The sequence below is a fragment of the Salmo trutta genome, chromosome 31 (genome assembly GCF_901001165.1).
Source record: "Salmo trutta chromosome 31, fSalTru1.1, whole genome shotgun sequence".
NCBI classification, from domain to species: domain Eukaryota; kingdom Metazoa; phylum Chordata; class Actinopteri; order Salmoniformes; family Salmonidae; genus Salmo; species Salmo trutta.
The window spans coordinates 7423162-7560899 of NC_042987.1; the positions used below are offsets into that span (position 1 = coordinate 7423162).

Sequence of the window (137738 nt, forward strand, 5' to 3'; positions counted from 1 at the left end):
CGCTAGCATTAGCCATCTCTGTTTCGTCAACGATTATATCTACTGCTGCCTTGTTAGGGGCTATTGTTGTAGCTCCATGACCTTTTCCTATTTTCCCCTTTTCCATTTTGTGTAAGTTATTATAATGCTCAGAGTAAATATTTGAATTTAGGGGGAAAATACCTTACCCGTGTGCAGTACGAAAAACTAGGCATCCATTTCCTAAGTTGCATCACCGGAAGTCCCTTTCTTGCTCTCCTTGATCTCTCTTTCGTTCTGTCTCTCTCATTCCTCTCTGCTTTTGTCTCACTCTCATTCTCTCTCCCTCTGTCCATTCTGCTTTTACCCTTTATTCTCGCTTCATGGTTTTCGAGTTTACCGATTTCGCTTTTACTGTTCTATGATTTTCTTTCTCTCTCTGAATTCCCTGCCTCCTCTATTTTTTTCTCTGGGGAATTTTCTCTATTCTATCCCCCCGCTCCATCTCAGTTTTAAGTTTCACATTTTATTTGTCACATGCACAAGTAGAGTGAAATGCTTACCTTGCAAGCCCTTCCCAACAGTGCAGTGTTCAACATTATAATAGAAAAGCTCTCTCTCTCGCTCTCTTTCTCTCTCTCTCGTTCTCTCTCTCTCTAGTTGTTTGTGTGTGCAGCGGGATGGTGAAGAGCCTTTTAGCGTGCCACTGGCAGACGGCTGATTGTAGATAATTACAGCTATTTGACGGCAGCTTTTCACATCCTGTTCTCTGTAAAAGCACTTACAGAGGTAGATCAGAACAGTGATGCCAATGGCCCTCATTTCTCTCTCCAGATTCAGAGAGCGACGGCCACAGAGGGAACATAATAGATAGAATGGCACAGGGGGAATTTGATAGAACGCCTGTTAGAATATGCTGCAGACACAGTAGTTCTGGAGCTATCAATGCACAGTTAAGCAAATCACTTTATCCTCCGTGTTGGCAACAAACATTTATGATAACATGCTCATTTGCATTGGTAAGGCAATGTCTTGGATATTTTGGAAGCAAAATATTGTGTTTGAAAAGTTTCAATCTCAAAACGAATCTGCAACCATGTGGTGATGAACGTGATTATCAATTGTTAGCTTAGGCAGAGGAACCCTCCATATACTCTTCTATGTGACCAACTGCATGGGTTAAAACCCGGGTCTCCTGGCTGTGCATCAACATCTGCGCGTCACCTGTCCTTCCTCAGAGTTGTTTTGTAGGCCTCCCCAGCTCCCTCTGACACGTGGTGTGTCTAATCCTCGTTCTGAGAGAAGGTCATTGTTTTAAAGCTTCAGCTACACGCCTCTCTCAACCCACTGCTGTATGAACACTAAGAGTGACTCAGGCTCTTTCTCCCACCTCTCTCTCTCTGTCTAGCTGAAATGTCAATTATATTTCATACTGAACAAAAATTATAAGCGCAACATGCAACAATTTCAACGATTTTACTGAGTGACAGTTCATGTAATAAATGCAGTCGATTGAAATGAATTCATTAGGCCCTAATCTATGGCTTTCACATGACTGGGCAGGGCGCAGCCATGGGTGGGCTTGGGTGGGTCCACTGTGGGTCCACCCACTGGGGAGTCAGGCCCAGCCAATCAAAATGAGTTTTCTCCACAAAAGGGCTTAATTACAGACATAAATACTCCCCAGTTTCATCAGCTGTCCTGGTGGCTGGTCTCAGACGATCCCACAGGCGAAGAAGAAGACGGATGTGGAGGTCTGTGGTTGTGGTCTGTGGTTGTGATTCCGGTGAGATGTACTGCCAAATTCTCTAACACGACATTGGAGGTGGCTTATGGTAGAGAAATTAACATTCAATGCTCTGACAACAGCTCTGTTGGACATTCCAGTAGTCAACATGCCAATTCCATGCTCCTTCAAAACTTGAGACATCTGTGGCATTGTGTTATGTGACAAAACTGCACATTTTAGAGTGGCCTTTTATTGTCAGTTGGATGGAATATATTGGCAAAGGAGAGATGCTCACTAACAGGGATGTAAACAAATCTATGCACAACAGCTCATGAAACATAGGACCAACACTTTACATGTTGCACTTGTGTATTTTTTCAGTATATTACATTCAAATTGAGCTGTATTCATGCTCTCTCTTTCCCTCTCCCTCCATCTTTCTCCTCTCTCTCTTGCCTATTTGCTTTGTGTCTTTCTCAATTTGTATGTCTCTACCTGTCTCTGCATCTCTCTTTTCCCCGCTCCCTCCTTATAGAAGCTGTGTGCTTGCAGTGGAAACTTGTGGAGGATTAAAGGAGCTCTTCACACAACAGGAACCCCATCTGTCTATCTCTGCATTTCAGATGGAAAGCCTTGACAGCTGTGCACTTGACCCGCAGGCAATAGAAGATAATAGAAGATGAGATCAAAGGAAGAGCAGTTAATAGACACACAAAAGGGAGTTAGGGAGCAAAGGAGGGAGGCAGGGAGGAAGGGATTAAGAAGGGAAGGAATTAAGCAAGGAAGGATACATTATTGGAGTGATTGGAATGGGTCCCCAGTCACATTTGAGCCTTACCGCTGTCAGGTTTCCCTTGGCCAGCACTGCAGACAGAGAATGGATTGCTCCCTCACCCCACCGTGATTAATGGCTGTTTGGCATTGGCAAAGCTCTATACACAAAACACACTCAATCTGACCAACTGCACAGCACACAGATACACACATCGACAAATAACACACACACACTGACCAACCACCTACACACACATGCGCACGCACACACACGCTAACACACCTCTGATCTCACACTCAGGTAAGCATCTGTGATTCTGATGCTGTATGTGCGTGTGTGTGTGTCTTCATGTGCGTATGTGGTGACATCTTTGTAGCTCTTCTTTAAATGGTCACACATGAGCACACAGAGCAAGGGAAGCAAAATGTATTTTGGGATATGGGGACACGGGCTTAATTTGAGTCTGATTTGCATTCACACACTGATCCAGATTTGAGCATGCTCCAATGCTGTCTGTATTCATTCATTCTCTAGTTCTATTCTTAGGTCTTTATGAATGCAACCCCATAATCATGTCAGGTATTTCCCCTCAGGTCTTTTTATCCCTGGGTATTCATGTTAGAAAGTCTTTTGTAAACAAGATTTATGTTTAGGTTTAGGTGCCGTGACGTATTTATATCATGTGAATCCCATACAGTTGTCGGGGAGAGTAGGGTAAGTTAAGCAGTTTTTTTTACATTCTGCATCACTGTCACGACTTCTGCCGGAGTCGGTCCCTCTCCTTGTTCGAGCGGCGGTCGACGTCACCGGCCTTCTAGCCATCACCGATCCACTTTTCATTTTCCATTTGTTTTGTCTTTGGTTTTTACACACCTGGTTTCAATTCCCCCATTACATGTTCATTATTTGACCCTCTGTTTTCCCCCATGTTTGTGTGCGTGTTTGTTTTATTGTAAGGCTGTATCTGACGGCTGGTATATTGTTACCGGGTTTTGTTTTTTACGCCTGTTTATTTTGTGGTACTGGTATGTTTCCAGCACCATAGTATTGTGTTTATACTGGTGTTTTCTTGAATGAAATACCTTGTCTTCGCATCTCAGCTCTCCTGCGCCTGACTCCTTTCACCAGTTACCCACAGCCTTGACAATCACTCCATCAGGCGAAATATAGTATTCTTCCTAACAAAGATATCTGCATGTATTTCAGGATGTTGTGTATCCCTGGAAATAATCAGAATTAATGTAAACATGACAGTTTGGAAGACATAACTTGTCTAAAAAAGTGGTCTCTGTGAACTGGTCTCTGAATAAAAGGGGAATTTTCTCTTGGTTTAATGGTCTAAGATCTTGGTTGGCCCTGTGGGAGACCTGGAAGCCATGGGACAGGCTAAGTTAAGCTGCCTACACATTTCTTTACTGAATTAAATATTACTGTGTCTATCTTTATTTGCCAAACACAATTCAACACAATCACAATAGATTGTTTTGTCTTTTAGTCATGTTAAGCATCTTTTAAGGCTTAACACCTAACAAACACTATGGTACTTTTTTTTACACTTTTAACATAGGCCAGGCCATGTTGTTACCTCATATCCCAGCGATAATGCATTGGCTCAAGAATTGGCTCAACTTACACCATGGCCATTGGCTCAACTTACCCCAAGGCAAACATTTTGACTATATTAGCCCACACAGCTACACGGATGCACTTTCATGCTAGGTTTAGGAGCTTATAGAGACCCCAACTGATGTGTATAACAATCCTAAAATTATCTACTTTGGTTTAGATACAAGCATCATGAAACCTCTAACACAATAAATTAATTTGACTTGGTGAAAATCTGTTTTTTGAACCTAACCTGATTACCACTTTGTCTATTTGGTTTCTTCCTTCACAGATGCCATGAAATGATGACCTCTTCCTAAATATTTGGTCAGATTAGTACTTTTGTGTATGGTTTCCTAGAAACAAGGGGGGCTCAATTTACCCCACTCTCCCCTATAGTTCTTACAAGATAAATATAAGCAGGCGATTAATGAACTGTAAACAAAAACAGGGAAAATCATTCAAATGAGTCCAATACATTTTGTGAGTGTGTATAGGCTAGATGTGGGTTTGTGTTTAATTGTGTGTGCGTTTGTTTGTGGATATGTACACGCTTGTGTTTCCATGTGCGATTTTGTTTGCAGGCCTGTGCGTCAGTCTGTGTGCACCTGCAGTGAGCAATAAGAGTGTGATCATTGTGTATTGTGCTTTGTGTATAGCTGTGAATGATTGATTGTGAATCAGACATTTCAGGCATTCCTCTTAAGAGGGAAACACTGTACCTTCAAGCTATTACCTCTAACAGAACAATTATGTTTCTGACTGTTTCCAAAAGCCAATTATATTACTATACAATATCTGCTATACCAAGTATCTTAAAAAGAATGTAAACAAAAGTATACTGTTATGCTAGTTATGCTGCTATGTAAGATCAGATCATATCCGATTAGCATTAACGCTACATATCTCCAATGATGACGTGGTGTCATCAACATATATTTTAGCTTTCCAATTAATAATTTGTGTCTCCAAAATTGGTCCCAGAGTGGTGTGGCGCAAAAAACATTCTGGGGTCCGTAATTTTTCCTGATCTGGTAACCTAATCAAGTAAAACTCTGGGCCTTAAATGGTATGACATTTACATTTACATTTTAGTCATTTAGCAGACGCTCTTATCCAGAGCGACTTACAGTAGTGAATGCATACATTTCATAGAATTTCATACATGACGTTATTCATCTGTTGTAAAAAGGTTTCATATGGGCTACGATGGGACCAGAGTTTTTCTAATCAGGTCACATGGTTTTAAAAATCTCCCAGAAAAACTCCTGGACTTGGGGAGGATGAAAACCCTGTCAAACTGCAGCAACCTTGTACTTGTCATATGAATTATATTTTAAAGAAGGACTATCCTATACACAAACACAGAGAAAGCAACCTGATTGGACAATAAACTCACAGGGCTGAGCTTGCTTTATGCATGTTTGCATCGTGCTGCCCTGCCCTATGCAACTGTAGGCCTAATAAACAATGCACTCATTGTCTATGTCTGGTATTGTGTTTATTTAAAAAATATATATATATTTAACCTTTTTTTAACTAGGCAGGTCAGTTAAGAACAAATTCTTATTTACAATGCCGGCTTACCGGAGAACAGTGGGTTAACTGCCTTGTTCAGGAGCAGAACAACAGATTTTTACCTTGTCAGCTCGGGGAACCTTCGGTTACTGGCCCAACGCTCTAACCACTAGGCTACCTGCCACCCCATTATTGATTAATTATGGTGAATAATTTTGAATTGAAAAATTTTATGTAGACTTGTCAAGTTTGAATATATCAATCAAATGTGATCCCATTCCCATTTTCTCAAAAAACGAATGGGCTGAATATCCACAACATTACCGCTTCATTTACCCTGGCCAGAGGTGCATACTAGGGCGCATACTAGGCTAGACTAAATTATGTATATAAACCCTGGATTGCTGATGCTATGTATTGGCAGTGAGAGGCTTTGAAGCCACTGGTCGGCCATAGCACTCCCCAGAAGAAGCCGTCCATAGGAATTAATGGAAGTCTAGAGTATTTAAATTACAATTTTCAACGACAAAATTACATGTATTAAAATATGTGTTATTGTAGTGGGGACAGTAATATTACATTCCAAAATATGTCACGATTGTCTAAAGGAGTAGACCAAGGCGCAGCGTACTTAGAGTTCCACATGTTTAATAAATATGAAGCTCACCAAAACAATACAGACGAAAACGAAGCGTGACGTTTTGGGCTGCTCACAGGCAGCTACACAAACACAAGATCCCACAAAGCACAGGTGGGAAAAGGCTGCCTAAGTATGATTCCTAATCAGAGACAACGATAGACAGCTGCCTCTGATTAGGAACCATACTCGGCACAAAACAAAGAAATACAAAAACATAGAAAAAGGAACATAGAACGCCCACCCCAGTCACCTAACCAAAATAGAGAACAAAACCCTCTCTATGGCCAGGCTGTGACAGTACCCCCCCCCAAAGGTGCGGAGTCCGGCCGCAAAACCTGACTCTAAAAGGGGAGGGTCCAGGTGGGCCTTCCTTACGGCGGCGGCTCTGGTGCGGGACGTGAACCCCGCTCCACCGTTGGCTTGGCCCACTTAGGTGGCGCCTCTGGAGTGGGGACCCTCGCCGCGGGCCCCGGACAGGCGGGCGACTCTGGCAGCTCCGGACAGGCGGGCGACTCTGGCAGCTCCGGACAGGCGGGCGACTCTGGCAGCTCCGGACAGGCGGGCGACTCTGGCAGCTCCGGACAGGCGGGCGACTCTGGCAGCTCCGGACAGGCGGGCGACTCTGGCAGCTCCGGACAGGCGGGCGACTCTGGCAGCTCCGGACAGGCGGGCCTTTCCGTAGGCCTGGCTCTGGGCGCAGGCACAGGACTCACCAGGCTGGGGAGACATGCAGGAGGCCTGGCTCTGGCCACAGGCACAGGACTCACCAGGCTGGGGAGACATGCAGGAGGCCTGGCTCTGGGAGCAGGCAGAGGATAGACCAGGTCCTGGAGACGCACTGGAGGTCTGGAGCGCACAGCCTGCACAACCCTTCCTGGCTCGATGCCCACCCTAGCATGGCACTTGCGGGGGGCTGGTATCGACCCCAACGGTCTGTGCGTGCGGATGGGTGAGACCATGCGCACTTCCACATAGCACGGTGCTCTCCAGGCCAAACGCTCCCCATAATAAGCACGGGGAGTTGGCTTAGGGCTAACCCTTGGCCCAGCCAAACTACCCATGTGCCCCCTCCCCAACAAAATTGGGGGCTGCCTCTCAGGTTCCCATAGCGCCCTTCGCTTGTCCTCCCAGAGTTGACGTTCCAACTCCCATGTCCATCCTTCCCCCCGATGCTTCAAACCACGCTGCTTGGTCTTCTGTTGGTGGGATCTTCTGTCACAGTCGTCTAAAGGAGTAGACCAAGGCGCAGCGTACTTAGAGTTCCACATGTTTAATAAATATGAAACTCACCAAAACAATACAGATGAAAACGAAGCGTGACGCAAACACAAGATCCCACAAAGCACAGGTGGGAAAAGGCTGCCTAAGTATGATTCCTAATCAGAGACAACGATAGACAGCTGCCTCTGATTAGGAACCATACTCGGCACAAAACAAAGAAATACAAAAACATAAAAAAAGGAACATAGAACGCCCACCCCAGTCACACCCTGGCCTAACCAAAATAGAGAACAAAACCCTCTCTATGGCCAGGGCGTGACAAAATATATATTTTAAGGAAAATATTTGTATTATTTGTTTTCACCCAAAATTGCATGTTTAGCTCACATAATATAATGTGAAAGTATGCATTAAGGTGTCTGTAATATAATAAGTGTGGCAAAAACAAATGTAAACATTAATAAATGCATTTTTATAGCTTCCAAAATATTGGTGGGTGAGTGCCAAGCTGGAGGCGCGGCGGCTTCAAAACTGCCCCCCTGTTAGTCTTCTAGGGTTTATATAAAGCATTGGCTAGCTAGACCATGCAGCTGCGGTTGTTAGTAGCCTAGAGTTGATCAGATGGAAACATTTTCTTATTTCCATGCCATACAGCATGTCAAATCGCTAATATTTAGGTGTAGGCTGCTAAATGTATATAAGAGTTTTTGCTTGTAGTGATGTGTTATCACACTTGCTAAATAAATACTGGAGGTAAGTGGAGAGCGCGCCTTAAGCTTTGTGCCCGGCCCGCGTGACCTGCAATTTCCGTAAATGTGATTGGTCAAGAAACACAAAGAGCCTGCAGCAGCACTGGATGTGAAGGACAGAGAAATTGCACGCGCGTTGACAAAGAAAAACTGCACTTGCCCCTCTTTTTTTAACACTTTGCTTCAATATATTTTATTAAACTAAATCAAAAGTGATGTGGCGCGGCTACACCTGATTTGCTGTGGCAAACGCCCCCTCCCCACACGTTTTCCGGCAGCCCTGATGTGATGTCAACAAAAGACGTATTTCCTTTCCCAGCCTATTGCTTTTAACGAGCCAGACCAAGGACCTGGTTGTCACTGTCATGAGCTCAGCTGTTGGATGGCTGGCCTGTGCTACGCTATCCCTGCTCACAGCAGAAGACATCATCATGTCAGCCGCTCTCCCATTGGGAGATAATACTCTCCATCAGGCCCTCTGATTGCCTTATTATGAGCTGTCCAGCTCAGAGATATGGGCTATACATCACTGCACACACACACGCACACACAGTCTTGTACAGCTAACCTTGTGGGGACACACAATTCAGTCCTATTCTAAATCCAATTTTCCCAAACCCCTAACCCTAAACCTAACGCTAACCCATACTCTTACCCTAATACTAACCTTAACCTTTATCCAAAAACCTCATCTTAACCCTTACCATAGCTCCTAACCCAAACCCTAAAACTAACCCTAGCTCCTAACCCTAAACCTAATTCTAACACTAATTCTAACCTTAGCACTAAACCGCCTAGAAATAGCATTTGACTTCATGGGGACCAACAAAATGTCCCCAGTTGGTCAAATTTTTGTTTGTTTACTATTCTTGTGGGCACTTCTGGTCCCCACAAGAATAGTTAAATGCGTCCACACACACACACACACACACACACACACACACACACACACACACACACACACACACACACACCTCTAGGGAGGCAGATTGTAGTACATGAGGACTCATGGCTAACAACTCTCTCACAGCCATTGCACCTGTCCTTTTCAGAGAGGAACAGACCAAACAGATAAAATATTAAACTGATATTTTGTATTAAAACAACTACTCAATGTGTTATCACTGTGCTTCATCTAATAGCACAACCAAATTACCTGGATTGCAGTTGAGATTGCATTAAAAGTACATCATGCAAGTGATAAATGCTGTTCAAGATTCTGCGCACATTATTACACCAATTGTGAAATTCTCCACAGACCTGAGACTTTTGCATTCTATCTTGAACATGGACACTTTCTATGATCACATAGGAAGACATAGTTACAGTAGGCTAACGTCAAAATGTGGCCATGGATGTGTTTATACAAAATATTATTGAATTGTGTTTGGTTGACAATGCAACCAAATATCAACATCTTAAAGCATATCTAATACTTGGGTAGTTTCATCTGAGCCACTGGACTAAATTGCCTATTTGTCCACACTGAGACTCATTGGCACACCAATCCGAGTGTGTGTGTGTGTCCGACAACGGGGTATTTAGACAGAGTGAAAAGAGGCCAACGTCAACAGGCCAAACACAGTCTCCCTCCTCTCTCTCTCTTCCTTCTTCTCATGTCCTTTATCTTTTCTTTCTATTTTCTTTGCCGTAGGTCTATTCTTAATTTCTCCCACTACCCTCTTCCTTTCTCTGTTCCCTAGTTCATTTCCTCTCCAGGCCCTCCCTCCTTTTCTTCTGTTCCCTCTTTCTGTTCATTGTGGAATTGACCTTGTGTGCCTGTCCCCTTTTCCCTCACTTAATTCTACTCCATCTCCTACTCTTCCCCTGTCCCTCTCCTCAGACTCTCTTATATAAGCAGACAAAATGAGAAGGAGTGGAGGGGCTACTGTCAGGGGTGTGTGTGTGAGAGAGGGAGAGGGAGAGGGAGAGGGAGAGGGAGAGGGAGAGAGATTGCCAGGGGACGGAGGTGTACCCGAGGTGATTAATTGTCCTTTTCTACTCCAGAGGAGATCCTGGGAGGTGAGACATGACAAGGACAGGAAGTAGAACAGGAACGAGGAAGTGGACTAATGGAGGATAAGGCTTGGGGGAGTGAGGGGAAATCGGTCCGCAATGAAACGTGGATGGTTGGAGGGGTGACAGTAAAATAGAGGCAAAACTGAAACAAGTTTCATTTGTGTGTGGTGGAGTAAGGGCATGGATTGCACAACTACGTCTCACGTCAGAATTAGACGTTTATCCATGTTTTTCAAACGTCAAATTTAGAAGTTGTGCGTCAAACGTTGAATTTCAAAGTGTTTAAGGTGAAGTTTAGGCATTAACTCCAAAATCTTAAGGTTAGGCATTAACTGTGTCACGCCCTGACCAGTATTAGGGATTATTTGTAATTGTAGTTTGGTCAGGACGTGGCAGAGGGTATTTTGTTTATGTGGTTCGGGGTGGTGGTTTATTTAGTAGGGTGTTTGGTTAGTTAGTTCCGGGTTATGTTCTGTGTTAGTATTTCTATGTTCTTTCTGGTTAGTTGTATATCTATGTCTAGTTAATTGGGGTTGGACTCTCAATTGGAGGCAGGTGTTTTCTAGTTGCCTCTGATTGAGAGTCTTATATATGGGTATGTGTTTGGTTTAGTGTTTGTGGGAGATTGTTTCTTGTTTTGCTGTGTGTGCCTGACAAGACTGTCTAGTTCGTTTGTGTTTTTGTATACGTGTTTATTATTTATTTATTTTTTTCTTTGTTCTTAATAAAGAAGATGAGTATACACTTCCCTGCTGCATTTTGGTCCTCTCCTTACGACAACCATGACAAACTGTGAATGGTTTGATTTTATTTTATTTGGATCTCTTTTAGTCCCCATTTGGACTATCTTCCAAGAGTCCTTAAACATTAAAATACAATTTATAATACGAACACATTTTCACATACATAATATACTAACATAATGACCCAATAAATACTCAATCTAAAAAATATTGATTCTTCATCTACTATAGTCCCACAACATTTCTATGTATTATATTTAAATCGTTTTCAAATAATATTTCAATATATATATTGAAAGGTTTCTGGTTTGCTCAGTTAATTTATTCCATTTCTTTATTGCTCTAAATTGTAATGTTCTTTTGCCTATTTCTCTTTTCTGTCTGGATAACGTATGGACAATCTATTCCTAGTATTTACGGAATGTCTGTCTCTTACCAACTGAATACCATTGTGAATAGAACTTCTGTGTTTTAAATGATGTATATTATGAAATAAAATAAGCATCTTTTTTTCAATTATCTTGTCGATTGATGACCAACCAAGAATAATGCGCATGACTGCAACAGAAGAACCATATCTCCACCTTAAAACAATCCTTGCTGCTTTGTTCTAAGCAATCTGCAGCCTCCTAACTTCACTTGATGATGCATTTCCCCAGACCAAAGAACAGTAGTTCACCTGACTCTCAATTAATGCTTGTGTTATTTGCTGAATATTTTTTTCTGGTAAATATTTAGCTATCCTTCTGATTATGCATGCTGTTTTAATAATGTTTTTACATAGATTAGTTATTCGAGACGACCATTATAAGCAGTTGTCTAGCTGCAATCCCAATAGTTTGGTTTCTGCCACTTCTTCAATTAGTACTCCTCCCATACTTAATTGTATCCCATGCTGTTTTGGCCTTTTCCTAGTGGAACAGACCAACAACTTTGGTTTTCTTCGTGTTAAAAACAAGTTTGTTTTGGCAAACCAACTCCCTGATATTCTCCTACTCTCCTTGTAAAGCTTGCTGTCCCTGTTGAACTGATTGTCTTGCTGCATAAATTGTAGTATCATCTGCAAATATAGTAGCTTGAGTTTCAGCTAAGGCATAGGGAAGGTCGTTGGTATATACACTGCTGAAAAAAATAAAGGGAACACTAAAATAACACATCCTAGATCTGAATGAATGAAATAATCTTATTAAAAACTTTTTTCTTTACATAGTTGAATGTGCTGACAACAAAATCACACAAAAATAATCAATGGAAATCCAATGTATCAACCCATGGAGGTCTGGATTTGGAGTCACACTCAAAATTAAAGTGGAAAACCACACTACAGGCTGATCCAACTTTGATGTAATGTCCTTAAAACAAGTCAAAATGAGGCTCAGTAGTGTGTGTGGCCTCCACGTGCCTGTATGACCTCCCTACAACACCTGGGCATGCTCCTGATGAGGTGGCGGATGGTCTCCTGAGGGATCTCCTCCCAGACCTGGACTAAAGCATCCGCCAACTCCTGGACAGTCTGTGGTGCAACGTGGCATTGGTGGATGGAGCGAGACATGATGTCCCAGATGTGCTCAATTGGATTCAGGTCTGGGGAACGGGTGGGCCAGTCCATAGCATCAATGCCTTCCTCTTGCAGGAACTGCTGACACACTCCAGCCACATGAGGTCTAGCATTGTCTTGCATTAGGAGGAACCCAGGGCCAATCGCACCAGCATATGGTCTCACAAGGGGTCTGAGGATCTCATCTCGGTACCTAATGGCAGTCAGGCTACCTCTGGCGAGCACATGGAAGGCTGTGCGGCCCCCCAAAGAAATGCCACCCCACACCATGACTGACTCACCACCAAACCGGTCATGCTGGAGGATGTTGCAGGCAGCAGAACGTTCTCCATGGCGTCTCCAGACTCTGTCACGTCTGTCACATGTGCTCAGTGTGAACCTGCTTTCTTCTGTGAAGAGCACAGGGCGCCAGTGGCGAATTTGCCAATCTTGGTGTTCTCTGGCAAATGCCAAACGTCCTGCACGGTGTTGGGCTGTAAGCACAACCCCCACCTGTGGACGTCGGGCCCTCATACCACCCTCATGGAGTCTGTTTCTGACCATTTGAGCAGACACATGCACATTTGTGGCCTGCTGGAGGTCATTTTGCAGGGCTCTGGCAGTGCTCCTCCTGCTCCTCCTTGCACAAAGGCGGAGGTAGCGGTCCTGCTGCTGGGTTGTTGCCCTCCTACGGCCTCCTCCACGTCTCCTGATGTACTGGCCTGTCTCCTGGTAGCGCCTCCATGCTCTGGACACTACGCTGACAGACACAGCAAACCTTCTTGCCACAGCTCGCATTGATGTGCCATCCTGGATGAGCTGCAATACCTGAGCCACTTGTGTGGGTTGTAGACTCCGTCTCATGCTACCACTAGAGTGAAAGCACTGCCAGCATTCAAAAGTGACCAAAACATCAGCCAGGAAGCATAGGAACTGAGAAGTGGTCTGTGGTCACCACCTGCAGAACCACTCCTTTATTGGGGGTGTCTTGCTAATTGCCTATAATTTCCACCTGTTGTCTATTCCATTTGCACAACAGCATGTGAAATTTATTGTCAATCAGTGTTGCTTCCTAAGTGGACAGTTTGATTTCACAGAAGTGTGATTGGCTTGGAGTTACATTGTGTTGTTTAAGTGTTCCCTTTATTTTTTTGAGCAGTGTATTAAATAAAGAGGTGGCCCAAGGCAGCTGCCCTGCGGTATTCCACAGTTTAACACGAGGGGAAGAAAAAGAACCATTGATATAGGTGGACTGTTTCCTATCAATTATATATGACTGTTCCCAATTCAATGCTACCTCCTTAAAACCATAATGCATTAATTTTGTCTAAATTATTTCATGATCCACTAAATCAAATGCTGCACTGAAATCTAAAAATAGTACACCCACAAACTTGCCATTATCCATAGCATTGAGCCACTGGTCAGTCATGTCAACCAATGCAGTGGTAGTGGAATGGTTTTGCGATGAGCATGCTGATTGGCTGTAATCAGATCATTCTTTTCCATGTACTCCCATATTTGTCTACTCACAATACCCTCCAATATCTTACTGAGTGTAGGGAGTAGACTAATTGGTCAACTATTAGCAGGAGTAATGGGTTCTTTGCAGTCTTTCGGAATAGGACACAGTTTCACATGCTTCCATACATTTGCAAACATCCCCTTTTCCAGTGACCAATTAAATATGTATCTCAGTGGAACTGCAATCTGGGGAGCAGCACAGCGAAGCAAAAAATTGTCCATAAGACCATAACCATCAGGTAATGACTTCAATAGGTTTAACACCTCCTCCACTGACACCATTTATAGACTGAAAGAGCAGAACTTGTTGCTCATAATATGATCATCAATCCATTGGGCAATAGCTTGTTTGGAAGAATGTATGTTTACATTGTTGCTCAGTAAATACATTTTCTTTGTAAAGAAATCTTCAAAGTGATTGGCAATATCAACTGGTTTTGTTATTGTTCTCCCATCAACCTCCACACTAGATGGGCACGATGAGATAGATGTACCAAGTAAGCCCTTAACTATGTTCCATACCTATTTTAGAATCATTTTTACAATCAATCAACATTGTTGTAAAATAACTTTTTTTTCTTTCGATTCAATTTAACTGCATAATTACTTAATGTTCTATAATTCTGTTAATCAATTTCTAATTTTGACTTGGCTGCTATGACTTTTGCCATATTTCTTTGAGAAAAAGCCTCACCAAATCAAATCAAATCAAATCAGATTTATTTATATAGCCCTTCGTACATCAGCTGAAATCTCAAAGTGCTGTACAGAAACCCAGCCTAAAACCCCAAACAGCAAGCAATGCATGTGAAAGAAGCACGGTGGCTGGGAAAAACTCCCTAGGAAAAACTCCTGAGAAAGGCCAAAAACCTAGGAAGAAACCTAGAGAGGAACCAGGCTATGAGGGGTGGCCAGTCCTCTTCTGGCTGTGCCGGGTGGAAATTATAACAGAACATGGTCAAGATGTTAAAATGTTCGTAAATGACCAGCATGGTCAAATAATAATAATCATAGTAATTGTCGAGGGTGCAACAAGCACGTCCGGTGAACAGGTCAGGGTTCCGTAGCCGCAGGCAGAACAGTTGAAACTGGAGCAGCAGCATGGCCAGGTGGACTGGGGACAGCAAGGAGTCATCATGCCAGGTAGTCCTAGGGCTCAGGTCCTCCGAGAGAAAGAAAGAAAGAAAGAGAGAATTAGAGAGAGCATATTTACATTCACACAGGACACTGGATAAGACAAGAGAATACTCCAGATGTAACAGACTGACCCTAGCCCCCCGACACATAAACTACTGCAGCATAAATACTGGAGGCTGAGACAGGAGGGATCAGAAGACACTGTGGCCCCATCCGATGATACCCCCGGACAGGGCCAAACAGGCAGGATATAACCCCACCCACTTTGCCAAAGCACAGCCCCCACACCACTAGAGGGATATCTACAACCACCAACTTACCGTCCGAAGACAAGGCCGAGTATAGCCCACAAAGATGTCCGCCACGGCACAACCCAAGGGGGGGGCGCCAGCCCAGACAGGAAGACCACGTCAGTGGCTCAACCTACTCAAGTGACGCACCCCTCCCATGGACGGCATGGAAGAACACCAGTAAGTCAGTGACTCAGCCCCTGTAAAAGGGTTAGAGGCAGTGAATCCCAGTGGGAAGAGGGGAACCGACAAGGCAGAGACAGCAAGGGCGGTTCGTTGCTCCAGCCTTTCCGTTCACCTTCACACTCCTGGGCCAGACTATACTTAATCATAGGACCTACTGAAGAGATAAGTCTTCAGTAAAGACTTAAAGGTTGAGACTGAGTCTGCGTCTCTCACATGGGTAGGCAGACCATTCCATAAAAATGGAGCTCTATAGGAGAAAGCCCTACCTCCAGCCGTTTGCTTAGAAATTCTAGGGACAATTAGGAGGCCTGCGTCTTGTGACCGTAGCGTACGTGTAGGTATGTACGGCAGGACCAAATCGGAAAGATAGGTAGGAGCAAGCCCATGTAATGCTTTGTAGGTTAGCAGTAAAACCTTGAAATCAGCCCTTGCCTTAACAGGAAGCCAGTGTAGGGAAGCTAGCACTGGAGTAATATGATCAAATTTTTTGGTTCTAGTCAGGATTCTAGCAGCCGTATTTAGCACTAACTGAAGTTTGTTTAGTGCTTTATCCGGGTAGCCGGAAAGTAGAGCATTGCAGTAGTCGAGCCTAGAAGTAACAAAAGCATGGATTAATTTTTCTGCGTCATTTTTGGACAGAAAGTTTCTGATTTTTGCAATGTTACGTAGATGGAAAAAAGCTGTCCTTGAAGCAGTCTTGATATGTTCTTCAAAAGAGAGATCAGGGTCCAGAGTAACGCCGAGGTCCTTCACAGTTTTATTTGAGACGACTGTACAACCATCCAGATTAATTGTCAGATTCAACAGAAGATCTCTTTGTTTCTTGGGACCTAGGACAAGCATCTCTGTTTTGTCCGAGTTTAAAAGTAGAAAATTTGCAGCCATCCACTTCCTTATGTCTGAAACACAGGCTTCTAGCGAGGGCAATTTTGGGGCTTCACCATGTTTCATTGAAATGTACAGCTGTGTGTCGTCCGCATAGCAGTGAAATTTAACATTATGTTTTCGAATGACATCCCCAAGAGGTAAAATATATAGTGAAAACAATAGTGGTCCTAGAACGGAACCTTGAGGAACACCGAAATGTACAATTGATTTGTCAGAGGACGAACCATTCACAGAGACAAACTGATATCTTTCCGACAGATAAGATCTAAACCAGGCCAGAACTTGTCCATGTAGACCAATTTGGGTTTCCAATCTCTCCAAAAGAATGTGGTGATCGATGGTATCAAAAGCGGCACTAAGATCTAGGAGCACGAGGACAGATGCAGAGCCTCGGTCACAAGTGCAGTCTCAGTGCTATGATGGGGTCTAAAACCAGACTGAAGCGTTTCGTATACATTGTTTGTCTTCAGGAAGGCAGTGAGTTGCTGCGCAACAACTTTTTCAAAAATTTTTGAGAGGAATGGAAGATTCGATATAGGCCGATAGTTTTTTATAATTTCTGGGTCAAGATTCGGCTTTTTCAAGAGAGGCTTTATTACTGCCACTTTTAGTGAGCTTGGTACACATCCGGTGGATAGAGAGCCGTTTATTATGTTCAACATAGGAGGGCCAAGCACAGGAAGCAGCTCTTTCAGTAGTTTAGTTGGAATAGGGTCCAGTATGCAGCTTGAGGGTTTGGAGGCCATGATTATTTTCATCATTGTGTCAAGAGATATAGTACTAAAACACTTTAGTATCTCCCTTGAGCCAAGGTCCTGGCAGAGTTGTGCAGACTCTGGACAATGAAGCCCTGGAGGAATACCCAGATTTAAAGATGAGTCCGTAATTTGCTTTCTAATGATCATGATCTTTTCCTCAAAAAAGTTCATAAATTTATTACTGCTGAAGTGAAAGCCATCCTCCATTTGCGAATGCTGCTTTTTAGTTAGCTTTGCGACAGTGTCAAAAAGAAATTTCGGATTGTTCTTATTTTCCTCAATTAAGTTGGAAAAATAGGATGATCGTGCAGCAGTGAGGGCTCTTCGATACTGCACGGTACTGTCTTTCCAAGCTAGTCGGAAGACTTCCAGTTTAGTGTGGCGCCATTTCCGTTCCAATTTTCTGGAAGCTTGCTTCAGAGCTCGTGTATTTTCTGTATACCAGGGAGCTAGTTTCTTATGACAGATGTTTTTAATTTTTAGGGGTGCAACTGCATCTAGGGTATTGCGCAAGGTTGAATTGAGTTCCTCGGTTAGGTGGTTAACTGATTCTTGTCACGACTTTTAATCTTCCTTGGTTGGGGTCTGAGCAGATTATTTGTTGCAATTGTAAACGCAATAAAATGGTGGGGTGATAATCCAGGATTGTGAGGAAAAACATTAAGATCCACAACATTTATTCCATGGGACAAAACTAGGTCCAGAGTATGACTGTGGCAGTGAGTAGGTCCAGAGACATGTTGGACAAAACCCACTGAGTCGATGATGGCTCCGAAAGCCTTTTGGAGTTCAGTTCATCATCAATCCATGGAGATGGACGAGCACCAACTGTACTCTTTCTTACTGGGGCATGATGGTCCATTACCTCAGTGAGCAAATCAATAAAACATTCTGTAGCGTGATTTAAATCATCCTCTAGATAAATCAGCTCCCAGGGTACAGCAGCCAAATCATTTAGAAATAGCTCATGATTAATTTTTTTAAAATTCCTCTTGACCACAATCCTAGGGGGTTTCTTTGGAACCTTGGTGTTCATGGTTATGGTCACAATATTATGGTCTGTCCAGCCCACTGGCATTGATCTGGCTTTTAAGCATTGCATTGGTATATTACAGAAAATCAGATCAATGCATGTGTCTGAACGATGACCCAACTTAATTGATGATCTAGTAGTATCATTTGTTTCAAACCACAGTTCTTGGCACATCTCATCAATTTTGTTCTATGCGAATTATTGTGATCCTTCCAATTTATATTAAAATCACCCAAGATAGCAACAGAGATGTATTTATCTGTGGCCTTGTCAAACCCAGTACATAAGTCATCCAGATAGGACACCTTAGAGCTAGGAGGTCTATACACACATCCTACCAATATGGGTGCCTGGTGAGGCAGATGTACTTGAGCCCATAGTGCCTCTACTTGACATACATTAAGGTCATCCCTTCTCTTAAAAAGTATCTGATTCTGAATGCACAGTGCTACACCCCCACCATTCCTATTCCTGTCTCTTCTCAGTAGACTATATCCATGAATATTAATTTGTCCATCATTTACAGATGCATCTAAATGTGTTTCAGTCAAAGCCAAAATATGAATATTATTTATATTGACCAAGTTGAAAACCTCATGTATTTTGTTAGGAAGGCTACATACATTAACCTGAGCTATATGCAACCCTTTCCTTGTCAAGTGAAGATCAATAGAGCATGTATTCGTTATAGTTGAAGTTGTCATGATACACTACAACACACAAACTCAAATTTGAACATTCAATTAAAATAGCCAGGGAGTTACTCTAGAGTCCCGATACAATTGCCCGCTGATATAAAGTTTATCCATCACCATGGAGACTCGTTGATTCAGGCAACGCTTTTCCTTCATGATGGGATATCGTTTTTTCCTCCTTTCATTGATCTCGGTGGGGAAATGATCATTCATTCCAAAATCAGTGTTTCTGAGTTCTCTGCCCATGTTCTTCATCATTTCCTTTAGCTTACATTTGTCAAAACATGCAATAATAGCCCGTGGTTTATTTCCAGAGGCCTTACCCATTCTATGGACTCTGGAGAAAGTGACATTACGCACAACATCAGTGGGCAGTTTTAGTTGAGTTGACATAAAGTCTCGGACTGTGTCCTCACAGCCTCTGCTGTTGTCATTCTCCGGTATCCCTGAAAATATTAGATTGTCCCGCATTGATCGACACTGTACATCAAGCAAGGTTTCTTTAAGTTGTTTGTTCTCCCTTTGCACCACCTCCACCTTGCTATGAATAGAGTCTACAGTACCTTTCAGTGCCGTGTTTCTTTCCTTAGATCATCAATCTGACATTGGCTGAATTCTAGACCAGCACATAATGCATTGATGTCCTCTCGTAATACATCCAAGATATCAAGTTTAGCAAGCCTTTCATTGATGGATTTTAACAAGTCAACATCCATATCAGTAAACCTCTCCCCACTTGCCACACGCGCCCTCTTACTAGGGGATGGTTTGGTTCCATCGTTGATACCAATTGGCCAACCTGGTTTTGGTTTGTTTTGTTGATTGGGTTGGTTGGTTGTCCTTAGCAATGCTTGAATCCCCCGAAACCAGCGACATGTTTCCTTGAGTTCGTAAGTATCTCTCGTCAATGAATCGTTCAAGCTCTTCAATGGATTCTGAATCATCCAGCATGTTTACAGGCAAAGCTAAACACACAAACAAACTGTTCAGCCGCAACTGATTGAATAACTTGACACAGGTGGTGGAAAGGAGATGAGAGAGAGAGGGTTAAGGTAAGGGTTAAGGTTAGGATAGGCTTAAAACAATATCTAAAAAACAACTTTCTATCATTGGAATCAAACTTACCAACATTGGAATCAGAGGCAGATGCTTACTGCCACAATGCCATCCCTGTCGACAACGCCCTAGCAAAACCGAAACCTACTTGAAAGTATCAGCGCTCACTGTTGCCCCTAGTGGCCGGTTTCTACGTCCTCTTCCGACATCCTCAGACATGGATGAATGTCGAATACTGACCTGGCTAGAATTGCAAAGGGGGAGGTGCAGTGCAGTGACAGACAGGATGAAGGGAAAGGTTAGAAAGAGGGGGTTCTGAAAGAGGTTAAGAATTAATTGTAGTTCTCTCCCTGCGGAAATGACTATGTCTTCAGGACTAGGCGCTTGAAAGCTTCAGGTTAAAGGGTTATGGGAAAGAGGGGGATGGGGGATAGAGATAGAGGTGAGAAAATAATTGCATTTCTCTCTCTCTTTCTCTCTCTCTCTCGCTCTCTCTGTACGGCCACTCAGAGATGATCACGGGGTAGTTGTCAGGCCAGAAGGCTATGATGGAAGTGCAGAACGAAAAGGTTGGGGACGAAAGACAGAGAGAGGGATGGGGGCGGAAATGGAGGACTGTGGTTAGAAAGGTGGAGGAATATGGAAATTAAGAATGAATAGTTGTTCTCTCGCACAATGTATTCAGTTCAGCCCTGAGGAGAGATGTATTCAGGAGAGTCAGAACAGAGCAGGCCATAGAGAAAGTGTGTTTTGTATTAGAGAGAACAAGTACTTGTCTAATAGACAGAGAATGTGTGTGTGTGTGTGTGCGTTTGTGTGGTGTATTTGTGAACGACCGGCTCGATTTGGTCTTATGTAACAACATTTGAAATGATAAAAGTAGAGACTCAGGGCTAGAAAATGGTATACCAAACACTACAGTTGAAGAACAATGGGAAAGTAATTCTGCTTTGAAAGTTGATAAACTTGTAACCTTACTTTGAGAAAATGGCCCTTGAATTTTGGTAAACCTACTGGAGAGCTCTTTGTCTACACCCATTCAACCTCGTTCACACCCTCTTAAGCCTTAGCCTCACCCATCTCTTCAGGATTCAGGCCATCTACTAAACAACCAAAGATTTCAAGACAAAATGCTGGTTTATACTACGTCTATCGACAGTTGTCGCAGTGACATCATGAACATTCTATTGTCGTCCAAATCAAATTTGTTGTTGTCGTTATGAAAAAGTATGAACACAAAACTACAGGCTGCATGACATCAGCATCCTTGTGGTCCAAAATAGCATAACTAGTGTATTTTAACACCAATAAAACCCACAGTTTAAAACCCATTTAAAAATGAATTTAGTATATGTCAATCAGGCAACTAAAATCAACTTTCTAAACAATGTTTTGGTTCGTTTCTAGCTTGTTAGCTAGCTAACAATGTTAAGTTAGCTGGCTAGCCAGTTCAAATAATGACCGTATCATATAGCTGACAATGTCTTCACTTTAGCTCATTTGTCATCATTATTACAGGAAAATAAACTCACAGAAAGATCATTATTTACAAGTTAATGGCAACCCAATTGCAGAAAATAGTTTATGCTTGTGAGTGTGACGAAGTAAAGCAGGGCAATTTTACAACTTGGATACTGTCTCATTGGCCTAACATTATATCCTAATATGACTTCGGTGCAGGTCATGTTGTTCACATTGCCGGCTCTGATTTTATATGATTATAGTATGTGTTTACCCAGTTTATTTCTCACATGCACAGGATACAGAAGGTGTAGTGAAATGGTTACTTGCATAGTGGAGTTTTGTTTAGACATGTAGCTAGCTAGCTAGACAATGAACCATAATCCCAACTCATAATGTTACTACCCTGCATAAATCTGCAGGTATCTAACCAACCAGGTAAATGTTAGCTAGCTAACACTAGGTTACAACTAGCAATGCTGTAACGAGTGCGTTGAGAGTCGGGAAGCAAGTCCTGGCAGTGAGCGTTTTAACAAATGAAACAATAAACACGTAACACAAACAACACACCAACATGATAACAGAGTCAATAACACCTGAGGAAAGAACCAAGGGGAGTGACAGATATAGGGAAGATAATCAAGGAGGTGATGGAGTCCAGGTGAGGGTCATGAGGCGCAGCTGCACGAGACGATGGTGACAGGTGTGTGGGATAATCAGCAGCCTGATGACCTAGAGGCCGGAAAGGGAGTATACGTGACAAATGCAAATGGCTCTGAGATACAAATAATATTACTACACAGATCATATATGTCACATTAGCTACCGAGCCAGCCAGCAAACGTTAGCTAGCTAGCTAATAGTATGCTTTAACTTGAAATGAAAATGACTTTCTGACAAAATCAGAAACTTATAATATCTGAAAATGTAGCAAGCTAGACTATCTTACGGTACTCATTCAAAGGTTTTTCTTTATTTTTACAATTTTCTACATTGTAGAATAATAGTGAAGACATCGAAACTATGACATAACACATATGGAATCATGTAGTAACAAAAGAATTGTTAAACAAATCTAAATATATTTAAGTAGCCACCCTTTGCCTTGATGACATCTTTGCACACTCTTGGCATTCTCTCAACCAGCTTCATGAGGAATGCTTTTCCAACAATCTTGAAGGACTTCCTACATGTGCTGAGCACTTGTTGGCTGCTTTTCCTTCACTCTGCGGTCCAACTCATCCCTAACCATCTCAATTGGGATTGAGGTTGGGTGATTGTGGAGACCAAATCATCTGATGCAGCACTCCATCACTCTCCTTGGTCAAATAGCCCTTACACAGGTGTGTTCTGGGTCATTGTCCTGTTGAAAAACAAAATGATAGCCCCATTAAGCGCAAACCAGATGGGATGGTGTATCGCTGCAGAATGATGTGGTAGCCATACTGGTTAAGTGTGCCTTGAATTCTAAATAAATCACTGACAGTGTCACCAGCAAAGCAGCCCCACACCATCACACCACCTCCTCCACACTTCACGGTGGGAACCACACATGCGGAGATCATCCACTCACCTACTCTGCTTCTCACAAAGACACGGCGGTTGGAACCAAAAATCTCTAATTTGGATTTGTCAGACCAAAGGACAGATTTTCACCAGTCTAATGTCCATTGCTCGTGTTTCTTGGCCCAAGCAAGTCTCTTATTATTATTGGTGTCCTTTAGTAGTGGTTTCTTTGCAGCAATTGGACCATGAAGGCCTGACTCCTCTGAACAGTTGATGTTGAGATGTGTTTGTTACTTGAACTCTGTGATGCATTTATTTGGGCTGCAATCTGAGGTGCAGTTAACTCTAAGGAACTTATCCTCTGCACCAGAGGTAACTCTGGGTTTTCCTTTCCTGTGGAAGTCCTCATGAGAGCCAGTTTCATCATAGCGCTTGATGGTTTTTGCAACTGCACTTGAAGAAACTTTAAAGTTCTTGACATTTTCCGATTGACTGACCTTCATGTCTGAAAGTAATGATGGACTGTCGTTTCTCTTTGCTTATATGAGCTGTTCTTTCCATAATATGGACTTGGTCTTTTACCAAATAGGGCTATCTTCTGTATACCACCCCTACCTTGTCACAACACAACTGATTGGCTCAAACGCATTAAGAAGGAAAGAAATTTGACAAATTATCTTTTAATAAGGCACACCTGTTCACTATTATTCTACAATGTAGAAAATAGTAAAAATAAAGGAAAACCGTTGAATGAGTAGGTGTGTCCAAACTTTTGACTGTACATTAATGGATGCTTCTCCCTCTCTGTCACAGATGCCATGGCTGCCCTTAGTTTTAAGATGTAATCTGGAGACAGGTGTTTTATACAACAGCCTTCTGTGTGTTCTCTTTTTGACTCCCTCTGCATATTTGCAATCAAATGCCAGAATTCTCTCCACCTCTTTCGCTATCATACTCTGCTTCCACCAGGCATTCCATAGATTGGGCAATTCCACATTAGCGGAATGATGCTGAGACTCAGATTTGCCACTTTAAAATGAATACCAAACAAAAATCATTGATTTAAAAGTTTAACAAGCCATATAACTCTATGCACAAGGACTACTTTGAACAATTTTCACTACAAAAACACATTTACAGGAAGAACTGTGCAGATACAAAGTTTGGTAACAGAATAAAACAGAGAGAGTTATCACGGAATTGCCCATGTGTGTGTGTGTGTGTGTGTGTGTGTGTGTGTGTGTGTGTGTGTGTGTGTGTGTGTGTGTGTGTGTGTGTGTGTGTGCGCTCTCAGGGGTTTTTAATCAGGGCGTCGCACTCTTGAGTTTGACTGGGTACAGCAGAGCTCTCCAGCCCGCTGCCTCAACAACTATGCTCTCACAACACACGCACACACGCACATGCACACATACAATTATTTTCTCATCTCTATCTCATTTAATTGACTCTTTTGAGAATTGTACTGTAAAGAACATTAAAGTATTGTTTCCTCCCCAAAGCCTTTGCTGTACAACAAGAGACAATTGGGTTACAATAATACAGGTACAGTATATTGAGTATCAAAATAAAGGGCAAATAAACAGGTAACTTCCAAAGTAAAGGAAACTTTGTAGTGAATGAGGGATACAAATTATATTGAAAGCAGGTGCTTCTACACTGGTGTGGTTCCTGAGTTAATGAAGCAATTAACATGCTTAGGGTCATGTTTAAAAATGTGGCAATTATTTTGGCTACCATGGCTAGAAGAGCTCTCAGTGACTTTGAAAGAGGGGTCTCAACGGAGCATAGGGGGTTTAAAGAGTGGATGTTGGTCTCAGTTACCAGATCACAACCCAATAGAACGCGTATGGGAGATTCTGCAGAGACCACCACAAACCGCCAAAACAGCTACAATGTGTATCGGCATATATTCTACAAGTGTCTGGAACTCTATTGGAGGGATGCGACACCATTCCTCTATGAGGAATTACTTAATTTTTTTATTTTATTTTTATAGTGGTGTATATAGTGGTGTCTCAAATGTCGCTCCAGAACCTCCCGTAAGTGTTCAGCACACACAGACACACACACACACACACACACACACACACACACACACACACACACACACACACACACACACACACACACACACACACACACACACACACTTTAAACCCCCTATGCTCCTTTGAGACCCCTCTTTCAAAGTCACTGAGATCTCTTCCCCTAGCCATGGTAGCCAAAATAATGGGCAACTGGGCATTTTATACATGACCCTAAGCATGATGGGATGCTAATTGCTTAATTAACTCAAGAACCACACGTGTGGAAGTGTCTGCTTTCTATACACCATATGCTAAGTGTTTCCTTTATTTTGGCAGTTACCTGTTACAAGTCACTAGTTATGTACAGGAATCCAGGTATGGGGTGTCTCCTATAATATCACATCACAGATGTCCTGTAATTGAGTCTGAAAGGGCCAGAATGGAAAATGTTGCCTCACGTAGAGTAGGCCTTCTGGTGTGTACCTATTTATGCATCACTTTCATAATACATTTTCTCAATGTGTCACAAATTATTATCAGTGAATGCAGAATTGGCTTATTAGAGGAAGTAAGGGCACACACACGCATACACACACACACACACACACACACACACACACACACACAGTCAGAATTGAAAAAGCTTAGCCTGACTGTAGGCCTTGTGGCATCTCCATGGAGATCTGAAAGGTTAAAGACAGTAGATTAATCCTGAAGGACATCCAATTAGCTGCATTTTTCACATACACACATGGTGCACGTGTACGCATTGCACTCAAACAAACACACACACACGTTGCGCTCAAACGCACACACACTCATAAGTAAGCACCTGAGTGCACACACACACTTGACCTGGCGGGCACAGCAGCTGCAGGGCTGATCGACGGGTTGGACCTTCCTCTGCTTTTGCAGAAATGAAAATCTATTTAAGCATAGAACATTACTAAACTGTAACTACGAAGTCCAAAAACATCCTTGTATTTAGAAGTATTTGATTTCAGTACCGGTATGGTATTTGAGAAAAGACTGACATGAATGCCCCTTAGGCATAAATACCTACCTTGTGTGTGTGTATGTGTGTGTGTGAAGAGGTGTACAGTGATATGTAAGTCTAAACAGATGGCCACAGTCAGATGGCTGACACCGCGGTCGCTCATACTTTGATGACATCATGGTCAGTGTCTGTCTTCCCGCTGCGCCTAGCAATGTGCCTGTCAATCAGAGTGGAGGTCAGCACGGCAACTAGGGACCCAACAAAGCGGGAATGTACCCAATGTGCATGCACACACACACACACACACCTCTGATCTCACACGCAGGAGAGCATCTGTGATTCTAATTCTAATGTGTTCACAAACACGCTACAGCCGACAGCTCATTTTGACATCTATAAGAGAATAGAACAGTGTCCGTTCTTAAAATAGAACTGTGTCCACTCTGAGTCTTACCTTCCTGTCTCTGTCTCTTTGTATTTCTGTCTGTCTCTAGGCTGTTGTGGAGTTTGGGGACTGTTGGGGTTACTGGTGGTGGTATGTAGGCCAACCGAGGCCAAGTTTAGCACATTTTATTTCACTTTAGCCCACTTTATCCTCTCCTAATCTGGGGTCCAACCAAGGCAGCACCTTTTGTGTTCAGGGGGGTTTGGGCATGTAACCTACTGCACCCCACTTCAGTCTGTTTCTATATGGGGCCTATAGAAACAACGCAATACAATACACCCATCTACACCCCCCACTCCCAGGAGTAAGCCTGCCACTGTTTAGACTCCTGTCTGCAATTCAGTAACCCATCCCCTCCACAAATACTCACACCTCATATCTGGTTGGAATGTGGGATATTTCAAACTCACAACTGGCTTAACTGCACTAGACGTTGCTATTTTTCTAGCTTAAAAGCTCATTTGCATCTGCTGGTGATGTTATCAAAGCTATTGGTTTGTATTGCCATGCAATAAGTTTTCTGTCATGAATCTTGTTCTGGAGGCAGCCCTGCAAAGTAACCATACTGCTAACCCTAATGCCTAACCCTAACCTTAAATTAAGACGAAAAAGCTCATTTTGGTTGTCATGCATTTTTACCATATAGCATATTTTCACTTTGCAGTTGGCCTATCTAGGGGAAATCGCTCAGTTCTGCCTCCAAGGCAAGATTCATGACAATAAACGTCAACCTGCTTTTGGCATAGTGTCTTCTGATTTCAGGACTGTTATATAATGTGATTCGTGGCCGCGGTGAAAAGCTGAATACATATTCACACACACACACACACACACACACACACACACACACACACACACACACACACACACACACACACACACACACACACACACACACACACACACACACACACACACACACACACACACACACACACACACACACACACACACACAAATTCACAAGCACACACATACCCACACGCCTAAGCACACACACACACACAAGCTGTTTGTGTTGGTAAACGATGTTTCGCTGCCCACTCATCCTGGTCCTTCCTGAAAGAGAGCAGCCAGAGAACGAAACTCCTCTCTTTCTCTCCCTCTCTCTTATTCTCACTCTCTCTCTCTCCTCCTTCCTACCGCTCTCATTGACACTCTCAATAATGTGTGTGAATTATTTATTTTTTATCCCTTGTAAATAGCCGGTCTTTTCGTATATATCTTAATCTCACTTCCTATCTACGAACTAAATATACTTTCCTGCAACCCACCACACCCAATGTGGTACGGATCTGCTATTTTTATTCCTTATAACTGGAACTTCCATCAGGAGTTAGCCAGCTAACTAGCTACTAGTCTTTGTTAGCCACGGCAAGCGGTCCTCGCCTTTTTTTCCCCTCGGCATCAGCCAGCCTTAGCTAGGACAACACCTGCCAGTCTGCACAGCGCAATATCAACCCAGAGCATATCAGACTGCTTCTCTCTACCATATCACCGGATTCCTGAAACCCTCCTCACTCAACGTGGTATTCCTTATAACTGGAACTTCCATCAGGAGTTAGCCAGCTAACTAGCTACTAGTCTTTGTTAGCCACGGCAAGCGGTCCCCGCCTTTTTTTCCCCTCGGCATCAGCCAGCCTTAGCTAGGACAACACCTGCCAGTCTGCACAGCGCGATATCAACCCAGAGCATATCAGACTGCTTCTCTCTACCATATCACCGGATTCCTGAAACCCTCCTCACTCAACGTGGTACGGATCTGTTATTTTTATTCCTAATAACTGGAACTTTCATCAGGAGTTAGCCAGCTAACTAGCTACTAGTATTTGTTAGCCACTGCTAGCGGTCCTCGCCTTTTTTTCCCCGGCATCAGCCAGCCTTAGCTCGGATAATCACCTGCCAGTCTGCACAGCGCGATATCAACCGAGAGCATATCGGACTGCTTCTCTCTATCATATCACCGGATTCCTGCCGCTCTGGATCATTACACCGGATCATTACTCCGGATCATCGCAGCTAGCTATCTGCAGACAAGTGGCTTAGCTAACGCCTCTGTCCCGACACAAGCACCAGCCTTGAGCTAGCCTCGAGCCCCGCCAATCCATCACGACTGGACTGCCAACGTGATCGCCCGATGTGGTCTAAACAGGCTATTCTGTTACAATATCGCCGAAGAACCATCTACTAGCCCCGGCCCGCTAGCTTTTCTGAACGCTGTGTCCCCTGCTTGCCTAGCGTAGTAGTGACTACCGAACAGCACACTGACTCACCTATTGCTGCTCTTTTGAGCCTATGATCACTCGGCTACACAGCTGATGCCCCCTGGACTGTTTCAATGGCACGGTACCTCATTTTGTTTACCTGTCGGCCCCAGCCTCGAACTCAGGTCCTGTATGTACCTAACTGACCCGCTCTGCCCATTCATCGCCATTTACCCGTTGAGGTCTTAGCTCTCCTGATCAACACCTGTGATTGCTTTATGCCTCCCTCTAATGTCAATATGCCTTGTCTACTGCGGTCTTGGCTAGTTTATATTGTTTTATTTCACTGTAGAGCCCTCAGTCCCGCTCAAAATGCCTTAGATAACTTTTTCGTCCCAACCCACACACATGCGGAGGAGACCTCACCTAGGTTAATTCATGCCTCCAGAGACGAAACCTCTCTCATCGTCATGCAACGCATAGGTTTACCTCCACCGTACTCACATCCTACCATACCCTTGTTTGTACATTATGCCTTGAATCTATTCTACCATGCCCAGAAATCTGCTCATTTTATTCTCTGTCCCCGCACTACACAACCAGTTCTTATAGCCTTTAGCCGTACCCTACTCCTCCTCTGTTCCTCTGGTGATGTAGAGGTTAATCCAGGCCCTGTAGCCCACAGTTCCACTCCTATTCCCCAGGCGCTAAAATTTGTTGACCATCTGTAACCGTAAAAGCCTTGGTTTCATGCATGTTAACATCAGAAGCATCCTCCCTAAGTTGTTTTTCCCCACTGCTTTAGAACACTCCGCCAATCCTGATGTCCTAGCCGTGTCTGAATCCTGGCTTAGGAAGGCCACCAACAATTCTGAAATTTCCATCCCCAACTACAACATTTTCCGCCAAGATAGAACTGCCAAAGGGGGTGGAGTCTACTGCAGAGACAGCCTGCAGAGTTCTGTCATGCTATCCAGGTCTGTGCCCAAACAATTCGAGCTTCTACTTTTAAAAATCCATAAATAAGTCTCTCACTGTTCCCGCTTGTTATAGACCCCCGTCAGCCCCCAGCTGTGCCCTGGACACCATATGTGAATTAATTGCCCCCCATTTATCTTCAGTTTGTACTGTTAGATGACCTAAACTGGGATATGCTTAACACCCCGGCAGTCCTACAATCTATGCTAGATGCCCTCAATCTCACCCAAATTATCATGGCACCTACCAGGTTCAACCCCAAATCCGTAAACACGGGCATCCTCATAGATATCATCCTGACCAACTTGCCCTCCAAATACACCTCTGCAGTCTTCAACCAGGATCTTAGCGATCACTGCCTCATTGCCTGCATCCGTAATGGGTCCGCGGTCGACCACCCCTCATCACTGTCAAACGCTCCCTAAAACACTTCAGCGAGCAGGCCTTTCTAATCAACCTGGCCCGGGTATCCTGGAAGGATATCGACCTCATTCCGTCAGTAGAGGATGCCTGGTTATTCTTTAAAAGTGCTTTCCTCACCAGCTTAAATAAGCATGCCCCATTCAAAACATTTTGAACTAGGAACAGATAAAGCCCTTGGTTCACTCCAAACTTGACTGTCCTTGACAAGCACAAAAACATCCTGTGGCGTACTGCATTGGCATCGAATAGCAACCACGATATGCAACTTTTCAGGGAAGTTAGGAACCGATATACACAGGCAGTTAGGAAAGCAAAGGCTAGCTTTTTCAAACTGAAATTTGCATCCTGTAGCACAAACTCTAAAAAGTTCTGGGACACTGTAAAGTCCATGGAGAATAAGTGCACCTCCTCCCAGCTGCCCACTGCACTGAGGCTAGGAAACACTGTCACCACCGATAAATCCTGGATAAATGAGAATTTCAATAAGCACTTTCTACGGCTGGCCATGCTTTCCACCTGGCTACCCCTACTTCGGTCAACAGCTCGTAACCCCCCCACAGCAACTTGCCCAAGCCTCCCCCATTTCTCCTTCACCCAAATCCAAATAGCTGATCTAATGAAAGAGCTGAAAAATCTGGACCCCAACAAATCAGCTGGGCTAGACAATCTGGACCCTCTCTTTCTAAAATTATCCGTCGCAATTCTTGCAATCCCCTATTACTAGCTTGTTCAACCTCTCTTTCGTATCGTCTGAGATCCCCAAAGATTGGAAAGCTGCCGCGGTCATCCCCCTCTTCAAAGGGGGAGACACTCTAGACCCAAACTGTTACAGACCTATATCCGTCCTGCCCTGCCTTTCTAAAGTCTTCGAAAGCCAAGTTAACAAACAGATCACTGACCATTTCGAAATCCTACCGTACCTTCTCCGCTATGCAATCTGGTTTCCGAGCTGGTCATGGGTGCACTTCAGCCACGCTCAAGGTCCTAAACAATATCATAACCGCCATCGATAAAAGACAATACTGTACAGCCGTATCCATCGACCTGGCCAAGGCTTTCGACTCTGTCAGTCATCGCATTCTTATCGGCAGTCTCAACAGCCTTGGTTTCTCAAATGACTGCCTCGCCTGGTTCACCAACTACTTCTCAGACAGACTTCAGCGTGTCAAATCGGAGGGCCTGTAGTCCGAACCTCTGGCAGTCTCTATGGGGGTGCCACAGGGTTCAATTTTCGGGTCGACTCTTTTCTCTGTATACATCAATGATGTCGCTCTTGCTGCTGGTGAGTCTCTCATCCACCTCTACGCAGACGACACCATTCTGTATACTTCTGGCCCTTCTTTGGACACTGTGATAACTAACTTCCAGACGAGCTTCAATGCCGTACAACTGTCCTTCCGTGGTCTCCAACTGCTCTTAAATGCAAGTAAAACTAAATGCATGCTCTTCAACCGATCGCTGCCAGCAACTGCCCGCCCGTCTAGCATCACTAGTCTGGACGGTTCTGACTTAGAATATGTGGACAATTACAAATACCTAGGTGTCTGGTTAGACTGTAAACTCTCCTTCTAGACTCACATTAAGCATCTCCAATCCAAAAATATATCTAGAATCGGCTTCCTATTTCGCAAAAAAAGCATCCTTTACTCGTGCTGCCAAACATACCCTCGTAAAACTGACTGTCCTACCGATCTTTGACTTCAGCGTTGTCATTTACAACATAGCCTCCAATACTCAGATCAACAAATTTGGATGCAGTCTATCACAGTGCCATCCGTTTTGTCACCAAAGCTCCATATAATACCCACCACTGCAACCTGTATGCTCTCGTTGGCTGGCCCTCGCTTCATATTCATCGCCAAACCCATTGGCTCCAGGTCATCTATATGTCTTTGCTAGGTAAAGCTCCGCCTTATCTCAGCTCACTGGTCACCATAGCAGCACCCACCCGTAGCACTCGCTCCAGCAGGTATGTTTCACTGGTCACCCCCAAAGCCTATTCCTCATTTGGCCACCTTTCCTTCCAATTCTCTGCTGCCAATAACTGGAACGAATTGCAAAAATCACTGAAGCTGGAGACTCATATCTCCCTCACTAACTTTAAGCATCAGCTGTCAGAGCAGCTTACAGATCATTGCACCTGTACATAGCCCATCTGTAAATAGCCCACCTAACTACCTCATCCCCATATTGTTATTTATTGTTTTTGCTCTTTTGCACCCCAGTATCTCTACTTGCACATTCATCTTCAACAACTGAGACATAAACTGAATTGGACTGAAGTTCCACAGACATGTGACTAACAGAAATTGAATAATGTGTCCTTGAGCAAAGGGGGGGTCAACGTAATAGTCGTTATCTGGTGTGGCCACCAGCTGCATTAAGTACTGCAGTGTATCTCCTCCTCATGAACTGCACCACATTTTCCAGTTCTTGCTGTGAGATGTTACCCCACTCTTCCACCAAGGCATCTGCAAGTTCCCGGACAATTCTGGGGGGGAATGGCCATAGCCCTCACCCTCCGATCCAACAGGTCCCAGACGTGCTCAATAGGATTGAGATCCGGACTCTTCTCTGGCCATGGCAGAACACTGACATTCCTGTCTTGCAGGAAATCAAGCACAGAACGAGCAGTATGGCTGGTGGCATTGTCATGCTGGAGGGTCATGTCAGGATGAGCCTGCAGGAAGGGTATCACATGAGGATGGAGGATGTATTCCCTGTAACACACAGTGTTGAGATTGCCTGCAATGACAACAAGCTCAGTCCGATGATGCTGTAACACACTGCCCCAGACCATGACGTACCCTCCACCTCCAAATCGATCCCGCTCCAGAGTAACGGTCATTCCTTCGACGATAAACGCGAATCCGACCATCACCCCTGGTGAAACAAAACCGCAAGTCATCAGTGAAGAGCACTTTTTGCCAGTCCTGTCTGGTCCAGTGACGGTGGGTTTGTGCCCATAAGCAACGTTGTTGCCGGTATGTCTGGTGAGGACCTGCCTTACAACAGGCCTACAAGCCCTCAGTCCTGTCTCTCTCAGTCTGAGCACTGATTGAGTTTTTGGATTTTTACGAATTATCTTTGAAAGACAGGGTCCTGAAAAAGGGACGTTTTAGAATTATAATGGGTATAGAAAGGTTTTTTTCTACCAAATAGCATTTTTCACAGTCCATCCAAGATGGAAACAGTGTTGAAGTTATAGCATGGATAGAACGCCGAGAAAGACACTACATTCTGAAAGATTATATGATCCTTATCAATTCTTCAAACATTCCAAATGATACACCCACCCAATATGACAGCTAGTCCACTTGCCATGGTGCATTGCCTTGAACTGGAATCTCAATTCCACTCATTCTATGTCTATGGCTCAATTATCATGTGGGTATAAAACTGATCAGATATCAGTAAAGAGCTGTTCGGTTTTTGGGGTGTGATAAAGTAGGTCCCGTTAGTGTAGGTGTGATAAAGTAGGTCCTGTCAGTGTAGATGTGATGAAGTAGGTCCTGTCAGTGTAGGTGTGATAAAGTAGGTCCTGTTAGTGTAGGTATGATAAAGTAGGTCCTCCCACAGTGCCTTTGCAGGCACTCCTTGAGTGTGTGTGAATAACATGTTATGCCTTTATACTCTGAGTTTCTTTTTTCTTTGGAATCAGAGCATTCTGTGTGTGTGTTGCGTGTGTGTGTATGTGTGTGTGAGAGAGAGAGACAGAATGACCTAGAGACATGCAGCTGTCGCCCTGTGCCTGTATGGAGATGTATGGGTCACAGAACTAACCAATCAGGGGACAGGACACGGTATGATAGATAGAGGGTAAGGTTGAGGTGGCTCCAAAGCGCATGCTGAATCTAAGATGTGCTAACCTTATGCTCCCAATTCTTAGGGACGACAGCGTGATAAGTTATAGAATTATAATGTTATAGTGATTGATTTTGATTGATTTTATTTAATGTAAAACAATTTGTACCGTTTAAAATCGTTTTTAAAAGTACAAGAAACCCAAAGGATGACACATGAAATCGTAAAAACACTTATTTCCAAACTGGTCCTCGGTGTAGGACAAAAATAATACATAACACACAGGAAAATAATGGAGATACACATAAAAATATATGGGCATACGATAAGCAGCTAACTAGCCTACACACACTTTAGATACACCATCAGTAAAACACCATGATAAACAACTAACTAGCCTACACACACTTTAGATACACCATCAATAAAACACCATGATAAACAGCTAACTAGCCTACACACACTTTAGATACACCATGATAAGCAGCTAACTAGCATATATACACTTTAGATAGATCATCAATAAAACACCATGATAAGCAACTAACTAGCCTACATCTCAATAAATAAATCATCAATACAAAAAGACCATCAATAAAATAAAAGTTTAATTCCATTCCAGCCATTACAATGAGCCCGTCCTCCTATAGCTCCTCCCACCGGCATGCCTCTTCTGCTGGGCAGGGGCGCAGCCATGGGTGGGCCTGGGAGGGCATAGGCCCACCCACTTGGGAGCCAGGTCCACCCACTGGGGAGCCAGGCCCAGCCAATCAGAATTAGTTTTTCCCCACAAAATGGCTTTATTACAGACAGAAATACTCCTCAGCACAGCAATTACCCCCAACAGTACATTTACATTTTTACATTTTAGTCATTTAGCAGACGCCCTTATCCAGAGCGACTTACAGTAGTGAATGTATACATTTCATTTCATACATTATTTTTCTGTGCTGGTCCCCCGTACATATTTTTTTTGAGGCCCCGAATAAGCACACCTAATTCTACTAGTCAACTAATCATCAAGCCCTTGACAGGTTTAAATTTGGTGTTTTTGTCCGTGGCTACAACAAAAATGTGTGCTGTTGGGGGTACTCGTGGACCGGAGTTGGGAAACACTGTTCTAGATGGTAGCGAGGTGAACAGGCTTGTGTGGCTGAGGTCCTTGATTATCTTCTTGGCCTTCCTGTGACACCAGGTGTTGTAGAGGTCATGGAGGGCAGGCAGTCTGCCCCCGATGACGCATTGGGATGACCGCACCACCCTCTTGAGAGACCTGTGCAGTTGTCGTACCAGGCGGTGATACAGCCCGACAGAATGCTCTTGATGGTGCATCTGTAGAAATTTGTGGGGGTCTTAAGGGCCAAGACAAATGTATTTAGCCTCCTGTGGTTGAAGAGGCACTGTTGCACCTTCTTCACAATGCTGTCAGTGCAGAGGGACCATTTCAGGTCCTCAGTGAACTTAAAGGTTTCAACCCTCTCTCCCTGTCGATGTGGATGGGGACGGCTCTCTGTGCTGTCTCCTGTAGTCCACGATCAGCTCCTTCGTTTTGTTGACGTGAGGGAGAGGTTATTTTCCTGGCACCACTCCACCAGAGCTCTCCCCTCCACCCTGTAGGCTGTCTCGTCATTTTTGGTAATCAGGACTACCACTGTTGTGTCGTCAGCAAACTTGATGTTTGAGTTGGAGACGTGCGTAGCCACGCAGTCATGGGTGACGAGCTTGGAGGGCACTTTGGTATTGAAGGCTGAGCTGTAGTTGATGAACAGCATTCTCACATAGGTATTCCTCTTGTCCAGGTGGGCGAGGTCAGGGTTTCCCAAACTTTCCCAAAATTGTAGTTACAAAGTTTGTACACACCGCATATGTATTTATACACTGGATTCTTGACATAGCTTACTCTAATATATCTACTGCTGTACATATCATTATTAGCTGATCTTGTGTAAATTATCCCAGTGTACATACATATAGATTGCATTTGATTACTGCTACAGTGCTATTTTAGTAATAGTAGGCCCAGTATAAGAGATCAGACTAGTAGGCCAAGTTTCAGATTCGGCCCACCGTTCTTGATTTCTTTTTTGTCTTTTTCTTTTCCTTACGTTTGCATTTTTTAAAACATTTTACTGCATTGTTAGGAGTTACTAACATAAACATTTCGCTGCACCAACTATAACACCTGCTAAACTGTGTACACGACCAATAAACCTTGATTTGATCTGAATGTCTCACGTTGGCCATGGAGATCGGGGGCACACAGCTGTTGCTCGGTGTTGTTTTCCTCGAAGCGGGCAAAGAAGATGTCTAGCTTGTCTGGGAGTGAGGCGTCGGTGTCGGTGATGTGGCTGGCATTCCCTTTATAACCTGTGATTGTCTGGAGTCCCTGGCACATGTCTCCTGTCTGAATGATTGAATTGCGACTCCACTCCCTGTACTGTCGTTTTGCCTCTTTGATTGCCTTACGGAGGTCAAAGCTGGTCTGTTTGTATACGTCCATGTTCTCAGTCACCTTGCCGTGGTTAAATGTGGTGGTTTGCGCTTTCAGTTTTGTGCTAATGCTGCCATCTATCCACAGTTTTTAATTTAGATAAGTGGGAACAACAAGCTCTTTGCACTTCCTGATGAACCCAGTCACTGTGTCAGTGTATACGTCGATAATATTCTGCATGATCAAAACAGTCTTGAAGCATAGATTCCGATTGCTCAGACCAACATTGAACAGTCCTTACCAGAGGGGCTTCCTGGTTAAGTTTCTGCCTATTGGCAGGGAGGAGCAGCCTGGAGGTGTGATTTGATTTGCTGAAGGGAGGGTGGGGAAGGGCCTTGTAGACGTCCCAGGAAGGGAGCGTTACAATGGTCAAGAGTGTTTTCTTCGCGTGTAGCACAGGGGATGTGTTGGTAGAATTTGAGGAGTATTTTCTTCAGATTTCCTTTATTAAAGTCCCCAGCTACAATAAATGTGGCCTCAGGATATGAGGTATCCAGTTTGCACAAAGTCCAGTGTAGTTCCTTGAGAGCCGTCGTGTTGACAATAACCAAAGAAAAAAGGATCTTGGGAGAACAAAAGGATTTGAGTTCCTGTATGTTACCACAATCACACCATGAGTTTTTAATCATGAGACATACCCCTCCACCTTTGTTTTTCCCAGAGAGTTCTTTCTTTCTGTCTGTGCGGTGAACGGAGTACCCTGATGGCTGTGTGGACAGGAACAATATTTCTGGAGAGAGCTACGTCATCAATATAAGAAATTAAGACTAAAAGTAGTCTGTTGTCTTATGTAGGCCTGCCCACATTTTCCCACAGTCCAATATGGCAGCCTTGTAAAATGTATAGCATGGATAGAACATTGAGAAAGACACTACATTCTGAAAGATGGTATCGTTAATATGGCAGCTAGTCCACTTGTCTTAGAACATCACCTTGAACTAGCATCTTCATTCCACTCATTTTATTTATATGGTTCAATTATGATGTGCGCATAAAAATGACCTGGTATCTATAAATAACTGTGGGGTTTCATGGGGTGTGATAAGTGGGTCCAGTAGGTGTTAGCGCAGGCCAAGCAATAGAGAAAAAATATTTAATGAAAAGGTCAACATCAAGGTTGGTAAAAGGCAAGGTCAATTGTATGGAGGGAGAGTGGGAGTGAGATACACAAGAGCAGGGCTGTGACACACCACCTTGACCTTCTCTGACTCTTCACCGCTTCATCCCCTCTCCTCCATCCAAGGCCCCCTTCCCCAGTCAAGTCCAGATCCTTCCTTTCATTTTTCTTTTCTCCTCCATCGCGGTCCTCCAACGGCTCCACATAACCCCTTTTCTCCCCTTGGACTTTCCCCTCCAATATCTTCCTCTCTCCCCCTTTCTCCTCTCCATATCTCAGTTCCTTACTAATCCATGTGCTGTATTCTCCACCAGTACTCCCCGTCCCCTCTTTGCATTCCCCCCGTCTTATCATCCTTTCTCCCCCATCTCATCGCCTTTTATCGCCTCCTCCCCATCACAGGCTCCTCCGACACCTCCCCACACATACCTCAACGCCCTCTCCCCCACTCCCATCACCTCTCCCCACTCCATCTACCCCTCACCTCTTTCTCCTCACTACTCTCCACCCTGCTAACATACAGGACTGTTTCCACTGATAAGAGGCTCACATCATCGCTAACAGCTAACTCTCTCCCGCCTCTCTAATGCTACCACTAATGAAGCTGTCAGCACTGATCTATCTATCGTTCTATATGGGGGAGAGAGGGAGTGTTTGTGTGTGTGTGTGTGGGGGGGGGTGACAGGGAGGTAAGAGGGTGAGAGATGAGGAGAGAAAGGAGAGAGAGAGACAGGGAGAGAGGGAGGGAGGGGGGTGGGGGGGGGGGGCTGGACCTAGACGTCTGCACAGATTCTGTCAGACCTGGGCCATAATAGTATATCTCAGTAAGAAAAAATAATGGTGTTCCAAAAAGGTCCAGTTGCCAGGACCAACAATACATATTCCATCTAGACACTGTTGCCCTAGAGCACACAAAAACTATACTCACCTCAGCCTAAGCATCAGCACCACAGGTACCTTCCACAAAGCTGTGAACGATCTGAGAGACAAGGCAAGAAGGGCCTTCTACGCCATCTAAAGGAACATAAAATTTGACATCCCAATTAGGATCTGGCAAAAAATACTTGAATTAGTTATAGAACCCATTGCCCTTTATGGTTGTGAGGTCTGGGGTCCGCTCACCAACCAAGACTTAACAAAATGGGATTAACACCAAATTGAGACTCTGCATGAGGAATTCTACAAAAACATCTTCTGTGTACAATATAAAACACCAAATAATGCATGCAGAGCAGAATTAGGCCGATACCCGCTAATTATCAAAATCCAGAAAAGAGCTGTTAAATTCTACAATCGCCTTAAAGGAAGCAATTTCCAAACCTTCCATAATAAAGCTATCCTTGCCACCACCTACAGAGAGATTAACCTAGAAAAGAGTCCCCTAAGCAAGCTGGTCTTCGGGTCTGTTTGTGTTTGTGTACAGAGCCCCAGGACCAGCTTGCTTAGGGGACTCTTCTCTAGGTTAATCTCTCTGTAGGTGGTGGCAAGGATAGCATCAGCAACACAATTAGACCCAACCAAATCATGAGAAAACCAAAAGATACATACTTGACATATTGGAAAGATTTTACCAAGAAACAGAGCAAACGAGAATGCTATTTGACCCTAAATAGAGAGTACACAGTGGCAGAATACCTGACCACTGTGACTGACCCAACATTAAGGAAAGCTTTGACTATGTACAGACTCAGTGAGCATAGCCTTGCAATTGAGAGAGACCGCCGTAGGCAGACCTGGTTCTCGAGAAGACAGGCACGCTGCCCACAAAATGAGGTGGAAACTGAGCTGCACTTCCTAAAATCCTGCCAAATGTATGGCCATATTAGAGACAGATACAGTGCATTCGGAAAGTATTCAGACCCCTTGCCTTTTTCCACATTTTGTTACATTGCAGCCTTATTCTAAAATTGATTAAATCTTTTTTTTCCCCTCATCAATCTACACACAATACCCCATAATAACAAAGCAAAAACAGGTTTTTTAATGTTTGCAAATGTATAAAAAATTCAAAACAGAAATATCATATTTACAAAAACATTCAGACCCTTTCTCAGTACTTTGTTGAAGCACCTTTGGCAGCAATTACAGCATTGAGTCTTCTTAGGTTTGACGCTACAAGCTTGGCACACCTGTATTTAAGGGAGTTTTTCCCATTCTTCTCTGCAGATCCTTTCAAGCTCTGTCAGGTTGGATGGGGAGCGTTGCTGCACAGCTATTTTCAGGTCTCACCAGAGATGTTCGATCGGGTTCAAGTCCAGGCTCTGGCTGGGCCACTCAACAAGGACGTTCAGAGACTTGTCCTGAAGCCACTCCTGTGTTGTCTTGACTGTGTGCTTAGCGTCATTATACTGTTGGAAGGTGAACCTTCGCCCCACAGTCTGAGGTCCTGATTGTTCTGGAGCAGGTTTTCCTCAAGGATCCCTGTATAATTTGCTCCTTTCATCTTTCCCTCAATCCTGACTAATCTCACTAGTCCCTTCTGCTGAAAAACATCCTCAAAGCATGATGCTGCCACCACCATGCTTCAGCGTAGTGATGGTGACAGGTTTCCTCCAGACGCAAATGATTGGCATTCAGGCCAAAGAGTTCAATCTTGGTTTCATCAGACCAGAGACTCTTGTTTCTCATGCTCTGAGAGTCCTTTAGAGGGCCTTTTGGCAAACTCCAAGCGGGCTGTCATGTGCTTTTTACTGAGGACTGGCTTCCGTCTGGCCACTCTACCATAAAGGCCTGATTGGTAGAGTGCTGCAGAGCTGGTTGTCCTTCTGGAAGGTTTTTCCATCTCAACAGACGAACTCTGGAGCTCTGTCAGAGTGACCATCGGGTTCTTGGTCACCTCTTTGACCAAAGCCCTTCTCCCCCGATTGTTCAGTTTCTTCCATTAAAGAATGATGGAGGCCACTGTGTTCTTGGGGACATTCCATGCTGCATACATTTTTTGGTACACTTCCCCAGATCTGTGTGTCAACACAATCCTGTATTGGACTTTGGGACCTTATATAGACAGGTGTGTGCCTTTCCAAATCATGTCCAATCAATTGAATTTACCACAGGTGGACTCTAATCAAGTTGTAGAAACATCTCAAGAATCATCAATGAAAACACAATAAACCTGAGCTCAATTTCGAGTCTCATAGCAAAGGGTCTGAATACTTATGTAAATAAGGTATTTCTGTTTTTTTAAAACAATTAAAACACATTGTCATTATGGGGTATTGTGTGTAGATTGATATTTTTTTTTTTAATCCATTTTAGAATAAGGCTGTAATGTAACAAAATGTGGAAAAGGGAAGGAGCTTGAATACTTTCCGAATGCACTGTATATCCCTCAGATTATACAGACCCACAAAAAATTTCAAACAAATCCAATTTTGATTAACTCCCATATCTATTGGGTGACATCCCACAGTGTGCCATCATAGCAGCAATATTTGTGACCTGTTGCCACAAGAAAAGGGCAGCCAGTGAAAAACAAACACTATTGTAAATACATCCCATATTTGTGTTTATTTGTTTTTGCACATCGTTCTAACACTGTACATGGCCACAATATCACATTTGAAATATCTCAATTCCTCTAAAACTTTGTAATGTTTATCTTTGATTTTTTATTTCACTTTTGTTTATTATCTATTTCACTTGCTTTGGCAATGTAAACATACAGTTGAAGTCGGAAGTTTACATACACTTAGATTGGAGTCATTAACTCGTTTTTCAACTACACCACAAATGTCTTGTTAACAAACTATAGCTTTGGCAAGTCGGTTAGGACATCTACTTTGTGCATGGCACTAGTAATTTTTCCAACAATTGTTTACAGACAGATTATTTCACTTACGACTCATTATCACAATTCCATTGGATCAGAAGTTTACATACACTAAGTTGACTGTGCCTTTAAACAGCTTGGAAAATCCCAGAAAACTATGTCATGGCTTTAGAAGCTTCCAATAGGCTAATTGACATCATTTGAGTCAATTGGAGGTGCACCTGTGGATGTATTGTATGTACAAGTCTGGTTCATCCTTGGGAGCAATTTCCAAATGCCTGAAGGTACACCGTTCATCTGTATAAACAATAGTATGCCCGTATAAACACCATGGGACCACGCAGCCATCATACCTCTCAGGAAGGAGACGCGTTCTGTCTCCTAGAGATGAACGTACTTTGGTTAGGGTTAGGGTTAGGGTTAGGGTTAGTGCAAATCAATCCCAGAACAACAGCAAAGGACCTTGTGAAGATGCTGGAGGAAGCAGGTACAAAAGTATCTATATCCACTGTAAAAGGAGTCCTATATCGACATAACCTGAAAGGCCGCTCAGCAAGGACGAAGCCGCTGCTCCAAAACCGCCCATGTGGGTGGCAGCATCATGTTGTGGGGGTGCTTTGCTGCAGGAGGGACTGGTGCCCTTCATAAAATAGATGGCATCATGAGGCAGGACAATTATGTGGACATATTGAAGCACCATCTCAAGACATCAGTCAGGAAGTTAAAGCTTGGTCTCAAATGGGTCTTCCAAATGGACAATGACCCCAAGCATACTTCCAAAGTTGTGGCAAAATGGCTTAAGGACAACAAAGTCAATATATTGGAGTGGCCATCACAAAGCCCTGACCTCAATCCTATAGAAAATGTGTGGGCAGAACTGAAAAAGTGGAGGCCTACAAAGAGCAAGGAGGCCTACAAACCTGATTCAGTTACACCAGCTCTGTCAGGAGGAATGGGCCAAAATTCACCCAATTTAGTGTGGGAAGCTTGTGGAAGGCTCCCTGAAACATTTGACCCAAGTTAAACAATTTAAAGGCAATGCTACCAAATACTAATTGAGTGTATTTAAACTTCTGACTTCTGGGAATGTGATGAAAGAAATAAAAGCTGAAATAAATCATTCTCTCTACTAATATTCTGACATTTCACATTCTTAAAATAAAATGGTGATCCTATCTGACCTAAGACAGGGAATTTTTATAAGGATTAAATGTCAGGAAATGTGAAAAAGTGAGTTTAAATGTATTTGGCTAAGGTGTATGTAAACTTCCGACTTCAACTGTGTGTTTCCCATGCCAATAAAGCCCTTTAAATTGAATTATATTTAATAGAGAGAGCGAGAGACTGAAATGAAAACAGAGTAAATCGTTACCTGATGTGTCATAGTCGTAGCAGGCACAGGTGTTGTGAAAAAGCTGGTTATCTGTGAGTGTTGGCTGAGTTCTGGGTTATCTACGACATTACTACAGAGCCAGGTACGGAGTTAGTCAAACTCAATTGAGACGGAGGGTATAATTTACTGAGCATTTGCATGAGAGAAAAGTCCAGATTTACTAAGCACTGGCGTCTGTGCAGATTGAAGCACCTGTTATTTTCCAAAGGGGATTGAGTCAGATACCAACACTGAAATGAAGGTGTTAAGAGCAAGATCATGGCATTAATATAAAGAGACAGTTTCATAGTTTTATCTCTGTCTTTTTGTATTTTTTCCCCTTCCTAAAATAACAAAGCTGCACAGGTCTTTAAATCTAGCCCTTAGATTTTCAGTGAACAAAAAGTTGGCGTTATATGTTCCAGAAGGTTTCCATTTTATAGACCTTGTTAGGGTGTCATGGAACATCTTGGTATCAACATGGAGAACAGACTGTTGAGAGCTGTATATCTCTGGCTGTGGGTATTATACAGTATGAGGGAGTTAGGAGGGTGTGTTGTAGGTGTAATGTTATCAGTTGAATTGGCGGTAGCGGTGAGTGGGTAAATCACTTGTGTAGCCAAGCCAGAAAGAAAAGCCATATTACAACGTATGCATTTTGATAATTGCATTGTTTGCTCTATAACCTGTTAGTTCATACACCTTGCCACAATAAGAAGAGACAGTGGCAGAATAAATTCAACCACACCTTTGTTTCATCAAATAACCGGAGAGCAACATCTGTCCACAAAGCATTTTGCATGTAACAAGTTAATGTTTCTGACATTTTCGGACTAAACAACCATTGATTTAGAACCACGGAGAGCTACCGCAACAGGTGCTGCCTCCACTATTCCAGCACCTTTTCAACTTCATCATCAAATCACTTCTGCTTAGTTTAATACAGTGACAACTAAAAGATACCAAAAACAATTTAGTCCAATCAATGTAACCTAAATATGATGTGACTGTCAGTTTAGCTCAATGCTGATTGGCTATTATTTTATTTTTTTAAATATCAAGGGAGGCCAGATGCCCGCTGGCTTCCCTTGTATACAATGCTACAGGTGGCAACAATGTCACACTCTTTTTGACCAGACAGCATCAGATAGATGGGCTACACATACTGAGAAAGAGGGGCGCTGTTTCACTCACTCAGATGCTTTTTCCGGTGAGATACATTCAGCCTCTTGCGAAATTAAAGAAAATTATGAAACACAGAGAGACGAAAGATACATTATTTTATATATATTCTTTATTTTTCTTGGTCGTTTTTTGGGGGGAGGGCCTGGCTTCCCTTGGCATCCATGAGTACACACCACTGTCAATTGGGTCATATTTTTTTTTTTTTTTCTTATTTCACCTTTATTTAACCAGGTAGGCCAGTTAAGAACAAGATGTCATTTACAACTGCAACCTGGCCAAGTGTCACGTCCTGACCAGTAAAGGGGTTATTTGTTATATTGGTTTGGTCACGACGTGGCATGGGGTATTTGTTTAGAGTGTTTCGGGGTTTGTTGGGCTATGTGTTTTGTACAGGGGTGTTTGTTTAGAGTGTTCCGGGGTTTTGGTTAATGTTCTATGTTAGTATATTTCTATGTTCTAGTCTAGTCTTTCTAGTTCTATGTTTAGTTTATTGATTTGGCCTTCAATTGGAGGCAGCTGTTCCTCGTTGCCTCTGATTGAAGGTCCTATGTATAGGGGTGTTTTGGTAATGGGAATTGTGGGTAGTTATTTCCTGTTTAGTGTATGTAGCACCTGACGGGACTGTTTAGGTTCGTTCGTTCGTTCGTTCGTTCGTTCGTTCGTTCGTTCGTTCGTTCGTTCGTTCGTTCGTTCGTTCGTTCGTTCGTTCGTTTGTTTTTGTATACGTGTTTCTTTTGGTTTCTCCTTCTTTTATAATAAATAAGAAGATGAGTATACATTTTCCCGCTGCACCTTGGCCTACTTCATACGACACCCGTTACACCAAGATAAAGCAAAGCAGTGCGACACAAACAACAACACAGAGTTACACATGGAATGAAGAAACGTACAGTCAAAAACACAATAGGAAAAAATCTATATACAGTGTGTGCAAATGAGGTAAGATTAGGGAGGTAAGGCAATAAATAGGCCGTAGTGGCGAAGTAATTACAATTTAGCAATTAAACACTGGAGTGATATATTTGCAGAAGATGAATGTGCAAGTACAGATACTGGGGTGCAAAGGAGCAAAACAATAATAATAATAATATGGGGATGAGGTAGTTCGATGGGCTATTTATGGGCTATGTACAGGTGCAGTGATCTGTGAGCTGCTCTGACAGCTGATGCTTAAAGTTAGTGAGGGAGATATGAGTTTCCAGCTTCAGTGATTATTGCAGTTCGTTCCAGTCATTGGCAGCAGAGAACTGGAAGGAAAGGCGACCAAATCAGGAATAGGCTTTGGAGGTGACCAGTGAAATATACCTGCTGGAGCGCGTGCTACGGTTGGGTGCTGCTATGGTGACCAGAGAGCTGAGATAAGGCGGAGCTTTACGTAGCAAAGACTTATAGATGGCCTGGAGCCAGTGGGTTTGGCGACAAATATGAAGCGAGGGCCAGCCAAAGAGAGCATACAGGTTGCCGTGGTGGGTAGTATATGGGGCTTTGGTGACAAAACGGATGGCACTGTGATAGACTGCATCCAATTTGCTGAGTAGAGTGTTGGAGGCTATTTTATAAATGACATCGCCGAAGTCAAGGACCGGTAGGACATTGAGTTTTACGAGGGTACGTTTGGCAGCATGAGTGAAGGATGCTTTTTTGCAAAATAGGTAGCCGATTCTAGATTTAATTTTGGATTGGAGATGCTTAATGTGAGTCTAGCAGGAGAGTTTACAGTCTAACCAGACACCTAGGTATTTGTAATTGTCCACATATTCTAAGTCAGAACCGTCCAGACTAGTGATGCTGGATGGGCGGGCAGGCACGGGCAGCGATTGGTTGAAGAGCATGCATTTAGTTTTACTTGCATTTAAGAGCAGTTGGAGGCCACGGAAGGAGAGTTGTATGGCATTGAAGCTCGTCTGGAGGTTAGTTAACACAGTGTCCAAAGACGGGCCAGAAGTATACAGAATGGTGTCGTCTGCATAGAGGTGGATGAGAGAATCACCAGCAGCAAGAGCGACATCATTGATGTATACAAAGAAAAGAGTCGACCCGAGAATTGAACCCTGTGGCACCCCCATAGAGACTGCCAGAGGTCCGGACTTCAGGCCCTCCGATTCGACACACTGAACGCTGTCTGACAAGTAGTTGGTGAACCAGGCGAGGCAGTCATTTGAGAAACCAAGGCTGTTGAGTCTGCCGATAAGAATGCTATAATTGACAGAGTTGAACGCCTTGGCCAGGTTGATGAATACTACTGCACAGTATTGTCTTTTATCGATGGCGGTTATGATGCCGTTTAGGACTTTGAGCGTGGCTGAGGTGCACACATGACCAGCTCGGAGACCAGATTACATAGCGGAGGAGGTACGGTGGGATTCGAAATGGTCGGTGATCTGTTTGTTAACTTGGCTTTCGAAGACCTTAGAAAGGCAGCGTAGGATAGATAAAGGTCTGTAACAGTTTGGTTCTAGAGTGTCTCCCCCTTTGAAGAGGGGGATGACCACATATGAGATGTGTGTGAGTATGTGTACGAGTGCGTGTGTGTTTGTGATTGTGTGTGGTATGCATGACCGTATGGGTTAATGTCTCTTGTCTCCTGACTGTCTGACTCACTGTTTCATTCTGACAAGGCACAAATACGCAGAAAAGTTGCCAAAACAACAACTAACAATACATCACAAATGGATCATGTTGACAACTCCCACTGCTTTATTAATTCTGTTGCTTTCCATACTACTTAAGCCTTTGCTCTGGTATGTTGTGTTTGACTTTACGGTAGCCAGCTCGATCACAGGGTGTAACATCATTCTGTAATAGTCGTAAATCTCAGATATTTATGGAGCCCCTCAGCTCTCTCAAATGTCACCCTGTAGCTCACCCTGTCCGGCTGCAAATGTCAACCAGAGTGAAAGTGAACCTCAGAAGGAGAGTGAGGGCATTACTTTATATTATAAATATTATGGTTTTGGTGGTGGGGTAATATTGGTTGTGATATGATATGACACGATATAATGTACTAGGATATAAGATAATAGTATATTATGGCATTTTAATGACCAGATGCTTTTATCCAAAGTGACTTAACACAATCAACTCATACAGTAGTAGGCTATATTTTGCCCATACCGGAATCCAACTCAATTCTGTTATTCCAGGCACCAGAATCTAATTAAATAATCCATCAAAGCTCAAAATAGACATTGTCTCCATTGTCTGAGTCAGCTTACTGTTTATGATTCATGACGTTCTTAGATGACATGACTAATGGATAGTACCGGCGATACACAGTGCAGTGTGTTAGAAAGCAATGTAGGAAGGGGGTTAAAATGTTAGTGTGTGTTTAAAAAAATAAGTATTATTATTGTTAAATATTTTTTTAGGGGGTAGATCAGCTTTAATATTGCAGATAGATTGTTGCTTCTGTCATGTAATTGTCTGCATCATTTCCAATCCCCTCCCCTAATTGGAGTAAACTAATGGACAACAATTCTTGGCTAAGGTGTATGTAAACTGTACATACAGTACCAGTCAAAAGTCCGGACACACCTACTCATTTCAGGGTTTTTCTTTATTTTTACTATTTTTTACAATGTAGAATAATAATGAAGACATTAAAACTATGAAATAACACATGGAATCATGTAGTAACCAAAACAATGTTCAATCAAAATATATTTTATATTTAAGATTCTTCAAGTAGCCACCTTGCCTTGATGACAGCTTTGCACACTCTTGGCATTCTCTCAATGAGCTTCATGAGGTAGTCACCTGGAATGCATTTCAATTAACAGGTGTGTCTTGTTAAAAGTTAATTTGTGGGATTTCTTTCCTTCTTAATGTGTTTGAGCCAATCAGTTGTGTTGTGACAAGGTAGGGGTGGTATACAGAAGATTTGGTAAAAGACCAAGTCCATATTATCGCAAGAACAGCTCAAATAAGCAAAGAGAAACAACAGCCCATCATTACTTTAAGACATGAAGGTCAGTCAGTCTGGAACATTTCAAGAACTGAAAGTTTCTTCAAGTGCAGACGCAAAAAAGCAAGCGCTATAATGAAACTGGCTCTCATGAGGACCGCCACAGGAAAGGAAGACCCAGAGTTACCTCTGCTTCAGAGGATCAATTCATTAGAGTTGCCAGCCTCAGAAATTGTGTCACACCCTGATCTGGTTCACCTGTCCTTGTGATTGTCTCCACCCCCTCCAGGTGTCGCTTATTATCCCCGGAATATATCCCTGTGTTTCCTGTCTCTTTGTGCCAGTTTGTGTTGTTTGCCAAGTCAACCAGCGGTTTGTCAACCAGTCTCTGTTTGTTTCTTGTCCTCCTGGTTTTGATCCTTGCCTGTCCTGACTCTGAACCCGCCTGCCTGACCACTCTGTCTGTTCTGACTACCAGCATGCCTATCCCCTTGTACTGTTTTGGACTCGGATCTGGTTTCTGACCTCTGCCTGGCCTGACCTCGAGACTGCCTATTGTCTGGTACTGTTTGCACTCTGACCTGGTTGATGAACTCTCGCCTGTCCCCGACCTGCCTTTGCCAACTCCCTTTGTTATAATAAATATCAGCATTCTACCATCTGCCTCCTGTGTCTGCATTTGGGTCTCGCCTTGTGCCCTTATAAATTGCAGCCCAAATAAATGCTTCACAGAGTTCAAGTAACAGACACATCTCAACATCAACTTTTCAGAGGAGACTGCAGGGATCAGGCCTTCATGGTTCATTTGCTGCAAAGAAATCACTACTAAAGGACACCAATAAGAAGAGACTTTCTTGGACCAAGAAACACGAGCAATGAACATTAGACCGTGGAAATCTGTCCTTTGGTCTGACGAGTGCAAATTTTAGATTTTTGGTTCCAACCGCCGTGTCTTTGTGAGACCCAGAGTAGGTGAACGGATGATCTCTGCATGTGTGGTTCCCACCGTGAAGCATGGAGTTGTGGGGGTGTTTTGCTGGTGACACTGTCTGTGATTTATTTTGATTTCAAGGCACACTTAACCAGCATGGCTACCACAGCATTCTGCAGCGATACGCCATCCCATCTGGTTTGCGCTAAGTGGGACTATAATTTGTTTTTCAACAGGACAATGACAATGACCTAACACACCTCCAGGCTATGTAAGGGCTATTTGACCAAGAAAGAGAGTGATAGTGTGCTGCATCAGATGACCTGGCCTCCACAATCACCCGACCTCAACCCAATTGAGATGGTTTGGGATGAGTTGGTCCGCATAGTGAAGGAAAAGCACCCAACAAGTGCTCAGCATATGTGGGAAGTCCTTCAAGACTGTTGGAAATGCATTCCAGGTAAAGCTGGTTGAGAGAATGCCAAGAGTGTGCAAAGCTGTCATCAAGGCAAAGGGTGGCTACCTTGAAGAATCTAAAATGTATTTTGATTTTATTAACATTTTTTAGGTTACTACATGATTCCATATGTGTCATTTCATAGTTTCATAGTTCTACAATGTATATTTATATTTTTTTAAAGAAGAATCCTTGAATGAGTAGGTGTGTCCAAACTTTTTACTGGTACTATATATGCGTGAGTGTACATGTGATGAGAGGGGTGTGTGAGAGTGGTGTGTGTGGGTACGTGTTTGTGAGCATGTATCTGTTTGTGTGTCTGTGCATGTGCGTGTGTGAGTGTGTGCCTGTACATGCACGTTCATGTGTGTGTTTGTGTGTGTGTGTATTAGCTGGGCAGCAGGTGTTACTTGGCCTTGGACTCCAGTGAGGTTATTGAGATGCCAGACCCTTGGCCTCTAGATAAAGGCCACACTTCTCCTTTCCTGTGATGAGCTCTTAACTGACTTTAAGGGCATGCAGGAAGTGTGGGTATGTGCCAAAGAGCGTGTGTGTCTTGTGGGATATGTGTGTGTCTTGGGGGATATATGTGTGTGTGGGGGGGGGATATGTGTGTGTCTTTGCCTGAACCCAGCTGGCTGATGATTTTATACACTCTGACAGGGCAGAAGGACAGAACAATAAAAATGCCTATGTTCTCTCTCCATCTCTTCCTTCCTCTATCTCTCTCTCTTCTTCTCTCTCTGAGCCATAATCCAGCTGATTTAACAAATTGCCACAAAAACATACTCATCCATGTTTCATGTGTGAATCTCATAGAAAGTACACTGGCTCTCTACGGGTGGAACAGTGATATGAAATGATTGTGAGTGTGTGTGCTAGCTCCGTCCACGCTCCACTGACAATGAGGGGAGATGTTCACAGTAACAAACAAAAAATCTGTTTCACTGTTCTGTGTGTTTGCTCATCATTATTGGACACAATCATTCCCAATAATCCCCAGTCCCTGGCTACACAGTATTCCCAACATAATTTCCAATCGACATATAATGATATAAATCCTCCCCTCTCTCTTTCTGTCTGCCAATTTGCCTTTCTGTTTCCTGTTCCATTTTTTCTCTATCTCTCTTCTCTCTCTTTTTCCCTCTGTCTTTCTGTCTCTCTCTCCCGCTCCCTCTCTCAAACATGTGATTGGTTGACATTTATGACATGTGTGTTTTACAATGTGCCAAATACAAACCAGTTGAAATCCTCTATTCTCTCTCTCTCTCTTCCTCTCTCCCTCTACATTTTTGTTCACATCCAGCTCTTGCTAGAGGATCCCTAAGCCCTGAGCCTGGTGGCAGAGCCAATTGTGAATCCAAACAGCCTGAGCAGCAGACAGAGAGGGAGAGAGAGAGACTGAGAGGAGAGAGAGAGAGACAGAGAAAGAGAGAGAGAGGCTCACACTGATAGAGACACACGCTGTGAAAGAGGCAGAAGCAACAGCTACAGCAACAGAGCCAACATGCTCCCTCTCTCCTACACACACAAACACACACACAGAGAACCAGACCCATGCCAGGGGAGACGGTGAGCACACACCCACACTGAGGAGCACCTTCTCTGGGGAGGAGATCTCACAGACCCCACTCCACCTGGTTCTCTGGGACTTATTTTTGAATAACAAGGAGCTGGGAAAAAGGTGTTTGTCTGTTTGTTTGTAAAATACACAAACCGGGAAGAGAGACAGAAGGAGAGAGCAAAGAAAAGAGGGATGAGTGGCGTGTTTGGCACAGCTGCTGATGCCAGGGGCTGAGGGAGAGAGGGAGGCTGACGAAGAGAGAGAGAAAGAGGGATCTGAAGACCTGAGGATCGGAGGAGAGAAAGACTGGCACATGAAGAGCTGATCAAACTTATGGACAGAGAGAAGATAGGGACACAGTGCTGGGGAACACACGGACACACACACACACAATGATGAGGAGGGAACAAAGTCCACGCTTCAGTCCTGGGTGAGTTAACTTCTACTAAGCCAAACACACACACACACATGGACGCATACACACTCATAATACACAAAGACACACACACACACAGATGCAATCACATACTTGCACATACGCACTCATGCACACAGATGTATACGCACACTGAGAATATATTCCTGTCGGTATGTCATGAGGACCTCTTCCAACCCTGACCCTGTCTCCTCACTCACATATCTCCAGGGTTAAGAGAGCGAGATCAGATCAGAGAGGGAGAAAGGAGTGTGCTTGTTTACCTGTGGATGAATGTGAGCAAGTGTTTACCTGGAGCTTACCTTGAACAATACAGCTACCAAACCGATTGGTTTGGTAGCTGTATTGTATCCAGACAGATAAGTGATTGGTAGCCTACTGTATGTGGAATTGGTATAGTTGGGTTTGTAGCTCAACCCTCCGTCATAAATTGTGTTATTCCGGCAGCAGCATTTCATAACATAGGCTGTCTTGATTATGTAAACACATAAATCCTGTAGCGTAACGCTGTCAAATTTCATGTAGCACTTTTTGAAAATGAAGTACACCCATGGGTACACTATAAAATAGTGTTTGTACGGTAAACTTTGGGTTGCTATAGCATTGCCATTGTCTCTGTCTCTGTATTTGCATTCTCTGTCTATTGCACTGTATTAGCCTTGTAATGGAAATGTGGTCAAGCTGTAATGTTGTTTGCTCCATTGGGTCAGCACAATATAATGAATATTAGTAGTGAGGCTTGAATTGCAAGCTTTTTGTATTTATATAATTACAAAGTCTTTCCTTTCCTTTCCTGCGGATTCTGTCCAGCCCTGGTAATAACATGATAATAATGTAGTAATCACCACGGTGATTACATGTGTTTTTGTATTTTGTGGTAAAACGACAATATCGGCTTACTGTGTTTTGGGGCAGAAGCAACACTAACTATGGCTGACTATAGTTAGTGGTGGCTGCTAACAACCTTTATCCTGACCGTGTTAAGTCAGCTGTCATAACCTGGCATAAGTGATCATGATATTCGTCCTTATGTAGCCAAATTTGAAATTGTGTTTTTTTTATGTTGGATAAAAGTAGAGACTCAGAACTAGAAAAGGGTATATCACACACTGCAGTTGAGGGATAATAGGAAAGTAACTCCTCTTTGAAAGTTGACAACTTTTAACCCCACTTTTGAGAAAATGGCCCTAGAATGTTTTGGCACACGTTGTGAAGAGCTCTTCTTTGTCTACACCCATTCAGTATCGTTCACACCCGCTTAAGCCTTAGCCCCACCCATCGCTTTAAGGATTCACGTGAGGCCATGTGCTGAACAGTGAGTACGGTAGTGTACAAGTGTCACGGGTGTCGTAGGGATTGGACCAAAACGCAGCGGGAACATGTAAACTCATCATCTTATTTTATTAAAGAAGGAAAACAAAAGAAACACGTATACAAAAACAACAAACGACACTAAACAGTCCCGTCAGGTGCACGAACACAAAACAGGAAACAACTACCCACAAATCCCATAGAAAAAACACCCCTCTTAGGTAGGACCTTCAATTAGAAGCAACGAGGAGCAGCTGCTTCCAATTGAAGGTCAACCCAATAAACACCACATAGAAATAGACATACTAGAACTAACATAGAAATAGACTAACAAGAACATAGCCCAACAAACCCCGAAACACTCTAAACAAACACCCCCTGCCACGCCCTGACCAAACTACAATAACAAACAACCTCCTTTACTGGTCAGGACGTGACAACAAGGAAAATATTTCAAGACTAAAGGCGGTTTTATACTACGTCTATCGACATGTCTGTAGCTATTTATTTTGTATTTATTTAACCTGTATAGGGTAGGCCGTCATTGTAAACAAATTCTTATTATACAGTTGTCGCAGTGACATCATGAACTTGTCGTTGTTGTAATGAAAAAGTATAAACACAAAAACAACAGGCTGCATGACATCAGCAGCCTGGTGGTCACAAAAAGCATAACTCGTGTATTTTAACACCAATACATTTAGTATATGTCAATCTGGCAAATCAGGCACGTAAAAGCAACTTTCTAAACAATGTTTTGGTTAGTTTCTAGCTTGTTAGCAAGCTAGCTAATGTTAAGCCACGTTCAAATAATGACCATATCATACAGCTGACAACGTCTTAACCTTAGATAATTTGTCTTCATTATTACAGGAAAATAAACTCACAACAAGATCATTATTTACAAGTTAATGGCAAGCTAATTACAGAAAATAGCTTACGGTTTTGAGTGTGAAAAACTAAAATCAGGGCGTTCTACCGGAGAATTTTAGAATATGGACTAAAGTTCTTTCCTAATTTGACTTTGGTGCAGGTCATGTTGTTTTTCACATTACCGTCTCTGGTAAACACACACTATATCACATTAAATCAAAGATTCTTTGCCACATGCACAGGATACAGACGGTGTAAACGGTACAGTGAAATGGTTACTTGCATAGTGGAGTCTTTTGTTTAGACATGTAGCTAGCTAGCTAGCTAGCTAGCTAAAAAATCAACCATAATCCCAAATCATAATGTTACTAACCTTCATGAATCTACAGGTAGCTAACCAACTAGGTTCAATGTTAGCTAGCTAGCTAACATTAGGCTATAACTAGAAATGCAAATGGCCCTGAGATACGAATAATATTTCTACACAGATCGTAATGTTAGCTAGCGAACCAGCCAGCTAATGTTAGCTAGCTAACAGTACACTTTAACCTGCAATGAAAATGACTTTCTGATCAAATTAGAAACTTATAATATCTGAAAATGTAGCTAGCTAGACTATTACCTGTATACATGGATGAACGCTTCTCCCTCTCTGTCACGGATGTCATGGTTGCCCTTAGTTTGAAGATGTAAACTGGAGACAGGCATTTCATACAATAGCCTTCTGTGTTTTCCTTTCAACTCCCTCCGCATTTGCAATCATGCCTGAATTTTCTCCAGCTCCTTAGCTATCATACTCTGCTTCCACTGGGCACTCCACTGATTTCAAAACTCGGTCCTCAAGAAAGTGGAGAGCCTTAGCAACACTTTTGCAGTTCTTCTTCAAATGCCTCTCCTGTGAAGGAGTGACAAGCAAAGTATGGCTAGTGTCCTGAAATGAGTCACTGTTAAAATGCATTCGGAAAGTATTCAGACCCCTTGACTTTTTCCACATTTTGTTACGTTACAGCCGTATTGTGAAATTGATTAAATTTTTTTTTTTCCTCATCAATCTACACACAATATCTCATGATGACAAAGTGAAAACAAGTTTTAGAAATACCTTATTTACATAAGTATTCATACCCTTTTCTATTAAAGATGGTGCTGACGGAGATGGTCGCCTCGCTTCTAATCCTCAAGAAACTATGCAGTATTTAGTTTTTATGCATTATTTCTTACATTGAAAATCTTAAATGTTATTACATACAGCCGGGAAGAACTATTGGATATCAGAGCGACGTCATCTTACCAACATTACTACCAGGAATACGACTTTCCTGAAGCGGATCCTTTGTTTGCACCACCACCCAGGACATTGGATCTGATTCCAGAGGCCGACCCAAAACAACGTCACCACAGAAGAGGTAGATGGAGCGGCCTCCTGGTCAGACATCGAAGGTGTGCACACCACCCACCACTTCCGAGTATATTACTCGCCAATGTCCAGTCTCTAGATAACACGGTAGACTAAATTAGGGCAAGGGTTGCTTTCCAGAGAGACTTCCAGGATTATAACATTCTCTGTTTCACGGTAACATGGCTCTCTTGGGATATGTTGTTGGAGTCGGTACAGCTACCGGGATTCTTTATGCGTGGCACCGACAGAAATAAACATCTCTCTGGGAAGAAGAAGGGCGGGGGTGTATGCTTACTGATTAACGACTCATGGTGTAATCGTAACAACATACAGGAACTCAAGACCTTTTGTTCACCTGACCTAGAATTCCTTACAATCAAATTCTGACCAGAATTCTCATCAGTTATTATCACAGCCGTGTATATCCCTCCTCAAGTCGATACAACGACGGCCCTCAAGGAACTTCACTGGACTCTATGCAAACTGGAAACCATATATCCTAAGGCTGCATTTATTGTAGCTGTGGATTTTAACAAAGCAAATTTGAGAAGAAGGCTACCTAAATTCTATCAGCATATTGATTGTAGCACTCATGCTACAATCATACACTGGATCACTGCTACTCTAACTTCCGCGATGCATACAAGGCCTTCCCCCGCCATTCCGTTGGCAAATCCGACCACGACTCCATTTTGCTCCTACCGTCCTATAGGCAAAACTCAAACAGGATGTCCCCGTGACTAGAACTTTTCAACACTGGTCTGACCAATCGGAATCCACAAGTCGCTTTAAAAATGCCACTTTAATAATGTTTACAAATCGTGCATTACTCATCTCATATGTATATACTGTATTCTATACCATCTATTGCATCTTGCCTATGTCGCTCGTTCATCGCTCATCCATATATTTATATGTACATATTCTTATTCCATACCTTTACTTAGATTTGTGTGTATTAGATAGTTGTTGTGGAATTGTTAGATTACTTGTTAGATATTACTGCACTGTCGGAACTAGAAGTACAAGCATTTCGCTACACTTGCATTAACATCTGCTAACCATGTGTATGTGACCATTAAAATCTGATTTTATTTTATTTGAGACTCGAAACTGAGCCCAGGTGCTTCTTGTTTCCATTGATCATCCTTGAGATGTTTCTACAACTTGATTGGAGTCCACCTGTGGTAAATTCTAATGATTGGACATGATTTGGAAAGGCACATACCTGTCTATATAAGATCCCACAGTTAACAGTGCATGTCAGAGCAAAATCCAAGCCATAATGACGAAGGAATTGTCAATAGAGCTCCAAGACAGAATTGTGTCCAGGCACAGATCTGGGGATCGGGGGAGAAGGCCTTAGTCAGGGAGGTGACCAAGAACCTGATGGTCACTCTGACAGAGCTCAAGAGTTCCACTATGGAGATGGGAGAATCTTCCAGAAGGACAACGATTTCTGCAGCACTCCACCGATCAGGCCTTTATGGTAGAGTGGCCACTCTTTATGGTAGAGAAGCCACTCCTCAGCAAAAGGCACATGACAGCCCGCTTGGAGTTTGCCAAAAGGCACCCAAAGGACTCTCAAACCATGAGAAATAACATTCTCTGGTCTGATGAAACCAAGACTGAACTCTTTGTCCTGAATGCAAAGCGTCAGGTCTGGAGGAAACCTGGCACCATCCCTACGGTGAACCATGGTGGTGGCAGCATCATGCTGTTTTTTAGCGGCAGGGACTGGGAGACTAGTCAGGATCAAGGCAAAGATGAATGTAGTAAAGTACAGAGAGATCCTTGATGAAAACCTGCTCCATAGCGCTCAGGACCTCAGACTGTGGTTAAGGTTCCCTTTCCAACAAGACAATGAGCCTAAGCACACAGCCAAGACAACATTGGAGAGGCTTCGGGGCAAGTCTCTGAATGTCCTTGAGTGGCCCAGCCAGAGCCAGGACTTGAACCCGATCGAACATCTCTGGAGAGACCTAAAAATAGCTGTGAAGCGGCACTCCCCATCGAACCTGACAGAGCTTGAGCGAATCTGCAGAAAAGAATGGGAAAAACTCCCCAAATATAGGTGCGCTAAACTTGTAGTGTCATATCCAAGAAGACTCGAGGCTGTAATCGCTTCCAAACCTGCTTCAACAAAGTACTGAGTAAAGGGTCTGTATACTTATGTAAATGTTATATTTCAGTATTTGCATTTCTTTTCTTCTAAAAACCTGTTTTTGATTTTTCATTATGGGGTATTGTGTGTCGATTGATGAGGATCTTTTTGTAATTAATCCATTTTAGAATAAGGCTTGTTACGTGACAAAATGTAGAAAAAGTCAAGGGGTCTGAATACTTTCCGAATGCACTGTATATCACACACCATTTTTACTCTACAGCTTTCTCCATCTCCATCTCTATTCCTTTCCTCTCTCTCTCTCTCTCTCTCTCTCTCTCTCTCTCTCTCTCTCTCTCTCTCTCTCTCTCTCTCTCTCTCTCTCTCTCTCTCTCTCTCACTCACTCACTCACTCACTCACTTACATTCTCACTCACTCACTTACTCACTCATTCACACTCACACTCACACTCACACTCACTCACACACACACACTCCCTCACTCACTCACTCACTCACTCTCACTCACTTACACACACACTCTCTCTCCCTCTCCCTCACTCTATCTGGTCAGTCATCATCTTCTCCCTCTATCTCCTGTTGTGTCGGAGTGTTTCCCTGTGTGATGCCAAGGCTCGGGGGGGGGGGGGGGGGGGGGGTGAGTCTGGCTAGAGAAATGTAACATTCACATATCAGACAGGTGAGTTATATCGAATTGTAAATCTGCATAGCAATGCCCCTAATAGACTGACAAACACGTTAATGAATGCCCTTGCATGCCCAGATCCTCCTCAACACTCTACTACCTGTTTTTGTGTTCTCATATGAAGCCATTGTTTTGCCAGACATTTCCCTTTGAGATAGAGATATCCATTAGAAGGGAGTCCAGGCCAACTTTGCTCTCCTCTGAAATCCAGCCCTCCATATGGCCACCCTGAACCAACACACACTCTCACACACACTTACACAGTGGAGTCCTGCCAGTTTCTCCCTATTTTTGACTGTCCTTTTGGGCATGGTGGTAGAACCCCTCTCTGAAGCCTAATGCATTTACCCCTCTCCTTCTCTCTCTCTCTCTCTCTCTCTCTCTCTCTCTCTCTCTCTCTCTCTCTCTCTCTCTCTCTCTCTCTCTCTCTCTCTCAGATACATGTGCAAAATACACACATAAACACACACACCCCTATAATCCCTTTAGTGGAGTTAGCATGAAGGCTGCCTGCTGCTGTTGCTAAGCTTCCCACTGCTAGAGGAATGGTTCAGAGAGACAGAGACTGAGGGAGGAAGATAGAAAATGATGGAGTGAAAAGGTGGAAAGAGAGATATTAGATAACGATGTAGTGAGAATTAGGTGGAAAATGGATGCACAGTATATAGGTGATAACATAAATAGATAAAAGGAATGAGGAAAAGACTAAAAAGAGAAGAGGGAGGAAAATAGAAAATGAACAGAGTAGAAGGTGGGATGAGGAATTGAAATGGGGCAGGACAACGCAAAAGGCTGTGAAATGCTTAGCCTCTTCATTGACGGGCAGAGAATAATGATGTCTCTCTGGTTTCAGGGCACAGCAGGGAGATGACAATTTACCCAAACCTGGGGAGAGGAGGGATAGTGAAAGAGAGGGGAGAGGAGTGTAGAGAGAAAGGTGTGATGGTTTTTGCTAACCATGGGGAGAGAGGGAGGGGAAAAAAAGAGAGGGGAGGGAGGAGAGAGAGAGTGGTTTTAGCCAACCTGCAGGGACCTCACACATAAACCATCACAGGGAGTTAGGCTTTGGAAGAGGAGAGAATGAGAAATGGAGAAGGAGATGCGATAAGAGATAAAGAGAGCGAGAGAAATGAAAAGAAAGTGAGTGTTAGCAGAGTGAAATCCTCTTGTCCATTGTGGTGGTCTCCTCTGTCCCTGGAAGCTGTAAAAACCTCAATGGAGGAAAACGGTCAGAACCATGAAGGGCTGGGAATTTGAAGGGAGGAGTGTATCTGAAGGTTGCCTAGATAATGGAGGGATAGAGGGAGTGAAGTAAGAGGGAGAAAGGAGGAAGGGGAGGTGGGGGATTAAAAGAGGAAAGGTTTGGAAGAAAGGGGTGTTGACTGTGTGTGTGTGTTGTGGGGGCGTGCGAGCCCGTTTATGCTTTTGACCTTGAAAAATATTGGTAACCATAGTGAGCGTGCTGAGGTCGTCCTCTGTGTTCAGGATTTTACAATTAGCCCACAGAAGGTGACTTCAACACACACACACACACACACACACACACACACACACACACACACACACACACACACACACACACACACACACACACACACACAATCACATTCTTAGGGTGTGGAGGATTATATAATTATCCTGGGTGGCACAAAGATGGGAACTGACAGACTGTCTGACGTGCTAGGGGAGAAGAAGCTATCAGACCCAGGAAGGTCAATTACACACGCACACACAGCACCCACACAGCACCCACACACACACACAATATGATAATAATACTTTTTATGATCTCCATTGGGGTCTCAACTTGCTGTTGAGAGTTTGAGTTGTAGAATAGACAAGGTGCAGTTTTTTTCTTCTTATATCAGTCACTGACTCAATTAGCACATTTCAGCAACACAAAAAAATGACATTGGTAAGTTAGTCTAGCCAGCTATCTAAACTTGTAGTAATCATGGTAGAATTACGGACCGGGGCCCCATTGATTTTGTTAGTCACTCTCACTCAGATATCATATTAACATGGCATAAGTCTGTGCAACGTGTAGAATTGCAAGAAAAGCAGGCAACATTTATCTGCACTCTATTGCAAAATGTATGGAAATGCACATTTTTGCGTTGGCCCTCAGAAGGTTAGGGCCAACTCTGACTGCATGTGTGGGTATATATGTGGGTACGCAGCCCCGGCAGCCACTGTGGCCTCTCTTGAGGAGTTCAGATTTTTTTTCTGGCCCCCAACCCCATCAAAGTTGCCCATCCCTGCTCTATGTGTAACCAGGAGTTAGCCCTCTAGCTATTTTGTTATTGTGTTGGATAACTAGGTCACAATAAAAATAGAGATGGAAGAACAGACTAAACACTCTCTCTCATTTCCCTCTTATTCCATTCGATATACTTTCATTTACTTTCTTGGCTACATTTTCTCAGATGTGACTCACAGGCCAGAGTGACTCACAGATCACTCCATTTGTCTTTCTTTTTTGTCTTTCTCTTGTTCATTCAGAGGTTTTCTTGGCTGGTTGTTGTAATCATTGGGCATCATAAGATCATTATATCTTTCCAGTCTATGGTGGTGGCTGGATAAATTGATGGCTCGATGGCTGACCTGAAACTCTCTGTCTATCAGCCTACACTCTTAGAAAAAAACGTTTTTTTGGCTGTACCCATAGGAGAACCCTTTTTGATTCCAGGTAAAATTAGTTTTGGTTCCAGATAGAACCCTTTTGTGTTCCATGTAGAACCCTCTGTGGAAAAAGGTCTACTTGGAACCAAAAACAGTTCTACTTGGAACCAAACAAGGTTCTTTAAAGGGTTCTCCTATGGCAGGGTTCCCCAACTGGCGGCACGCCAGCCGAATTTGGCCTGCAGGTGGTTTTATTTGGCCCCCCAAGTTTTCTGAGCCAAATTATATATTTATTTATTCAAATGTTCATTGTTGGAAAAAGAAACTGTAAAAAATGCCAGGAAATCAGCTTCAAGTGTTTTTAATTTGGGAAATCTGTTCCCAAGTATTTCCACGAATAATAGAGAGACACGTGATCATAAACAAATGCAAACAAGGTTTGAAATTATGTTTTATTCCAATATTATATCTGTTTGTGCTTCTTGCTGTCAATTTGCAGTGTACAAAATCAGCCCGCAGCTAAATCTAGTTGATGATCCCTGTCCTATGGGGACAGCGGAAGAACCCTTTTAGGTTCTAGATAGCACCTTTTTTTCCTGAGAGTGTATATTCAGTCTCCAGTAATGTTATCTCACGGCCCATCACCTGTTCACAAAGAGTGAAGGACTCAGCTCACGTCTCATCACGTGGTGGTGTTTGGCTGCCTTCCCCTTTCCTCACCACCTGTTCTCTGGAAGTCAGGACTCGTGTTCCTTGTCCTTCATTGAATGATTAATGTGGGTCGAACTGTTTCACCTGACTATCTAGGGTGTGTGTGTGTGCCCAGCTAACAACAAACATTCCCACAACTTTAGAGAACGTTCCCTTAAGAGTCTTATTAGGTCATTACCTAACGTTTTCATAGGAGTGTTCCAGTGATGTGCAAGGACTGTTTCCATGAGACCATTCCCTTCATGTAAAATAAAACTTACCCAGAACGTGGTAAACATGTTCTCAGAACTTAACATGAATGTTGTAGATACTTTTCATGGGAATGTTGTAAGAACATTAATGTGTCCAATTTTCTGTGGGTTAGGAGAATATCAACATTCCACCAAACATACACAGAACATGCTTGCCATGTTCTCAGAATATAAGATATTAATGTTCTAGACACATTTCATGGGAACATTGCAGGACATTTCTGTGTATCAGTTGTCAGGACGTCTCCTGATGGTCCCAAAGAAACGTTCTCCCCCCAAAAATTGCGTTTCATTACACATCACGCCTTGTTACTGTTGCCGAGCCAATCAAGGCCCTGATTGGTGAGCTACTGATCCATTCATAGCTCTTTGTCTCTTGGCAAGGTTAGGGATGCTCACACAGTGCTTTTAACATAGTGTTGTCAACTCACAGTACATATTTGACACACTTTGCCGTAGATGATTACATTGCACATGTTCATTTATACAGTAATTATTATTCCACATGCTGTCACCTGGGACTTCAACTCACAACCTCTTGGTTCACGGTACTCCGATCTTCCCGCTACGTCACCATGCCCGTGTCAGCTATTGGTTAATCGGACTGTTCTCATCATTGGTTTAATTGGTTAATTTCAGAAATGTAAGGGCTTTTTGTGTAGTTGTCTACTGTTGGTGTGGCAAGTTAACCTGTTTTAATCATACTCCTGAATCACTATGATCAATGAAATAGTTTTTCTTGAGTGTACTTTTAACAGAGCTGAGATTTACTTTAAAGGTCATTCAACTTGTTGCTTACCTGTCAAGTTGTTTCATCTACATAAGTGTCTAGGGAGTCACCCTGCTCTCACATTCTTAGCACTGAGTGCATAAAACATTATGTACACCTCCTCTTTCCATGACGTAGACTGACCAGGTGAATCCATTTGAAAGCTATGATCCTTTATTGATGTCACTTAGTGTAGATGAAGGGGAGGAGACCGGTTAAAGAAGGGTTTTTTTAAGCCTTGAGACAATTGAGACATAGATTGTGTGTGTGTCACTTAGAGGGTGAATGAGCAAGACAAAAGATTTAAGTGTCTTTGAATGGGGTATAGCAGTAGGTGCCAAGCACACCGGTTTGAGTGTGTCAAGAACTGCAACGCTGCCGGGTTTTCTCGAATGAATCAAGAATGGTCCACCACCCAATGGACATCCAGCCAACTTGACACAACTGTGGGAAGCATTGGAGCCAACATGGGCCAGCATCCCTGTGGAACGCTTTCGACACCTTGTAGAGCATGCCCCTACAAATTCAGTCTGTTCTGAGGGCAAAAGGTGGCGCAGCTCAATATTAGGAAGGTGTTCCTAATGTATTGTACACTCAGGTGACATTAATAATGACATTAATATACACTATCTGGTGTAATAACATTTGGTTGTTTAGCAACGAAACCGATACATGTGCAACTATGGGGCAAAACAGACGGGGTTGACTTAGAAACATTAAACTATATTTTTGTCTCCAATGTTTATTGAAAATATAAATTAATTAGCACAGTGAGCACTTGTTGTCTCTCAAATACATCGTTAAAGTTGTTGGTTAGCTAGCAAATGTTAGCCATATTTAGCAAATTTTTTGCCATATTAGCATACAGTGCATTTGGAAAGGATTCAGACCCCTTGACTTTTTCCACAGTTTGTTACGTTACAGCCTTATTCTAAAATGGATTACATTTTAAATGTTCCTCATAAATCTACACACAATACCCCATAATGACAAAGTGAAAACAGGTTTTTAGAAATTTTTGCAAATGTGTATATATATAAAAAATATATATATTATTTACATAAGTATTCAGACCCTTTGCTATGAGATTCGAAATTGAGTTCAGGTGCGTCCTTTTTCCGTTGATCATCCTTGAGATGTTTTTACAATTTGATTGGACATGATTTAGAAAGGCACACACCTGTCTCTATAAGGTCACACCATTGGCAGTTCATGTCAGAGCAAAAACCAATCCATGAGGTCGAAGGAATTGTCCATAGAGCTCTGAGACAGGATTTTGTCGAGGTGCAGATATGGGGAAGGGTACCAAAACATTTTCGCAGCATTGAAGGTCCCCAAGAACACAGTGGCCTTTATCATTCTTAAATGTAAGACGTTTGGAATCTCCAAACTAAGCAATCAGGGGAGAAGGGCCTTGGTCAGGGAGGTGACCAAGAACCTGATGGTCACTCTGACAGTGCTCCAGAGTTGCTCTGTGGAGATGTAAGAACCTTCCAGGAGGACAACAATCTCTGCAACAACAATTACCACAGGTGGACTCCAATCAAGTTGTAGAAACATCTCAAGGATGATCAATGGAAATAGGATGCACCTGAGCTCAATTTCGAGCCTCATAGCAAAGGGTCTGAATACTTCTGTAAATAAGGTCTTTCTGTTTTTTATTTTAATACATTTGCCCAAAATTCTAAAAACCTTTTTTTGCTTTAGCATTATGGGGTATTGTGTGTAGATTGCTGAGGAAAAACATGTATTTAATACATTTAAAGGCTGTAACGTAACGTACATTTAAGGCTGTAACGTAACAAAATGTAGAAAAGGTCAAGGGGTCTTAATACTTTCCGAAGGCACTTTATTTCTATTATTTCTCTTTTTTTCTCTCTGTATTGTTGGGAAGGGCCCATAAGTAAGCATTTCACTGTTAGTCTATACCTGTTGTTTACAAAGCATCTGACAAATATAATTTGATTTGATTTGAAACATGTACAGAACATTAATATCTTAAGCTCTGAGAACATGTTAACCACATTCTATTTGACTTAGAATCCCCCTAGAGCCGATTGACACATACATGCGTCAATCGCACGGTGAAGACATTTTGAATATTAAATAGCTCCCTGTGTGTTTTTTCTAGAGACTTACTGTTTCATGTAGTGACTGCAGCTCAATCCCCTCTTTCTGCCGATATAAGGTTTGAGCCTATTCCCTAATATGGGGCTTGTGAAAACTGCTTTTTCTACACATGAGAGGATCCGGACAAGAACATAGTCACAGAATAAAACCCAAACCGTGTGAGCTATAAACTAATATGTCACCAATATTGAAAGAGACTCTACAAACAACAATGTCGGTTGTTTGGCTCTTTGACATCCACAAGCTTTATAGCAGTAGTCTGAGCTAACTGTCGCGGATATCCACATTTCGAAGAGGTCTTCTCCACAAAACCGACTGTCCAGACCAAACCGTTGGACAAACAAATACACCAAATGGCTCGTCGAACACCTCATTCCAAAATCATGGGCATTAATATGGAGTTGTTCCCCCCTTTGCTGCTATAACAGCCTCCACTCTTCTGGGAAGGCTTTCCACTAGATGTTGGACATTTGCTGAGGGGTATTGCTTCCATTCAGCTACAAGATCATTAGTGAGGTCTGGCACTGATGTTGGGCAATTAGGTGGAATGCAGTCGGTGCAGGCCAGTCAAGTTCTTCCACACCGATCTCAACAAACCCTTTCTGTATGGACCTCGCTTGACCTAATGAGATTCTTAAGGGAAAGTTCTCTACACTTTTGGGAACGTTTGTTGTTAGATTGGTCCTTTCCTCTCACCATTCTCTGCTTCCTTCCTTTCATCTTTCGCCTGTGTGTCTGCGACCTTGAACAAATATGTATCTGTGTGTGTAATGTCCTTTTACCGTGTGTCCTTATGCGTGTCTGTGTGCGTGGGTGTGTGTGGGGGGGTGTGAAAGTTTGCTCTAACTCTGTCTGTCATTTGTTAAGCCCAGGGTTAGTGATCAGATCAGCTAGGCTTTTAGTAAGCTGTGGCAAATTGAAATGTTTTATCAAAACATAACCTTCGGCCATTTGGATTCATGTTTAAAGTGTCCTGGCCGGCTGACGTGGTTGAGATTGTTGTGGTTTTGTAGGAGGAGAGGGGGAGTGGATTTAATTCAATCTTCTGGATTTTTTTGCCATTTATAAATGCAGTGAGGTTCTAACTTTTGTGGCTGTGTCTGTGTGTGTTTGTATGTTGCTATGCCGTACAGTTTAGACTCTGTCGATGTCACTGTGTGTGTGTGGGGGGGGGGGGCATCCGATGCCATCTGTTGGTCGGGAGAGGAGGGCAGGGGGTGAGATGCAACATAATACTAGGGGATGGCCTCTCATACCAGGGTTTTCTAGTGTATGTGTGTCTAGTTGTATTTCCACACACACACACACATGCCCTGTTCCACTCTCTCACACATCCACATCAGAGTTATCGATGTTTACACACCGTCTTTGTGTTTTCTCTATCCGCTGTTTGCTTGGTGATTTAGCTGTTGACGTTCAACCTTATCCTCTCTCTCTATTTTTTCTCTCTCTTTTTCTCTCTCTTTTTCTCTCTCTTTTTCTCTCTCTTTTCTCTCTCTCTCTCTCTCTCTCTCTCTCTCTCGCTCTCTCTCTCTCTCTTTCTCTCTCTCTCTCATGCTCTCTCGATCTCTCTCCCTCCATCCCCCTTTCTGTCAGTAGATGAATGGCTCTTGAAAGACTAGCAGAGCTTAAAGGAGAGTGTTAATCAGTGTTCAATCTCTATGACCTGTCCGCTGTGATACTCTGTGCTCCTTTGGCTTATTAAGTGCAGTCCTGTTGTTTGTAAAGTACTGCTATAGACATGTTTCTTCCATTACACTTCAGAGGTTCGTTCAGATACCCATTATCCTCACAATTAGAAACATGCTGTGAGAAAAATGTGTGTATTGTGCACACGTTTCAAGTTTCAAATTGTATTGTCACATGCACAGCATACCGCAGATGTAAAACAGTAGAGTGAAATGCTTAACTTACAAGCTCTTTCCCAACAATGCAGAATAAAAGGTAATAGTATGGGTCCATGGTAACGGAAATACGCTGAGACTAAAACCATTGATTTAATCAACCATAGAACTTTATGCACAAGGACATCTTTTAACAATTTCACATTTACAGGAAGATCTGTGCAGATACAGTGTTTGCGTCTGCACAGTTTCTCCCAAATAGTTTTTTTTTACTGTGTAAATTGTTCAAAGTAGTCATTGTGCATAGAGTCGTACAGATGTATGATCTTAATTTGAGCCAGTTTGCTACAGCAGGAAAATAATCCTGCAGCAACAGGAACTTTGAATTATTAATGGCCATTTTTTTGTTGGTGGTTGATATGTTTGGCATACATTTTAAAGTGAAAAACAGTCTCAGCATAACGTGGAATTTCCCTATAGATAAGAAGAAAAACATAAAATACAAGAGGGAAAAAAGAAGAGAAACACAATAATGCAGTTATATACAGGTCGGTGCCAGTACCATAAATCCAATGTGCAGGGGTACTGGGATAATTGAGGTAGGTACAGTATGTACATGTAGGTATGTAAACAAGGGTAAAGTAACTAGTAGCAGGATAAATACCAACGATAATGATAATCACAATAATAGAAAAGGGGTAGAAAGTGGCTGGTAGCAGAATAAATACGAATGGTAATAATAATCAGAATAATAAACGTAGCAGCAGCGAATGGTCACTATAATCACTATGGCAGCATGTGTGTGGCCTCAGTAGTGAGTGTTTGAGCATGGGTGCATGAGAGTGTGTGTATGTAGGTATGTGTGTAAGCGTGAATGAGAAGAGTGTCAGTGTAGGAGTGTGTGCCTGAATGGTAGAGACCTGTGGATGAGCATAGAGTCAGTGCATGTAGTCAGTGTGGATAATCTGTGGGAGAAGGGTAGCTAGCTATTCAACAGTCTTATTGCTTGGGGAAAGAAGCTGTCTCTGAGCCTGTTGGTCCGAGACCCAATACTCCGGTACTGCCTACCGGACGGGAGCAGAGAAAACAGTCCACGGCTCAGGTGGCATGAATGTCTTGGATGGCCGGGAGCTCGCACCCAGTGATGCGCTGGGCCCTCCGCAACACCCTCTGTAGGGCTTTGCGTTTGAGGGCAGTGATACAACCAGTGAGGATGCTTTTGATTGTGCGCCTGTAAAAGGTCCTGAGGGCCCATACCAAATCTCTTCAGCCTCCTGAGAGGGAAGAGGCATTGTCTTGCCATCTTCACGACTGTGCTGGTGTGGGACGACCATGTTAGGTCCTCAGTGATGTGGACACAGAGGAACTTGAAGCTCTTGACCTTCTCCCCTACTCCACTGCTGCCCCACCACACTAAAAGGACTCTGACCTCCACCCGTGTCATCATTGTCAGTGATCAGGCGTACCACCATCATGTCGTCAGCAAACTTGATAATGGAGTTGGAGTCATGCGTGGCCATACAGTTGTGGGTAAACAGGGAGTACAGGAGGGGACTAAGCACACACCCCTGTGGGGCCCCCATGTTGAGGGTCAGTGTGGCGGAGGTGCTTTTTGCCTACCCTCACCAGTTGCAAAGGGAGGTGTTCAGGTCCAGGGTGCCGAGCTTGTTGACGAGCTTGGAGGGCACTATGGTATTGAACACTGAGCTGTAGTCGATGAACAGAATTCTCTCGTCTAGGTGGGAGCAGTGTGGAGTGCAATTGAGATTGCGTCATCTGCAGATCTGTTGGGGTGGTATGCTAATTGGAGTGGGTCCAGGATGTCTGCGATGATGGAGTTGATGTGTGCCATGATCAGCCTTTCAAAGGACTTCATGATGACATGATTACTGATATGACTGCTACAGAGCAGTAGTCATTGTGGCACATTGCCTTAGAGTTTTTGGGAACAGAAATGATGGTAGTCAGCTTGAAACATGTTGTGACGATCGTCAAATGAGTAGACCAAAGTGCAGCGTGGTAAGTGCTCATATTTCTTTATTGTAACTCAGAACACTAAAACAAAATAATAAACAACGAAAAACAAACGTCACGTTCTGCAGGCTTACGGAGCTGTACAAAAACAAGATCCCACACAGAAGGAGGGAAAAAGGGCTGCCTAAGTATGATTCCTAATCACAGACAACGATAGACAGCTGCCTCTGATTAGGAACCATACTCGGCTCAACACAAAGAAATAGAAAACATAGAATGGAACATAGAAATACCACAACCTAGATTGCCCACCCCATATCACACCCTGACCTAACCAAACCCGAGGAAATAAAACGTCTCTCTAAGGTCAGGGCGTGACACATGTAGGGATTATAGACTGAGATAAAGTATAGGTAGAAAATGTCTGTGAAGATGCCAGGCAACTGGTCTGCTCATGCCCTGAGGACGCAACCTTGAATAACGTCTGGCCCTGCGGCCTTACGATTGTTGACCCGATTAAAAGTCTTACGAACGTCAGTCTTGGAGACCGAGATCACCCAATCCTCTTGAACAGCGGGGGCCCTCTTGCAAGGCTCTGTGTTGTTTTTGTTGAAGCGTGTATAAAAGCATTACATTCGTCTGATAAGGAGTCGTATAAAAGCATTACATTCGTATGATAAGGAGTCATCGTTGGGTAGTTTAAGTCTGGGTCCTCTTTTGTAATTCGTAATAGACTGTAGTTCTTGTCACATGTGTCGGGCGTTGGAGCCGGTGTAGTAGGATTCCACCTTATTCCTGTATTGTCTTTCAACATGTTTGATGGCCTGTGGAGGTAGTGGGACTTGTTCTAAGCGTTCTTATCCTCAACTGTAGCCTCAGGGTTATGCTGGGGATACACTATATGATATTGCCTCGAATTCGCCATGTGTTTGCCATTCCAGACACATTTTCATGATGGTATGAAATCCTATGAACTTGGGCTAGGATCAGTACATCGGGACTCGCATAGTTTGAGCAGGTCAAGGACGCACCGATGATGGCTTTTCCGTTCTCCGGACCCCTGTTGGATGTCCCGATAATGTAGTATGAGCAGTGCTACGACGTGATTGGACAAGGACTGCTGCCAATAGCCAATTAGCACTCAGCATGTGAGACCAAAACAATGATGCCGAAGAAGAAAGCAACACGCATCGTGTGGACCAAAGTGATGGAAGACAGAGTAGTGGAGCTGTGGAGAGAACGTGGCTGCCTTTTAAATGGGCGAGATTGTTTTACATGGCCCAATGCCCCAGATGAGCAGAGTTTGCTTATTCTAGATCATTCCTTTGGTCCTTAAGTCAAATCTCCACCCACACAGGGCACCGGGGCATGCAAAACGAACTCCACCAATATTACATCTGTGTGCTACCATGACAGAAACCAAAAAGATAATTTCATATTAAATCCATATTCTGCGCCTTCGTATCTTTTGTGATGTTCCTGCACTGTTTGTGTGTCTGCATTTTTTTCCAACGATAACCGAGAAACGCAGGGCAGGATCAAGTACGGAATCATTGTGTAATGTAAGATTTTAGAAGTTGTGTCTTTGTCCTTTAGTTTGGCGCGTATCTCATTGTTCAGCCGGGGCTTTTGGTTGGGAAATCAGTAAACTTTCATTGTGGGGACAACGTCATCGATGCACTTTCTTATGTAGACGGTGACAGAAGTCAAAAACTCGTCAAAGCCATCGGCGGAGTCCCAGAACATATTCCAATCCGTGCCAACAAAGCAGTCTTGTAGAGTAACCTCCACTTTATCTGACTATTTCTCTATTGAGCGTGTCACAGGCCATTCCTGCTTGAGCTTTTGCTTGTATACAGGAAGTAGGAGTATAGCGTTATGATCTGATTTCCCGAAGGGGTTTCAGGGGGAGGGCCTTGAGGGCCCTTAGTGATGCAGAGTTAAAATCCCCGGCTACAATAAGTGCAGCCTCTGGGTGCGCAGTTTCCTGCTTGTTTAGAGCCTCGTACAGATCATTGAGTGCCAGTGAGATGTTGGCTTGAGATGTAGACAGAGTTTTCATCTGTTATCGTCACGGCTATCGGAAGATAGAAGGGTCAGCATTTGACCATCAGGTATTCCAGGTTGGATGGCACCCAATGACACCCTATACCCTATGTAGTGGGCTCTGGTGAAAAGCAGTGCACTTTGTAGGGAATAGGGTGCTTTAAGACTGGGTGGTTTTGTAGATACCGTAAATTCCGGACTATAAGCCACAACTTTTTCCCACGCTTTGAACTTCGCGGCTTAAACAATGACGCGGCTAATATATGGATTTTTCCCGCTTTCAAATTTGTGGGTCCTGACAGCGTGGAGCATTGTCAAAAAATCCACTATCATCAACGGGTTTCGAAACGCTGGACTACTGCGTGTTGAAGAGGGCTCGGCGGGGGATTTGCCTCCGGATGAAAGTGACGGGAGCGACAATGAAAACGATCCAATATCGGATGAAGCAATTCTGAGGCTATTCAACTCTGAAGGAGATGGTTTCAGTGCACAGGAGGAGGAAGATAGTGACCAATGACTTTCTTGGTAGGCTACAGTTTACTGCTAATTTTTTATTTTTTGTTACAAGCCGTGTTTCATTAAAGCCTATTTATTTTTGTTACAAGCCGTGCTTCGTTAAAGCCTATTTATTTTTGTTACAAGTCGTGTTTCGTTAAAGCCTATTTATTTTTGTTACAAGCCGTGTTTCGTTAAAGCCTGTGTAAAGTTAATTTGTTTCAATGTACCGGTAGGCACCTGCGGCTTATAGACATGTGCGGCTTATTTATGTTGAAAATATATATATTTTTTAAATTCAGTGGGTGCGGCTTATATTCAGGTGCGCTTAATAGTCCGGAAATTAGGGTAAGTGCTTCGTAGTATTCTTTGACGCCGCAGCTGATATAGTCTCCATTGTAGATGCAAACACATGCGCATCCATATGCGTGCACGCACACACACACACACAATGTTGTTAGGGCGCAGTGCTTCAGCCGTTAGTTCTGCCTCACTGCAACACGAACAGGACCTGCGAAAGCCTGAAGACAGTTCACCAATGTGAATATACAATACACACACACAGACATCATACTCCTCAGGGACCGGAGGCATACAGCAGTCACAATGTCCTTTTTCTTTGTCACATACGCTGTGACTATATATGATACTAAAGTGCAAGTTACACACAAACACGCGCACACACACGCGCGGACGTGCTTACCACAGGAGGTTGGTGGCACCTTAATTGGGGAGGACGGGCACATGGTAATGACTGGAGCGGAATCAAGGGAAAGGTATCAACAACATGAGACACATGGTTTCCATGTGTTTGATGCCATTACATTCTCTTCGTTCCAGCCATTGTTATGAGCCTCCACTGGTGCACACACACACGCATGCTTTGGCTTTGCCTAGCTGCTCCACTTATTATAAAATACAATTGTGTCGAATCATACACTGCATTGTACAGGAGATGAAAGTGCCATTTTCATTTAGGCTATTGCTTGTGCATGCTGCTACAGTAGCACAGTATTTCTGTCAGCGAGAGAAAGAAAGGAGAGAGCATGTGTGTGCGTGCATGCATGTGTTTTTTTACGTATGTGTACTGTCTGTGTACATGTGTAAGAGAGTTAAGAAAGCATGCTATACTGTATTTTGGCATTGCGTGACTGTGTGTGGCATTGTAAATCCCTTGACACTCTCTATCCTTCTGGCTTGTTTGGGTGACGACGATTAGCAGAGAGAGTAAAATGACCCATGACAAGATGCCTCCTCTCTCTCTGTCTCTATTCTCCTCTCTGTCTCTGTCCTCCTCTATCTCTCTCTCTGTATCTCCATCCTCTTCTGCCTCTATATCCTCTCTCTCTGTCTTTATAAATTCTCGCTCTCTCCCTTTTTCTCTCTCTTTTTCTCTCTCTATTAGGACCTCACAGGACCTTGTGCAGTACTGGGGCTCTGAAAAAACATGAACAAATGCTCCAAAAACACCCAAATAGGTTATTTTAGAAACAAAAAGCTCTCAGTATAGTAATGCAGGCCTTTAGATATTGTACACATGCAATTGTCATTGTCACTTTATCCACAATGTTAAATTCCATATTGTGCAACTAGAGCTGTTTCCCCTATCCAGTTGTTCCATTCTCTGTGAAGCCTGCTGCTAGAATGGACGGAGAGGTTTGTTTGAGTCACAACAAAATGGAATATAGCGTTGCGGATAATGTAAAATGTTGTGTGTACAGCATCTTAAGACCTGTATCACTATATTGAGAGCTTTTCCATTTCTAAAAGGACGTATTTTGGTGTTTTTGGAGCATTTACTCATTTTGTTTTTACATGAAAATGCTTCTTCTGTACTGCACAATGAGGATCAGGAAATGACTTGCTGGTTGGGGTAAGTGTCTCAAGAATAAGTGAAATCGTGTCTGGACCCTTCTATAACATGAGGGGTTAAATGCGGAAGACACGTTCAGTTGTACAACTGACTAGGTATCCCCCTTTCCCTTTTCAGTTACATAAAAATAATGATTCGGCTGTAAAAGAAAAAGCTAAATTCTCTTTTAACATTTGATATAGATAGAAAAATCTGCTTTGTGTCTACGTTGTGCTTTCAGAAGTCTATATTGGTTGCTACATCTCTCTTATACAGGTCTCTCTTTTCAGTATTTCACCTTGGATTTTCACCCAAGTCTACACTCACAAACACCTCCCTTAAAACAAAAGAAATGGGTTATTTTTCATTCCTCCTGTACTCACACATCTCATTTAGCTTCCTTACTTTATCTGTGTTTACCAAGAGAGACAGAAGAGGACATGTGGATAGGAGGAAAGAGCGGGTGAGTGAGTGGAAGAGACAAAGTGCAAGCATGAACTGCAGCCTGGGACTTATCTGTCAACAGATTATCCCCTGGAGAGTAGCCTCATCTCTCAGTGTCTGTGTGTCTGCTCGGGCCACATCCCCGAGCTCCCCTCAGGATGTGTGGAGGGTAATAAGCACAGTCTGACCACAGCACTATCTCCCCTGGGATGCCTGGCGCAGCTCTGGAGCCTTCGAGCCTCAGCCATACCTGAGGTTGGATGTCACATCCGCTTAACGGTGCTAACGAGGGACCCGCAGGCAATCTGATCAAAACTCCACCGGTTATTGTGTGTGTGTGTGTGTGTGTGTGTGTGTGTGTGTGTGTGTGTGTGTGTGTGTGTGTGTGTGTGTGTGTGTGTGTGTGTGTGTGTGTGTGTGTGTGTAATAGGGGGACTGGAGAATATGATGAGGATTCCCTTACAGAAAAGTATTTCACATGATTTTACATGTGGAATACAACATGATTTCACATGAAATTTCACGTGAAATCATGTGAAAACGTGTTTTTGGAACAGATCAAATGTGACCAAATGTTTTCATGTGTTGTTTCATGTTATCACATGTTGCTTTACATACTGTCCCACGTTATTGCATTAACTTCACATAAAATCATGTGATCACATGAAAACGTCTTTTTGGAACACTTCATGTGAAATGCATGTGGGTTTTCCATAAGGGTTGGCAGTAATGCTGTGTCTCCAGAATGTCTCCACTATTTCACCAGTCTGCTCTCATTCAGCAAACCATCTTTGACCTCCCAATAACCCCAATAGAAAGCACAGAGTAGAAGATACTGTAGCCTCAAGCTTCCTCTCCTCTTTACCGACATCTCTTCCCTTCTTTTCCCACCTCTTTGTGCACTCTCCTCTTTTCCATATCATTCAATCTCTTCTGTCTTCTTTTCCTTGCCTGTCCCTGAACCCCCCTCGCCTTGCTATGTTGTTGCCTTGCTGTGCAGTGTTTGTTTAAGGTCCTTGTTTACAGAATCTCCACAACTGTGCATGTTTGTGTGTGAACCTGGTGTGATGGAGATTCAGGCAGTCTCTCTCTCTCTCTCTCTCTCTCTCTCTCTCCCTTTTACACTTAGCTCTGAAACCCTAGCGACAGTTCCTATTGGTTGAGCCTTTACAGCGTGGGAGCCAAGGAGCCAATCAGCACACAGTTCAACAGGGTCATCATTACCCATGGAGCAGCGCAATTATACAGAGCAGTCGACATCCCATCCATGTACACGTACCTACTGATAGAGCTTGCACACTGCACACAACCCATCCATTCATGTACACAGCGCACTCTACTGCTGATCCACATACAAATCCCTCTCTTTGGTCTGAGCATCCCATCCACGTACACATCCAGTACTTACTGCTACAGCCGTGATTACACACTGTGTCTAACATCCCATCGACTATACTGCTTACATACCGTGCCAAGTATCCCATCCACGTAAACATACATATCTATATCACTTGCATACTGAAACTGACTGTGCATCTCCAACCACGACGCTTAGCTCCCTGTAAAATTGTTTTGATTGACAGTAGCCATTTTATCAACAACTGAACAGCAATATACTGTCAGATGCATTGTGAAGTACATTCACATTATGCATTCTGCTCCAGCCTTACAATGGGGACCAAGAATGGTCCACCACCCAAAGGACATCCAGCCAACTTGACACAACTGTGAAAAGCTTTGACTGTGGAATGCTTTCAACACCTTGTAGAGTATTCAGACCCTTTACTCAGTACTTTGTCTTCTTGGGTATGAAGTACGAAGCTTGGTCTCTCCAGAGATGTTCGATCGGGTTCAATTCCGGGCCCAACTCTGGCTGGGCCACTCAAGGCCATTCAGAGACTTGTCCAAAAGCCACTCCTGCTTTGTCTTGGCTGTGTGCTGAGGGCCATTGTCCTGGTGCAAGGTGGACCTTCGCCCCAGTCTGAGGTCCTGAGCGCTCTGGAGCAGGCTTTCATCAAGCATGTCTCTGTACTTTGCACCATTCAATCAAATGTATTTATAAAGCCCTTTTTACATCCGCAGATGTCATAAAGTGCTAAAAAGAAACCCAGCCTAAAACCCCAAACAGCAAGCAATGCAGATGTAGAAGCACGGTGGCATGGAAAAACTCCCTAGAAATGCAGCAACCTATGAAGTTTTGAGCTGTGGTCAGTCCTCTTCTGGTTGTGCCGGGTGGAGATTTTTAGAGTACATGGCCATGAAGGCCAGATTGTTCTTCAAGATGTTAAAACGTTCATGGATTACCAGCAGGGTCAAGTAATAATCACAGTGGTTGTAGTGGGTACAACAGGTCAGTATCTTAGGAGTAAATGTCAGTTGGCTTTTCATAGCCAAGCATTCAGAGGTCGAGACTGCAGGTGCGGTAGAGAGAGAGAGTCAAAACAGCAGGTCCGGAACAAGGTAACACGTCCGGTAAACAGGTCAGGATTCCATAGAACAGTTGAAACTGGAGCAGCAGCACGACCAGGTGGACTGGGGACAGCCAGGAGTCATCAGGCCAGGTAGTCCTAGGGCTCAGGTCCTAGCGCTCAGGTCCTCTGGGAGTGGAGGGAGAGAGAGAAAGAATTAGAGGGAGCATACTTAAATTCACACAGGACAACAGATAAGACAGGAGAATTACACCAGATATAACAGACTGACCCTAGCCCCCCGGCACATAGACTATTGCATCATAGATACTGGAGGCTGGCCCCTTCCGACTATATCCCCAGACAGGGCCAACCAGGCAGGATATGACCCCACCCACTTTGCCAAAGCACAGCCCCCACACCACTAGAGGGATATAAACAGACCATCAACTTACTACCCTGTGACAAGGCTGAGTATAGTCCACAAAGATCTCCTCCACACCACGAGCCCAAGGGGGCGCAAAACCAGACAGGAAGATCACGTCTGTGACTCAACCCACTCAAGTGACGCACCCCTCCTAGGGACGGCATGGAAGAGCACTAGTAAGCCAGTGACTCATTCCCCGTAATAGGGTCAGAGACCGAGAATCCCAGTGGAGAGAGGGGAGCCGGCCAGGCAGAGACAGCAAAGGTGGTTCGTCGCTCCAGTGCCTTGCCGTTCACCTTCGCACCCCTGGGCCAGACTACAGTCAATCATAGGACCTATTGAAGAGATGAGTCTTCAGTAAAAACTTAAAGGTTGAGACTGAGTCAGAATCTCTCACATGGATAGGCAGACCAATCTATAAAAATGTATTTATATAGGAGAAAGCCCTGCCTCCAGCTGTTTGGTTAGAAATTCTAAGGACAATAAGGCGGCCTGCGTCTGTTCATCTGTCCCTCGATCCTGACTAGTCTCCCAGTCCCTGCCACTGAAAAACATCCCCACAGCATTTTCATTTTTAAATGTTTTGTTTAACCTTTATTTAACTAGGCAAGTCAGTTAAGAACAAGTTATTATTTACAATGACGGCCTACCGGGGAACAGTGGGTTAACTGCCTTGTTCAGGGGCAGAACGAAAGATTTTTACCTTGTCAGCTCAGGGGTTCAATCCAGCAACCTTTCGGTTACTGGCTCAATGCTAACTGCCGCCCCATGATGCTGCCACCCCCATGCTTTACCATAGGGATTGTATTGGCCAGGTGATGAGCTGTGCCTGGTTTCCTCCAGACCTGACACTTTGCTTTCAGGTCAAAGAGTTCTATATTGGTTTCATCAGACCAGAGAATCTTGTTTCTCATGGTCTATGAGATCTTTAGGTGCTTTTTGGCAAACTCCAAGCGGGCTGTCATGTGCCTTTTTACTGAGGAGTGGCTTCTGTCTGGCCACTCTACCATAAAGGCCTAATTGGTAGAGTGCTGCAGAGATGGTTGTCCTTCTGGAAGGTTCTCCCATCTCCACAGAGGAACTCTGGAGCTCTGTCAGAGTGACCATCAGGTTCTTGGTCACCTCCGTGACCCAGGCCCTTCTCCCCGATTGCTCAGTTTGGCCAGGGGGCCAGTTCTAGGAAGTCTTGGTGGTTCCAAACTTCTTCCATTTAAGAATGGATCGTCAATGCTGCAGAAAGGTTTTGGTACCCTTCCCCAGATCTGTGCCTTCGACACAATCCTGTCTCGGAGCTCTACGGACAATTCCTTTGACCTGACATGCACTGTCAACTGTGGGACCTTATATAGACAGGTGTGTGCCTTTACAAATCATGTCCAATCAATTGAATTTACCACAGTTGGACTCCAATCAAGTTGTTGAAACATCTCAAGAATGATCAATGGAAACAGGATGCACCTGAGCTCAATTTAGAGTCTCATAGCAAGGGGTCTGAAGACTTATGTAAATAAGCTATTTCTGTTTTTACAAACCTTTCTAAAAACCTGTTTTCTCTTTGTCATTATGGGGTATTGTGTGTAGATTGATGAAGATGTGTTTTTATTTAATCAATTTTAGAATAAGGCTGTAACATAACAAAATGTAGAAAAAGTGACGGGGTCTACTTTCCGAATGCACTGTACAGTCTGCTCCCGACAGGCCCAGTTATTTAGGAAAGCTCAACGAGCACTCTGCCTCCTCTCCAATCCGAGTGGCTATTCCTCACACAGTTTACAACCTTACGCTTCAATATAACCTAAATATTTATCATTTAAGTTTTAAAATGTATTACCTATTATATGTGGCATTAACACAACCAGTCACAATGTTTTAATCTGATTAGGCTACTTCAAAAGTCTCCTGTAATCATGTTCATCCAAAATAAAATTCCAGCATCCTCAAAATGGCTTGAAATTAATCAGGTTTCCAGACAAACTTTTTATGCGAGTGAAGTACATAATCTCACACTTTTGTCCATAATTATCTCATGTAGTCGGCAATATCTGACAGCTGTTGGCTAGACCGCATGTGCCAATTTCGGAGTGGGCACATTCCTGTACCTACGCAGCATTTTCTGTGACAAAATCATCAGTAGGCCTAGAGTTGTAATGGAAAGCCATTTAACTTTATTTTTGTTTTCGGTAGCCTACATAGAAATGTAATCGCAAAAGTTATTTTATAGCTACATGCACCCTAAAAACTCTGGCAAGTGTGCTAGTCTACTGTCACTTTTATTATGCCTGCACATCATGGTTCACCAGCAGCCCCAAACAACTAAAGAATAAGCTACAGACCAGCCAAAACAAGCTTGGAAGAATTGTACTTAAACTCCCCTCTCATACTCATCTGGAGGACATCATTTTTTTGGTCTGTATCTCTGTAATGTGTCTGTTATCTATGTCATTGTATATGTATTTATGTAGAAAATAGGGACCACAATGGAAATAAATCCCTGACTTTATTGTGCAATCCCGGTCACTTAAAAAAATATTTGTACTGTGAGAAACACAGTTTCACTCTATCCAATCAGAGCAGCAGGATCAACGTACAGCCTGCCCCTTCTCTTTACAGACGGGCAAACTAGCCAGTTGAGATATTTAGACTGCACATGACTGACTCAAAGACAGTACAGTACGGTTTAGAAACTGACTGACATGAGAAAGATGCCTGCTGGAAAAAAATAAAAATATGTTTTTTTTTCACTGATAATTACAAAAAATACTGGGATCAAAATCATATCCAGAAAATTGCCGACATCTGTTACCATACTTGTTTTGTCTGACTACTCGGCACACCCATATACGAAAGTCAACTGTGTTAGCATGTTATCAGGGGTGTATTAATTTTGCCGATTCTGTTGAAAAAAAAATCTTAAATGGAATGAAACGGGGATAAACATACCTGAATTTGTCCAATAGAAACTCTCGTTTGCAACTATATATATTTTTTAAATGTAACCTTTAATTTAACCAGGCAAGTCAGTTAAGAACAAATTCTTATTGACAATGACGGCCTACCCCGGCCAAACCCTCCCCTAACAACACTGGGTCAACTGTGCGCTGCCCTAAGGGACTCCCGATCACGGCCGGTTGTGATACAGCTGGGGATCAAACCTGGGTCTGTAGTGACACATCTAGCACTGCAATGCAATGCCTTAGACTGCTGCGCCACTCAGGATCAAACCTCATGATGGGTATAGGGGAAATGTTTGTATCATGTAGTAGCCTAAACGAGATATCTGTTACAAAACACCATAATGTTTAATGACATTCAGAGATTGTCAAACTAAGCCTTCGATACTGGGTAGGCCTACAAGGTAGTGAGGGATGTATTTTCTGTTTGTCGAGATTGACAATGCTTTGTTTATTTGTTGTGTGGTGCATTGGCACAGAAAACTGTTGGAGGAAAATTTGGGGCATATATTTTATATAATTATAAATATGGCATCGAAATGCTGAAAATCTGATTTCCCACTAGCTGATTGTTGTCTGCAGCTGGCTCTGATAGCAGTGTGATGAAACAGGCAGGGGATATGAGCTCGTCCATGGTGTTCAGCGAACCCTTCAACCTTCTGGCCGTAGCCCTTTGTGGGATCGACTGTTAGTAGCGGTCCGTTTGTAAAATCAATGAGGGAACTAAGGGCCCCCTCCCCCACAAAACATCCATATTACAACCTGTGTGTTGTGATAATTGTGTTGTTTGCTCTATAACCTGTTCATTCATGTGTCTTGCGACCGTGATATTTAGGCTTAAAGGCTGAGACAATAAGAAGACACACCTTTGTTTTATCACCACACCGGATAGCAACATCTGTCCAGTGAAGTCCGCAAAGCATATTGCATGTACAGTAACAGACAGTTAAATGACTTACAGCATGGTAAAGCAAGTTAAAGTTAAATTTTCGGACCACTAAAAAACTATTGATTTAGAACCACAGGGAGTGGTCCCATGTGGCTCAGTTGGTAGACCATGGCACTTCCAACGCCAGGATTGTGGGTTCGTTTCCTATGGGGGACCAAAACAAAAAAATATGAAAAAGTATGCACTTACTACTGTCGCTCAGGACAAGAGTATCTGCTAAATTACCAAAATGTAAATGTGATTACTGCAAGTTGCAAAGAAAACAAGAGCTGTCTCCACTATTTCAACATCATCAAATCACCTCTGCTTAGTCTAATGTAGTGACAACTAAAGATACCAAAAAAATTGCCAAATCAGCATAAGTTAAATATGATGTGGCTGTCCATGGTTCTGATTTCTGGGTGTTTTCATGCAAGTAGAAAACATGTCAACTCACGCTAACTGTAGAGAAATGCCAGTTCTCTCTTTCATGTTGATGAAAAGGTCTATCTCTGTCATAGAGTATGCACTTTTATTTTTCGTTGTCCTAGGCCACCTAGCTAAAATGCTTGTTATTCAAGGGCAACGTTAGGTAGTTAACATATATATATATATATATATGTGTTCACCTTTATTTAACCAGGTAGGCTAGTTGAGAACAAGTTCTCATTTACAACTGCAACCTAGCCAAGATAAAGCAAAGCAGTGCAACACAAACAACAACACAGAGTTACACATGGCATAAACAAACATACAGTCAATAATACAATAGAAAAAGTCTATAAACAGTGTGTGCAAATGAGGTAGGATAATGGAGGTAAGGCAATAAATAGGCCATAGTGGCGAAATAATTACAATTTAGAAATTAAACACTGGAGTGATAGATGTGCAGAAGATGAGTGTACAAGTAGAGATACTGGGGTGCAAAGGAGCAAAATAAATAAAATAGATAACAGTATGGGGATGAGGTAGTTGGATGGGCTAATTACAGATGGGCTATGTAAAGGTGAAGTGATCTATGAGCTGCTCTGACAGCTGGTGCTTAAAGCTAGTGAGGGAGATATGAGTCTCCAGCTTCAGTGATTTTTGCAGTTCGTTCCAGTCATTGGCAGCAGAGAACTGGAAGGAAAGGAGGCCGAAGGAAGAATTGGCTTTGGGGGTGACCAGTGAAATATACCTGCTGGAGCGCGTGCTACGGGTGGGTGAACCGTCCAGAGTAGTGATGCTGGGCGGGCGGGCAGGTGCGGGCAGCGATCGGTTGAAGAGCATGCATTTAGTTTTACTTGCATTTAAGAGCAGTTGGAGGCCACAGAAGGAGAGTTGTATGGCATTGAAGCTCGTCTGGAGGTTAGTTAACACAGTGTCCAAAGAAGTGCCAGAAGTATACAGAATGGTGTCGTCTGCGTAGAGGTGGATCAGAGAGTCACCAGCAGCAAGAGCGACATCATTGATGTATACAGAGAAAAGAGTCGGCCTGAGGGTTGAACCCTGTGGCACCACTATAGAGACTGCAAGAGGTCCATGCAACAGGCCCTCCGATTTGACACGCTGAACTCTGTCTGAGAAGTAGTTGGTGAACCAGGCGAGGCAGTCAGTTGAGAAACCAAGGCTGTTGAGTCTGCCAATAAGAATGTGGTGATTGACAGAGTCAAAAGCCTTGGCCAGGTCGATGAATACAGCTGCACAGTATTGTCTCTTATAGATGGTGGTTATGATATCGTTTAGGACCTTGAGCGTGGCTGAGGTGCACCCATGACCAGCTCAGAAACCAGATTGCATAGCGGAGAAGGTACAGTGAGATTCGAAATGGTCGGTGATCTGTTTGTTAACTTGGCTTTTGAAGGCCTTAGAAAGGTAGGGTAGGATAGATATAGGTCTTAGCAGTTTGGGTCTAGAGTGTTTCCCCCTTTGAAGAGGGGGATGACCGCGGCAGCTTTCCAGTCTTTGGAGATATCAGACAATACGAAAGAGAGGTTGAACAGGCTAGTAATAGGGGTTGCAACAATTTTGCCGGATAATTTGAGAAAAAGAGGGTCCAGATTGTCTAGCCCGTCTGATTTGTAGGGGTCCAGATTTTGCAGCTCTTTCAGAACATCAGCTATCTGAATTTGGGGGAGGCTTGGACATTTTGCTGTGGGGGGTGCAGGGCTGTTGACCGGGGTAGGAAAGCATTGTGGAAAGGTGGAAAGCATGGCCATCCGTAGAAAAATGCTTATTGATATTCTCAATTATCATGGATTTATCGGTGGTGACAGTGTTTCCTAGCCTCAGTGCAGTGGGCAGCTGGGAGGAGATGCTCTTATTCTCCATGGACTTTACAGTGTCCCAGAACTTTTTGGAGTTTGTGCTACAAGATGCAAATTTCTGTTTAAAAAAGCTAGCCTTTGCGCTCCTAACTGCCTGTGTATATTGGTTCCTAACTTCCCTGAAAAGTTGCATATCGCTGGTGCTATTCGATGCGAATGCAGTACGCCACAGGATGTTTTTGTGCTGGTCAAGGGTAGTCAGGTCTGGAGTGAACCAGAGGCTATATCTGTTCCTGGATCTAAATGTTTTGAATGGGACGTGCTTATTTAAGATGGTGAGGAAAGCACTTTTAAAGAATAACCAGGCATCCTCTATTGAAGGGATGAGGTCAATGTCCTTCCAGGATACCCGGGCCAGGTCGATTAGAAAGGCCTGCTCACTGAAGTGTTTTAGTGAGCGTTTGACAGTGATGAGGGTTGGTCGTTTGACCGCAGACCCGTTACTGACGCAGGCAATGAGGCAGTGATTGCTGAGATCCTGTTTGAAGACAGCAGAGGTGTATTTGGAGGGCAGGTTGGTTAGGATGATATCTATGAGGGTGCCCGTGTTTACGGATTTGGGGTTGTACCTGGTAGGTTCATTGTAGGTTCATCAACATTAGTAGGTTAGGTTAGAACCTGGTAGCCTTCTGCATCTAGCTACATATTGAACTTCCATCCTCTCAGGCCAGTGGCACAACAATGTATGAATTAATGGTTGGATCAGAATCGCCATTGTAATCGTTGGCCAGTACGGAGAATTAAGTAAAGTCCAAACCCCTATCTTCATCCATGGCTAATTTAGGAAAGGGACAATTTTAGCTAGCTGGCTAGCTAGCCACTGTCAATGACGTATACTCTCAATGGGATTTGATAGGAGTGATGCCAGATCCAAGCTGACTTCCTTGACACCATTCACAGTTGAGCTCGCTCAGTTTAGCTCAATGCTGATTGGCACATTTTTTATACTTTTTTTGTCTAGGGAGGCCAGATGCTCGCTTGCTTTCCTTGCCTTCAATGCTACGGGCAGCAACAATGTCATACTCGTTTGGACCAGACAGCATCAGACAGACGGCCTACACATAGAGAGACAGAGGGGCGCTGTCTCGGTTGCTTTCTCCTGTAAGATACATTCAGCATCTTGCGAATTGAAGGAAAATTATGAAACAGAGAGAGATGAAAGATCAATTATTTTATTTATTTCAAAACATTTTATTGGTACTTTTTCGGGGAAGCCTGGCTTCCCTTCGCATACATGAATATATGCCACTTTCAACTGTGCCACAAAAGCATTCTGAAAGTGGCAAAGTTAATATCCACGTTTATAAACACAGGGTCGCTACATTTATCACAGGGTCGCTACATTTATTGTTATTTGTGGCCGTAAACATTATTTTGAGTTAATTATATGAAGGGAGGTGTGCAATTTATTTTACAGTAGAAGGGGAGAATCATGTGAAAATATTTTTATGACACCTTGAGTTAGACCAGCCCACTCCCCCCCTGCTCTCTGCTCTCCTATAGTATGAGGGATGATATACAAGCTGTTTTGTATCCATTAGATTGGCTCTGTCTGGAATGGAGTTGACCTTCCCTTGTCATTACTCTCTCTCACTCTATTTGTCTATCTCTCGCTTCCTCGTCACCCTTCTCTCTCTGACTATCTCTCTCTATTTGTCTATCTCTTTCTATTTGTCTCTCTCTCTTCTTCATTGTAATTTTCTACCTCTTCCTCTCTGTGTCCCTCCCTTTCTCTCTGTATGTACTTTCATCAGCCACTCTCTATCCATCACTATCACACTCTCTCTTTCACCCTTTCACATACACTCCTCTCTTCCCCCTCTCGTCAGTTAGTCAGTCACTGTTTTAAATTCCCAGTTTTCACCTGTCTAACGAGAGAGTGGATTGAATTAATTCCTTTTCTCTTTAATTCCACAAGGAAATGAGCACACGCACGCACGCACGCACACACACACACACACACACACACACACAGGGTGCATTAGAAGGGCTGCTCACTTTGAGGTAAAAAACCTCCAGGGAAATGAACACTCACACATACGTGCACACGCACAGACACGCAAACACTTGCGTGCACACACAATTTCACACACACAGGGTGAATAGGCCTCGTCTCTTTCAGGTGAAAGTCCTCAAGGGAAATTTTTCCTTACTCAGAGTTCCTTCTCTTATCATCAATCTATGGCCAGTCTGGGGTAGTGAGATCGTGATGTTTTTTTGCAGTCTCTCACCTGAGCAGCTATTTTGTTTCTAATCAGTCATTATTCCTTTACAGGACATCAGATATGAACTCTGTCATTTCCTGACACAACATTCTGGATCACCGAGATCATGCTCATTGCCTGTTCCTGTTTTCTCTCTCTCGGACCATTTCATCAGTGATGGGCTCTTGTGTTTAGTCAGGACTTTGGCTTCCTTATGTTTCAAATTCTAACTTCAGGTAGCGCTTTATAATAACTCCACGTGATAAAGTATTTATAATGGATTAGTTAATAGTTTCTTCACCATGTAATAATCATTACTCCATTCATAAGGTGTTTAATATAGGTCCTTAAAACCATTTACTAATCATTATTTAAGTCTTTCTGTGTGGCCTCATTTAAAGTGTGGGCTATTTGTACTTTATAAATACTTCATGAATAGTTTGAGTGACCAGTGTAATTTCTCACAAAAAGATGGAGTTGCCAATGGTAGAAATTCCAGCAGTACCTAATGCTCCTAGAACATATCTATGGTTAAACAATAAGCACACAATAGAGAACCTCTAAACATATTGAACATTGTATTCCAAAACAGTAAAATGCTTGGAATGGTGGGATGTGTTACTATAATGTGTAAGATAATGTTTTTTGTCCGTTAGTGTTTCTTGGCAGTGAATTTTCTACCAAAACCAAAACTCCCCCTTTCTCTCATTATCTCTCTCTGTATCTCTCTCTGTATCTCTCTCTGTATCTCTCTCTGTATCTCTCTCTCTCTCTCTCTCTCTCTCTCTCTCTCTCTGTGTATCTTTCGCTCTCTCTTTTTCTCTCTGTATCGCTCTTTCTCACTCTCTGTCTCTGTTTATCTCTCTCTGTATCTCTCTTTCTCTGTCTCTGTCTCTGTCTCTGTCTCTGTCTCTGTCTCTGTCTCTGTCTCTGTCTCTGTCTCTGTCTCTCTCTCTCTCTCTCTCTCTCTGTATCTCTCTTTCTCACTCTCTGTCTTCCTAATTGTATTAAGAGTCTAAATAACCTCTACTCTCACTAGCTAATTAGAATTTAGCACAAACAATCGCATGCCAGAATAAATGACTGAATCACGACACAAAAACACACACACAACCACACACAACCACACACAAACACTCAAACACACCCACCCACTCACACACACACACACACACACACACACACACACACACACACACACACACACACACACACACACACACACACACACACACACACACACACACACACACACACACACACACACACACACACACACACACTAACACCCACAAACACACACAAGAGTAAGTGGCTTGTAAGTCTGTTATCTGTGTACTAGCGGGCACAATGGCAATCTACTAATCACGGAGATTTCTTCATCTCAACCAGAAAGACTTGCTCACTTACTTATGGCAGCGCAATTCCCTAAATGATGGCATGCCATGGCTCTCTGTTCTTAATGGAAGCTGCGAGGAAGGAAGCCAGAAAGACATAGCTCTGGTCATCATGTATACCAGTCCCTTCCCCATTTAGCCCCAACAATCTCCCATGTCTGCCCACTGACTGGTGGAAACTTCCCAGCGACTGGTGGATTTACAGTAAAAGAGCACAGACTTGACCTTTGAACCCAATCACGTGACTGCTTTAGGCACTGGAGGGGGAAAAAAGGGATGTCACAGTGTAGAAATAGAATGTATGGAATTACACGTGTGTGTGTCACATGAGAGCTGATCAGCTGTGTGATTAGCATAAGTGTGTCATCTCGGGGGTATGTTGAGGAGTTTCTTTGTTTTGTTGACAGGCACAGAAGTAGCAGAGTGTTACTTTATTCAACAGCTCAGCAAAAACAATGTTCAAGCACTTAGTGGCTGCATGGTGAGTCTTGTTGTTTATACTGTACCCGGTGTCCCAAAGCTGCAATCTCCCTTCCATTTTACTTCATATTTAGAATGTCTCCAAGCCCCCTTATTTGCGTGTGGGTATAAGGGGTATAAGTCAGCGTGTGTGTGTGTGTGTGTGTGTGTGTATGTGTGTGTGTGTGTGTGTGTGTGTTTGTGTGTGTGTGTGTGTGTGTGTGTGTGTGTGTGTGTGTGTGTGTGTGTGTGTGCCTTTGCGTGTTTGGGGACCCATGTGTGTGTCTGGCAGTGTGCATATATACAGTATGTGTTCGTGAGTCATAGAGAAAAGCAGGTCACATCACTGCAAGGTGTCTAAGTCATTAGCTTAGCCAAAGCTAATTAAATGTTCCATTCTACAGGCGTTATCTCCAGCCCTGCTCTTAAGGGACATGTTCCACAGCATGATCTTATTGTAGCGCCACTGACTGCAGCTATGGACTTATGATGTATAGAGTGTACGACTTAGATACTATCGTTACTCAGCACAGGGGTAGATCTCAATAGTGTAAAATGGCCTTGTCTCCTTGTCTCATCTCCTTCATCTGCACTGATCTGACGAGACAGGCAAGTTTAAGCAATATGGATGCCCAACAGGAATTTACTTTCAACCACCCAGTTCTTTCATGTCAGTTCAAATGGAGGAAAGGAGACAAGGAGAGGTGAGTTTAGACTTTTGAGATGCACCGTGTTTCAGAAATCCCTGTACTGTGAAAGGATGGGAACTAACAGCCCAAGACAAGGACAGATAGCCACACTTCAGACTACTGGATCCCCAGTGAGTCCAGAACAAGCATCCCTACCGTGGTGACAGAGCATGATGAGGTCTGTTAACCAATCATACTCATCCCAGTAAGACAACAACCCATCCTTCATTATAATTATTAGTGTCTGTTTCTGTGTGTGCATGTACGTGCGTGTGCATGCGCGCGTGTGTGTGTGTGTATGAGTGCCTCATCTCATTAGCAAGATTATCACATTAGCATAACAGCTGGGGCAGTGGAGAGGGGGAAGCAAGGCTGAATCATGTCATGAATCACCCACCTCCAACCTTTTCTCTTATCCATCACCTCCCTATCTCCTCCTGGACCACCATCTGTGTGTGTTTCTATGGATACAGTAGATTCATTGTGTATCCATATGCGACAATAACAATTACAGCAGCTATAGCTGTTTGGCCGTGCTTGCCCAGCAAACAGGGGACATCCTAAGGACATGTGGGGACGTTCCCATTAGGTCCCACTGACGTTCTGAGAACGTTCTAGGAACATTAAAACATGACTTTAACTTCAGGACCATCAGAGGACGTTCAGTACAGGTTCCGGGTTTGGTCACAGTATAACATTATAATAAGGTATTTTGATGTCCATTAGGGAATGTTCTGAAGGTTCCTATCTGATTCTGAGAGAACATTATCCATGAGACATGGAATAAAAGAAGGAAGGAAAGCGCTGCTAGGGTACACATTAGTAGGTCTTTGTAGTGGTCTTTGGTAAAAGGGGTAAATTGGTCACCAAAAAGAAAGGAGGACGAAGGCATTTTTCATAAAATGAATAAAAATGCCTTTACTTGTATGTCAATGGAACCAAGATTTAAAAGCTCTGACGTGTTTCGGCTGCATGCCCTTTGTCAGGGAGTACAAAGACGCAATGATACAATGTCTTATTTTGAACAAAGCATTTTCCGATCAACCCTGATTGAAAAGTGAGTGGTTACGGAATAGATAATAGTCAATAGTCATAGGACAACATCTAGTAAACAATAATATACAGTGCCTTCAGAAAGTATTCATACCCCTTGACATATTGGTTGTCTTACTGCCTGAATTCAAAATTGATTAAATTGATATTTTTTCTCACCTATCTACACACCCTGTAATGACGAAGTGAAAACATGTTTTTTAAATGTTTGCAAACGTATTAAAAATGAAATACAGAGATATCATCATTTACATAAGTATTCACACCCCTGAGTCAATACTTTGTTGAAGCACCTTTGGAAGCGACAACAGCTCTGAGTCTCTACTGGGTAAGTCTCTAAGAGCGTTGCACACCTGGATTGTACAATATTTGCACATTTATCTTTTCTAAATTCTTAAAGCTCTGTCAAATTGGTTGTTGATCATTGCTAGACAACCATTTTCAGGTCTTGCCATAGATTTTCAAGTAGATTTAGGTCAAAACTGTAACTTGGCCACTCGGGAACATTCACTGTCTTCTTGGTAAGCAACTCCAGCGTAGATTTGGCCTTTAAGTTATTTTGTTTTAGGTTATTTTGTTTTAGGTTTAGGTTATTGTCCTGCTGAAAGGTGGATTCAGCTCCCAGTGTCTGGTGAAAAGCAGACTAAATCCGATTTTCCTCTAGGATTTTGCCTGTGCTTAACTCCATTACGTTTCTTTTTTATCCTGAAAAACTCCACAGTCCTTAACGATTACAAGCATACCCATAAAAGGATGGTGTTGTATATGATTTTCCCCAAACATAACACTCTGTATTCAGGACAAAAAAATGAATTGCTTTGACACATTTTTTGCAGTATTACTTTAGTGATCTGTTGCAAACAGGATGCATGTTTTGGAATAATTTTTATTTTGTACAGACTTCCTTCTTTTCACTCTGTCAATTAGGTTAGTATTGTGGAGTAACTACAATGTTGTTGATCCATCCTCAGTTTTCTCCTATCACAGCCATTAAACTCTGTAACTGTTTAAAGTCACCATTGAATGGTTTCCTTTCCACTCCAGCAACTGAGTTAGGAAGGACTCCTTTATCTTTGTAGTGACCAATACACCATCCAAAGTGTAATTAATAAATTGTTAAAAAATGTTTTACCCATCTACCAATACCTGCCCTTCTTTGCGACGGATTGGAAAACCTCTTTGTGATTGAATCAGATAATTGTATGTGTGGGGTACAGAGATGATGGAGTCATTCAAAAATCATGTTAACCCTATTAAGTTCATGCAATTTATTATGTGATTTTCTAAGCACATTTTTACTCCTGGACTTATTTAGGCTTGGCATAACAAAGGGGTTGAACAGTTATTGACTCAAGACTTTTCAGCTTTTAATTTTTTATTGATTGATTTAAAAAAAAATAATAATAATAATAATTCGACTTGGATAGTGTGAGGTATTGTGTGTAGGCCAGTGACACAAATTGTTATAAATTGTATCTATTTTAATTTCAGGCTGTAACAAAATGTGGAAAAACTAAATGGGTGTGAATACTTTAAGTGCCTTGGGAGGAAGACCCCACTATTTGCCGAGGGAATCCACTTCTGTTATTATCACCGCTGTTTGCTGTTTACGTACCGCCACAAGCTAACACAACGGCGGCACTTGGCAAACTGTACAAGACCATTTTAGCCAGCAAGAATCCTTTCACCCGGATGCAGCATTTATCATCACAGGAGATTTTAACCAAGCAAGTTCAAAACAAATTATCCCAAAATATCACCAACATTTCTCCTACCCCACGAGAGGCAACAATGTGCTAGACCAAGTGTACAAAAACATATGTGATGCATACAAAGTAATCTCCCGCCCCCACTTCGGCCAATCAGATCACGTCTTTCTGTTCCTACTCCCCACTAACAAGCAGCAACCCAAGAGGGATTCACTAGAACAGAGAATAGTGAGGTGCTGGATGGACGAGACTCAATGCTGCAGGATTGTTCTGAGAATACTGATTGGAAAATGTTCAAAGACTCATCCACCCAGGATACATCCATCAACACTGAGGAATATATTGTTCATCGTCAGTCACAGGAATTATCAGGAAATGTGTTTATTCTGTTGTACTTTGTACCCACAATAACAATCTGGACATACCCCAACCAAAAACTCTGGATGAACAGAGAAATCCTTGCCATGCTAAGAGCCCGTACTGCAGCATTCAATGTCAGCCAAACGAACCCTAATGAGTCGGTTGCGCACGATGCTTACAAGGCAAACAGGTACGAGCTTCGTAAATCCATTCGGGAGGCATAAAGACAATATAGACTGAAATTTGAATCACTGTTCAATAACTCAGACTAGCTACGCATGTGGCCAGGACTACAGGCTATCACGGACTACAAAGGCAAATCCAGCTGTGTGGTGCCCACCGAAGCCTCCCTCCGAGACCAGCTTAATGCATTCTATACTCGCTTCGAGGCAGACACTACCGAGCCATCCAGGAGGGCTCTAGCTGATCCTGACGACCAGGTACATTCGCTCTCCAAGGCTGACGTCAGGAAAACTCTTAAGAGGGTGAATACTTACAAAGCTGTGGGTCCAGATGGCTACCCTGGCCGTGTCCTCAGAGTGTGCGCTGACCAGCTGGCAGGCATCTTCTCGGATATCTTAAACCTGTCCCTGTCACACTTGTTTCAAGGAGACCACCATCATCCCAGTTCCCAAGAAAACCGAAGTGACAAGCCTAAATAACTATCACCCAGTCATCATAAAGTTCTTTGAGAGGCTGGTCATGGCCCACATCAAGACCAGAATGCCGGACACACTGGACCCACTGCAATTTGCCTAGCCCTCCAATAGATCCACGGAATATGCTATTTCCATCACAATTCATATGGCCCAAACACACCTGGGTAATAGGAACACCTATGTAAGAATGTTGTTCTTTGACTACAGTTCAACACTATTGTTCCCTTCAAGCTCATCACCAAGTTCAGGGCCTTGGGCCTGGACACCATCCCCTGCAACTGGATCCTGGACTTCCTGACGGGCAGACCACAGGCTGTGAGGATTGGTAACAGCGTCTGCTCCACACTGAATTAACACAGGGCCCCCCAGGGAAGTGTCCTCGGCCCTCTGCTGTACTCCCTGTTCAACAACGACTGTGTGGCTAAGCACGACACCAACTCCATTATCAAGTTTGCTGATGACACCACAGTTGTAGGTCTGATCACTAACAACAACAAGTCTTCCAGAACTGGTGCCAGAACCACAACCTCTCCTTCAACGTCAGCAAAACAAAGGAGTTGATTGTCGACTTCAGGAAGCAGAGGAAAGGACACACCCCAATCCACATTAACGGGATGCAGCGGAGAGAGTCAGCAGTTTTAAGTTCCTCAGCTTCCACATCAAGAGAACTTGACACGGACCAACATGAGCGTCCTGACTGGCTGCATCACGGCCTGGTACAGGAACCGCTCTACCCAGACCTCATGGCCCTCCAGCGGGTGTTGAAGACGGCCCAGTATATCACTGGGGCCATGCTCCCACCCATTCATGACATCTACTCAAAACGGTGCCTAAGGAAGTCCTGCAGCATCATCATTGAGTTTTTGTACTTCACAGGTACTTTGAGTCTCTCATGGTTTGGAAAGGGAGGCTTGTATTCCGCCAATACATCCCATCAAAGCACCACAGATTTTGAGTCAAGTTCTTTGTTTTATGTCACTGTCTAACAGTGTATGTACAGGACCTGATCGTCTACACCGGCGCCACCACAGATAAAATGCATGTTGAGGGTCTTGGCACATCTGGATCAATGGTGATCACCATGCTGTATCCTTACCTCAGAAAGGGGCACATTGTATTTGTGGACAACGGTTTCAGTAGCCCTACCCTTTCCATTACATTTTGAGGGAGAATACAAGGGCCTGTGGCACAGTGAGATCCAACAGGAAGAGGATGCCAATATTCAAAAAGAAAATGAGCAAGGGGCGGGGTCCAAACCAATGGGGTGATAATGGCAGTAAAATGTTTTGTCCACTGTGCACATCTCCAAAATGTGAGTGTGTGTTGTGTCCGTGTGTGTGTGGAGATAACTGAGTGAGGAATGAGTGTGTCGAGACGCTCGCAGAGAGACAATGATAGCACAATGAGAAATGGAAGGTCCCGTTCATATTAATAGGGGTTGATAAACTGGGAGGGTGAAGGAACACGCACCTAGGAGCTGATCGTTTCTTTGTTTTCTCTTGGTAGCAGGCTTATTACTGAGAGTTATGGGACGGGTGAGCTCCACTCTGTCTCTAGGCTTGTTACAACACAAGGGGAGAGGGACACACACACACACAGTGGGACACACAAAGACTCACTTAGTTCCTTTTTGTCTCGGGCTGTGTACTCCCCTTAGAGTGCTGTATTGAATAATAAATTGCAACTTTTATGGTTAATACCACAATCCACACATCCACGTACACGCACACACACACACACACACACACACACAAACACACACACACACACACACACACACACATAAACACGCATATGCACAAACACACCAATGGAGGCTACTGAGGGGAGGACGGCTCATAATATTGACTAGAACGGAGTGAATGGAACAACATCAAACACATAGAAATCATGTGTGCTACTGTAGAAACGACAACACAATATACAGAAAATCAGGTACTTACTTTGATAGGAATACACACATGTCCAAAGTTATTATTTGTAAGGAAAACGACAATGAAGGCAATGCGAGAGTCAGCCAGAAAATGTGCCAGGGGGGAAAAGTTTCTGAAAGGCCTGTAGAGATGCGCAAATGTCTGCATACTTGATCTGGGGAAACACGGGGGAAGTGCTTGGGCTCTCATCAGAGAGATGTTTGTTCGGCTCAGTAAAGCCACAAACATAAATTGTCCGCAACAGTGAAATGGGTTACTTCTTATGTGAATTAATGAGGAGGCGGAACACGCTCAATTCAAATAATTTGAAATTGTCAAGTTGAAACATAGCCTATAGATAATTAGCAGGCAGCGTGCCTTGGTTTGAGGGCAGCGTGGGTTAACTGTCCTGTTGTGTAACGATCAAATTTTGGAACAGTGAGTGCATTCTGACATCACCCCCCAAAAAAACTCAGGCTGGGGCGACAGTTTGGAACTCACGCGTGGAAAGGTTAAGAGTCTAAGCCTTACTGCATTTAGCCCATAGAAACGCATTGAATAACATATTCATACATAGAAAAACAATAACTCAAAAGAAAGTTTGTTTTAAAATGTGTTTTAAAGTGTCTGTCCTATATCTGAGAGATATAAGAAAAATCAGGAAACTATATATATATATATATATATATTAATTATTTTTTTGGACTGTTGTTTTCTGCTCTTTTGTGGATGTCAGAAGTTGTACTTGATGTGTCAGACATCCTAGCTGATGTCTAGTTCCAGTGTGATTTGCAGGCTTTTAAAAAAGAGCTTGTACTATCAGAGATGTGGTATGCTAGCTAATCTAAGATGTTATGAGAGAGGGAGAGACAGATAAACACTTCCGTTCAAAAGTCTGGGGTCACTTTTAAAGAAAAGCAAATTTTTTTGTCCATCCAAATAACATCAAATTGATCAGAAATTCAGTGTGGACATTGTTAATGTTGTAAATGACTATTTTATCTGGATTTGGCCAGCTACAATAGTCATTTACAACATTAACTAGCGATGTCTACACTGTATTTCTGATCAATTTGATGTTATTTTAATGGACAAAAAAAAATTGCTTTTTTTTCAAAAACAAGGACATTTGTAAGTGACCCCAAACTTTTGAACGGTGAGAAAGCGAGAGAGAGAGCGAGAGAGAGAGAGAGAAAGCGAGAGAGAGCGAGAGAGAGAGAGAGAGAGTCTGCCCTTCACACATCATCTCCATTCAGAGAGGTTTGTGTCATCAGCACATAAGAATTTCCCGGTGGCTTTTATTCCTTACACCTCTCTCTCTCTCTCACCTCTCTCAAAACCCCCATCTCTCTCTTTCTGTCTTTCAACGCTTCATCTCTCTCTGTCTCCATCTCTGCCGCGCACACACTCTTTCGCTCTCACTCATTGTTTGACATGGAGAGCATACAGAATGTGCCCCATATTCATCGGTTGCACCTGACATCATAAACAGTGGTGCCTGCCATGGAGGGATGTTATTACCTTGCAGTGTGTGTCCATGTCTATATGTGTGGGTGCCTGCATGCAGTATGTGTTTGTGTGTGTGCGCTCGTGTGTGTGTGTGTGAGTGTGCGTGCAAGCGTGATTGCGTGTGTGCGTGACTGCTGGACACTTTTGTGGCCAGCCCAAAGTGAGCAGCCAGCCCAAAGTGAGCAGCAGAGGTCCACTTATAGCTAACAGCATGCCACCTGACAACTTGGCTCTCTTCTCCACACCCCTTTCCCAAAACACAATGCTGGTCGGCATTCAAGCCAGAAAATTTGGCCTGTCAACTTCATAATGTCAATGACATCTTTTGGATACCTTCCTTGGATCGATATGCAGTAATTCATTTTCAAGATACAGGCACTCTTCAATCAAATATAGATAGAAATCTCCCAAAATGTAATGCATAAAAACTTTGACTGTGACAAAACTTATCATAGGCTTTCTGGCCTAGTTTAAAAGATGGAGATATTTATTTTGAAAGCTGATATTTGTATTGATTTATTTAGCAGGAAGACATTATCCTATGGCCCTCGTCAGAATGTCTGACTAAAACTTTGGACATATGAATCACCGTTAGGGTATCCTGTCTCTCTGACTCTTATTTATGCTTGTTATTGTGATTCGTTAATGTGTTTGTTTCTGTAATGAGCTGAGGCTCATGTGAGGACTCGTGTCTGTCTTGATCATAGTTTATATTTTCCGGCTAGGCTTCTCAGAGATATCTCTGTCTCTGTCCTTCTCGCTCTCTCTCTCAATTCAATTCAATTTCAATTCAAAGGGCTTTCTTGGCATGGGAAACATATATTTACATTGCCAAAGCAAAGGAAATTGGTAATAAACTAAAGTGAAATAAACAATAGAAAAAAATAATAGTAAACATTACACAAAAGTTCCAAAGGAATAAAGACATTTCAAATGTCATTATGTCTATATACAGTGTTGTAACAATGTGCAAATAGTTAAACTACAAAAGGAAAATAAATTCATAAGGGTTGTATTTACAATGGTGTTTGTAAATATAACCTCAATGAAGATTGTTTGCCCTTTTCTTGTGGTAACAGGTCGCACATCTTGCTGCTGTGATGGCACACTGTGGTATTTCACTCAATAGATATGGGAGTTTATCGAAATCTCTTCCTCTCTCTCCACTTCCTTCCTTCCTTCCTTCCTTCCTTCCTTCCTTCTCTCTCTCTCTCTCTCTCTCTCTATGTGACCTCATATTGAGGCCGTGGGACTGCCACAGTAAAGCTATGGGAATGTGATGCTAAGCCCTGTGCTACGCTTGGCTTGGGTTTAAAATGGGCAAACTAAGCATGGATTGAATATGGGACTTACTGGTACTTAGCTATGGAAATCACTATCTGTCAGCTTTCCCCGGGAAGTACAGACTTGTCAAGTTCCCGCCTCAATTTGTCTCGTGACAAGAAATGTAGAAGCTCTCTGAATATCCTGCTGACTGGATGACTGCTCTCGCCTGACTGCTACTAAATTGGGTTTGTGTGAGAAGGTTTACGAGGCTTATAAAGCGTGTGTGTGTGTGTGTGTGTGTGTGTGTGTTTGTCCCTGTCTCTAGCGATAGTAAATGTCTACTGTGTAGTTGTGTATTTGTGGATGGTTGAGCAGGCTGCTGTCTCTAAACCCAGGCAGGGCTTACGGAGAGAGAGGCTGGGCTTTAGGGAGGACCATGCTCTACGGCCCATATACCAGCCATGCCAGTCAACATGTCTGACCTATTTACACACACACACACAAACTACCTGATACCAGCACAGGGATGGAAACAGACAGACAGAGTCAGACAGACGTATGTATTTGTGGACACACAGACAGAGCTAAAAAAACAATTGCATGTTTTGAATTGTAAAAATATATATATTCAGTTGAAGTCGGAAGTTTACATACACCCTAGCCAAATTCATTTCAGGTTTTTCACAATTCCTGACATTTAATCCTAGCAAAAATTCCCTGTCTTAGGTCAGTTAGGATCACCACTTTATTTTAAGAATGTGAAATGTCAGAATAATAGTAGAGAGAATTATTTATTTCAGCTTTTATTTCTTTCATCACATTCTCAGTGGGTCAGAAGTTTACATACGCTCAATTAGTATTTGGTAGCATTGCCTTTAAATTGTTTAACTTGGGTCAAACGTTTCGGGTAGCCTTCCACAAGCTTCCCACAATAAGTTGGGTGAATTTTGGCCCATTCCTCCTGACAGAGCTGGTGTAACTGAGTCAGGTTTGTAGGCTCCTTGCTCGCACACACTTTTTCCGTTCTGCCCACACATTTTCTATAGGATTGAGGTCAGGGCTTTGTGATGGCCACTCCAATGCTTTGACTTTGTTGTCCTTAAGCCATTTTGCCACAACTTTGGAAGTATGCTTGGGGTCATTGTCTATTTGGAAGACCCATTTGCAACCAAGCTTTAACTTCCTGACTGATGTCTTGAGATGTTGCTTTGATATATCCACATAATTGTCCTGCCTCATGATGCCATCTATTTTGTGAAGTGCAACAGTCCCTCCTGCAGCAAAGCACCCCCACAACATGATGCTGCCACAACTGTGCTTCACGGTTGGGATGCTGTTCTTCGGCTTGCAAGCCTCACCCTTTTTCCTCCAAACATAAGAATGGTCATTATGGCCAAACAGTTCTATTTTTGTTTCATCAGACCAGAGGACATTTCTCCAAAAAGTACGATCTTTGTCCCCATGTGCAGTTGCAAACCGTAGTCTTGGAGCAGTGGCTTCTTCCTTGCAGAGCGGCCTTTCAGGTTATGTCAATATAGGACTCGTTTTACTGTGGATATAGATACTTTAGTACCTGTTTCCTCCAGCATCTTCACAAGGTCTTTTGCTGTTGTTCTGGGATTGATTTGACTTTGATTTGCACCAAAGAACGTCCACCTCTAGGAGGCAGAACGCGTCTCCTTCCTGAGAGGAATGACGGCTGCGGTACCTTCAGGCGTTTGGAAATTACTCCCAAGGATGAACCAGACTTGTGGAGGTCTACAATTTTTTTTCTGATATCTTGGCTGATTTCTTTTGATTTTCCCATGATGTCAAACAAAGAGGCACTGAGTTTGAAGGTAGGCCTTGAAATACATCCACAGGTACACCTCCAATTGACTCAAATTATGTTAATTAGCCTATCAAAAGCTTCTAAAGCCATGACATAATTTTCTGGAATTTTCCAAGCTGTTTAAAGGCACCGTCAACCTAGTGTATGTAAACTTCTGACCCACTAGAATTGTGATACAGTGAGTTATAAGGGAAATAATCTGTCTGTAAACAATTGTTTGAAAAATTACTTGTTTCATGCACAAAGTAGATGTCCTAATCAACTTGCCAAATTATAGTTTGTTAACAAGAAATTTGTGGAGTGGTTGAAAAACTAGTTTTAATGACTCCAACCTAATTGTATGTAAACTTCCGACTTCAACTGTATATATTAGTTGTATATTCAACTGTATATATCAATCTACTGAAGTAATTGTTTATAATGATTGGTTCAGATATGTCAAATTATATGACATAGAATCCACTGAAATATTCAATCATTTGTGACCGGAAGTTTAAAAATGGCTCCTCTCATTTGGGTCGCATTAGTACAAACTGGAATCTGTGACGTAGTCTACTACTCAAGAAGGCTGATATAAATCCTTATTATATCATTTAATTATTTTCATCGAGTGTCATTATTTCTGTATTTTCTCTATTTATTGTATTTGTCTGTACACTTTCTCATGCTGAACTTCTAATGCGGGGGGATTTAAGGACAGATGACCACAACAGCAGCCGCTAACCGATTTGACAGCTCCAACAAAGTTACACCTTCAACATCTCCTAAACAAAAGCAATGACATGCTATGCAGTTGCCGGTAACCGCCTGTTAACACTGAACAGATTGAATCTAGGCCTAAATAAAATTTGCCAGTGGTATTGCGTGGACATCTGGCCAGTGTTGGGTGAAGTGTGGGATCATGCTGTTCTGTGTGTTTGGGGACCAGTGGTGGGTCTGCTCCTCTACCCCTTCTCATCTCCCTCAGGTGGAGTCTTTACATCTGGCTGGTGTGACATTCACAACACTGTGTGAGTTTGGGTACCGCTGGTGTGCTGCCCTGGCCAACAGAGGGGCGCAGCTGGGCGGTGTGTTTGTGCCTCTGCATGTGTGTGCGTGTGTACGTGTGTGTGTGTGTGTGTGTTTGTGTGTGTGCGTGCGTGCATGTCTAGGCAGGTGGTGAAACCAGCTCTCAAACTGACCCACAGCCCAGTAATGAGGAGAGCCAGACAGAAACTGTAGTTTTCGTATCAATATTTTCACAGTCTTGTCTGCATATTCAATATACAAAGTTAGCTATTAATGTTTGGTAGCTCCATTGGGTTTGATTAGAATTCCATTTCCATATGTGGGATTTACAAATGTTATTTTTAGGAGATCATGATTTTCTACTGCCATCTGGCTGCACTAATGATGCATGTTAACAGGGCTGTAGACCTGTCTGGTCTGTGAGTGTGGGAGTCAAAGATAAAGCTCCTGTATAGATACAGAGTTGTCCTCTCTATCAGAGCCATGTACTTCTGTCCTGAGGTGTCCTACAGATGGACAGGCTAATGACACGAGTATACTAACAACAATGAATCAACAACAGTAACAACACATACAGTACATCAACAAGACAGACAACACTATACCAACTGCAATGACAACACTTATCGACAGTATTTATAGTTTGCAACAGCAGATAGTGATACATCTGATAAACTAGCCAGGTCACCCGTGATGCAAGTCAGTATTCAACATCCATCCACGTCTGAGGGCATCGGGAGAGCACCTGGAAACCGGCCACTAGGGGCAACAATGAGCGCTGTTACGTTCAAGTAGGTTTCGGTTTTGCTAGGGTGTTGTGTGCAGGGATGGCAGATGGGCATAAGCACCAACGGCCCATAAGCATCTGCCGCTGGTGCCAAAGGTTGCATGTTCAAATCCAATGATAGACAGTTATTTTTGAGATGTTTGTTTTCAGCCTATCTCAAACCTTTAATAACCTTTTGAAGTTAATGCCTAACCTTAAGATTTTGGAGTTAATGCCTAACCTTAAGATTTTGGAGTTAATGCCTAACCTTACGATTTTGGAGTTAATGCCTAAACTTAACCATAACCTTAAAAATTCTGAGTTAATGCCTAAACTTAACCATAACCTTAAACATTCTGAGTTAATGCCTGAACTTCACCTTAAACACTTCTAAATTTGACGTTTGAGAAATATGGATGAATGTCTAATTCAGACATGAGACTGTGAGAACTAGTTGGATAAAAGGACTAGCCATCACAGACAGAGGCCCCACTGCCTCCATCACTCACCCCACAAACGGAGCAGTGACCTAGGGGAGGAGAAGGGGAGGTGATGGAATGGAGTATACTGGAGCATCTGGGGGAGGTCTGCCCTTGGCCCTGTTCACAGTCCTCATTCATGCAGTGACTCAGTCAGTGAACCGTAGGATGACACAGGGGAGAGGAGACCTACAGACCTCATCCATCACACTGAATAACAGCCAGAGAAGCCAGGCAAGGGCACACACACACACACATACACTAACAGACAGGCACACACACACATGCAGACACACATGCACACACACACATACACACCCATAGGCTGGTATAAGTTATGAGAGTGGTTGTTCAGTGGTCTTGTTAAGCTGGTTTGCAATGAAGTGAGAGTGAAGCTTGGCTGGGTATTTTGACCGCTCATCTCTTGCTGCAGAGGTTGTGTCATGAAGAAGTAGCTATATTTGTCACGTTCCCCCCAAAAATTCATTTTCCAGCTATCATAAAACAGGCAGGATCCTTCAGATATATGAGGTGTCTGGCTGTGCTATGTTTTGACAGGGCGGGGACGTGTGTGTGTGTGTGTGTGTGTGTGTGTGTGTGTGTGTGTGTGTGTGTGTGTGTGTGTGCGTGAGTGAGTGAAAGAGAGAGGCTTGTTTTCTAAACTTGAGATCTAGTTGTGTATTCAAGCTCTCTATTGAGATGGGGACCTCTCCCAGATAGGCCTCAGGCTAAGATTGAAAGCAGGCAGCAATCTGTGTGGGTTTACCAGGGGCTTTGTGTACGTGTGTATGTGTGTATGTGTGTGTGTGTGTGTGTGTGTGTGTGTGCCGTACATCAAAAAATTGTATTCACTGTAGTTGTTTCACCTGTCTTTGTGCTTGTCTCCACCGCCTCCAGGTGTCGCCCATCTTCCCTATTATCCCCAGTGTATTTATACCTGTGTTCTCTGTTTGTCCGTTGCCGGTTTTTCTTGTCTTGTCAAGCTTTCCAGCTTGTTTTCCGAGTTTCTGTTTTTCCTAGTCTCTGTTTTTTCTGGTCCTCACGGTTTTGACCTCTTGCCTACCCTGACACTAATACCCTGACTACACCGCTCGCGTCATGTGCGTGAGCATTGCAAAATACATTTTGAAATCTAAATTATTCAATTATTGCACCAACATTGCTTGCGCGTGCCAAATAGAAGTCAGTTCTATTTGTGACGCAGATTGCACTGCAAGTCCTGCCTCTCCCATCTCTTCATTGGTTTATAGAAGCAGGTACCCATGTGCCATCTCCTCATTGGTTATACCCACGTGGGTGACTGAAAGACAAACATCGTCGGTGGTGGTAATGCACCTAATATATGAAAGTTGCCAATCACAATATAAAGTCCAGAGAAGAAAAAGCCTGGAAGGAGGAGAGATGACTAGCCATGTGATAGCAGAGAGAACAGTCTATGACTTGGGTGACTGGAGTCTTTGACAGGAATCTGTGACTGGAGTCTTACGCAATACCCTCTGTAGCACCTTAGATGCTGAGCAGTTGCCATACCAGGCGGTGATGCAACCGGTCAGAATGCTCTCGATCGTGCAGCTGTATAACTTTTTGAGGATCTGGGGACCTATGCCAAATCTTTTCTTGAGGGGGAAAGCTGTTGTCGTGCCCTCTTCACAACTGTCTTGGTGTGTTTGGACCATGATAGTTCGTTGGGGATGTGGACACCAAGGAACTTGAAACTCTCGACCCGCTCCACTTCAGCTCTGTCGATGTTAATGGGTGGCCTGTTCGGGCCCACCTTTTCCTATAGTCAACAATCAGCTCCTTTGTCTTGCTCACATTGAGGGAGAGGTTGTTGTCCTGGCACCACGCTGCCAGGTCTCTGACCTCCTCCCTATAGGCTGTCTCATCGTTGTCGGTGTTCAGGCCTACCACTGTTGTGTCATCAGCAAACTTACTGATGGTGTTGGAGTCGTGCTTGGACACGGAGTCGTGGGTGAACAGGGAGTACAGGAGGGGACTAAGCACGCACCCCTGAGGGGCCCCAGTGTGGAGGATCAGAGTGGCAGATGTGTTGCTGCCTACCCTTACCACCTGGGGGCGGCCCGTCAGGAAGTCCTGGATCCAGTTGCAGAGGGAGGTGTTTTGTCCCAGGGTCCTTAGTGCTGAGCTTTGTTGGCACTATGGTTTTGAACGCTGAGCAGTAGTCAATGAACAGCATTCTCACATAGATGTTCCTTTTGTCCAGGTGGGAAAGGGCAGTGTGGAGCGTGATTGAGATTGCGTCATCTGTGGATCTGTTGGGGCGGTATGCGAATTGGAGTGGGTCTAGGGTTTCTGGCATGATTGTGTTGTAGTGAGCCATGACCAGCCTTTCAAAGCCCTTCATGGCTACCGACGTGAGTGCTACGGGGCGGTAATCATTTAGGCAGGTTACCTTTACTTTCTTGGCCACAGGGACTATGGTGGTATGTTTGAAACATGTAGGCATTACAGACTAGGTCAGGGAGAGGTTTAAAATGTCGGTGAAGACACTTGCCAGTTGGTCCGGTCATGCTTTGAGTACATGTCTTGGTAATCTGTCTGGCCCCACAGCCTAGGAAGGTGATGCAGCCCATAGCCGTGGAGACAAAGATGGTGGGTGAACTTGAGGAAGACGCGCGTGCTGTTCAGGTTTGTGTCGTTGAAGATCTCGCCGCTGTACAGCGAGCGATTGGTGAAGAAAGCCGACGCGGCATCCAGCGGCGCGCCCCGGATGGTGAGCATGGCAAAGTAGGTGTCGTTGCAGCCGGCGTTGCTGGTGTCGCACATGTAGGTGCCACTGTCGGTGACCTGGGCACAGCGGATCTCTAGCGTCCCTCCTGGGAGGACAGTGATGCGGCCATTGCTCTTGGCTGTGATTATTCGGCGCTGAGGGGAGATCAACATGATGTTGGGGGTGGGCTCTCCCACGGCACTGCAGAGGAAACTCACTTGCTGGCCCTCACGAGCCGTCACCTTCCTTTGGCCACTAGATGGCAGCAGTGTATGTGCAAAGTTTCAGACTGTTCCAATTAACGATTGCATTTCTGTTCAACATTTTGTATCAAGACTGCCCAAATGTGCCTAATTTGTTTATTAATAACTTTTCATGTTCAAAACTGTGCACTCTCCTCAAACAATAGCATGGTATTCTTTCACTGTGATAGCTACTGTAAATTGGACAGTGCAGTTAGATTAACAAGAATTTAAGCTTTCTGCCCATATCAGATATGTCTATGTCCTGAAAAATGTTCTCGTTACTTACAACCTCATGCTAATCACATTAGCCTACGTTAGCTCAACCATCCCACAGGGGACCCACCAATCCTGAAGAAGTTTTAATGTCTGCTTTTTTCATGGTGTTTCACCACTAATAACAGCTAAGTGAAGCCAATACTTTGCATCATCAGTCCTTTAATCGTGGTCTTTTTAAAATAGCAGCCTTTAGATTTTAGAGAGAATAAAAAATCTTCAGTGTTTCCTTATAATAAGATTCTTGTGCGGCCTTTAATTCCTGTTAAACAGGCTGCACTGTACCTGTTTCATCTTTGATCCCTGACAGGGTGTTCCACAGGTGTCAGTGTCGATCCCGCTCCCATTTATCTCTGATGTGCTAATTGTGTTGAGCTGATCTCAGCTCTCTTCCAGTGTTTAACTGGAGACGTGGAGGGAATGAGATACAGGACTAATGAGATGGAGCTCTAGGTTTGTAAGCCAGGGGCCTGGTGAAGTCTGGGTTCTGGTCCCAATATAAAAACACTAACTTGTCATCACTCCCTGTCCCACTTGAAGGAGCATCACATCCTCTTTATGAAATTTTCAACCAAGGTCACTGACTTTGGCAACCTAATCACCTATAACTCTTCCGTAGGTTGTTGATGTAAATGAGATTCGGTGCAATCAATGCTGAACCTGTGTGTGTGTGTGTGTGTGTGTGTGTGTGTGTGTGTGTGTGTGTGTGTGTGTGTGTGTGTGTGTGTGTGTGTGTGTGTGTGTGTGTGTGTGTGTGTGTATTGGGGCAGTACTGAACGTTCTGAACCTTTTGGCTGGTGTCCTCTGGCAAATCACTCAATGACAACATTGGGTGGGCGACTTGACATGTTGCTTGAAGGAACGTTTAAGCATTAGCTTTTTTAATTTTTTTTGTGGAGAGAAGAACAACATGCATTTTTAATTTATTCAAAGTAAAATGACACATTCAAAGACACACTCACAGTCACTTGCACACACATTCCCACAAAATGACTCATAGTGGCAATGAGACAACAGGGTTTGCCTGAAAACGTTATCTGAAATGTCTGTAAAATGTTGGTGTATGTGAGTCTTTGTATGAAGAAAATGTGTTCATGTCACTGTGACACACATATACACAGATTTTACAGGCATTTCAGGGGATGTTTCCACGCTAACCCTGTTGTCTATTTGCATCGCATCATATGTTGTGTGTGATGAATTCAGTGTGTGTCAAGATATGAAGAAAGCACATAGCGAGGAGGAAAGAAGGGGAGGAAACATGCATGAATTCACAGGCTGCTTCTCACTCACGTGATTCCCAATGCCCTTGTTCTACTGCTACACTCATAGATAAATGAACAAGTATCCTCACTACAGATGTAGGATCTTAATTTGAGCCAGTTTGCTACAGCAGGAAAATAATCCTGCAGCAACAGGAAATGGGATTTATTATGTGGATTATAATTGATGGCCATTTTTGTAGGGGTTGGTACATTTTTCATAAGGGAAAATCAAGTCTGAAAGTCTGGAAATTACAAACTTCATAAGTCTTTTTAAAGCTCAAATGCAAGTTTAACATTTCCTGCATTGAACGGTGATCCAATAAAGATCCTACATCTGTATCTTAACTATCATAAACAAAATAATGGGCTGTAAAGTGATGGTGTCAGTGGTGGTTGTCACGTCCTGACCAGCAGATGGAGCTGTTGTAGTAGTTTGGGGGTCAGGACGTGGCAGTCTTGTGTGTGTGTGTTTGAATGTTCTCTGTGTCTTGTGACTCCTGATCAGGAACAGCTGGGGATCGTTGTTCCTGATTGGGAGTCATATATGTAGGAGTATGTTTGTCACTGGGGGTTGTGGGGAATTGTGGTGAGCACTGCTTTTTTTTGGTTTAGCCTGCTACCCTGTCGTATCGTGAGTACTGTTCATTGTTTTGTTTATTGTTTTTTTCCAGTGGATACTTTACTTGTTTTGTTCATTAAAGAAACATGAGTGTCCACACTTCTGCTGCGCCTTGGTCCTCCTTTCAAATCCACGATGGATATTGTGACAGAATTCCCCACCAACATAGGACCAAGCAGCGGAAGAAGGCTGGCGAGGACTGGGAGACACGATGGGTAAGGGAGACCGAGAGGCACCCCCAAGAATTTTTTAGGGGGGGGCACAAGGGCTGTTTGACGGGGCAGGAGCTGCCCGTCAGTCAACAGTCGCCAGAGCTGCCCGCCAGTCAACAGTCGTCAGAGCTGCCCGCCAGTCAACAGTCGTCAGAGCTGCCCGCCAGTCAACAGTCGTCAGATCTGCCCGCCAGTCAACAGTCGTCAGTGCTGCCCGCCAGTCAACAGTCACCAGAGCTGCCCGCCAGTTAACCATCACCAGAGCTGCCCGCCAGTCAACAGTTGTCAGAGCTGCCCGCCAGTCAACAGTCGTCAGAGCTGCCCGCCAGTCAACAGTCGTCAGAGCTGCCCGCCAGTCAACAGTCGTCAGAGCTGCCCGCCAGTCAACAGTCGCCAGACTGCCCTGAACTGCCGGAGTGGCCAGACTGCCCCGAACTGCCGGAGTGGCCAGACTGCCCCGAGCTGCCGGAGGGGCCAGACTGCCCCGAGCTGCCGGAGGGGCCAGACTGCCCCGAGCTGCCGGAGGGGCCAGACTGCCCCGAGCTGCCGGAGTGGCCAGACTGCCCCGAGCTGCCGGACTGCCCAGACTGCCCCGAGCTGCCGGACTGCCCAGACTGCCCCGAGCTGCCGGACTGCCCAGACTGCCCCGAGCTGCCGGACTGCCCAGACTGCCCCGAGCTGCCGGACTGCCCAGACTGTCCCGAGCTGCCAGACTGCCCAGACTGTCCCGAGCTGCCAGACTGTCCCAAGCTGCCAGACTGTCCCGAGCTGCCAGACTGCCCAGACTGTCCCGAGCTGCCAGACTGCCCAGACTGTCCCGAGCTGCCAGACTGCCCAGACTGTCCCGAGCTGCCAGACTGCCCAGACTGTCCCGAGCTGCCAGACTGCCCAGACTGTCCCGAGCTGCCAGACTGCCCAGACTGTCCCGAGCTGCCAGACTGTCCCGAGCTGCCAGACTGCCCAGACTGTCCCGAGCTGCCAGACTGCCCAGACTGTCCCGAGCTGCCAGACTGCCCAGACTGTCCCGAGCTGCCAGACTGCCCAGACTGTCCCGAGCTGCCAGACTGCCCAGACTGTCCCGAGCTGCCAGACTGCCCAGACTGTCCCGAGCGGCCAGACTGCCCAGACTGCCCCGAGCGGCCAGACCGCCCCAACAGCCTGGAACAGCCAGCACCTGAGCCACCTCCAGGATAGGTGGGTTGGGGAGGGAGGGTGTAGCACAGTGCCGTCGGTGACGGCAGCCACCCTCCCTTCCCTCCCTTATTGTTTAAGGGTTAGTGTTTATGGGTTTTGTTGGGGATTTTGTTTGTTGGTGTTTTGCTTTGTGGTTAGGTGCATTCCGGGGTCTGCACCTTGAGGGGGGGGGTACTGTCACGTCCTGACCAGCAGATGGAGCTGTTGTAGTAGTTTGGGGGTCAGGACGTGGCAGTCTTGTGTGTTTGAATGTTCTCTGTGTCTTGTGACTCCTGATCAGGAACAGCTGGGGATCGTTGTTCCTGATTGGGAGTCATATATGTAGGAGTATGTTTGTCACTGGGGGTTGTGGGGAATTGTGGTGAGCACTGCTTTTTTTGGTTTAGCCTGCTACCCTGTCGTATCGTGAGTACTGTTCATTGTTTTGTTTATTGTTTTTTTCCAGTGGATACTTTACTTGTTTTGTTAATTAAAGAAACATGAGTGTCCACACTTCTGCTGCGCCTTGGTCCTCCTTTCAAATCCACGATGGATATTGTGACAGTTGTTTAATGCTTTGTAAAGTAGCTGTGATGTCTACACTCTCTGGTTATCAGGGGCATAATGACAGTTGTATAGTAAGGAGAATGGATTATCCAGGACACTGAATGTCATTTTTATGAACATAAATGTGTTGATAGGTGTTTTAAAATACTTCTCCATCTGTCTTCCTCTCCTCCCTTCACCCACACTATTTTCTGTCTGTACTGTCCATTATCCCTTCCCCATCTCTTCAATTTCTTACCTCAATTTTCCCTTCTATTTTTCTCCATCATTCCCTCTCTTTCTTCAACCTCCCTCTCTCTGTCTTTATCTACCTTCTCCCTCACATGTTCTCCCTTTCTCCTCCCTACTCCTCTACTCTTTATTCCCAAACTTTCTCAATAACCTCTCCTCCCTCTGTCTCCCTTTCCCTATAGGTGTGTAGTACACTGACCCTGCCTGTGATAGGCTAGGAGTCAGACCGTGACCACCAGGGCCATGATTGGCTCCCTGGGCCCCAGTGTGTGGTCCCTGACGCTGTGGCGGTGGGTGAGTCTCTGGGGGCCGGCCCTGCTACTGGTTGCCATTATAGCCCTGCTGCCAGGTAGTTGCCAGGCGTGCCCGCCGCGGTGCGAGTGCTCGGCCCAGATCCGGTCAGTCTCGTGCCAACGGCGGCGCCTCACCGGCATCCCAGAGGGCATCCCTACGGAAACCCGCCTCCTGGACCTCAGCCGGAACCGGCTCCGCTGGGTCGAAATGGGCGACTTGGCACCATACCCGCACCTTGAAGTGGTGGACTTGAGTGAGAATCTCATTGCCACGCTGGAGCCCAATGCGTTCGTCAATCTGCAGAGCCTCCGGGTGTTACAGCTGAGGGGAAACCAGCTGAAGCTGGTACCCATGGGGGCCTTCGCCAAGCTGGGCAACCTGACCACGCTGGACCTGAGTGAGAACAAGATGGTGATTCTGTTGGACTACACCTTCCAGGACCTGAGGAGTCTGAGACATCTGGAGGTGGGAGACAACGACCTGGTCTACATTTCTCATAAGGTAAGCTGTTATCCATCTGTTTTCCAAGTACTTTCTCTAACCTTTTATTGATTATATTATGTTTCCACAAATGGCACTCACATCTAATCAAGTTCAATCTGATTGTATTTGAAGGCCTTTTCTGGTCTGCTGGGGCTGGAGGACCTGACCATTGAGCACTGCAACCTGACGTCCATCTCTGGCCAGACATTGTCCTACCTACGCAGCCTGGTCACTCTGCGATTACGGCACCTCAGCATCGCCGCACTAGAAGACCACAACTTCCGCAAGCTTAACAACCTGCGGGGGCTGGAGATCGATAACTGGCCCTATCTGGAGTACATCTCCCCGCTCAGCTTCCAAGGCCTGGACCTGTCCTGGTTGTCCATCACTAACAGCAACATCACCTCCGTCCCCTCGTCCTCCTTCAGGAACCTGATCCACCTCACTCATCTCAACCTGTCCTTCAACCCCATCACCACCCTGGAGCCCTGGGCCTTCAGGGACCTGCTGAGGCTCAAGGAGCTGATCATGGTGAACACGGGCCTAGCTACGGTGGAGCCCCACTCCCTGGGAGGCCTCAGACAGATCCGGGTCCTCAACTTCTCCTCCAACGAACTCCAGACCCTGGAGGAGGGATCGTTCCACTCTGTCAACAGTCTGGAGACGCTGCGGGTGGACGGGAACCCGCTGCTGTGTGACTGCCGTCTGTTGTGGATCCTGCAGAGACGCAAGACCCTCAACTTTGACGGCAGGGTGCCCGTGTGCGCTGGGCCGGAGGAGGTGCAGGGGTATAGCCTCAGCACCTTCACCGACTCAGCGCTCTTCGATCACTTCACATGCCAGAAGCCCAAGATACGCAACCGCAAGCTTCAACAGGTAAGAGTTATTATCCCACTTTGCTGTACACGTAAGCATAATGTAACTACAGTGTAGGTACACATTGATATGTAGTACTTACAGCTTTGTTGCCTGTTTCAGATTTGTGACTAATACTTTATTCACGAATTAATTTATATATTCATTAATTCATTCATCCTTTCATTCATTCCTCTAAGGTGACGGCTCGTGAGGGCCAGCCAGTGAGTTTCCTCTGCAGTGCCGTGGGAGAACCCGCCCCCAACATCATGTGGATCTCCCCTCAGCGCCGAATAATCACAGCCAAGAGCAATGGCCGCATCACTGTCCACCCAGGAGGGACGCTAGAGATCCGCTATGCCCAGGTCACCGACAGTGGCACCTACATGTGCATCGCCAGCAACGCCGGCGGCAACGACACCTACTTTGCCATGCTCACCGTCCGGGGCGCGCCGCTGGATACCGCGTCGGCTTTCTTTGCCAACCGCTCGCTGTACGGCGGCGAGTTCTTCAACGACACAAACCTGAACAGCACGCGCGTCTTCCTCAAGTTCACCCTGGACCTGACCACCATTCTTGTCTCCACGGCTATGGGCTGCATCACCTTCCTAGGCGTGGTGCTCTTCTGTTTCCTGTTGTTGTTTGCATGGAGCAGGGGGCGGGGCCAGCGCAAGAACAACTTCACAGTGGAGACCCCTTTCCGGAAGGCCGAGGGGCCTGCGGCCACGGGTAGTGCCGGAGGGGCCCGGAAATTCAACATGAAGATGATATGAAACAACGCAGCCAAGGGCCAGACGGGGGAGGCATAAGCATGTCCCGGAAACGTGTTTGACAAAACACACAGCGCTGACTCGCAAAGATAAAAAAAAATAATAATAATAATAATTAATCCATACAGTATTCACACATGGCATGGCCAGATTCGATTTGATGATGACCTTGATCTCACCAACTCTTACTGGTTTTATTCAGCTTGTGGTACAAATGTGTATATAAGATAATTATAAGAATTTTCCAGTGAAAAAATATTGTCATTGAGCTTGATAAGAATTATAGAAGTTAAGAATTTAGTGTGATCTTTTACTGGGTGATTACTGTGTTGTGAAATGCTTGTAGTTATGTCTATCTCACAGGAAGTGACATCACAGGAAGTGAAAAGGACTTCCTGGAAGCTGTGTACTTGTAGTGGTCATTGCACAGAGGGCACGGAGAGACGCGGCCATCAACTTATCACAGTATTTGTAGTCTTGCTTTCTTAAATTCTGCCTTTTTGAGAAATATTGCAATAGCATGTAAATATTGCAGTTTAAAGTCAGTTGTATAGTAAAAAGATTATAGTATTGAATAAAAACAAGCCATTTTTGTAAGACATTTGGATATGATTTCCATTGTCACATTTATAAGACAGCATCAAGGCCACAGCTGAACTGAGGAAGGATGTGCTGAGACAAGGACTCCAGAAAGACATTGAATCGAAGTGAAATTAATACAGAAAATTACTTCAATCATTTGACCCTTTCAAATTCATGTCAAAAAAGATCAGAAGAAACATAAAGAAAAACATGAAAAGAAAGTATATTCTGACCATATATTCTAAATTGGGCCCACTTTACTTTCAGACGTGACCGTTTGCAACAAGGTTAGCTGTGTGAGTTGGAACAAAGCCACTGGCCAACGGTTGTCATGACGGCCCGACGCCCCAAGGGTTTGGTTGGGAAGCTTAACCCATTGGGCACGGGCCGCACGGTAATCATGACAACCAATACACAGGCCAGTGCAGCAGGGAGTAGTGGGGTCAGTGGGACAAGGGGAGAGGGAGTATGTTTATGCATCCTCTTTCTAACCTTCGAATAATACTACTACCATACCCCTGCAGGATGTGGGGAGAGGGAGGTGGAGAAGGGAGTGTATATGCACCCTATCTCTAACCTCCCTCTAACCCTGCTCCCATCTGACTGCCCTTGGCTGTGCTGGGACAGAACTGACCTCCACACAGCTGCCAGGGGAGCAGCATGGAAGTCACGACACATTCAGAGTCACATGCAGTGCAGAACACAAACTCACTTTTAGACATGCAAGCATGCACACAAATGTTCACAATCCCATGTTCGCACTCATTCACAAGTGCACAGAACCTTTTCTCAAGACAAACACAAAGTCATATAGAGGGCAAACACACACACAAACACATACACACAGTTGAAGTCGGAAGTTTACATACACTTAGGTTGGAGTCATTAAAACTTGTTTTTCAACCACTCCACAAATGTCTTGTTAACAAACTATAGTTTTGGCAAGTCAGTTAGGACATCTATTTTGTGCATGACACAAGTAATTTTTCCAACAATTGTTTACAGACAGATTATTTCACGTATAACTCACTGTATCACAATTCCAGTGGGTCAGAAGTTTACATACACTAGGTTGACTGGGCCTTTTAACAGCTTGGAAAATTCCAGAAAATGATGTCATGGCTTTAGAAGCTTTTGATAGGCTAATTAACATCATTTGAGTCAATTGGAGGTGTACATGTGGATGTATTTCAAGGCTTACCTTCAAAATCAGTGCCTCTTTGAAAAGTGCAAATCAATCCCAGAACAACAGCAAAGGACCTTGTGAAGATGCTGGAGAAAACTGGTACAAAAGTATCTATATCCACAGTAAATCAACATAACCTGAAAGGCCGCTCACTGCTCCAAAATCGGCATAAAAAATCCAGACTACGGTTTGCAACTGCACATGGGGACAAAGATCGTACTTTTTGGAGAAATGTCCTCTGGTCTGATGAAACAAAAATAGAACGGTTTAGCCATAATGACCATCGTTATGTTTGGAGGAAAAAATGGGAGGCTTGCAAAACGAAGAACACCATGCCAACCGTGAAGCACGGGGGTGGCAGCATCATGTTGTGAGGGTGCTTTGCTGCAGGAGGGACTGATGCACTTCACAAAATAGATGGCATCATGAGGCAGGACAATTATGTGGATATATTGAAGCAACATCTCAAGACATCAGTCAGGAAGTTAAAGCTTGGTCGCAAATGGGTCTTCCAAATGGACAATGACCCCAAGCATACTTCAAGATGTGGCAAAATGGCTTAAGGACAACAAAGTCAAGGCATTGGAGTGGCCATCACAAAGCCCTGACCTCAATCCTATAGAAAATTTGTGGGCAGAACTGAAAAAGCGTGTTCGAGCAAGGAGGCCTACAAACCTGACTCAGTTACACCAGCTCTGTCAGGAAGAATGGGCCAAAATTCACCCAACTTATTATGCGAAGCTTGTGGAAGGCTAACCGAAACATTTGACCCAAATACTAATTCAGTGAATGTAAACTTCTGACTTCTGGGAATGTGATGGAAGAAATAAAACCTGAAATAATTCATTCTCTCTACTATTATCCCAACATTTCACATTCTTGAAATAAAGTGGTGATCCTAACTGACCTAAAACAGGGACTTTTTATTAGGATTAAATGTCAGGAATTGTGAAAAACTGAGTTTAAATGTATTTGGCTAAGGTGTATGTAAACTTCTGACTTCAACTGTATATATATATATAGTCTAATGCACTAACACACACACACACACACACACACACACACACACACACACACACACACACACACACACACACACACACACACACACACACACACACACACAGTTTACAGGATAGCATTCTAGCAATACTGTATGTACAAACATAAATCCTTTATGAAGCTACTAATGTACAGTTTTCATTGTAAAGCAAAAGCATTAGATTAGTGCTGGAAGTTCTCGTATCCTACAACGGATAGCAGTAGCTGTATGATACATGCGCAAGTATCGTGATCATTGTTAAAACCATTACCATTTTTGTGAGCTATCATAATCATCATACGACCATCTGCTGTAGTTTAGCTGGCAGAGTGGCGTAGACAACCAGATAGATAGGGGGACACCGCCCTATTATCACTCACAACACTATAGAGCTATAGTATTTACAACAGCCCCCTATTATCACTTATAACACTATAGAGCTATAGTATTCATAACAGCCCACTATTATCACTCAAGACACGACTGAGCTATAGTATCCAGAACAGCCCCCTATTAACACTTATAACACTATAGAGCTATAGTATTCATAACAGCCCACTATTATCACTCAAGACACTACAGAACTATAGTATCCAGAACAGCCCCCTATTATCACTCACAACACTACAGAGCTATAGTATCCAGAACAGCCCCATATTATCACTCACAACACTACAGAGCTATAGTATCCAGAACAGCACCCTATTATCACTCACAACACTACAGAACTATATTATCCAGAACAGCACAGCCTCCTATTATTACTCACAACACTACAGAGCTACAGTATCCATAACAGCCCCCTATTATCACTCACAACACTACAGAGTTATGGTATCTAGAACAGCCCAGCCTCCTATTATTACTCACAACACTACAGAGCTATAGTATCCAGAACAACCCCATATTATCACTCACAACACTACAGAGCTGTAGTATCTAGAACAGCCCAGCCCCCTATTATCACTCACAACACTACAGAGCTATAGTATCTAGAACAACCCCATATTATCACTCACAACACTACAGAGCTATAGTATCCAGAACAGCCGCCTATTATCACTCACAACACTACAGAGCTATAGTATCCAGAACAACCCCATATTATCACTCACAACACTACAGAGCTATAGTATCATGAACAGCACCCTATTATCACTCACAACACTACAGAGCTGTAGTATCTAGAACAGCCCAGCCCCTATTATTACTCACAACACTACAGAACTATAGTATCCGGAACAGCACAGCCCCCTATTATTACTCACAACACTACAGAGCTATAGTATCCAGAACAGCCCCCTATTATCACTCACAACACTACAGAGCTATAGTATCCAGAACAGCCCAGGCCCCTATTATCACTCACAACACTACAGAGCTATAGTATCTAGAACAGCCCAGCCCCCTATTATCACTCACAACACTACAGAGCTATAGTATCCAGAACAGCCCCCTATTATCACTCACAACACTATAGAGCTATAGTATCCAGAACAACCCCCCATTGTCACTCACAACGCTATAGAACTATAGTATCCAGAACAGCCCCTTATTATCACTCACAACACTACAGAGCTATAGTATCCAGAACAGCACCCTATTATCACTCACAACATTACAGAGCTATAGTGTCCAGAACAGCCCCATATTATCACTCACAACACTACAGAGCTATAGTATCCAGAACAGCCCCCTATTATCACTCACAGCACTACAGAGCTATAATCTCTAGAACAGCCCAGCCCCCTATTATCACTCACAACACTACAGAGCTATAGTATCCAGAACAGCCCCTTATTATCGCTCACAACACTATAGAGCTATAGTATCCAGAACAGCACCCTATTATCACTCACAACACTACAGAACTATAGTATCCAAAACAGCCCCATATTATCACTCACAACACTACAGAGCTATAGTGTCCAGAACAGCCCCTTATTATCACTCACAACACTAAAGAGCTATAGTATCCAGAACAGCCCCCTATTATCACTCACAACACTACAGAGCTATAGTATCCAGAACAGCCCCTTATTATCACTCACAACACTACAGAGCTATAGTATCCAGAACAGCCCCCTAATATCACTCACAACACTACAGAGCTATAGTATCCAGAACAGCCCCCTATTATCACTCACAACACTAGAGAGCTATAGTGTCCAGAACAGCCCAGCCCCCTATTATCACTCACAACACTACAGAACTATAGTATCTAGAACAGCCCAGCCCCCTATTATCACTCACAACACTACAGAGCTATAGTATCCAGAACAGCTCCCTATTATCACTCACAACACTATAGAGCTATAGTATCCAGAACAGCCCCCTATTATCACTCACAACACTATAGAGCTATAGTATCCAGAACAACCCCCCATTGTCACTCACAACGCTATAGAACTATAGTATCCAGAACAGCCCCATATAATCACTCACAACACTACAGAGCTATAGTGTGCAGAACAGCCCAGCCCCCTATTATCACTCACAACAATTTCAGAACTATAGTGTCCAGAACAGCCCAGCACCCTGTTATCACTCACAACACTACAGAGCTATAGTATCTAGAACAGCCCAGCCCCCTATTATCACTCACAACACTACAGAGCTATAGTATCCAGAACAGCCCCCTATTATCACTCACAACACTGTAGAGCTATAGTATCCAGAACAACCCCCCATTGTCACTCACAACACTACAGAGCTATAGTATCTAGAACAGCCCAGCCCCCTATTATCACTCACAACACTATAGAGCTATAGTGTCCAACACAGCCCCCTATTATCACTCACAACACTATAGAGCTATAGTATCCAGAACAGCCCAGCACCCTGTTATCACTCACAACACTATAGAGCTATAGTATCCAGAACAACCCCCCATGGTCACTCACAACACTACAGAGCTATAGTATCTAGAACAGCCCAGCCCCCTATTATCACTCACAACACTATAGAGCTATAGTGTCCAGCACAGCCCCCTATTATCACTCACAACACTATAGAGCTATAGTTTCCAGAACAGCCCAGCACCCTGTTATCACTCACAACACTACAGAACTATAGTATCCAGAACAGCCCAGCACCCTGTTATCACTCACAACACTATAGAGCTATAGTATCCAGAACAGCCCAGCCTCCTATTATTACTCACAACACTATAGAGCTATAGTATCCAGAACAACCCCCCATTGTCACTCACAACGCTATAGAGCTATAGTGTCCAGCACAGCCCCATATTATTACTCACAACACTATAGAGCTATAGTATCCAGAACAGCCCAGCCTCCTATTATTACTCACAACACTATAGAGCTATAGTATCCAGAACAACCCCCCATTGTCACTCACAACACTACAGAGCTATAGTATCCAGAACAGCCCCCTATTATCACTCACAACACTACAGAGCTATAGTGTCCAGAACAGCCCAGCCCCCTATTATCACTCACAACACTACGGAACTATAGTATCCAGAACAGCCCCCTATTATCACTCACAACACTACAGAGCTATAGTATCCAGAACAGCCCCCTATTATCACTCACAACACTACAGAGCTATAGTATCCAGAACAGCCCCCTATTATCACTCACAACACTACAGAGCTATAGTGTCCAGAACAGCCCAGCCCCCTATGATCACTCACAACACTACAGAGCTATTGTATCCAGAACAGCACCCTATTATCACTCACAACACTACGGAACTATAGTATCCAGAACAGCCCCCTATTATCACTCACAACACTACAGAGCTATAGTATCCAGAACAGCCCCCTATTATCACTCACAACACTACAGAGCTATAGCATCCAGAACAGCCCCCTATTATCACTCACAACACTACAGAGCTATAGCATCCAGAACAGCCTGCTATTATCACTCACAACACTACAGAACTATAGTATCCAGAACGGCCCAGCACCCTGTTATCACTCACAACAGAACTGAGTTGACAACTAAACTCTCTACTAAACTCTCTCGCTCTCCTACTCTGAGACGGCCAGTGGACAAATGTCTGTGCCCCACTAGACCAGTGTGTCCCCCCTCTATCCCGCATCCTGCAGGAGACCGACAACGAAAAATGTAATTTAAGTCGTGTGAACCCTGTCCATGCCATGTGCATCATATAGTGGAGAGTACAGTGGGATTTATTATGATGTGTTCTGTTTTCATTTGTTTTGTTCCCTCCTTTCTGCTTTACCTCCGTTGAGGTTCTCCGTAAACCATTTACGTCAACTGTTTACCGTTAACCACTAAACTCTGGCATCCGTCAGAGAGATTACTCCTGTTCTCAACAGCTACCATTACTGAAGGTTTGTGTCATGTGTGTCGTGTGTGTGTGTGCATGCATGCGTGTGGAGAATTAACCTTTTGCCATGATGCGGATAAAAGTTCAGGAAATTAGAAGGAGTTTAGTGTAGGACCCAAGGTCACAATGCTTTCAAATCAGATTAATTCTGAAGGCTCTAAAATTATCCTCTAGTACATCTGTAGAACGAATCGACCAAACGGCCTGTGTGATGATGAATAGTTCTGTATTTATTAAAGTTTAATGAGGCTGAATGGAAATAGATTAGGACATTTGTCTGGTTTTCTCTCTGCCAGAAGAGACGTGTGAGAATCCATCTTGGCTCGGTCTTGGGAATAGAGGTCATAACTCACCTGATGTTTCTCAATCCCCGTTTTTGTGAATGTCTGTTGTGGTTGTTGATGGTGTAAACGTCAATCACAGATGGAAGGATTAGATTAAGGTATTTAGTTTTGTTATCTTTCCCTCCTTCTCTTCTTCTTCATCAGTTCATGCCCAGACCTCATTATCCCCATCCACAGTAACTAGGCTGGAGTATGGTCGTGTGGTACACTCTTAGAAAAAAGGGTTCCAAAAGGGTACTTCGGCTCTCCCCATAGGAGAACCCTTTGGGCTCTAGGTAGAACTATTTTTGGTACAATGTAGAACCCTTTTGGTTCCATATTGAACCCTCTGTGGAATGGGTTTTACATGGAACCCAATAGGGTTCTACCTGGAACCAAAAAGGGTTATTCAAAGGGTTCTTCTATAGGGACAGCCAAAGAACCCTTCTGGTTCTAGATCGCAAATTGTTTTCTTAAGAGTGCAGTAGACACATGTTCTATCTGGCCGGTGATTCGATATTGTTGTGTTTTGAGTCATTGCTCTGAGTAATGTTATAAATCCCGGAGCGAGGACTTATGCAACTGAAATAATGATAAGTGGCGACCCAGGTTCCTCGAAACGTTGGCTTTCCTCTTGGAACCACCCTAACCAAACTCCTGCTTCTACAACCTTCCATTCCAACTACACACTGCATTCTGGAATTTTTTTCTGGGTACAGAAACCTCTAGACTATATGTATGTAACATGTCTGCAAATATTCTGTCCAAGCCACTAACCCACAACAGTAAAGAAAAGGGGGAAATACTGTTTAAATGCTCAAAACAATCTGGTCTAAACCGAAAACATTCTGTACTGATCTGAGACGAGCACATCTCCATTTTTTTTTTATTGTGTCAAGGGGAGAATAGTTTGTTCTTTTTCTCTCCCTGGTAGGTACTGCTTTTCAGGTTTGAAGATAAGCATTTGCATACATATGAAATCCATTCGACCTTCAGGGGTCCTTGACTGTAAGAGGAAATAGGGTTGTAGTGTACTTCATTCGGTGCACTTCAAGTTGAGAGCCTTTTGAACTTCACTCAACCTGCTCTATATCTCCATCCCTCTACCTCTCTACCTAAACGAGAGTACACGTTTCCTAGGTTACCTATTCATTTAGCCCTTTTTGGAGCGTGCTGCACATTCTAATTGATTCTAATGGATGACATTTAAAGGGTGGACTGGCAAAAAAAGTTTCCCTGTTCAACTGTAACATTCCTGAATAGAACACTGAGAACATTCTAGTGTTCTAGACGGAATGTACTTGTAGCCTTTCATGTTTCTATGGGAGAATGGGAGACATCAGATTGACTGAGTGAGTGTTTCGTCTTGAGAATCTTGGCTGAGCTTTCCCCTGCCTCCCCCAGTGTGTCCTTACCTGTGGAGTGTGTTGTGTGTGTGTGTGTGTGTGTGTGTGTGTGTGTGTGTGTGTGTGTGTGTGTGTGTGTGTGTGTGTGTGTGTGTGTGTGTGTGTGTGTGTGTGTGTGTGTGTGTGTGTGTGTGTGTGTGTGTGTGTGTGTGCGTGCTTGTGTGTTAGTTGTTAGTGGCGAGACATCTCTTTTTCAGCAACCCCTGTAATAGGGTAGCCCCTGATGGGAAACCCCTTTATGTTTGGCCCAGAGAATGCACTGATGAAAATACACAAACAATAGACTCAGATAAAAGGGATCATTAACAGCTATAGGACAACTTTTGAAATATCTCTATTTTACACCAAGGTTAGGAAAGCAGTGGGGTTCTGCTCTTGATTACAGAGGCATTCATCCCCCACCCCTCTCCCCTCCCCAGCCCATTAGTAACAACGTCAAAATAATTTGTTTCTATTTGGGTAGAAAAGTAGGATAGAATAGTATTTTAACCACTCACCTCACACAATTTTTATGTTACAATTTCCCTTATCTTCAATCATCCTCTCAACAACATGTTTCAAAGGAAATTAGGTCTGATATTAGACTTGTCATTCAAGATATCATTGAACTAATTGGGCTGAGATAATAAGAAACATGATACCAGGGAAGAGGTTTGGAGCTGGTTTTGTGAACGTTTCGCTCTCACAGGTAACGTCCTCTTACTATTGTCTTTTGTAGCAGAGAACCATGTTCTCCACAGACTCAAATATTTGTCAAGGTCGCTATTTCCTTGGGTCGACTTACCATGACACAGGGTTCAAACAATCTATTCCCAAAACAAATAAGGACCCACTATTTTAAAGGAACCCACAAGAGGCAATATGTAAACTGACCATGATATTTACATGAATAAAGGCTTGACCAGAACACTGCTGTGGACAGTCACCTCCCTTTCAGTATGCCCACACTGGCCCCTAGAGGTGAGAGTGGGACATATCAGATAACATGCATTGACCATGTTCACAAACTACGTTATTGATGGGAGCATTATATGCCTGCACTGGATCTCAAATGACATTGTAACAACTTTTGTCATTACCCATGACAAAACACTATCATAGAAAACAAAATGACTGTAAGCTTCGCAAGTCAGTATTTTAATGATTTGATATCCTACTAATAAAAACAGTAATTCAATAGAATGTTGAGTGTTTGACATCATAGCTGTGCTATACCTGTAGACATGTACAGAGATGTACAGATTAAAGAACATTTATTTATCTGAAATGTGCTTCATTGACTGTGGCTCAGACTGTCTGTGAATTAATGAGCAACTGAAGGCAATAAACAAATTACCTGGTAGAAAACTATGTTAATTAATGAGCAACTGAAGGCAATAAACAAATTACCTGGTAGAAAACTATGTGAATTAATGAGCAACTGAAGGCAATAAACAAATTACCTGGCAGAAAACTATGTGAATTAATGAGCAACTGAAGGCAATAAACAAATTACCTGGTAGAAAACTATGTGAATTAATGAGCAACTGAAGGCAATAAACAAATTACCAGGCAGAAAACTATGTGAATTAATGAGCAACTGAAGGCAATAAACAAATTACCTGGTAGAAAACTATGTGAATTAATGAGCAACTGAAGGCAATAAACAAATTACCTGGCAGAAAACTATGTGAATTAATGAGCAACTGAAGGCAATAAACAAATTACCTGGTAGAAAACAAACTATGTGGCATCAATATTAGTCAGAAACATTTCTTTGAATGTCAAAATTGACTACAAAGTGTAAATAGGATCATTTTGGTCAGTCTCGTCCAAAACTGCGATTTGCGAGATAATTAGGAAAAATGTGTACGTTACAGAATGAAGGGTACTGTAACAGTCTTCCTTGGGTTGGGTTTATTTCAATCATGCCTACATCTGTCAGCACACAAGTAATCATCAATTCGGTCTGCACTCTACCACATGATAATGCCCATGGTCAATTTTATTTGACATTCGATATCCCTATGGGACCAATGGAACAATATTTTTAAATGTAAATAGCTCCAATTGCAATGACTTAAATACCTCAAACTAACTATAAATTGTAGAAATTCATATACAAATATTGAAAGCATTTCATGAGACTAACAGAAGTGCAACATGAAAATATTGTCCCATTTACAGTGTGTAATTTATTGACGGTCCCTAACTAGCCCCACAGATAGGCTACCCAAAAGCAGATCCTTGCCGTTCTGCTGCCCAAGGCAAGACCCCCAAAAATGTAGCCCCCTCAAAACTAGAATATTCCCATTAAGCAAAATTACGTTGACAAGACGTCTAAAAGACGTAACTTCCAGACATTGAAGTTAAGTTCAATTTAGGTTCTGAATGAAAGGTGAAAATATGTATTTTCCAGACATTGAAAACATTTATTTTCTGGCACATTTTTGGTTCTGAATGGAAGTTGAAAATAAGTAATGTTTTCGTCTATGTTTGGCCAAATCAAGGCTTGTCCAGACCGCAAAAAATCTGAACCAAACATAGATGTCTATGATTGGTTCAGATTTGGTCCAGACTGAACCAAAAATCAATGTCCATGGATGTGGAACTCAAGGCCGATCCAGACTGCACCAACAAAAGACATCCAAAAGGCGTTGGCTTCGTTCCATGCTTACTGAGGTGTAGCCTACAGTGTTGCCTAAAATATAATTTAATGAATCCCCATTTATGTGGTAAGCCTACCATTTGTAAAACACAAAAAAAGATGTCCGGTGTGAACAGGAGCAAAAAAAGGTGTCCAAAAGATGTTGGCTTGTGCTTACTGGGGTGTAGCCTACCATGTCACACCCACAATGGAATTTTATGAATGCCCATCCATGTGGTAGGCCCACCATTTTTAACACAGGCTATTGCATTGGCTTTGTTAGTCCTGATTCCTGTGACTAATCAATTTGACTATTTAAGCTCTGAATATCAGCTACCCAACGTTATCAGGAGTTATCGTGAGACTAATGTAAATAAGAATGTGTTCTTAACTGACTTGCCTAGTGAAATAAAGATTAAATAAAAAATGAGTACATTTGCAATGTGTTTACACAGCGTTTATACTATTGTAACATAGATTGTGTCTGTAAAATGTATATAGTATGTATAAGTTGGAAGTAGAAGCCTAAGTGTTATTGTTTATTAGTTTACTCCAATTAGGGAAGGGGTGGTAGGGTTTGCGGGGAATAATAAAGGAAAATGTATATTTTAAAAAGATGTGTGTGTGTATATATATATACATATATATATGTATTTATGTATGTGTATTTGTATGTATATGTATGTGTACATGTATGCATATATATGGGTATATATATATATATATATATATATATATATATATATATATATATATATATATATATATATATATATATATATATACACTGCTCAAAAAAATAAAGGGAACACTTAAACAACACAATGTAACTCCAAGTCAATCACACTTCTGTGAAATCAATCTGTCCACTTAGGAAGCAACACTGATTGAAAATAAATTTCACATGCTGTTGTGGAAATGGAATAGACAACAGGTGGAAATTATAGGCAATTAGCAAGACACCCCCAATAAAGGAGTGGTTCTGCAGGTGGGGACCACAGACCACTTCTCAGTTCCTATGCTTCCTGGCTGATGTTTTGGTCACTTTAGAATGCTGGCGGTGCTTTCACTCTAGTGGTAGCATGAGGCGGAGTCTACAACCCACACAAGAGGCTCAGATAGTGCAGCTCATCCAGGATGGCACATCAATGCGAGCTGTGGCAAGAAGGTTTGCTGTGTCTGTCAGCGTAGTGTCAAGAGCATGGAGGCGCTACCAGGAGATAGGCCAGTACATCAGGAGACGTGGAGGAGGCCGTAGGAGGGCAACAACCCAGCAGCAGGACCGCTACCTCCGCCTTTGTGCAAGGAGGAGCAGGAGAAGCACTGCCAGAGCCCTGAAAATTACCTCCAACAGGCCACAAATGTGCATGTGTCTGCTCAAACGGTCAGAAACAGACTCCATGAGGGTGGTATGAGGGCCCGACGTCCACAGGTGGGGGTTGTGCTTACAGCCCAACACCGTGCAGGACGTTTGGCATTTGCCAGAGAACACCAAGATTGGCAAATTCGCCACTGGCGCCCTGTGCTCTTCACAGATGAAAGCAGGTTCACACTGAGCACATGTGACAGACGTGACAGAGTCTGGAGACGCCATGGAGAACGTTCTGCTGCCTGCAACATCCTCCAGCATGACCGGTTTGGCAGTGGGTCAGTCATGGTGTGGGGTGGCATTTCTTTGGGGGGCCGCACAGCCCTCCATGTGCTCGCCAGAGGTAGCCTGACTGCCATTAGGTACCGAGATGAGATCCTCAGACCCCTTGTGAGACCATATGCTGGTGCGGTTGGCCCTGGGTTCCTCCTAATGCAAGACAATGCTAGACCTCATGTGGCTGGAGTGTGTCAGCAGTTCCTGCAAGAGGAAGGCATTGATGCTATGGACTGGCCCGCCTGTTCCCCAGACCTGAATCCAAATGAGCACATCTGGGACATCATGTCTCGCTCCATCCACCAACGCCACGTTGCACCACAGACTGTCCAGGAGTTGGCGGATGCTTTAGTCCAGGTCTGGGAGGAGATCCCTCAGGAGACCATCCGCCACCTCATCAGGAGCATGCCCAGGCGTTGTAGGGAGGTCATACAGGCACGTGGAGGCCACACACACTACTGAGCCTCATTTTGACTTGTTTTAAGGACATTACATCAAAGTTGGATCAGCCTGTAGTGTGGTTTTCCACTTTAATTTTGAGTGTGACTCCAAATCCAGACCTCCATGGGTTGATAAATTGGATTTCCATTGTTTATTTTTGTGTGATTTTGTTGTCAGCACATTCAACTATGTAAAGAAAAAAGTATTTAATAAGATTATTTCTCTCATTCAGATCTAGGATGTGTTGTTTAAGTGTTCCCTTTATTTTTTTGAGCAGTATATATATATACCTTGAGAGGGGATGAAACAGTAGCGAACGTCACATGACAGTTACACTTCTAGCTCAGCACTGGGAATAAGTACTATTTTTTTCTGTCAAACAGCAGTTACCTTGCCAGCTAGATCATTCAACTAAAGAGTAGCCAGTTTCTATTTGATCGGATAATCCTGCATGATGTAAAAAGCGTCTGTCTCATTACATTGTCATACATTTTATCTCCAGCCTGTAGGCTACAGAAAAGGACACGTATTCTTTCTACCATATCCTATATCAGCTACATGATTTATGTTAGATAATTGTTTTGACGGAACGTTGGTGGAGCGCTGCAGCAATGCGTCACTCCAACAGCACCCCGGAGAGGCAAGCTGGGAATGGACAAGCAAAGTATTTGGCGCCCCTGCCTTTGACAAAGTGGGCTCTGCTTATCACAGGGCAGCATCAACGCTCACCTTAAAAGCCCTTATGCCACTGCTTGAGACATATTGTAAGTGTTTTGAGTCAGAATTATGTGAGGATTTATGTGTTGTCGTTGGAGGTGGGTCATGGTCAGTTTAGCTCAGAAAATGACGCCCTCATTAATGTGCCACCGTAGGCGGCCACCTAATCCTGCCTAATGAGCATGCCAGCCGTGATCCAAAGTCAAACCAACTTTGCCACAGGTCGCACAACGGCCGGCTGAAGCTAATTGTTGAAAGAAGTTGGCTAGCTTGCTAGCGAGTCTAGGCTGCTTCCAGACACAAAACCTGGTTAGACTGTTTCAAGTTATCTAGAACAACAAGATCTCATCGTGTCCCGTCCAGCGTATTATGGATGAACGTCTTTTTTGAATGCATTCATTCCGCGTGGTTTCAGGGTTAAAACAACATTCATTCAAAGGTTAACAGTTTAGGCATTACTTCAGAGTGGTTAAGGTTTGGCTCCGGTATGGGGAAGGCTTAAAAAAAATGTTTTAAAGCGACACACTAGGTATCATCAGTATTCATAGTATTCTCACGGCTTGCTATAGCATTGAGAACTGTCAATAGCGCAGTGGTCTAAGCAGCGCGCTCCAGCTGCAAACCTCACGAGGCAGCAGGTAGCCAAGTGGTTAGAGTGTTGGGCCAGTAAACGAAAGGTTGCTGGATTGAATCCCTGAGCTGGCAAGGTTCAAATCTGTCGTTTTCCCCCTGAACAAGGCAGTTAACCCACTCTAGGCTGTCATTGTAAATAAAAATAACTGACTTGCCTCGTTAAATTTAAAAAAATGATTTTGCGCCGAGTGCTTGGAAATAGTTTTTCTTTCTTTTTGTGAGTGCTGAGGAAGGCATATATTCTCAGGAACTTTTCAAACATCTGAAATCCCTGTCTATTTCTAGTGACCAGCCTGATCTAGAAGGGTGAATGACTGTAACTGTGTACTTTTTTTTGGCACAATGAAAGTACAAACGCTTACCACGTTCGAACAAACACACACCACATCAAAGCATGGCCTCCAAGATCCAAATCTCATTCTTAGTTGTATTTCCTAATGAGAAGAATTGAAACTGAAGCTGAAGTTCAACTCCCCTTTAACATTAGGTTTAAAGAGTTCAACTCTTTTCTGACTACCCTCCTTAGGTTTCAATAGCAATGACAGCAACAATTAATAACTTAAGGTTACTTATTATGAGTGGCGAATAAATTGAGACCCTCAATTCCATAAAAGGAGCTAGTCTCGCCCTCTGGTTATTCTCAAGCATGCTTCTCTTCCTCACTCTCTTGCGAGCAAAAGGAATGTGGTGAGATGTATTACTCATAATTTCAGTGAACTGGGGTTACGCAAGTAAATTCTCTTTCAATTATTGGTACCAATATCTCACATGTGGGGATATTGCCAACTCCCATATCGCAAAACATGCTCTCCGAAGCCAGGGAAGTCCCAACATCAGCAACCCTCAGAGGTCCTGAAACCAAGGGAGTATGCACCGAAAAGGTGCACAGACAACCCAAGGGGAAAAATCTCATAACAAAGTGAGGAGAAGCAAGACGCATATAATCTCAATCTAATGAGATATGCCCCAAACAGTGCCCGAGAGGTAAACTCCTCTGTAGGAGAGGGCCCTCCGAAGGCCATCAGCCAAAAGAATGGTTCCCATGATCTGGCAGGATATCGTTGAAATGAGCAAAGAGCATGACAGCCTTGCCTGAGCTCTCCTACAGAACCACACTTACTGGGAAACGACTGGGAAATGACGGGGAAACGACGGGGGAATGTCGGGGGAACATAGGGGAAACGACAGGGATTGCCCTTCTAGGGAAGGAGACAGGCAAAAAGCCACAGGCTCCAAGGTGCGACAATGGAAAAAAGTTGACCCCGCCCAAAGATAGGGTTAAGTACATTAACCTGAAAACCACCTGGACAGACTGTGGGCGCGAACAGTGGCTCGTAGAGCACAGTTCACACATACGCTTAGGGACACCAAGGGCAGTAGTAAAGTGAAAGGAGGAATATTATGCCAGAAAGCTTTTAATTGGCTAATAGCTGCTGTGAAAGGATTTTAAGCACAATAGACATAGACAGCTAAAAGCTTGGCGAATGGACGTAAGCGACGTGCCCGCCATAGAGACTACCGGGACCTTGGCAGGCCGAGAAAGCGGAAAAAGGACCCTAACAAAGATGAACCTTCTCCTACAAGGAGCACAGGACCCTGGAAAGCAGAGTGTAGAGATGAAAAATCTGTATAGTCACACCACTTCTCCACGACATCAATGCACCAACGGTAAAAACAGAGAGCGTGCATAAGTGGCCTGTATCATCTCCATTTTTCTTTTTTTTCACCGGCTACGCCCCGAAGGCTAAAGCATCTGGGTGACCAGGGTTGTAACTGCCAATGGGGAAATCACTGGTCATCAAGGGCTCAACGATGAGGAGGGAAAGCATACGGCATCACCCTCTTCTCCTGAATGTGTCACCTCTTCCACCCCAAACGGCATGGTCACCGTGTTTTGGGATGGGGTCTCCCCGGGCTCTATCGGGTCGTTGCTTCTACCAGAAATAACTCAAATCAAAGGTTAATAGTTTAGGGATTCATTCAGAGTGGATAAGGTTAGGGCTATGGTTTGGGAAAGGCGTAAAACTAAATAATTTAAAACGACAAGCTAAGTTTCACCAGCAGTCCCCATCTTCTGCGCTATCTCGAGGATTTCTGTGCGATGAATCCCATTGTCATCCTCGTCATCACCTAACTCGCCTTCCCCTGACACTGTGTCATCCGACTGTGAGGGGAGGGAGTCGAGCCTATCCGTGACCTCGCTCCAACTTGGCTCAGTCTCGGCTGTCACTGTTGGCTCGGAGGCAAGACGGGATGATGAAATAGAAGCATGTTTAAGCCTCCTCTTCAGGCCTGCTCTCGTCAGCAGTCTGCAGTGGTCATATGATTCAGGGTCCCAAGCAATTGATGCATAGAGGGTGGTGCTCTTTCCCCACAATCATGGAGCCGCAAGAACTTGGGGGTTCAAGTGCTAGACCTCGTTCTGGGAAGGGATAGCAGTGGCCTTTGCGAGGGACAAGGCTTGCTAGTGGGACCAAGCAATGCCTGTTGAAAGACCAACGTGTAAATGGCATAGGCTAGTTAGTTAGAAGCCCTGTGGCTGGTATCTAGCGAATAGTAGCTTATGTCAACTTGTGTCAACGGCGTACCAAGTTGGCTAGTTAGGAGCTTTGCGGCTAACAGCTAGCAATATTGACCACTGTATAACGCTATAGCAGCAAGGCTAGTGGGGTGTTAGCTGGCTAGCAGCTACCTTGTGGTGAAGATGTGCCGTGGCTAGCTCAGTGCTGGCTAAAGGAAACCATGTGGTTGAGTTAGCCTTCAGAAAGAGTGCTCCCGCAACTAACAAGAAGGCTGTGAGGGTTGGTCTAGTTAACAGAATGGGTGAATGTAGGTTAAACTAGACGAGATAAGGGAGCTAGTGTTGCTACCGTGTTGCTACCTTGCCTCTCAGCAAGCTAGCCAAGTTAGCCTTGCAGCATGGACTAACCAAGTCTCAATAGCTAGCAATGACGCTAGCTACAGTACCAACAGAGACTGAGAAGTAGAAAAGGAATTTTATGGAAGTGAGGATCTCACCTCATTCACCACTCTACCTGTCTGTCTCCAACAAAAGCTTTGGATAGGTACTTCCAAGAGAGAAGGTGGTCCTAGTGAAACCCCACATTTGAGATATCAAAAAAAAAGAATTGAAAGAGAACCATTACTGTATCTCTTTCTGTAAGACTGATGATTACTTTGAAGAGACGGATCAGTTCTCTCTCTCTCTCTCAAGCAAATCTGTTTTATTTTCTCGTGAGTTTAGCATGTTTAATCTACAGTATGCATGCCTGGTCTTGCCAAACACTCACTCACACCTGTATGGAGAGAAATGGGTGCAATAGATGCTAGCCATGGGACTGAGTGAAACCAACTGCCATAAAAAGAAATGGACACCTGTCCTCAAGAACCGATGTAGGTGAATACAGAGACTTACCTCAGGTGATTTTGATCTTGTAGTACCTCAGACCATGTATATTTTGAAATGTAAATGAAGGACTAATTAAAGGAATCTTTTGTTTTTGTTTTGTGCATAGGTTCTACTGTAGGACTACATTTCATGCATGTGTGACACAGATAAATGCCGTGTAAGAGTAGGATTCAAACCTCAGGAGTGGGAGGAGGGATACTTTACAGTCTGACCAGCACTCATTCCTCGGTTTCTAATCTCCAATATTATGTTCAAATTGAATGTGATGTAATTTATTTTTAAAACGGGACGGTGCCCGAAAGACAATCTCACTCTACCAGGTCTGAGCTGCTGTACTTAGCCTCCCCCACTCCTAAGAGTTTAGATATTAAAATAAGTCTCTCTGTACTACAGCATTCAAATTCCCACCATGGGACCACCATAGATTTCCTTAGCTATTCTTTATTCTTTTCATTTCTATAGGGGTCCCAAAGTGGACCTTACCAGGGAATCACTGCGCAACCTCAAATAACAGCCATTTCAGCGACTCAAGACCATTATGAGAAACACACACATTGCGGCTTCTCCGTTTGCCTCTCTATTTGTTTGTTCCATTGTAGTAAAGTATTTTGTTGGTCAAGTCTACAACGTTAAAGCTTCGCTTCATCCTGACGATATAGCCTCGTTAAGTTTGGAACCTTTCATATTTTCTAAGTATTACTGGAGAAACCTCGAAATGGGTGCTGAACTCCGTCGCTCCACCTGAAGGTTATCCCAGGGACACACACTCACACACACACACGCACAGTTACAGGGGAAAGGTTGTAATCTCAAAATCACAATTCTAATTCAATGGAGATATGGAAGTATGCTAAATACGAAATACTGTTCCACTTCCCGTTGCAAATAGTGCTTGGACCCTTGGCTTTGGAGAACAGAACTGTACATACTATATATATATATATATCATGTCATCTTATCTGTAGACCTCTTCTGCCATGCCTGACAGAATAAAATGACTGTTGATTTTTAAATACTGTAGGTAATGGTTGTGTAGGATATAGGAAGTATCTATAATATTCTAGCATATATTCTCTAAGTGTTCAATCCATTTCAGCCAGTCACACAGCAACTTGACTTGTAGGAGAGGTACATATGTATAAATCTGTCTCTCGACTATCTGGAGGCTTTTTTATTTGTACATATGTTTTATACTGTCTGTCTTGTAAAATAATAGCTCTTTTTTTGTCATTAAAGCATGTTGTTACACTGTTACATCTGTCTCCTCTTGGTTTAAAGTCAATATGAATTCAATTTCACACTGACGTGCACAGCATGCACACACTCACAGACACACACAATATGTCTGGTCATTCTGGTTACTTGCCACTAGAGGGCAGCAGTATCATCTGATAAGGACTATCCTCTCCTGTGCATCCCAATACTGAAACATAAACTAGATGACATGCAAGATCCTTACAAAATGTACACTACCGTTCAAAAGTTTGGGATCACTTAGAAATGTCCTTGTTGAGTTGCAAAATTAATAGGAAATATAGTCAAGATGTTGACAATATTATAAATAATGATTTTTAATTGAAATAATCCTCCATTTGCAGCAATTACAGCCTTGCAGACCTTTCTAGTTGTCAATTTGTTGACGTAATCTGAAGAGATTTCACCCCACGCTTCCTGAAGCACCTTCCACAAGTTGGATTGGCTTGATGGGCACTTCTTACGTGCCATACGGTCAAGCTGGTCCCACAACGGCTCAATAGGGTTGAGATCCGGTCACTGTGCTGGCCACTCCATTATAGACAGAATACCAGCTGACTGCTTCTTCCCTAAATAGTTCTTGCATAGTTTGGAGCTGTGCTTTGGGTCATTGTCCTGTTGTAAGAGGAAATTGTCTCTAATTAAGCACCGTCCACAGGGTATGGCATGGCGTTGCAAAATAGAGTGATAGCCTTCCTTCCTTAAGATCCCTTTAACCCTGTACAAATCTCCCACTTTACCACCACCAAAGCATCCCCAGACCATCACATTGCCTCCACCATGCTTGACAGATGGCGTCAAGCACTCCTCCAGCATATTTTCATTTTTTTTGCATCTCACAAATGTTCTTTGTGATCCGAACACCTCAAACTTAGATTTGTCGGTCCATTACACTTTTTTCCAATCTTCCTCTGTCCAGTGTCTGTTTTGCACATCTTAATCTTTTCTTTGTATTGGCCAGTCTGAGATATGGCTTTTTCTTTGCAACTCTGCCTAGAAGGCCAGCATTCCGGAGTCGCCTCTTCACTGTTGACATTGAGACTGGTGTTTTGCGGGTACTACTTAATGAAGCTGCCAATTGAGGACTTGTGAGGCGTCTGTTTCTCAAACTGGACACTCTAATGTACTTGTCCTCTTGTTCAGTTGTGCACCGGGGCCTCCCACTCCTCTTTCTATTCTGGTTAGAGCCAGTTTGCGCTGTTCTGTGACGGGAGTAGTACACAGCGATGTATGAGATCTTCAGTTTCTTGGCAATTTCTCACATTTCTCAGAATAAGAATAGACTGACGAGTTGCAGAAGAAAGGTCTTTGTTTCTGGCCATTTTGAGCCTGTAATCAAACCAACAAATGCTCATGCTCCAGATACTCAACTATTCTAAAGAAGGCCAGTTTTATTGCTTCTTTAATCAGCAGTTTTCAGCTCAGCTAACATAATTGCAAAAGTGTTTACTAATGATCAATTAGCCTTTTAAAATGATAAACTTGGATTAGCTAAGACAACATGCCATTGGAACACAGGAGTGATGGTTGCTGATAATGGGCCTCTGAACGCCTATGTAGATATTCCATAAAAAATCTGCTGTTTCCAGCTACAATTGTCATTTACAACATTAACAATGTCTGATCAATTTTATGTCATTTTAATGGACAATTTTTTTGCTTTTCTTTCAAAAACAAGGACATTTTTAAGTGACCCCAAACTTTTGAACAGTAGTGTACTTTAGTTTACATTTGAATCAAAGGCCAAAACAAGCCAGAAAACTCTACAGATTGTCTATAAATTAGAATGTGTTGCACTGACCGAAAACATGTTTTAATTCCTCTCTCATTTAAATGAAACTCAAAGATAGGACTACCATCCAATTGTTTGTTTATTTATTTAATTACTCAAAACACACATTTTACCCATACTGGTTTTTCACTTCGGGTATTTTCTGTTACAGTCATTACTCATTTAAGGGTCTCAGCAGGCGAAAATCATGAGTAACTGCACAGGCTCTCTATGCTACTGTGGAATAGAGACGGGAGAATGGCTCTCAGGTAGTGTGTGTGTATGGACTCTATTGGTAAATACTAGAATAGCCTGTGTGTGTGTGTGTGTGTGTGTGTGTGTGTGTGTGTGTGTGTGTGTGTGTGTGTGTGTGTGTGTGTGTGTGTGTGTGTGTGTGTGTGTGTGTGTGTGTGTGTGTGTGTGTGTGTGTGTGCACATGTCTGCGTGTGCGCGGGTGTCTGCTCTCATAAGTCTTGTGGTATATCATTAGAGTCACAGTACCCTGAGTGAATGGATCTAGATAGGTAGATGGGAACATTGTGGTGTTTGCAAAGAATTCTGTGCTAAAGGGAACCAGTACATGAACATTTAAAATCAACATCTAGTCACAATACAGATACGATGTGACTAGAATTACTTCTGAGCCTGGAGAAACTCAATTTCTGACAAATTGGTGGCTAACCCTAGGGCCAATCTATCAACTAATCAATAAACCAATCAATGAATTAAAGGGTACTATGTGTTTGTTACAGGGCTTGATATGTGAGAGCAACACACTGGAGACTCCACACTGTAAGCGTGTAAGCCCAGCACCTTATTACTTTCACATATCCAGTCCAGTCCAATTCAATGTGTCAGTGCGTGTGCCTGTGTGTCGTACATGAGCGCGTGTGTGTGTGTGTGTGTGTGTGTGTGTGTGTGTGTGTGTGTGTGTGTGTGTGTGTGTGTGTGTGTGTGTGTGTGTGTGTGTGTGTGTGTGTGTGTGTGTGTGTGTAGGTGTGTAGGTGTGTATATGTCTTGTGTGTATTTGGGCATTTGAAAAAAACATATTCGATTAAACGTCCAGTTAACCAGTCAGATTATCCTTGGAGAGTCCCTGGCACCTTGACCTCTGCAGCAGAGGTCAATCCTAAAGGTTGAAGGCCGAAGGGGAGGGGCCACACACAATGGCTGTTTCACCCTGAGAGCCATTCCTCCTCTTAACCACCCATCCTGTTCAGCAGTTCTCTGCCTGCCTTTCTCCGTCTTTTCTCTCCATTTCTCTCCTCTTTATTGGAAATTGATTGTCTTCTACCATCACAATGACACTTGGTTCTGATTGATTGGCAGGTAAGGGAAGAGGGAGAGAACATTTTGTACTAGGGCTGAGAGAGCGCTGGGACTCTCCTGCACTCCGGAGCAAAAATGGATGCCTTACATTATATACATGAGCCTATTTCAGTAGCCTGAGTGCCAGTCTGTTTCTGCATTAGCCAACACTTTTATCTTAGCTTTGGTGAATGCAAAAACAGTTAGGCACCCAGGGCACTACTTCAGGACAGTGCTAGTTTGAGAGATACACACAGGTGCCTTCAATTCAACAACATGAAACAAGCAGTGAATACACATGAAATAATACAGAGAAAAGACCAAAAGATCACCATCATCCCTCACTAGCACACATCAGGACAGGGTTACAAACACAACAACAGACACAACAGACCAGGAAGAAAGACAGAGTCGGGGAGGAGGAGACAACACATACAGCACATACACACAACACATACACAACCAGCACAAACAAAATAACATCTGAAAGGACAGAAAGCATCACATGGCATCACCCCTTTTCTTAACTTCTCTTTTCCAGCCCCAGTCGTTCTTTCCTTTTCTCGCCCTCTCCTTTACCCGGGAGTACATTTCATCCTGCAGTTTCTATACAGCTATATAACATCCATGCATATAAGAATCGCTCGCGTCGCCCCTGACAACAGAGGTGCTCTGGCGGGTTGGTTCTCTGTTTAATATGGGGATCACTTGAACACACACAGGAGGCAGTTGGCTAACAAAGCTGTCGTTTTTAAGAAAAGAAATAGGAAAAGAAAAAAAGGAACACTATTTGTCCACAATGTGTTATCGTTGGTTTTCAAATTAACATTTATTTATTTTTTTTACTATCCTGTATTTTTTTCCATTCTTTAGTCCTATACCCTGATGTTACCCTACATACTGGAAGTTACCTATACACCTCCACGCTAGATTCGTACAACCTACCACCCTTCCCCTCACACCATTCGTTATGCGCTAGAACACTTTCACCATCCTTCCTCTATGGCCTTAAACCCACCCTACCTCCCTTATTCTTGACCCTACAACTCTTACACCCTACACTTCCCCTCTACCCATAATCCTATCTTCTTACACCATACCGCCCTCACAGCTTACCTCCTTTCCACCTCTGCCCTACAGCCCTACCACATTACGTCACCGATTCTTTCCACAACTTTTACCTTCTATCTTTCCCACGTTCTTCTTTACCCATCCCATTACTTTTAGCTACAGTCAGTCTCCCTCATCACCGGATACAGAGGAATAAATCAATAAATCAACAAAACGTATCAAACAGTAAAAAGGCTTCTAGTACATACTCTCCATGAATAAAAACTATTCTTTTAGCAGTGACTCATGACTCTCATTGCTAATAGCGTTGTTATTGTTTCACTACGTAACCTTTATATTAAAGATTTGAGGTATATTGGGATGAAATGTCTACACATGCCTGCCTAGTTGTCAAGCTAGCCGGGACAGGGGATAGGTGAAGAGGGTTAGAGCCGGGACAGGGGATAGGTGAAGAGGGTTAGAGCCAGGACAGGGGATAGGTGAAGAGGGTTAGAGCCTGGACAGGGGATAGGTGAAGAGGGTTAGAGCCGGGACAGGGGATAGGTGAAGAGGGTTAGAGCCGGGACAGGGGATAGGTGAAGAGGGTTAGAGCCTGGACAGGGGATAGGTGAAGAGGGTTAGAGCCGGGACAGGGGATAGGTGAAGAGGGTTAGAGCCGGGACAGGGATATGTGAAGAGGGTTAGAGCCGGGACAGGGGATAGGTGAAGAGGGTTAGAGCCGGGACAGGGTGCTAGGTGAAGAGGGTAGAGCCGGGGACAGGGGATAGGTGAAGAGGGTTAGAGCCGGGACAGGGGCTAGGTGAAGAGGGTTAGAGCCGGGACAGGGGATAGGTGAAGAGGTTAGAGCCGGACAGGGGATAGGTGAAGAGGGTAGAGCCGGGACAGGGGATATGTGAAGAGGGTTAGAGCCGGGACGGGGATAGGTGAAGAGGGTTAGAGCCGGGACCAGGGGATAGGTGAAGAGGGTTAGAGCCGGGACAGGGGATAGGTGAAGAGGGTTAGAGCAGAGACAGGGATAGGTGAAGAGGGTTAGAGCCGGGACAGGGGATAGGTGAAGAGGGTTAGAGCCGGGACAGGGGATAGGTGAAGAGGGTTAGAGCCGGGACAGGGGATAGGTGAAGAGGGTTAGAGCCGGGACAGGGGATAGGTGAGAGGGTTAGAGCCGGGACAGGGGATAGGTGAAGAGGGTTAGAGCCGGGACAGGGGATAGGTGAAGAGGGTTAGAGCCAGGACAGGGGATAGGTAAGAGGGTAGAGCCGGACAGGGGATAGTGAAGAGGGTTAGAGCCGGGACAGGGGCTGGTGAAGAGGGTTGAGCGAGTGAACATGTTAGAGCCGGGACAGGGGATAGGTGAAGAGGGTTAGAGCCGGGACAGGGGATAGGTGAAGAGGGTTAGAGCCGGGACAGGGGATAGGTGAAGAGGGTTAGAGCCGGGACAGGGGATAGGTGAAGAGGGTTAGAGCCGGGACAGGGGATAGGTGAAGAGGGTTAGAGCCGGGACAGGGGATAGATGAAGAGGGTTAGAGCCTGGACAGGGGATAGGTGAAGAGGGTTAGAGCCTGGACAGGGGATAGGTGAAGAGGGTTAGAGCCGGGACAGGGGATAGGTGAAGAGGGTTAGAGCCGGGACAGGGGATAGTGAAGAGGGTTAGAGCCGGGACAGGGGATAGGTGAAGAGGGTTAGAGCCGGTGACAGGGGATAGGTTGAAGAGGGTTAGAGCCGGGACCAGGGGATAGATGAAGAGGGTAGAGCCGGGACAGGGGATAGGTGAAGAGGGTTAGAGCCTGGACAGGGGATACGATGAGAGGGTTAGAGCCGGACAGAGGGCTAGGTGAAGAGGGTTAGAGCCGGGACAGGGGCTAGGTGAAGAGGGTTAGAGCCGGGACAGGGGATAGGTGAAGAGGGTTAGAGCCGGGACAGGGGATAGGTGAAGAGGGTTAGAGCGGGACAGGGGATAGGTGAAGAGGGTTAGAGCCGGGACAGGGGATAGGTGAAGAGGGTTAGAGTGGAGTGCGGTGGAACACTGTATGTTTTTGGGGATAGCTGATTGGCCATTGATTTACCCCAATGCTAGCCAGTTAAAGAGAGATATCTGAGGGTTGTGGTTTTGAATCACAGAAAGTGCAGACCCATCACGTGGCACACTCACACTCCCGCTATAAATTACATAAAAATATCTCTGGTAGGAGTGTGTGTGTGTGACAAAATACAGACACACCTCCATACCTGGGGCACATTAACATCCGACTGCAAGCACACATACACACTTGCACGCACTGGCACTCACACACACACACACACACGTGCACAAACACAGGCTCTCTGTTGATCAAACCAACACCACCCATGTCAAATATGTCAAATGTGTCTCATTCAATGACCCATGTATGATCATTTGGTTAAGGTAAGAATGAATAAATAATAGGAGTAATAAATGTACAAACAAAGTGCTTTTGAATTCCAATGGGAGTTGAATTCTAAGCTTGTGTATACCGTTCCATCCTGTATTGTGCCCCCTACACCTTGGCATGCGTTTAATGAGGTGTGTGTCTGTGCACATTTGTACTTCTGTGCATGTCTGTTTGTGCATGTGTGTGTTCAGAGCAGTCCAACCCGTGGTTGAAGGAAAAAGGCACTCAACTCTGTCTGCATAGCTACCACCTCCCTGTGGTCAATATACAGTGCAACTGCTCTGTGTGCGGGTTTATGATTTACAGTGTGTGTGTGTGTGTGTGTGTGTGTGTGTGTGTGTGTGTGTGTGTGTGTGTGTGTGTGTGTGTGTGTGTGTGTGTGTGTGTGTGTGTATGTATGTATATGTGTGTGTGTGGTGTGTGTGTGTGTGTGTGTGTGTGTGTGTGTGTGTGTGGTGTGTGTGTGTGTGTGTGTGTGTGTGTGTGTGTGTGGTGTGTTGTGGTGTGTGTGGTGTTTGTGTGTGTGTGTATATATGTATATGTGTTAGGATGGAGTCCTGGGTCTAGCATCAGACCGGCAGCTGAAGTATCTTTGGTATCCGTGGCTGTGTCACAGTCCACTCTGTTCTGTGAGGTAGCCACACTGTGTCTCTATCATGTCTCAGCTTCACTTTGGATTTGAACATAATGCTTTGAACATCCTCGCTACAAACCTACAAATCTCTCCCTGGACACCTATAGGTCTCTTCTCTGCCTCTAAGTGAGACCCATCTATATCACAGGAGGCTGCTGAGGGGAGGACGGCTCATAATAATGGCGGGAACGGATTGGAATGGCATCAAACACATGGTTTCCATTGTGTTGATGTATTTCATACCATTCTAACTAATTCTGCACCAGCTATTTCCACGAGCCTGTCCTCCCCAATTAAGGTACCACCAACCTCCTGTGCTCTACACCCCCCATAGTCCCTGTTCGCATCTACACCTTAAATATGATTATCGCCCGCTAGAAGATGCTACACAAGTGGAAGGAAAAGGTACACATCGGTTTCCATGGTAACCTGGAAAAAATATGTCTTCCTGATTCCTGCCTTTTACATTATGTCCCCCACTAGACCTCTCCAACAGGAAACAAGAGGTTAAAGAGGAAGTGACATTGTCATTCCTTCCTCCGCCCAATTCGGTGCCCCCTCATTGGAGCTTTCAGCAGAGAGGAATGCAGGGGGCAGTCCAGTTCAGGGGTAAAAGTTCAGAGGTCATAAAGAGGTCCTTCGGTAAGTCCAGCTAGGAGTCCATCTACTTCATCACACAAGTATTAACAAATATGCACAGTCATTCTGTTGTGTTCCGTTGTTTCGTTTGTGAATGATCAGTCTTCCATGTAGATTTTTTTTATTTTAATTATTATTTTTTAGGTTTTATTAACAAGGTGCTTCTTTACATGTATTTCCAGCACTGCAGAGCACAATAGTCACAAGAAAGAGAAACTTTGTGTCTATAGTACTACTTTTTACCCGCATCAATATTATAGAAAGAAAGAAAGAGAAGAACGAGGAGAGGGAGGGAGGGAGGGAGGGAGGGAGGGAGGAGGGAGGGAGGGAGGGAGGGAGGGAGGGAGGGAGGACAGAGAGCTAAAGCTCGAAAGCCATAGTTATTTACAGTTTAATTTTCAGTATGCTTTGGTTATTATTGATAAGATCTATTAATCCATTCTTGTGAGATATGGAATGACCACATCTCCCCATAGAGCTCGTTCTCTATGGGAGGATCTAGAATGATTTGTTGGTTGCTATGGCACTGGCCGCCCACTAGGGGGCATGGTAAGGGAAGTAGTTGCACCTGCTCTCTCTGATTATCATAAAAGGGTAAATGTCATTGGCACTCAAATTATATTGTGACGTTTGACCCTTGCGTTTGGCCACTAGAGCAGGGCAGTCCCCTCCTGTTACCTCGATAGAACCCTCAATAAGGTCCAGATTTGTCCAATTTGATTGGAACTCTTTGGTAACTAAACACACCCTCCAGTAGCTACATAGTTAACAGCCATACATAATATGGAATCTTAGTCAAATCAACATCAAAATATGACTATGGATGATAGTCTTTGGACATGTCCTCTGTTCCCAAAACAAAGCAGCTCAGGCTGTGTGTGTGTGTATGCACATGTGCATATGTGTGTGCGTGTGTGTGTGTCTGTCTCCCCATGTCACCTCTTCTTCATCTGCGCTGACCTGAAAGTGCAAAATAGGTGAAAGCAGTGTAATGATTGTTCTCCTGGTGTTTGGCTTTCACCTTTCTAGGTATTTTATATCAGCGCAGATGAAGGAAAGGAGACAGTTGGACTGTTGAGATGCGTGCATGGAGTCAGATACCTCCTCACTCGCAACAGTGTGCTGAAACGACCAGCAGGTGGCACTGTTGCACTTGCATAGCTGACCAGAATGCTGCAGAGAAACCACACTCCTGGAGTGTGATTGTACAAACACATTACACACATTGCACACACACACACACACACACACACACACACACACACACACACACACACACACACACACATGCAAGTACATAGCATACACACAAACACACAGTGAAATGTGTGTTTTTCTGACTGAGCAGAAGAAGAGAGGACATGTCTGACTGTTTATCCTTGCCTGTTTTCCACACATGGCCACTGGTGCTGTGCAGTCAGGTCTATTGCCATGGGGTTGTCTTTGGTGTATTTGCTTGGCCCATTAGTCAACGACTTGAGATTGTGGATTATCAATCCCAAAAAGGGAGACAAAGCTATTCTGTGGGACCACCTTATCTTAGCTATTTTAGACTCCTGGTCTTATTTTATTTTGGGGGGGGGGGTGTAGAGACAGATTTGCTCAAACTTAAGG

At 43.7% G+C, this 137738-nt stretch overlaps 1 protein-coding gene across 1 annotated transcript; it reads left to right on the top strand.

Moving 5' to 3' along the window:
• Positions 1-50494: 50494 nt before the first annotated feature.
• LOC115169410 (leucine-rich repeat and immunoglobulin-like domain-containing nogo receptor-interacting protein 3) lies at positions 50495-109488 on the top strand. Its single transcript, XM_029724992.1, has 4 exons — positions 50495-51126; positions 106484-107096; positions 107211-107954; positions 108134-109488. The coding sequence occupies exons 2-4, from the start codon at positions 106545-106547 to the stop codon at positions 108704-108706; spliced, it is 1869 nt and encodes a 622-aa protein (XP_029580852.1). The 5' UTR covers positions 50495-51126; positions 106484-106544; the 3' UTR covers positions 108707-109488.
• The last annotated feature ends 28250 nt before the right edge of the window (positions 109489-137738 follow it).

What these genes read in the sequence shown, in the direction of transcription:
- LOC115169410 (XM_029724992.1), top strand. Translation starts at nt 106,545, where the DNA reads ATGATTGGCTCCCTGGGCCCCAGTGTGTGGTCCCTGACGCTGTGGCGG. An exon ending in TGGTCTACATTTCTCATAAG is followed by an intron (nt 107,097 to 107,210) that starts GTAAGCTGTTAT and finishes TTGTATTTGAAG; the next exon opens with GCCTTTTCTGGTCTGCTGGG. An exon ending in GCAACCGCAAGCTTCAACAG is followed by an intron (nt 107,955 to 108,133) that starts GTAAGAGTTATT and finishes CATTCCTCTAAG; the next exon opens with GTGACGGCTCGTGAGGGCCA.